This window comes from Bos grunniens, chromosome 11 (genome assembly GCF_055505025.1).
Source record: "Bos grunniens cultivar Pamir isolate PY7600 chromosome 11, Bosgru_T2T1.0, whole genome shotgun sequence".
Lineage (NCBI taxonomy): Eukaryota > Metazoa > Chordata > Mammalia > Artiodactyla > Bovidae > Bos > Bos grunniens.
The window spans coordinates 4,610,057-4,748,621 of record NC_141175.1 but is presented as its reverse complement, the minus strand read 5'-3'; the positions used below and the strand labels follow the sequence as shown (position 1 = coordinate 4,748,621).

Below are 138,565 nucleotides of genomic sequence, written 5' to 3'. Positions count from 1 at the left end.
AGGTGAAGGTCAGGCTCAGTTCACCTTAGGGACCACTCCCGTAAATGTCACTGTCTTGGGAGTCACCCTTCAGGGAGTCATCCCCACCTTACAAACGAGGAAACGGAGTCTCAGAGTGAGTGTCGACGAGGATTCAGAGGATGAGGACCCGGGAAGCAGAAGGAGAAGGGACGAGAGGCTGAGGCCGGACGCCCGCCCCTGCTCGCACTCCACAGGCCCAGCCGCTCCAGAGGCCGGGGTGCTGGTCCCAGGCTCAGAGCCACGCAGGGCAGGCCCCCGACCTTGGCCATGGTGGTCAGCGGGCGGGCAGACCCCAACATCTGCAGGGTTTTCCTGGGTGGGTGGGAGGGGGTGGCATCTTAGTGAGTTTTATAATTCCCTTTCTAGACGTTTCCTGCCTTTTCCACGACGTCTATCGCAACAATGTGGGGGTGTTGGGGCGCCTGGGGGGAGAAAGGTGATATGTTTGCTTTTAGAAGAAGAGAGTGCAAGGGCCCTAGGAGCCCCCAGCTGGGCCCTCGAGCCCAAGAGCACCGCGCCTCTGTCCAGCCCGGGGCGCAAACGGAGGCCAGGCCTGCCGCTATCTGCCACGTAGACAACCGGGTCCCCTAGAGCCCCGGAGGACCCCTGGGCCCAGGGCCTTCCCGAGGCCCCAAGGCCACCCAGTGGGGTGGAAAGCACTCATTCATCAACTCTTATTTACAGAGCAGCTTCCATGAGCCGGGCTTACTTCTGGGCAGTGAGGATGGGCAGCGGGAGCAGCCAGAGTGTCCATGCTTATGGCACCGAGGCGGGTGTCCCAAGAAGAGAAACAGAGAAAGCCCAAAGAAATACAGAAAGGGGGGCAGGATATCGGCATGGGGAACCTGCTGCGTGAGAGGTGGGAAGGAGACAGCCCAGACGGGGGGGTGGTGCAGGGTGGGGGTCAGAGGCTGGGATGTCACTCTGGCCCCTTCCTGGCAGGACGGATTTACAGACACTTCCCTCTGGACCTCAGTTTCTCTCATCCAGACCATGACCCCCATGGTCTTCAGAAATCTCCATTCAGCCTGCACCCTCCAGTCCCAAGACTTCCTTTCATCGACTGTTTTTTCGGCAGTGTTTTGCATTTTAACTAATTAATATTGAGATAGAGTTGACAGATCGCATTCCATCGGTTTTACGAGTAGTGCGTGATTATCTGATGTTTGTGTCGTGAAACCATCACCACGATAAGTGAATATCCACCAGCGCACAGTTCAAAACGTTTTTCTTCTGATGAGAACTGCTTTTTAAATAGTTTCATATTTTGCTGGGCTGGGTCTCCCTTGCTGGGCAGGTTTCCCTCTAGTTGTGGAGCTCGGGCTTCTCATTGCGGTGGCTTCTCTATCGCAGAGCACCGGCTCTAGGGCTTGAGGGCTTGAGGGCTTCCGTGGCTGCAGCTCCTGGACTCTAGAACACAGGCTCAGTAGCTGTGGTGCACGGGCTAAGTTGCCCCATGGCATGTGGGATCTTCCCTGACTGGCGATCTCACACGTGCCTCCTGCATTGAGCAGGTGGATTCTTTACCACTGAGCCACCAGCAGGGCCTGATGAGAACTTTAAAGATCTACCCTTCTCTCTCTTTTTTACTGAAGTATAGCTGATTTGACCATATTGTGTTTTCAGGTATACAGCAAAGTGATTCAATATATATATGTGTGTATATATATATATGTGTGCACATATATTTTTTCAGATTCTTTTCTATTATAGATTAGTACAAGATACTGAACATAGCTCCCTGTGCTACACAGTAGGTCCTTCTTGTCTATTTATTTTATGTAAGGAGTGTGTACCTCTTAATCCCACACTGCACTGTATCCTCCCCTGCCACCCCCTCGTGGACTCTTGAAGGGAGGGTTCAGGTGACAGCTGTTGGGGAGAGACCCCAGGGTTTGCACATTCACGGGCCTTCAGTGCATATGGAGCAGATATGGAGCAGGGTTTGAAAGCAGGGAAGACAGAAGGGGGTGCCCGACACATTTTTGCAGCTTGTCTGCTATACCTGGCAATACCCTGTCTCAGAACCTCTGCCCACTCCCCACGTTGAGTGTGGGAGTCACTCAGTCGTGTCCAACTCTTTGTGACCCCATGGACTGTAGTCCGCCAGGCTCCTCTGTCCATGGGATTCTCCAGGCAAGAATACTGGAGTGGATAGCCATTCCCTTCTCCAGGGGATCTTCCCGACCCGGGGTTTGAACCCAGGTCTCCTGCACTGCAGGCGATTTCTTGACCGACTGAGCCACCTTACGCAGAAGTACATGGAGGTGTGGTTATTACCTTTGCCAATGGCTCTGAGCTTGGAGCACAGGCCCGGGGCTGGATCCCTGGGCCCCAGGCCCTCCGGGCCACCGTGGGCTGCACTGACCCAGGCCACACTCACGGGCAGTCCCCGCTGACAGCTGGAACCACAGACGCCAGGCTGAAGCTCAGAGCTATTTCTGCAAAGGGTGACTTGGGACTTCCTCCCGGATCTCTTAAAAATAAAGGGGTTATCGTGGTCTTCAGGTCCTTCCTCCATGCGAGGAACCCTGACATGATTTCTGGGGGAGGCCTGGTCCCCCCAAGCTCCCTCAGCCCAGCGAGGACTTATCTCTGGGCTCAGTTGGGCAGCAGGAAGGGAGAGAAGCGACCACCGCGGCCGCTCTTCCTGCCCCAGAAGCCCCTTTTGGGAGCAGCAGGGGATGTGGCCACTGACTCAGGGGCGTCAATCAGCCTTCTTCCCCGGGGCTGCGGTTGCTCACCGGCCTCTGGGGGGGGATCAGAAATCAGGGGGGCAGAGAGAGTTCCGGGGAAGCCTCTGGCATGTCCAGCCCAGCCTCTGCCCTGGGCCTCGGGCACGACCCAGTCTACGTGACCCACACCTAGTCCTGCAAAGCTGGTGGAATGTCAATCTTCACTATACCCCCAGCCCCTGCAGAGGCTGGGGGACCCGCTCCTGGAGGTCAGGCCACCCTGTAGGGAGAGTGAGAAGGCAGAGGCTCTGGGAAGGCAGGCACGGCTTAGGGCGGTCCTCCTCCCTCCGCCAGGGGTCCACTTTGCAGCAGAGAGGAGCCCAGGGCCCAGCCCAACCCCTGTGGGGACTCTTTCCTATTTTCAGTCCCCAGAGTTTTACTCCCAGTGGACGGCAACTCCTCTCAGAGTTTTCCAAGAAAGAACCCTAAGGCTCTGTTCAACAATCTGGGCCCTGATGGGGCAAGATCCAGAAGAGGGGGCACTTAGTGGACTCTGGGAGGCTGAGAGGCCACCAGACCCACGCTGGGGCAGAGAAGTCTTCCCACAGGAAATGGCCATCTGAGATGAATTTGATCTGTCCGAAGCAGAGAGGGTGGCTCCAAGCCTAGGAACAGTAGGTGCAAAGGCCCTGGGGAGACCTAAGGCTTCCACCTGTCCCAGCCCCATCCCCAGTCTGCTGGGGGCCAGCCAGCGCCCCGTTGGGGCCACAGTAGCCAAAGTGTAGGACAAGGATGAGCTTGAGGGCTCACAGAAGCCATCCTGAGTGCTGGGCACCCAGTCATGTTCACCCCGGCTTGCCATTGCCGGCCATCACGGGCCCAGCCGGCCAGTCCCGCCTGTGGCCGGCCCTCCTCTGGGAGGAAGGTTCAGGCCACCTAACCTGAACAAGCATCCCCAGGGCAGCTCTGCAGAAGCCAACAATCTTAGCTGGAAACCGTCGCAGGTCGGGGTTTCCTCCCTGCCCAGCTCCCCAGCGCCCCTCAGCCCAGCCTCAGACTTATCACTGCCCTCCAGCTGCCTTGGCCCAGGCCCCCTCCAACCACCTCCCCCGGATGATTCAGCAAATCTTCCCTCCCTGGGGGGAAAAACAAGGGTGTAAAAAAAAAAAATCACAATGTCAGATTACAAAGCCCCAACTGTAGGGCAGGCCCCTGGCAGGGAGATAAGGGTCCCACTCCGCCCTCAAAGCCCCTCTGGCAGATAAACCTTCGAAAGCAGTGGAGGAGGCTGCCTGCTGCAGGTGTGGGGGGCCGAGGCCTGGCCCGGGGGAAGTCACCGGGCGGTGCATGCCCTCGGGTGGTGAGCTGGGCAAAGAGGAAGCACCCGGCCACAGTAGCAGAGGAGCTGGTGTTGCCAGCCCTGCCCCCCGCCCCTGCCAGACAGAAAGAGAGGGCGGAGGCCAGTGCAGAAAGTGCACCGGGGGCGTGCCCACAGATGCCCTCCGCTGCGAGCACCCCTCTGCAGCTCGGCCTGCAACCCTCTCAGTGCAGGGCCGGCTGAGTGGGGAAGTGAGGATGCCCGTCCTCTGGAGGCGCCCAGCTGCAGGGAGCAGCGGGGGCCACTGGAGGGCTGGGCACCTCCTCTGGGCAGGGCTAGGGCAGCCTGGGAGACCTCGCCAGGGGGTGTCCAGGCTTCCAGGTCAGAGTTGGGCCAAACTGGAGCCCCCCCACCACTGACTCCCCGGGTACCCGACTCCATCTCTGGAATGTGGGAGAAGGCAGGGGCTGCTAAGACCACAGGCTTCCTGCTCTGGCGGGGGGTTGGCCAACTGATGATGGGTTTAGGTTAGGGCTGGGGCGGGGCTCTGCCATCCTAGACAAGTCATTTCTCCACTCTGGGCCCATCGATAAAATGAGAGCAGTCCCAAAACCCATGGCAGGGCATGAAGGTGCACCCGCCAGGCATGAGCCACTCCAGTCTCCGAGGCTGGGGGAGTCAGCGTCTGGTTAGAAAAGGGGTGGTTTGGGGACAAACACCCACCAGGTCCTTGGCACACAAAGTCAGGGGTCCGACTATCTGGCTGCCTCTCCTTCTCCACCTGGGGCAGCTTTCTGAGCTCATTTCTCTGAAAGAGAGAGGCTGGCCAGACAGAAATAGGTACAAGAGGAGGCTCCAGGTACAAGTTTGGGTGCAAAGGCCTTCCGCCTATTTTAATCCTCCGAGCCGACCTGGAGCTCGTCAAGCCTCTGCCGTGACTTCAAGGAAGTCCTTGCCTTCCTCCGGGGCCTCCGTTTCCCAGGCTGCGAAAGTGAGAGAGCTGGTCAAGATGGGGTCGACCACCCCACGCGCTGCACGTTGCAAAATACCAACAGCTCACGGGGGTGTGTTTGGACCAAGGTGACGAACCAGACGCAAGAAGTGGCAGCAGGGCCACAGCAGCCCAAAGGGGAAGCGATCCGAGTGTCCTCCGAGAGATGGGGGAGAAACAGAACATGGTCCGTCCACACCGTGGAGTACTTGGCAGCCTGAAAACGGAAGGAGAGTCCGACTCCCGAGGCAGCAGAGATGAGGACCCTGTGAAATGAGCCAGACACAAAAGGACAAGCGCCGTGCGCTCTCACTTCTAGAGAGGCCTGGCCTGGTCACAGAGAGACCGGCGAGCAGTGGGGGCCAGGGGCCGGCGGGGAGGGAAGGGGAGGCCGGGTTTGATGGAGACGGAGGTGCCATATTACAGAATGAGAAGAACTCTAGGAGCGGATGGTGGCACAATAATGTGAACGGAATTAACACCCCTGAACCGTACACACAAATGTGATGAACGTGGCCAATGTGCTGTATAGTTTTAAAAATATTTCTCAAAAAAAAATAAATAAATAAAAATAAAAATATTTCTCGATTGATTTGCTGTGTCGGGTCTCAGTCGCTACACGCGGGACCTCCGTTGGGGCACACGGCTTCTTGAGTTGTGGTGGGCTGGCTTAGCTGTGGGGTGCGGATTTAGTTGCTCCGTGGCAAGTGGGATCTTAGGTCCCCAACCAGGGATCAAACACTGTGTCCCTTGCATTACAAGGGCTATTCCTAACCACTGCACCACCAGGGAAGTGCCTGGGTCATGTATATTTTAGCACCGTTAAAAAAAGAGAAGATGAGGAGAGAAGAAAGCCAGTGGGTACAGTGTGGCCTTGGTGTTTGCTGAACAAAGCAAACAGAAGCAAACAGCTCATGGTCTGGGTGGAGAGACAGGCTGGCAGTGTCCACCACTGAGGCCAAGCAGGTCGGGCCCATGCTGGAGCGGGCAGGAAGGGACCCAGGGCTGCGGGGAGAGGCCACTTCCCTCCAGGACCAAGCAGCTGAGCACCCCCCAGGTAGCCACACCAGAATCCCAGTGTCTTCTCCTCTTCCTCCCAGAGTGGCTCTGCTGGCCTCGGGGCCTCCCGCAAAGCTCTTCCCTCTGCCTGGAAGGCGGGCCCTCAATTCCTCTCCCTCAATTCTCTTTCTCTAGTCTAGTTTCAACCCACAGGCACCCTCCGAGGAGACCTGGCCCCAAGAGATGCCCTCCTCTGACACAGATCATAACTGTCATCAAATAGCCGTTTGTCCCACTGTCTGAATGCCTGGTGAAGGTCTCCATGCCTCCCCTGCACCCAGCAAAGAAATACGATGGCTGGGTGGGTGGGTGGGCAGACCAGCTCATGGGGCTGGCCCTCCCCATCCCAAGGGGCTGGTGCTTGGTGAGGGCCCAGGGCGGAGTTGGCAGGGGGGAGGGGGGGGTGGTGGACGGCCGTGACTTGGAGTTCGGAACCCCTGGTCAGTCCTGCCTGAGCTGCGAGATTGTGCAGTCGTATGAGATCTGCAAGACCCCAGCCCAGAGCTGCAACAGGAAGACAGCACCACTGCCCACCGGGAGGACCAGCCCTCAGCCTGAGACCTGCCCCCACAAGGACCACTTCCCCAGTAAATAGTAGCTGTTAGGCATCCCTGTTTAACAACCTCAGAAGCCAACACATGTGCTGTTTGCTGCTCAGTCTCAGTCATGTCTGACTCTCTGTGACCGCATGGACTGTAGCCCACCAGGCTCCTCTGTCCACGGGATTCTTCAGGCAAGGATATTGGAGTGGGTTGCCACTTCCTTCTCCTGGGGAATCTTCCCGACCCAGGGCCTGAATCTGTGTCTCCTGCATTGGCAGGTGGAGTCTACTACTGAGCCACCTGGGAAGCCCTAAACTGAGGCATCCACTTGTCCGAAGCTTGGCTGAATTTTAAGTATGCCTGCCTGGAGAATCCCACCGACAGAGGAGCCTGGCAGGCTATACAGGCCATGGGGTCACAGAGAGTCAGACAGGACTCAGAGACTTTCACATCACAGCCCAAAGGCTTTTTAATGGGCAGGTCAGCCCTGCCCTCAAGGCCTTGGATTCAGTCCCGGTTCCAAGGCCCGCTCTCCTGCGCAGAACCCCTCAGACCCCGAGCCCTGGGCACGGAGGAGGCGTCCCTGTGCTGGAAGGCGGAGCCCCTGCATCCAGAGCCTCAGCCCCCTTCCTTCCCCGGTCCCCTCCCCCTCCCCACTTCTCCCTCCTTCCTCTCCATCCTCCATCTCCCTCTCCGGCTCCTAGCGCCAGGTCGGGTCGGGGGCCCTGACAAGGGCTGAGGCCAAAACCGCTGAATTATGCAGCGGTTCGGGTCGTTCATCCTCTGGCCGTGGGCTCCTTCATCCTCTGGCCGCGGGTTCCTGGGCAGGTTCCCTGCCGAGTCGGGAGGGGACGGCGCCCCCTGGTGACCGCGCCCGCGGAGGGTTGGGGGCGTGCAAGGACGGGGCGAGGTCGCAAGGACTGAAGCCCCTTGCGGGTCTGCATTAGCTCCCTGACCGTTTCATCGCCGCGTCGGTTAGGAGTCGGTCTGTCTGTCTGCGAGAGGCGCTGGAAAACGATCCAGAGACCCCCGCCACCAACTAGCAGTCAATGGGGTTGGGGGTGAGGGGGTGAGGGATCGACAGGTGTGCCACGCGCGGAGGCCTCTCCAAAGTGGCGAGCGGACCCCTGAGAACCGGGGTCACCCTGAGAAGACGGGAGGGCGGGGGCAAAGGCACAGAGGCCCTGGGGTAGGGGTCTGGAGCCTCAGGGTTAAGAATTGGCGGGGGGGAGTGGTGGGGAGCAAGATGGGTGTGATTGGGAGAGTCTGGGAAGCAGGACCCCCAGAATCTCTGTTAAAGGGTTTGGGGTCCCCGCCTCCCGTAACCCCAGCAATGAGCAGCCAAGGCACCTTGATGGAGAAGTGCCCCCTGGCTTCTGTGGGGAGGATGGCAGGCACCAAGCCCTGTGAAGCTGTTGAAACCCGGGATACCCAGAGGTGGGGGTGCCCACCGGGATCCAGCCGGAGGATGGACTGAGGGCCCCAGCCCCCCACCCCGAGGCCCCTGAGACCCCAACACAGTCACAGGGGCAGAGGTCATACAGGGTTTTGGCCCGAGTAGGGGAACCTTTAGTGACGTCTAAGGAAATCACAGAGTTCCATGCCCTTTGACCCAACAGTATCTTACAGACATCTGCCCATGTGTTATTGACACACGACAGTGATTCATTGCGACCTTGTATTTGCAAAAAGTTGGAAACAACCTAAGTATCCTTCAAAGAGGGCTGGTTAAATGAATCACGGTCCCACCATATGGTGGAGCACTGGGCGTCTGTTTAAAGAATGCGGAAGTGCCATGTGAATTGATAGAGACAATTTCCCAAGATATACTGTCCCATGAAAAAGGCGGATATGGGAGGGAGTGTGTAGTAAACCCATGTGTCATCAATTCATTTAGAGTTGACTACGTTTTGCCCCTGCCACAGGCGGGATCTTACTTCCCTGACCAGTGGTCGAAACTGTGCCCCCTGTAGAGGAAGTAAGGAGTCCTAACCACCCGATTGCCAGGGAAGTCCGAAGAGTTCACTTTAAAAGATCGAGAATTCATATTACAGCCTCTAGGGAGCCAGCAGAAGCATGTTCAGCTGTCTATTAGAGGGAGAAAGGAGGAACAAAACCCCTTTGTGGGTTAGTGGTTCGCTTTTTAAGGGGGGGTGAAGGATATACAATTTTACTTTTAACTATGTAGGTTAACTCTAGAGAGATAAATAAAATACTGATAATATTGGTCACCTCCAGAGAAAAGATGAGTCCCGTATCTGGGGAAAGGAGTGGGAAGGAGGTCTTTTTTACCAAAAGGTTTTGGGGTCATTGAGATTTTGAACCACCTGTATTTAGCTACGCATCCTCCTGGGAGAAAAATGTAAGTGGACGTGGGACACTTGTTAGGAGGCTGTCGTGGCGATCAAGTTGAGAGGTGAAGTGAGCTGGGCTGACGGATGGACTGCATTTGCTTATCCATTCGTCTGGCCCAGGACACTTGGGTTGCTTCTGCCATTCGGCTATTGCAAGTAACGCTGCTATGAACCGGGGTCTACAGATAGGTCTTTGAGGCTCTGTTTTTGATTATGTTGGATGAAGACCCAGGAGTGGAACTGCTGGACCATGTGGTCATTCTGTTTTTAATTTGGAGGAACTGCCATACTGTTTTCCACAGGGTACATCATTTATTTTATTTATTTATGTTTGGCTGCGCTGGGACTTCCCTGCCGCACACGGGCTTTTCTCTAGTTGCGGTGCCTGGCTTCTCATTGTGGGCCTTCCCCTGTTGCAGGGCAGGGGCTCTAGGCACACAGCCTTCGGTAGTCGTGGCTCCTGGTTTCTGGAGCACAGGCTTGGTAGCTGTGGCTCAGGGGTTTAGCGGCTCTGCGGTATGGGGGATCTTCCCGGCCAAGGGGTGCAATCCGTGTCCCCTGCAGTGGCAGGCGGATTCTTCACCACTGAGCCACCAGGCAAGCCACTCAGGGCTGCTCCACTTTACCTTCCTCTACTGGGTGGAGGAGTTTTCCGTAGACCGGCTTCCGGTTCTGACCGTTGTTCCGTTGTTCCGGTTCTGACCTCTGGCCCTGGCCCTTCATATCCCACCACCAGCAAATTGTCACAGAAGGTGGCAAGAGTGCATCTCTGGGGACCGTTCCTACCTAGGGTGGCCATCAATAACTCAGCCATCACAGAAGGGACTGCATCCTCAAAAACCTAAAAACAGGAATACCACACGACCCGGCAATTCCACTCCTGGATATATATCCGGACAAATCAAAAACACTAATCGAAAAGATATATATGTCCCAATGTTCGCAGAATCATTATAATGGCCAAGATAACGGAAGCAACCTAAGTGTCCATCAACAGATGCATCGACAAAGAAAATGTGATATATATATTTACACACACACACACATATACACATACATACAATGGGACACTGCTGCTGCTGCTAAGTCGCTCAGTCGTGTCCAACTCTGCTCGACCCCATAGACAGCAGCCCACCAGGCTCCCCGTCCCTGGGACTCTCCAGGCAAGAACACTGGAGCGGGTTGCCATTTCCTTCTCCAGTGCGTGAAAGTGAAAAGTGAAAGTGAAGTTGCTCAGTCGTGTCCGACTCTTAGCGACCCCGTGGACTGCAGCCCACCAGGCTCCCCGGTCCATGGGATTTCCCAGGCAGGAGTACTGGGGTGGGTGCTGTTCAGTCATAAAAAGAATGAAATTTTGCCATTTGCACCAACATGGATGGACTTGGAGGGCATTATACTAAGCGAAATAAATCAGAAAAAGATAAATACTGTATGATATCACATGTGGGATCAAAAGAATACAATAAACTAGTGACTATAACAAAGAAGCAGACTCACAGATTGAGAGCGAATGAGTGGCCGCCGGTGGGGAGAGGGAGGTGGAGGGGTGCTCTTGGGGGAGCGGATTAAGGGTACAAACCACTATGAACCAAATAAACCACAAGGATATACTGTGCAACACAAGGAATATAGCCGGTATTATACAAGAGCCATAACTGAAGGATGACCTTTAAAAGCTGTGAAGCACTATCGTACACTTAAAACTTACATATTTTGTACCTGCTATGCTTCAATAGGAGAAGGCAATGGCACCCCCCTCCAGTACTCTTGCCTGGAAAATCCCATGGATGGAGGAGCCTGGTGGGCTGCAGTCCACAGGGTCGCTAAGAGTCGGACACGACTGAGCGACTTCACTTTCACTTTTCACTTGCATGCATTGGAGAAGGAAATGGCAACCCACTCCAGTGTTCTTGCCTGGAGAATCCCAGGGATGGGGGAGCCTGGTGGGCTGCTGTCTGTGGGGTCGAGCAGAGTCGGACACGACTAAAGTGACTTAGCAGCAGCAGCAGCATGCTTCAATAACCCTAGAGGAGGAAATGGCAACCCACTCCAGTATTCTTGCCTGGAGAATCCCATGGACAAAAGAGCCTGGCAGACTACAGTCCATGGGGTCGCAAAGAGTCAGACACGACTGAGCACACACACAAATTCAATAAAATAAAATATATAGATAGGTCATTAAAAAAAAACAGAAGTGAGAGAGAGTCAGACACACAGAGAGGAGAATTCTTTGAAGACACAGACACAGAGGGAAGATGGCCCGATGACCTTGGAGGCAGAGACTGGAGTGATGGATCTACAGACAACCAAGGAGTGCCAAAGACGGCTGGCCACACCGGAGGCCGAGGAAAAGGAATGCAACGGGTTACTCCACCTCCGGAGCCTTCAGAGAGAGCGCAGCCCTACCAATACCTTGATCTTGGACTTTTAGCCCCAGATCCATAGGAGAACAATTTTCTAGTATTTTAAGCCAAAACAAAATAAAATAAAAGTGACTGCAGACCAAGTACATATATTCCACTCAGTCCACATGGAATATACTCCCAATGTGACTTCTCCTTAATCAAGCTTCTCCTAATACCAGTGACCACTTCAGTGCCTTGCAACACAAAGCAAATTGTGACCCGGGGGCAGGTTAGATGGAGCAAGACAGCAGCCTTAACCAACTGCAGTTAAAATACCTTACCTTTTCCATTCTTATAAAGACACCTGCCCATGTGAATACAGCGACAAAGCACCTCCCAAGAGCCTGGAAGAAAAGTACGTGCAATGAAGGGGGCCTGACGCTTAAATTCTGTTAGCTTCATTGAAATTTGCCTCCGCCTGTCATATTTTTGAAAATGTTTAACTTGGCCATATAAACTCTATTTGTGATCAGTATTTGATGTTCAGCCCTGGAGGTGGATGCTTTTGAATTGTGGTGTTGGAGAAGACTCTTGGGAGTCCCTGGGACTGCAAGGAGATCCAACCAGTCCATCCTAAAGGCAATCAGTCCTGAATATTCATTGGAAGGACTGATGTTGAAGATGAAGCTCCAATACTTTGGCCACCTGATGCAAAGTGTTGACTCATAGGAAAAGACCCCGATGCAGGGAAAGATTGAAGGTGGGAGTAGAAGGGGATGCAACAGAGGATAAGATGGTTGGATGGCATCACTGACTCGATGGACATGAGTTTGAGTAAGCTCCAGGAGATGGTGATGGACAGGGAGCCCTGGCAGTGCTGCAGTCCATGGGGTCGCAAAGAGTCGGACACGACTGAGGGACTGAACAACAATCTGTAGGTGCTTAGTTTAATTTTGCTTTGGAATCAGTTGACTAGGCAGACAAACGTCCTCTGGAACAGGGTGTCCTAGTTGGAAGTAAAAAGAAAACCTCTCCCCACGTCTCCATCATTGACCCCGCATGAATGGCACCGTGTGGGAGGATTCCGGGACCTGTGGCCACGCCTCCCAGGGGGTCAGACCTGATGGGGAGGCTCTGACATCGCCCCCGCCCCTCTTCCCGCCCAGAGCAGGCCTCGTATTAGGCTCTGCCCCCGGTTCCCCGGATAAGGCAGTGGCACCCCACTCCAGTACTCTTGCCCGGAAAATCCCATGGATGGAGAAGTCTGGTGGGCTGCAGTCCATGGGGTTGCTAAGAGTCGGACACGACTGAGCGACTTCCCTTTCACTTTTCACTTTCATGCGTTGGAGAAGGAAATGGCAACCCACTCCAGTGTTCTTGCCTGGAGAATCCCAGGGACGGCGGAGCCTGGTGGGCTGCCGTCTGTGGGGTCACACAGAGTCGGACACGACTGAGCGACTTAGCAGCAGCCCGGTTCCCCCAATCAGGTGGCCTTCCTTTGCGGCGACTTCTCCCTTTCTTCTAGGGTGTCATGGACGTTGAGGACCACCAGGTGGCGGTGTCTGCTCACGGGGCGCTCTGTCGTCACCTCGTGGCCGAAAGTGAGCATTACGCCTTCTCCCCTGTCCTGAGGGTGCAGTGAGAATCCAGTTCCAGTTGGCAAGGGTTAACCCCTCCCTCTGGGCTCTGTGGGCTGACCCAGCGGCCCAGGAAGGAATGTTCAGATTCTGGGGCCTAAAGAAAACATTTTTCAAAGCCCTCCTTGCTCTCGGTTGATTGCGTTCTTCTTGTTGTTGAGTCGCTAATTTGTATCCGACTCTTTGGGACCCCATGGACTGCAACCCTCCAGGCCTCCCTGTCCATCACCGTCTCCCGGAGCCTGCTCAAACTCATGTCCATCGAGTCGGTAATGCCATCCAACCATCTCATCTTCTGTCCCCACGACGTTCTCCCCTTGCCCTCAATCTTTGCCAGCATCAGGGTCTTTTTCCAAAGTGTCATCATTGTTCAGTTCAGTTCAGTCCCTCGATTGTGTGCGACTCTTTGCCACTCCATGGACTGCAGCACAGCAGGCTTCTCTGTCCATCACCAACTCCCGGAGTTTACTCAAACTCATGTCCACTGAGTCGGTGATGCTATCCAACCATCTTGTTCTCTTCTCCTCCCGCCTTCAATCTTTCCCAGCATCAGGGTCTTTTCCAATGAGTCAGCTCTTCACATTAGGTGGCCGAAGTATTGGAGTTTCAGCTTCAACATCAGTCCTTCCAGTGAACACCCAGGACTGATTTCCTTTAGGATGGACTGGTTTGATCTCCTTGCAGTCCAAGGGACTCTCAAGAGTCTTCTCCAACACCACAGTTTAAAAGCATCAATTCTTCAGTGCTCAGCTTTCTTTATAGTCCAACTCTCACATCCATACACGACTATTGGAAGTGTCACTGTTACCTGCTCCCAATGCTATGAGGCTTCACGGAAAGCCCCAGCTGTTTCTTTAACAGGGTTCCCGAACCTTGCTGGCCTCTCTCTCGTCTCCCAGCCCTGCCTCCCTACCCCTCCTCTGCCTCTGACCTCTCCACCTTGGATCCCAGGTAGGACCACGGCCTTGCCCTTAGGAAGCTGCTGCTTTGGGGGAGGAGCAATAAAAAAGAGAGCTGCCTTGGTGACTCAGTGGTAAAGACTCCACTTGCCAATTCAAGAGACGTGAGGTTGATCCTTGGTCTGGGAAGATCCCACAAGCCCATGCGCCATACTGAGCCTGCGTTCTAGAGCCCTGCGAGCCCGGCAGCTGCAACAGAAGAAGCTGCCGCAGTGAGAAGCCCACATGCCGAAACTAGGGAGCAGCCTCCGCTGACCGCATTTGGAGAAAAGCCCGCTCTGCAAGGAAGATGCAGTACAGCCAAAAGTAAATAAATAAAATTACATTAAAAAAGAAAAGGAATGAAACCACCGCAGGCTCTGTGACAGGATGAGTGTGTGTGGAACAGGCTCAGAGCATGACCCCAAACTCTCCAGGCAAGGTGAACTCTGAGCTGAGCCCTAAGGATGCTGAGAAGTCAGCCAGGCGGCAGACGGAGAACCCGTAGGGTAGTCACTGGAGGCAGGGTGAGGTTTCATTCTAGAGCAATCACCTTCGCTTCCGTGAAAGAGCAGGTGAGCAGAGACAAAGCCAGGGGGTCACTGGATGGGGACTAGGGGGTGGTCAGGGCCTCAGGAGACTCCCTAAGGTGGTGGGTAGTTTATTTTTTTATGTTTTACTTATTTTTGGCTGTGCTGGGGCCTTCGTCACTGCAAGGGCTTTTCTCTAGTTGCCGTGTGTGGGCTTCTCTTGTTGTGGTCATGGGTTCTAGGGCGCACAGTCTTCAGTAGTCACGGCACACGGGCTCAGTAGTTGCAGCTCGAAGGCTCTGGAATGAGGGCTCAGGAGTTGTGGCCCATGGGCTTCGCTGCTCAGCGGCCTGTGGGATCTTCTCGGATGAGGGATCAAACCCCTGTCCCCTGCGTTGGCAGGCGGATCCTTCACCACTGAGGCTCCAGGGAAGCCCTGGCTATGGATAGTTTAGAATCAGCTTTGCAGGTTCAGAAACTCAATCCCTTCAATATCCCAAGATAAGTGTGCCATATTTAGCAAATAAAAATATACCTACCTAACTGAAATTTCCGATAAATTATGAAAAAATGGTTATGTAAGTATATATAACGATAAGTATGTATAAGTATACTTATAACCATAAGTATGTCCTCAATATTATGTGAAATTCTAATTTAACTGTGTATCCAATATTTTATCTGTCAACTCCACTGTCAATGACAGACTTCAGGACTGATTCATATGTATCAAACTCACAGGGGACTGATAGAAACACACCTGTTTGTTGATTTACAATGGTGGAAAGGGCTAAAAAGATACATCTCTTATTCAGACTCTTCTTTCTGGCAAATTAAACTAACCAATGCTCGCTGCTTGGTGAGCATGGAATGAAGACAAAGGCCATGAGAAGTCTGAAAGGACATTTCATCTCAAGGTGAAACCACTGGGTGTCGTTTCCAGGGTTCCCAAGAGCTGTGGCACCACAGGCCTTTATGTTTCAGCCCAGAAAGGAATTCAGCGAGAGGCCGAGAGCTAGATAAGAAGCGATTTATTAGGACACTTGTAAGATTCACAAGTGGCAGGCAAGTACTGCACTGTCTCTGATACTCAGTGGGTTACACTTTTATAATCAGAGGAAGAGAGGGGAGGAGGAGAAGACCTTTTTTGTCTTTCTTGAGTACACGTCGTGTCTCTGCCATCAGTTCCTCCCCTAGGTAGGGCAGGGATGTTTACTCGTCCCTCCCAATACGGTCAGGCCAGGACTGTCATCAGTTCACTTCAGTTCAGTTCAGTCGCGTCCAGCTTTTTGCAACCTCACGGACTGCAGCACGCCAGGCCTCCCTGTCCATCACCAACTCCCGGAGTTTACTCAAACTCATGTCCACTGAGTCGGTGATGCCATCCAACTATCTCATCTTCTGTCGCCTGCTTCTGCTCCTGCCTTCAATCTTTCCCAGCATCAGGGTCTTTTCAAACAAGTCAGCACTTCACATCAGGTGGCCAAAGTATTGGAGTTTCAGCTTCAACATCAGTCCTTCCAATGAATATTCAGGACTGATCTCCTTTAGGATGGACTGGTTGGACCTCCTTGCAGTCCAAGGGACTCTCAAGAGTCTTCTCCAACACCACAGTTCAAAAGCATCAATTGTTTGGTGCTCAGCTTTCTTTATAGTCCAACTCTCACATCCATCCATGACTACTGGAAAAACCACAGTCTTGACTAGACGGATTTTTGTTGGCAAAGTAATGTCTCTGCTTTTTAATACGCTATCTAGGTTGGTCATAACTTTTCTTCCAAGGAGCAAGGGTTTTTTAATTTCATGGCTGCAGTCACCATCTGCAGTGATTTTGGAGCCCCCAAAATAGTCTGTCACTGTTTCCACTGTTCCCCCATCTATTGGCCATTAAGTGATGGGACCAGATGCCATGATCTTAGTTTCCTGAATGTTGAGCTTTAAGCCAACTTTTTCACTTTCCTCTTTCACTTTCATCAAGAGGCTCTTTAGTTCTTCCTCCCTTTCTGCCATAAGGGTGGTGTCATCTGCATATCTGAGGTGATTGATATTTCTCCCGGCAATCTTGATTCCAGCTTGTGCTTCTTCCAGCCCAGCGTTTCTCATGATGTACTCTGCATATAAGTTAAGTAAGCAGGGTGACAACATACAGCCTTGACATACTCCTTTTCCTATTTGGAACCAGTCTGTTGTTCCATGTCCAGTTCTGTTGCTTCCTGACCTGCATACTGGTTTCTCAAGAGGCAGATCAGGTGGTTCAGTATTCCCATCTCTTTCAGAATTTTCCACAGTTTGTGGTGATCCACACCAAGGCTTTGGCACAGTCTGTCTGGCATAGGACTATTTGGCATTGGACTGTCATAGCACCTTGGGAAAATAGTTTCAGGTCTCAGCACAATGAGGGTCTTTCATTTTGAAGAGTCACCTTCCCATAAATGATTGTTTTTTGTGTGCACAGAGCCTGATTTGGGGTCATTAACTTGATGACCCCCCTGGGCATGTTGTAGGCCTTATTTTCAACATTTTTTATTGTCTTGGGGGCATGGTGCAAAGAACATGTCTTATGGGTCAAAGAACATGTTTTGGGGGGCTACTGACTCACTGAGCTCACCGGGGAGGATGCAGGTCTCACGCCACCGTTGTTTTGTTTGTTTGGGGCATGTCTTCTGCTTCTGTTGCATGGTTCTGTTGCTAAGCAAGTTAGCTTGATTTTGTCGTTAAGCAGGCCAATCTGACTTTGAGGCTAAGTGACTCGTTTTGCTTCACGAGTGAAGCAAGCCCACACTGCTTCAGAATTTTCCCATTACTTCCTTGAGTGATCATTAGTCTTACTGTGGTCTCCCAAATCCTCCCGAAGTTCCCTCTCTATCTACAGTTCCCTAATGGGGAATTCTGTCCCTATCAAAGGCATGGGTAAGTCTGGAGTATTATCCTGGCCTCACAGCATCGAACCTTCTCTGGTGACAGAATATGCAAGTTCCCAAGGAACAAGGTAGGTCAGGGCCTGCAAGTCCTCATGTCCGCCCTCCTCTGGCTCATCTGCCACGTTCTTTTGGTTGATTCCTGTGCTCTCAGAGGGGCCTTCCTTTCAAAGTCTCGGAGCTCCCAGCCAATGACATATATCTCACTCTTGGATTACACATTTTTCTTTTAAAAACATATTTCCGTGGTATTTATTTGGCCTTCTTAAATCCATCTAGAGTAAAAAGGTAGTCTTTTGACTGAGAAGTCACTTCAGAAACTTGGGGTATACATATCTCCCTTAACATCCTCAAATCCAGTCCCTTCTTTCCATCCTCACTGCCACTTTCTTGGTCCCAAGAAGCATCCCTTGCCTGGGTTATACAGCCTCTCTGTTAGTTTGGTTTCCCTGATAGCTCAGTTGGTAAAGAATCCACTTGCAATGCAGGAGACCCCTGTTCCATTCCTGGGTTGAGAAAATCCACTGGAGAAGGGATAGGCTACCCACTTCAGTATTCTTGGGTTTCCCTGGCAGCTCTGCTGGTAATGAATTTGCCTGCAATGCAGGAGACCTGAGTTTGATCCCTGGGTCAGGAAGATCCTCTGGAGAAGGGAAAGGCTACCCACGCCAGTATTCTGGCCTGGAGAACTCCATGGACTGATCACAAAGAGTCGGACACGACTGAGCGAGTTTCACTTGGTTAGTTTATCTGAATCCACTTTTGCCTTTTCTGGTCTATTCTCTACACAACAGCCATGGTCTTTTATACGCATAAGTCAGGTTCTGGTACTTCCTGCATAAAACCCCTCAAGGGGTCTCCATCGCACTCAGAAAAAGCCAATCTGTTACGCACATCCTTTACAGGATCTGTCTGGCCTATGTCTACCTCTGACCCTTCATCTCCCCACCACACACACTTTTCTCCCTATAGTTTTTGTCCTCGTAATTCTCTAGAATGGCCCCTGGCCCCTTGGTTCCGCTTCTTCCACACAGCTGCTCACTTAACGCTTCACAACAGGCGCTAAATAACTCTTAGGAAACAAAGGACAGAGGCCTGCATTCTGCCCCAGCTGAGGGGTGAGTTGGGGGCACTTCCAGGTTTTCCCTGTGTGGAGGTGGACGAGCACTCAAGGCGCAATTCCCGGGAGTTTCCTGGCGACCTAGTGGCGATCTTAGGCTTCTTCTGGGCTTTCAGCTGAACACTGAGATCCTGAAAGGCGTGCAGAATGGCAAAAACAAAAAACAAAAAAAAACAACCCTCAAAGCACAATTCTCTCGCTCTCGCTATTTCCAGACTGAACTCCTCGTGGCCTCTGTCTTCGGAGGGCCAGCAGGAGTGGGGTCGGGTTGGGCGGGGGTGGCGGGGGGGGGGGGGGGTCCCAGCCCCTCAAGAAACCTCTCGAGGTGAGCGTCCGGAAACCAATTCATTACTGGGACCTGCCCGCCTAAGAAGACACACCGGAAGCCCGCTTCGAACCCGCCCTCGAGCTGTCAGTGGGAGGAATTGGAGGAAGGGGCGGGGACCCGCCTATGACTGGTTTATTATTGGCAGAAAGGAAACCGGAAGGAGGGGGCCGGAACCCGGCTTCCTCTCGGCTCCTCATTGGCTAAAAGACTGGGCGTGGCCCTCTGGTTCTCATTGGTTAAAGTCTCACTGGGCGTATCTTACACGTCCTCCGGGTCCCTCGCGGGTTGGTTGATGAGATTGGCCTCTACCCCGCCCCTCGGGCGCCTCAGCTTATTATTTTACACAGAGGTTGGGCGTCCGCGCGGTCGTTTGCCGCCCAGCCTCCGGTATTCTTAGCGCCGTCCTACTCGAAGGCTTCGAGCCTCACGGAATTCAGGGATATAGACTACAGGCGAGCGGGGAGGGGTCCCCGGAACGATTCCTTCGCGGAACCATTGAGACGAGGCTTCCAGGAGCGTGTGGAGGGGACGTTCTTCCCCCACCCCAGCGGTGGGCCTGACTGGACTGGCAGGGATGGCGGCGGCGGCGGCAGACGCTCGGCCGGGCGCCGCCATCCCGGTGGAGCTGCGGCGCGAGAGGCGCATGGTGTGTGTGGAGTACCCGGGCGTGGTGCGCGACGTGTCCAAGATGCTGCGGACCTTGGGCGGCGAGGAAGGCGTCTCCCGGGTGAGGAGTCCCCAGGGGAGCACTGAGTCGCGGGACTGCGGCTGAGGGGAGAGACCACCCCGGGAGGGATCTGAGGTTGCCTTGGCAACGGAGCTCCAGGAGGTTCTGGAGCGGCCAGGGGGCGGGGGTCTGATATGGGGGCTGCCGGGCGTAGACTGATTTCCCCTAGGATCTGAGGGAAGAGGGACTTCCTTGGTGGCCCAGTGGCAAAGAATCCGCCTGCAGAGCAGGAGACGCGCCTTTCGAAGATCTCTGGAGAAGGAAGTGGCAACCCACTCCAGTGTTCTTGCCTGAAAAGTCCCATGGACAGAGGAGGCCAGCGGGCTGCAGTCCATGGGGGTCGCAAAGAGTCAGACCGACCGAGCGACACAACAACAGACCTACATGAGAAGGGGAGGAGGGATTATGTTATTAGAGTTGAAGTGTAGTAATGTATGTGTGTTAGGCACACCGACTCTTTGCGACCCCACGGACTGTAGCCCGCCTGGCTTCTCTTCTGTCCATGGAATTCTCCAGGCAAGAATACTGGAGTGGATTGCCATTCTCTTCTCCGGAGAACTTCCCAACCCAGGGATCGGACTCTGGTCTCCTGCAGATTTGTTCTGCACCAGCTATATTTCTAGGTTCTTTACCTACATTCGCATCGCATTAGAACCCTGCCAGGTAGGGACTGTGGTTGTCCAGATTTTACAGGAAAACTGAAAAACTGCTTGTTCAAGTTCACCCAGCAAACAGTGGAGCTGGGATGAATTCTTTACCTGGTGCAAAGCTGTATGTCAGTGACTTAAATGCACCAGGTCTTGAAGTGTCTCTGTTTTAGAGAGTCCTTCCCTGACTGCCCTTACTAAAGTGGCTGCTAGCAGTTCACCTGCTAATTCCAGTCTCAAGTTGTGTGTTAGAGTCTTTATTGTCTGTCTCGGAGAAGGCGATGGCACCCCACTCCAGTACTCTCGCCTGGAAAATCCCATGGATGGAGGAGCCTGGTGGGCTGCAGTCCATGGGGTCGCTGGGAGTTGGACATGACTGAGCGACTTCACTTTCACTTTTCACTTGCATGCATTGGAGAAGGAAAGGGCAACCCACTCCAGTGTTCTTGCCTGGAGAATCCCAGGGACGGGGAGCCTGGTGGGCTGCCGTCTATGGGGTCGCTGGGAGTCGGACACGACTGAGCGACTTAGCATCAGCAGCAGCATTGTCTGTCTTGGACCCTTGGTTCTGAGATGATCAGCTCTGGTGGGTTCTGGTCTCTCTTGATCACTCTTGTCATCCGAACGTCCCTAATTGTGCCTGCTTCCAAAATATTGTTTGAATGCATGATTGAATCTTCACAACCATCTAGTGAGTTCAGTTCAGTCACTCAGTCATGTCCGACTCTTTGTGAACCACATAGTCAAAGGCTTTTGCATAGTCAATAAAGCAGAAATAGATGTTTTTGTGGAACTCTCTTGCTTTTTTGATGATCCACCGAATGGTGGCAATTTGATCTCTGGTTCCTCTGCTTTTCTAAATCCAGCTTGAACATCTGGAAGTTCACTGTTCATGTACTGTTGAAGCCTTGCTTGGAGAATTTTGAGCATTACTTTACTAGCGTGTGAGATGAGTGCAATTGTGCGGTAGTTTGAGCATTCTTTGGCATTGCCTTTCTTAGAGATTGGAATGAAAACTGACCTTTTCCAGTCCTGTAGCCACTGCTCAGTTTTCCAAATTAGCTGGCATATTGAGTGCAGCACTTTCACAGCATCATTTTTAGGATTTGAAATAGCTCAACTGGAATTCCATCACCTCTAGCTTTGTTCATAGTGATGCTTCCTAAGGCCCACTTGACTTTACATTCCAGGATGTCTGGCTCTAGGTGAGTGATCATACCATTGTGATTATCTGGGTTGTGAAGATCTTTTTTTGTATAGTTCTTCTGTGTATCCTTGCTGCTGCTACCGCTGCTAAGTTGCTTCAGTCGTGTCTGACTCTGTGTGATCCCATAGACGGCAGCCCACCAGGCTCCCTCGTCCCTGGGATTCTCCAGGCAAGAACACTGGAGTGGGTTGCCATTTCCTTCTCCAGAGCATGAAAGTGAAAAGTGAAAGTGAAGTCGATTAGTCATGTCCAACTCTTAGCGACCCCATGGACTGCAGCCTACCAGGCTCCTCCGTCCATGGGATTTTCCAGGCGAGAGTACTGGAGTGGGGTGCCATCGCCTTCCTCTTCTTAATATCTTCTGCTTCTGTTAGGTCCATACCATTTCTGTCCTTTATTGTGCCCGTCTTTGCATGAAATGTTCCCTTGGTATCTTTAATTTTCTTGAAGAGATCTCTAGTCTTTCTCGTTCTATTGTTTTCCTCCATTTCTTTGCATTGATCGCTGAGGAAGGCTTTCTTATCTCTCCTTTGGAACTCTGCATTCAAATGGGTATATCTTTCCTTTTCTCCTCTGCTTTTCGCTTCTCTCCTTTTCACAACTATTTGAAGGCCTTCTCAGACAGCCACTTTGCTTTTTTGCATTTCTTTTTCTTGGGGATGGTCTTGATCCCTGTCTCCTGTACAGTGTCATGAACATCTGTCCATAATTCTTCAGGCACTCTGTCAGATCTAATCCTTTGAATCTATTTCTCACTTCCACTGTATAATTGTAAGGGATTTGATTTAGGTCATACCTGAATGGTCTAGTGGTTTTCCCTACTTTCTTCAATTTAAGTCTGAATTTGGCAATAAGGAGTTCATGATCTGAGCCACAGTCAGCTCCCAGTCTTGTTTTTGCTGACTGTACAGAGCTTCTCCATCTTTGGCTGCAAAGAATATAATCAGTCGATTTTGGTATTGACCATCTGGTGATGTACATGTGTAGAATCTTCTCTTGTGTTGTTGGAAGAGGGTGTTTGCTATGACCAGTGCATTCTCTTGGTAAAACTCTATTAGCCTTTGCCCTGCTTCATTCTGTACTCCAAGGCCAAATTTGCCTGTTACTCCAGGTATCTCTTGACTTCCTACTTTTGCATTCCAGTCCCCTATCATGAAAAGGACATCTTTTTGGGGTGTTAGTTCTAGAAGGTCTTGTAGGTCTTCATAGAACCGTTCAACTTCAGCTTCTTCAGCATTACTGGTTGGGGCATAGACTTGGATTACTGTGATATTGAATGGTTTGCCTTGGAAACAAACAGAGATCATTCTGTCGTTTTTGAGATTGCATCCAAATACTGCATTTTGGACTCTTTTGTTGACCATGATGGCTACTCCATTTCTTCTGAGGGATTCCTGCCCACAGTAGTAGATATAATGGTCATCTGAGTTAAATTCACGCATTCCAGTCCATTTTAGTTCGCTAATTCCTAAAATGTCGATGTTCACTCTTGCCCTCTCCTGTTTGAGCACTTCCAATTTGCCTTGATTCATGGACCTGACATTCCAGGTTCCTATGCAATATTACTCTTTACAGCTTCTGACCTTGCTTCTATCACCAGTCACATCCACAATTGGGTGCTGTTTTTGCTTTGGCTCCATCCCTTCATTCTTTCTGGAGTTATTTCTCCACTCATCTCCAGTAGCATATTGGGCACCTACTGACCTGTGGAATTTATCTTTCAGTGTCCTATTTTTTTGCCTTTTCATACTGCTCATACTGTGGTGCTGGAGAAGACTCTTGAGAGTCCCTTGGACTGCGAGGAGGTCAAACCAATCCATCCTAAAGGAGATCAGTCCTGAGCGTTCATTGAAAGGACTGATGTTGAAGCTGAAACTCCAATATTTTGGCCACCTGATACGAAGAAGTCTTTTCATTTGAAAAGACCCTGATGCTGGGAAGGATTGAAGGCGGGAGGAAAAGGAAGCAACAGAGGATAAGATGGTTGGATGGCATCACCGACTCAATGGACATGAGTTTGGGTAAACTCTGGGAATTGGTGTTGGACAGGGAGGCCTGGCGTGCTGTGGTCCATGGGGTCACAGAGAGTCAGACACGACTGAGCGACTGAACTGAACTGAACTGTTCATGGGGTTCTCAAGGTTTGCCATTCCGTTCTGCAGTGGACCACATTTTGTCAGAACTCTCCACCATGATCCGTCCGTCTTGGGTGGCCTACACAGCATGGGTCATAGTTTTATTGAGTTAGACAAGGCTGTGGTCCATGTGATCAGATTGGTTAGTTTTCTGTGATTGTGGTTTTCATTCTGTCTGCCCTCTGTTGGAGAAGGATAAGAGGTTTACGGAAGCTTCCTGATGGGAGAGACTCACTGTGGGGGAGACTGGGTCTTGTCCTGATGGGCAGGGCCATGCTCAGTAAATCTTTAGTCCAATTTTCTGTTGATGGGCAGGGCTGTGTTCCCTCCCTGTTGTTTGACCTGAGGCCAAACTATGGTGGAGGTGATGAAGATAATGGCACCTCCTTCAGAAGGTCCCGTGCATGCACTGCTGCACTCAGTGCCCCCGACCCTGCAGCAGGCCACTGCCGACCACGCCTCCCCCGGACACTCCCGGGCAAGTCTGGGGCACTCTCTTTTGGGGTCACGGCTCCTTTCTCCTGGGTACTGGTGCACAAGGTTCTGTTTGTGCCCTCCCAGAGTGTTTCCCAGTGCTGGGTAAGTTATGGCAGCTCTATGTTGGGGTTAATGACAACCTCATCCAAGAGGGCTTATGCCATACCCAGGTCTGCTGCACCCAGAGCCCCTGCCCCTGTGGCAGGCCACTGCTGACCCGGATCTCCTCAGGAGACACTGAAACACAGTTTTGTGAGTTAGGTACCATTATTATGCCCATTTTTTAGGTAAAGACACAGGAAGAAAAGTTGGGTCAAACAAGCCCCTACATAGTACAGTAGGAATTTAAACACATACATGCCTCCCTCTGAAGTCTGAACTCTTAATTCTGCTTCCTCATCCTTTATGAATATTGAAAAGCCTTGAACCTGTCATTGAGCACAGGAGGCTCGTAGCAGCCCAGTCATTCACGTCTTGCTCTCTCACCCTGACTTACTGACTTCCTGTGGCCTTGACAGGGCCTGTACTGCTGCTAACCCCAGGGATGTTTGTACCCAGGTACAGGGTGAGCCCTTTGGGGAAAAGACAGGTCATTCATTCATTACCTTCCTGTTTCTTGTGCACCTGCTCTGTGCCAGGCCCGCATCTAGGGTCATTCCCGGCACAGCAGTCTAATAGACCTGTTCCCTGATGATAGGGGCTCTTTTTAACCTTCTTTCCCTAGACGCTTCCTGAACGCCTGCTAAGGGCCAGGCTGTGTCCTGGGTGTTGGGGCGCCAGCAGGTAGATGACCTTGGCCTAGGGGACCTTGTTGGTGCTTTCACATGCACACAGCAGACACTGACTGGTCCCTCTTAGCCCGTGTGGGACAGGCATTCCTGTATGGATGACACAGGTAGCGTGTTTGCCATGACTTAGGTGCCAGGCTAAGCGCCTTATATATATGTTCTCTTAGTCATCGTAAGAATCTGATCAATGGGTCCTCCTATTACCATTTTAAGGAGAAGGAGTCAAGCCTGGAAAGGAGGAGTCACACAAGTCAGGGCCAAGTGTTTGGTACTGATTTCACCTCCTTCGGACCTTGGAACATTTGTAAATGAGGCTGAATACTAGGACCTTTTTGGGTGGGTAGTTCCTGACCCTAGACAAGTCATGAGGCTCCCACCCAGACTCTCCATGGTAGACGCGGGGCTGACACCGCCACGAAGTGCTCCCGGAAGAATGGCGGTTCCCTGCACTGACCAGGCTTTGCTTAACTGGCAGTTATTGTCTCTAACTTTGCTGCTTTACAACCTTTTAGAAGAAAGAAAGAGTTAGTCGCACAGTCGTGTCCAAATCTTTGCAACCCCATGGACAGTAGCCCACCACACTTCTCAGTCCATGAGATGTTCCAGGCAAGAATACTGGAGTGGGTAACCATTCCCTTCTCTAGGGGATCTTCCTGAGTCAGGAATGAATCCTGGTCTCCCACATTGCAGGCAGACTCTTTACCATCTGAGCCACCAGGGAGGCTTTAGAAAGGAAGAGGCTGTCCTATGTTCTCTACCAGATAAAAGCTGAGATCCTTGGGTTTGGAAAATGAGTCTTTTGGGAATTAAAAGCCTAAAACACAAAACAGAAAAAGCCTCCTGGGTCCCCATCGGGCCTTCACTGAGGGAGGAGCTGCCCGCTCCTCAGCCGGCCTCCGCGTCACTGTCTCCTTTGGCCTCACCGCAGATCTACGCAGATGCCACCAAGAGGCTGGAGCTTTACTTCCGGCCCAAGGACCCCTACTGCCACCCCGTGTGTGCCAACCGCTTCAGTACCAACAGCTTGCTGCTCCGGATCAAGCGGAAGACCAGGCGACAGAGTGGGGTGCTGGGGCCTGAGGCTCGCCCCCAGGTCACGTACGACATAGAGAGCCTTGGAGTCATCTCCACCGTCTTCAAATTTCAAGGTAACTGCGAAATGCTTTCTTCCTGTGCTGGGTTATTTCCGGACCTGTGTCCCTCGTGCCTGTGGGGGCTGTGTGGATCATCTGCCCGTGAAGGGGGCCGGGCTGTGCCCAGGCGTGAGGGGAGGGCAGAGCGTGGGCCCCGTCCAGGAGGCAAGGTGCCCTCACTCCAGCCAGAAGCTCCCTGTGGACCCTGGGCTCTTGGCCGCTGGAGTTCTCTGAGACATCTCATGTTTAAAGCCATTTTGTGGGGCCAAAGGAAAAGGTCCACAGGCCTCCAATTTTCAACCCCACCCCCTCCCTCGTATTTGGGGACCTGTGAGTCTTGACCGGTGCTGGTCTTGTCTCCCTTCTGAATCCTTCCCAGATAACTTCAACCCCTTGGGACCTCATGTCCTTTGACCTCTCAGCCAACTAGATGTGTCCTGCAGGGTCTTCACAGGGGTGAGGCGTGGTGTGGGGAGGGGAGTCATGCCTGCCTGAGCCTCCCTGGGTGTGCTTGTCTGACAGTGGGGGCCCTGAGCCCTATAGCCGCCCATGGGGATTCGGGAGATGGTGCTCTCAGAGAGCCAATCCAGGCGCACGGGAAGCACTTGGCGAATAACTAAGTCTGGAGCGTATCTGTGGTGGCTGTTGCAAGTCTAAGGCAGAAACTGAAAAAATTCTGGAAATGAATAATAGAAAGTGTGTGAAAACTAAAACAGGCCTTGGGACCCCCACACGGCGGGTGTTTTGAACATCCATCGCTGGTGGGTGTGTCTTCACCAGAGAGGGCTGTCTTTCCCGGAACGGGGCTCTCCCTGTCATGTGCTTTCCTCTCTCTAACCGAGCCGGCAGTTCCCTGCTCAGTGTGTGTCCTAGACCGGCAGCATCAGCCTCACCTGGAGCATGTCTCAGGTCATGCACGGTGCAGCTCGCACATTCCTGACCTGGACTCCGTCCTCAGTGTCATGTAACCCGCCCCTCTCCCCCATAATGTCTCTCCAGGTGACTTGGAGCACCCGGGGCCGAGCTCCCAGAAGCGACTCAAGGGGGGTGGTTTCAGCTCCTGCCACTCTTGCCCAGCAGCCTCTGCTGCAAGACCCCGTCAGCGCCCCCAAGCAGATGTGGGCCTTGCGTGGCAGCTGCCAGCGCCTGGGTGGTGTTAAAGGGCGTCCGCCGCCTGTCCACCTCTCTCCCCAGGGATGTCTGACTTCCAGTACCTGGCGGTGCACACAGAGGCGGACGGCAGGCAGGTGTCCATGTACGACAAGGTGCTCATGCTCAAGCCCCAGAAGGAGAGCTTCTTCCACCAGGACCTGCCGCTCTACATCCCCCCGCCCATCTTCTCCAGGCTGGACACGCCGGTGGACTACTACTACCGCCCAGAGACACAGCACCGGTGAGCGCCCCCTCGGCTGCCGCCCGCAGCTCGGGATCGGGGCAGGGCCCTGTGCTCAGAGGGCTGGACTCTGCCACCCACGGTCAGGGGGCCAGGGCAGCCGGCTCTGCTCAGGCCCATGGCCCCAGTGCCTCCAAAAGCAGAGCAGCTGGTGACCAGGGGAGTCAGGAGCCTGCCCTGGTCCCTGCATCCCACCCAGAGGCCTTGCTTAGGGCTGTCCCCACACCATGGAATGTCGATCAAGATGTCGCCTCAGGACTTGAGGGCCGATCGCCAAAAGTGTGTTCCTGAAAGTGTGGAGAGACAGACCCCTCGTACCCGGGGGCAGAGAACGAGGATGGTTGACTTTTTTAGAAAGCGATCTGGCAGAGTTTATTACAGGTTTATGTTTGGCCATACCACGCGGCTTAGGGGATCTCAGTTCCCTGACCAGGGATCGAACCCATGTTCCCTGTAGTGGAAGTATGGAGTCCTAACCACTGGACCACCAGGGAATTCCCCTACTATGGTGTTAAATGTTCATTCCAGTCGACCAAGTGGTTCTTGTAGGAATTTGTCCCATAGTGATTCCCACCTCGGTGCTCAAAGATACACTGACGAGAGCGTTTCCTGGCTGGTTGTGGGCAGGAAGCTGGGAGGACCTGGTGTAGTGGGAGAGCCCAGGCTGGCAGGGGCCTGTGTTCGGGTTCTGGGCCTGTGATCCCACAAGAGCCCCGACCTCCTGCTCCAGCCTCTCCACCTGATAGCAATAGTAACAGTCCCCGTGTCTCTGCATCGTTAGAGAGCTGCATGATGAAGCCCCTGGGAATACTCAGCACAGTGAGTGCCGGTAGAGTGTGATACAGTGGATAAGCGGGTGGTGACCAGTCCGTGAATAGGCACCATGCAGTTACTTAAATGATGGCCTGTCTGTGCCAGGGAGGACCACACGGCCTGTACCAGACCGGCTCCATGGGCCGACGTGGCTCATGTCCAGAGAACCTCACTAGAGCAGACTGCATGCTATAAAAATAAACTGAGTGATAACAGGAGCCTGGGAAAACCGGGAAGATTGGGCCTAGACAGTCATCTCTGGAGGGGCGGAAGGACGAGAACCTTCTTTTCCCTCATCAAATATTTCCATCAATGAGCACTGCCTGCCTGGCAGGGCCCAGGCCTCCCCTTGGAGCCGGGGTTGGAGGGAGCATGACAGGTGGCTCTGTATGGGCCCAGCTCGGGAGCCGGTGGAGACGTGGGGTGACTAAGTGGGCGGCAGGGGCCAGTGGGCAGGTGTGTGTCTTGGAGGAGAGAAGTGGGGAATGGGCTGTTGTGGACCATGAGTGGGGCATAGCAAGGACTCTTGGGCGGTGTGACCTTTGAAACAGAGCCAGGCAGGTGAAGGTCCGGGGAGGGACGGTGTAGCAGACCCGGGGGCTGCTGCCGGCCCGTGCAGAGGGCTCATCTAGGGGCGTTGTCCCTGAAGCCGAGAGACTGGTGGGTGAGGCTCCTGCAGACCCCGCGGAGGAGCTTAGGTTCTGCCCTGAAGAGAAAGGGGAATTGTTCTCTTCCTTCAAAAAATGCATTCTGAGGTGTTCCAGAAGGAGAGGGGGCTGTCTGGACCCCCCACCCACGTCACCAGCTTCAGCCATTCACAGCCTTCCGCTGCTGGCTTCCTCTCCCCCTCTGCCACCCCGGCGTCACAGCATGTCCTCCAGAAACAAGTCAGCATGCACCTCTGCCGGGAAGGACTAAGGCAGCCACAGCCCTGGCCACAGAGCGAGCGAATGCAGCAGTGTCCATAACGTCATCCTGGCCCCGGATGTCTGCCCCGTTGTCTCCAAGGCAACTTGAGAGCCAGGCGAGCGTCGCCGTCTCTCAGGCCTGTTGAGCCCGTCATCCCACCCCGTCACCCTTTTTTCTGATCGCAGGAGTAAACTGTGCTTGTTAGAAAAGACCATGTTTATAGACATGTTTAACTAAAAAGAATCAAGTCCATCCCCTCCCGCTGAAAACTCTAGCCTGTGCAGTGACAGAGTTTTCTGTGTGTATGTTATACTCGGTATAAGAGTTTTAATTTTTAAAATTTGCATATTTCTAAAATGTTTTAATTATTTTCCTCCCACAAACATTTTACTCCTAAGTCAGAAACAAACACAAATATGTCCAAGAAGAAACTAGAGCACGCCCTCCCCCCACACTGCTGGCCCTGGCGCTGGCTGGCGGCATTGGAGCCACTCCTCTGTCCCCCCGCCTCTGGCAGGGGGACTGGGGGAGAAAGCCAGCTGCCCTGGGACCCACGGGCCCTGTTTTTCTCCTATGTGGTTTATTGATTTTCCGGCACATTGAAAGAACCTGCCTTTTCTCCCAGGGCCGCTATCGATTTTTCTGCTCTGCTGACCTTCCTGGGTACCGAGGACTGGCCGAGGAGGCCTGGCATCCGCCTCACTGGCCTGCCCTGGTCCGGGGAGGTTCACCTTCCTAGATGACCCGTGGACCCCTAACGGGGTCCCTCCTCCTTGAGGCAGTTGAGATGGGGGGAGCCAGCAGAGACAGCCAGGCAGGGCCCTCTCCCTGCAACTGCCGTCGGGCCTGGAGGGGCCGCCAGGGGCTTTCCTGCTCGGGTGTCTGGGGCTTCAGGGAGCTGTCTTTGAAAACTGGACAAATTCAGGGGGTTTCAGATGGAGTCATGCTTTTGAAAAAAGGCACAGGTTCGATTCCGTCTTTATAATTCTGTTTCCCAAAGTGAAAAATCACTTTGTTGTTCTTTGTAAATATGCAGATGGTGTGTACTCATGGAAAACGAAAGTGAAATGGAAACAGATTTAAAAGGGAATAATCCCCTGTGTGACATCCAGGATGTACTTTGAAAAGTACTTCAAAATAATGGAGTGGGTGGGGTGGGGCCCGGATGGTGTGGAAGTGGCCATGTGATGGCAGTGGTGGGAGCTGATGGGGGGCGTCTGGGGGTCCCTGGGGCTGCTCCCCTGCTTCAGCGAGGCCGGACGCTCCGACTCCCGCCACAGAGGGAGGCACTCGGAGCCTCCCGGGCAGTGTTGGCCGCTGGGTTCCGTGCTCATAAAGGCAGGCCCAGCACGGCTGCTGGCAGCAGAGCGCTTTTTCTTTTTTAACTTGTTTCTAGTTGAAGGATAATTGCTTTACAATATTGTATTGGTTTCTGCTATAAAAACAGAGCCCTTTTTTAAAAACCTATTTTTATTCTTGCCCGCGCCACGTGGTTTGTGGGATCTTAGTTCCCCAACCAGAGATGGAACCTGTGTCCCCTGCAGTGGAAGCAGAGTCCTGTTAGCCTCTTGCTCTGTGATGAGACCATTTGGTAGTATCCGTCCTCCCTTCACTGCGGTATCGTTGAGATGCTTCCAAGTCAGGGACTCAGGCTCCATCGCAGGCGGCCAGACAGTGGTCGGTGCCACCACCACCCGCCCAGCCTCCCTGGGCTGGCATCCCAGCTCTGTCGCCTCGAGCTCTGGCTCAAGCAGGTCTCCAACCCCCGTGGCTGCAGGGACTTGTGGAAGTTGGGTCCTTCGTTATGGGAAGATGGAAGGACCGTTTCAAGGGTTAGATGAGTGAGCTGTGACATCAGTAGGCACAGCCGGCAGAGGATCCATGGTTCCTGTGTGGCCGCACCTCCACTGATCCCCACCCCCGCCTGACAGACACTGGACTGTTCCCAGCTTCTCACTGGCTGGATGGTGCCGTGACAACTGGACACGGCTGTGAGGTCACCAGCCTCTGGGACGTTGGGCCCAGCTTCAGAGCCTCCCTGAGCTCTCCGACTTGCTGCCCCTTCGCCCCCGGCCAGCACCAAGGCCCTCCCCTCGCCCAGCTTCCAGGGGAAGCACCCAGACATGGGCTGCCAGTGTCCAGCCAGGCCCACGCCCGGTGCCCTGCCTTCAGCTCTCTCTCTGCCCTTAGGGAAGGCTACAACAATCCTGCCCTCTCGGGCGAGAACCTGATCGGCCTGAGCAGGGCCCGGCGCCCCCACAACGCCATCTTTGTCAACTTTGAGGGAGATGAGGTGCCTGAGCGGCCGATGGAGGCCGCGGTCCAGACGTGGAAGAAGGTCTGCACCAACCCCGTGGACCACAAAGTGGAGGAGGAGCTGAGGAAGGTGCGCCCCGCCCCTCGGCCGCCCGCTGTTCACCCGCTGGGCCCCGTGCTCGTCTCAGACTCGTTTATTAACTCGCGGGAACCGTTCACCTCCAGATGCCATGTCTAAGGCTCTGCCAGTGCACGCCCTGCCTTCCCAAGGCTGAAAGTGTTCTTCAGCCTCCTCCAAGGTCCCCTGGGGGTCAGCGCAGTCCAGGCATGACTGCAGCCTGGAGCTCCGGGGTCCCAGAAACTTCCTTCCTCCAGTTTTTGGCCAGGACACACATCAGCCGGGGCACCTGCTACGTGCCAGGCCCAGCCCTTCCTCCCCGTTAGAGTCAGCTGGCCACGTGGCCCTGGGAGGAAGAAGCCTTCCGCCTGGCCCGAGTCACTGGGTCAGGGGACGTGGGGCCACTCTTCTGCGCGCAGCCCAGCCTCCTCGTGGCTTGGGGCCACTCCTGCCCTGACCCTCCTCCACCCGCCAGCCTTCCACAGCCCTCCCCTGGGCTGGGCCATCCCCAGGGCCTCCTCACACCCCAGCTCAGGCCTCTGCCTCTGGGGCTGCTCAGGGTCCTGGAGCTCTGGCCAGGCCCGCTCTGGCCTTTGGTCCTCTGCCTCCCCCGTTACCCTTTGACGGTGCCCCTCGTGGTCCTCCCAGGACACTCGGGCCCAGCTGCACTGGACACGTGCTGGGTGCACAGGCCACTTCCGAGGGGGGGACGAGCAAGCGCGCGGTGGCTCTTGCAGGCGGGTCCCCACCGGCTGCCCCTCCTCTGGGGCCGGACCCTGCAGGGGGCCCTGGGGCTGGCGGGCAAGCTGCCTGCCCTCCTCTCAGCCTCTGCTTTGCCCCTCCAGCTGTTTGACATCCGACCCATCTGGTCACGCAACGCCCTCAAGGCCAACATCAGCGTCCACCCCGACAAGCTCAAGATCTTGCTGCCCTTTGTGGCCTATTACATGGTAAGGGTCTGCCTACCACCCTGGGTTCCTGCCAGGATCATCCTGATCCCAGCACCCGCTGGACGGCTTGTTACCGCCCCTGCAGAGGCCCTCCCCAGCCTCCACGGTCACATGTCAGCCACACTGGGGTAACTGTGGGATTCAAGACTGATTACGTAACTTGGAAATAAAGTTTTTAATGGCCTTGAGCTGAGAGCTTTCCAGGACCAGGGGCTGTGGTAAGTGCTGTGTGCACAGCCTCTTTCTTCTCTGCTGGCGCGGCAGCAGGGGCATTGTTCTGGTGAGGATGCTAGGCTTGGCCTGGGAGCTCGACATGCCAGCGTCCTGCAGCCAGCATGTGGCAGAGCTCCTGGGGGCCTGCCCACAGTGCCGCCTGCGTTCACTCATTCTCCCGGGTCGAGTGGGCTTCAGTGTGCAGCAGATGTACCTCGGACTGAGTCCAAGAGGGCACGGAGATGGGGGTGTCATTGTCAAGATTCCCCAAGGGCCCACCAGGAGGCACTCCTGCCGGCCAGGGGTTGAACGTGGGGCCCTGCGAGGGCAGGCAGACGATGTGACTGATGGCAGGGAGGGTGGGGGTGTGGGGGCGGGCAGCACAGATGGCTCGTCCCTCCTGGGCCTAGACCCATCCTCACGGAGCTGCCTTTCAGCCTGGGCTCTCTGGACACGGGGCCTCAGAGCCTCCTGTCCATCAGGATAGTTGTGACGGTTCGCAGGCTCTTCCTCTGTGCCAGGCGCTGTGCCAAGGGTGCCAGGGTCACCGTCTCCTTTTGTCGTTGCTGTTCAGTCACTCATTCGCGTCCAACTGTTTGCAGCCCCATGGACTGCAGCACGCCAGGCTTCCCTGTACTTTACCATCTCTCAGAATTTGCTCAAACTCATGTCCATTGAGTCAGTGATGCCATCCAACCATCTCATCCTGTCTTCCCCTTCTCCTGCCTTCAGTCTTTCCCAGCATCAGGGTCTTTTCCAATGAGTTGGCTTTTCGCATCAGGTGGACAAAGTGTTGGAGCTTCAGCTTTAATACTCCTTTAATCCTCCCCAAAATGCCCTCTGACAGGAAGACCAAGGTTTGGAAGGGTCAGGTGACACATCCCAGGAGACAGAGCCACATGTGCAAGTTTGCGGGGTGGGGCCTGCCTCTTAGGGGAGCCGAGGATCAGCCTGAACCTCACTTTGCACCTCCACCCTGTCTGTCTCCAGATAACAGGCCCCTGGAGAAGCCTGTGGATTCGATTTGGATATGACCCCCGAAAACGCCCAGAGGCCAAGATTTATCAAGTGCTTGACTTCCGAATCCGATGTGGAATGAAATACGGTAAACAATTACTGAAGCCTTTGCTTTCCTTTCCCTTCCTAGCGTTGCATTTGCAGCATTCTCTCGGGTAATGAGAATAGATCCGCACGGAGAGGATAAACGCCTCCCGCCCTCGGCGGGCTTGTCGGAGGCGGGCTGGCGCAGACCCGAGGACCGAGCCCGTCCTGGCCCCGTGGTGCCGCTCTAGCGGTCCTTCTGTTCTTCCGCAGTTACTTGTGGCTCCTGCCGCGCAGGCCAGGCATCCGGTCAGTGTCCGTCCCCCGCCTGCGGTGAGTCCCCCGCACACCAAGCAGCGCGACACGGCGGCTCCTGTCTCTCCAGCTCGGGGCCTGTGCCCCTCTCTCAGGAGCCACCCCTGGGAGCCCTGGTGCACCTGTGGTGCAGGCCGCGCTGTCAGGGGCTCTGCACCCCCTAGCCTGACGCGCCCGCCCTCTCCGGCAGGTTACGCCCCCAGCGACATGCCCGTCAAGGCCAAGCGCAGCACCTACAACTACAGCCTCCCCATCACCGTCAAAAAGACCAGTAAGGGCCTCGGGCTCCCTTGCAGAGCAGGCACCGGGAAAGAGGGGCATCCAGACTGCGGGAGGGCAGGGGCCTCCCGAAGGGTCACTCCAGGGCCCTGCTGGCCAGCGCGCCCCAGGGTGGGAGGGGGAGGTTGGGGGGCGGGAGAAATACCCCCCTGTATTCCAGACCCCTGCCGTGGTCCCCTCGCAGCCAGCCAGCTCGTCACCATGCGTGACCTGAAGCAAGGCCTGGGCCCCTCGGGGTCGGCCTCCGCACAGAAGTCGAGTCCCAACAAGTACAAGCTCAAGGTGGGCGTCCGCGGGCTGCCTGCCCAGGCGAGAGGGAGGGGTGGGTGGAGCGGCAGGCCCTGCCCTGAAGGCTGGGCCCCACTGCCCACGCTGGGCCTCGCCTGTGACATGGGGAGGCTCTGACGGAGGCGGCCCTGCCCTTCCAGTCCCTTCACCTGACTCCCCTCTCCCAGCACTGCCTCCAAACACAACTCAGGATGCGAGCACCCGGGGCGGAGGTATTGACCACCAGGGCACATCCGTCTCAGGGAGGGTCTTAGACACCAGCAGCCACATGTACTGCCCTCTGAGTCGGGCCCTGAGGCCCCTCGGGCAGGGTGAGACTGAGGGCTGTGAGCCCAGAGCCACAGCAGACCACCTGCACCCAGCCGTGGGCTGGATGGGGGCTGCCCTCCCAGGCCCGGGCCTCCTTAGCACAGCCACCCAGCAGAGGCAGCGACGTCCCAAGGCCTGACGTGAGCTGCTCCAGGCCTGGGGGGGTGTCCCGGGCCACAGAGGGCTGGGGCCAGCTATATGCCCGCAGGGTCCGTCTCCTCTCTCCTCAGGGTGGGAGCCTGCATCCTCACCTGAGTGGCCATCCGCCTTCGGGAACCTCATTTTAGGCCGTAGTCCCCACCTCTGGAACTGGTCTGCAGCTCTCCCTAAGATGACCAATTAGGAGAAGTGAGGAGGCAAGGAGGCACTGAGGCAGAGCCCGACCCCAGTGGGGCCTCCCCACTAGACGCTCCTGGCTGGTCTTGTGGGCGGCTCTAGGGTCCCGAGAGGCCTGGCTGCTTCCACCCCCATCAGCACCGGGGGAATCACAGCTTGTGTCCTACTGACCTGCCCCGGCCTCTGACCCGTCCACCCACCTGAATCCAGAGAGGAGAGCCAAGCCTGCCAGGTCTCAGGGCTGGCACAGGCCGCTGCCCTGGAAGAGGCCCCGGGGAGCTGCCCCCTGCAGGGTCTCCAGCGCCGTCCACCTCTGGGATGCTCCCCTGACCTTCCCGGCTCGTCTCGGCCCTCATTTCCAGGACTCGGTGTACATCTTCCAGGAGGGGGCCCTGCCGCCATACCGACAGATGTTCTACCAGTTCTGTGACCTGAACGTGGAGGAGTACGTACCTGAGGGGTACCGAGGCGGGGACAGGGGCACTCGGGTGCAGAGCAGAGAAACTGCCAGGAACTGTCCTGCCTCTCTTCCCTTTCACGTCCCCCTCAGGGGACGGCTGGCCCCTAGGAGCGAGTGCTGCCGGCCCTCCTCTCCTGGGTGCCGCGCGGCACCCAGCAGCGGCTTCCTGGGTCCCCCGTGGGCCACCCTGCCCCCAAGCAGCCAGCCGTGCTGGGTGCAGAGCATGGCGCTGGGCTGGGGTCTTTGTCTTCCTCCGCCGTGGCCCGCACGAGGTTTCCTGACATGTTCCCAGTCCCAGAGCTGACAGAATCCCAGACATTTTTAACCCAGCTGTTCCCAGTGATGTTTAGAAAGCTGGGGGAGGGATGCTGGGCTGGAGGGGCAGCTTACTCCAGGTTGGAGTCCAGCGAGCGGCTTTCGAGGAGGCCCTTTGCGACTGCGCTCATCCACAGGACAGCGCTCTGAGTGCTGTTTTTCTGAGCACACCAGCTCTGCCGAAACTGCTTACTGGCACCTGTGAGCAGAGATCCGCCCCCCGCCCACCCCAGACCTTTGAGCAGAGACGCCCCCACCTCAGAACTTTGAGCAAAACTCCACCTCAGATCTTTGAGCAGAGACCCCCCAAACCCCAGAACTTTGAGCGGACCCCCACCTTGGATGTTTGAGTAGACCCCCACCCCAGAACTTTGAGCAGAGACCCACAGCCTGGACCTTTGAGCAGAGACTTCCCCACCACCTTTGAGCTGAGACCCACCCCCAACCTTTGTCTCCGACACCCAGGCTGCAGAGAGTCATTCACCGCAACGACGGGGCGGAGAGCTCCTGCACCGAGCGCGACGGCTGGTGCCTCCCCAAGACCACGGACGAGCTGAGGGACACCATGTCCCTCATGATCCGGCAGACCATCCGCTCCAAGAGGCCTGGTGAGAGCGGCTCACCCCGTGTGCTGTGGGCCCCCCCAGGGCCAGAGCAGGCATCCCTCAAGGACCTGCTCTGCAGGAAACCTCACCCAGTGGGAGCCAGGAGCCAGCATCCCCCCCAATCCCCGCCCCCGGCGGTCCCAAGGCGCTCAGCCCTGGGGGTCCAGGCAGGAGCCAGGCCCAGAAGAGTGGGGCTGGGGCTGCCCTCGGGGCTGCCACTTCACGCCCCGACCTCACCCTGCATCCTGCGACCACTGTGGGCAGGTTGCTCCTGTCGCTCCTGAGGGCGGGGGCCCTGTTGCCATGCCCTGCCTGCCCCTCCCCCGGGCGTGGGGCGGGGAGTGACCCCTGTGCTGCCGTGCAGCTCTGATGGAGCTGGGGGAGAGTAAGGGAAAGGACCCCTCTCTGGGGTTCCTTCCAGGCTTGGGGTGGGGGCGTCCCAGATCACCGACCCCCACAGAGCTGCCGAGAGCCGGGGCTCTCAGCCTCCCCCAGGACGCGGGCCCCTCTGAGCGCCCAGTCTGGGAAAGGCAGCATAGGCCCACTCCTGCGGGGTCCCCTGGACTCAGGAGCTGCCTGGGGCTGCTCTGGGGAGGTTCCCAAGGCCCTGGGCATCAGTGTTGCTCTGAGGTGCTGGTTAAATGAGTCCGGGTCCACCAGCCATCGTACTTCCTGGAGCAGCTTCAGACTGGAGCCCCAGCCCCTGAATTTGTAGACAAGCCCCCTGGGGCTGAGCCCAGGGACGGCTGGTGCAGGGGCTGCCCAGGCCAGCATCAGGACACACCTGGCCTGGTCTCTGGGCCCAGCTCTCTTCTCCAGCCCGACCAAAGCGGACAGTGGGAAAGAGCAGCTGACCGGCGAGTCCGGGGAAGATGAGGAGGAGGAAGACGACGAGGAGGAGGAGGAGTTCAAGCCGTCCGATGGGAGCGAGAACGAGATGGAGACGGAGATCCTGGACTACGTGTAATGCAGCCCTGGGCCCTCAGCCAGGCCCCCAGCCCAGGCCCCTGCCCAGGCCCGATGAGGGGTCCAGGACACGCCAGGGACCCCAGCGCCATCTGCAGCAGCCAGCACAGCCCTAGGCGGCCTGTCTGAGGAGAGCAGCTGGGTGCACTGCCCCTGGTCCCGCCCAGGCTGCCCCCTGGCTCCGGGTGCCTGTGCCCGGCCTCGCCAGCCCAGCGCCCTGCCCCGCCCCTGGCTGAGACCAGCGTGAGCTGGCGGTGGGGATGGTGCGGCCCGGGAGGGGCCGGCCTGGCTGGGGTCAGACTGGAGGTGAGGGCGGCGCGGGGACCTTGGTCCAGGTCACGGTGGCGAAGACTGTCCTTAGTGTTAGACCCCATCCGTTGGGGTGACCTGGCAAAGGGCAGGCCCAGCTGGAACTGTCCTCATTAAAGACGTTTCCCCAAGGAGTCTCGGTGTCTTCGTGTGGGTGTCAGAACCCGAGAGGGGTTTTCTCTGGCCTCGGGGCTTGGGCTCCAGCTGGACGTCATTTGTCCCTTCAGTTGCTCGTTGGTGCCCTGATGTTGGCGGTGCTGGGATGGCTGAGAACAGGCTGGGTGCCCCTCGGCAGGTGGGCCAGGCAAGAGCAGCCTCAGAGGGCGCTCCAGCCGCACGCTCACCCCTTCCTGTTCCACAAGGACGTGTTACGGAGGGGTTCCCGGGGATGATGCTGTTGTCTCAGTACTGCCTGGTGGGAAACCAGAGGGCAAGCAGGTCCCTGGGTGGGGCCGAACCTTGAGGGGCACACCCCGCACGCTGCCCCAGCCAGAGGGGAGCCCGTAGCCCCGCCTCAACCAGAAGCAGCTGTTCCCAAGGGCAGGCCGGGCTGCCCCCCGCCCCTCATGTCTGCAAGATTTTCCCGCAGGCCCCAGTCCTGGCCGGTGGATCTCAGCTGGGACTTGTCCCACCTCTCCTGAGCCATGCTGCCAAGCTCAGACCTCAGGGGAGTGGGTCTGGGTTCTGGCCCCCCGCCAGGAAGCCACCTCAGTTCCTGTGCAGAGCTGAGAAAGGCACGCTTGGGGCAGGCAAGCACCCTGCCTCTGCAGCTCAGCCACATGGTTCCCAGAGCCCGCCTGCCGTGTGCCGGACTGCATGGCCTTGCCAGGTTCTCGACAACTGCTCAGTCATTCTCAGCTTAGAAACCTGCATGCCTACACCACCACCCCCTTTAAATAGCGTTTTATCTATGGAAAAGAGCAAATGTACATGAAAATACTGCATATTGTATAAAAAGCCCCAGTTGCCCTCTACCAGATCTGTTGCATCTACTCCTGGCTTCAGAAACCACACTTGCCAGTTTAGCTGCTTCGTGTCCTTGTGGTGGCACGTGGCTGCTTTCATGCAGCATGCAGGATCTTTAGTGGTGGCGTGCGGGGTCTGGTATCCTGACCCTGGGCCCCCTGCATCGGGAGCATGGAATCAGCCACTGGACCCCCAGGGCAATCCCGCTCCGTGTTTCTGTTCTATTTAGTATTTGTGCTTTGCTGGAACTGTTTTAAGGAAATTGGTACTTCAGTGTATGTTTCTAGGCTTTTGTTTTAAAAACACAGTGATGGTGTCATCACACCTAACAAATTAACAGCAATTCTCCTTCAGATGTGCCCCTGCAGTTGGGAGGCCCCAGTGTCTGCTGGGCCCCTTTAGAGACACGAGCACTGATTGACCGGCAGGTTGGAGTGTGGTCAGCCTTGTCCCCTGACCTCATTTCTGGACGTAGTGATGACCAGGGGGACCTGTTTCACTTTGCGATGATTTGTTTCCATCAATTGCAGTCTTGCTTTTTGCTGCCCAGCTCGTCTCATCTCTGGCCTGAGAACAGTCCCAGGCTGGCTGCTGTGTCCTTTGACATACCATCTGGTCTTCCCAGCCTTCTTGCTTCTGGGCACTGCGATGGCCCAGGCTCCTCCACCTCACTTCCGGTCTTAGACCCAGCCCACCGTTTGCTCTGGGGTGCCCCCCTTGGTTTTTACTGCCACTGAACTTCCTCGAGCACAGGAGGCTAACTGGAGGGGCTAGGCAAAGGTGTGAGCCAACATGCGCATCTTCCTGTCACTGCCGGCATCCCTCAAACGGCACCAGTCCTTCTTCCCAGCATCCTAACTCCTGGCTCCCACCTGCTGCCACCCACCCCCCACATTTCTCCAGCTTCTCTCCACTCACTCGGCATCACAAAAGATCTGGGCGCTGGAAATGATAGGCGGACAGGCAGATGGACCAACTGTGTTTCTGCAGGTCTCTGTGGGTCTTGGCCACAGGCTGGTGGCCCCGGGGTCTTTGCTTGGGCCGTCTGTGTGGCTGAAAAGCCTGGCCCTTCCTTCTCCTTGGGGAAAGCCTCCAGGCAGGACCAGAGTCTCGTCCCCGCCTCCGAGCATTGTGCTGCCTGGTGACGACCTGGCGCTGCTTCAGCCCTCACCCCATCTCACACTGTACAGACACCCAGCGCACCCTGGGTACCAGCGGGGGGCCATACCAGCCGCCCGGTAGCCCATGGCCAGCTCTGTCCCAGAAGTCACAGGCCCAGACCATGTAAACGGCCTCTGCTGAACTGCAGTCAGGGCACAGGGACACAGCGAGCCCATTTCCCTGAGGGCAAAAGCAAGTCCTTTGTCGGCACTGTGCACCCAGCCAAGCTCCAGTCCTTGAGCCCCTGCCCTCCCCACCGCCCTGCCATCTGCCTGGGCTCCCAGTAGGCAGTCACCTGCACAGGTGCCCTGTGGGGACCAGGTCACGTGGGCGCAGAGGACCCTGGGAAAGACAGACCATCCCCGCACGTGTGTGCATGTGACGTGTGTGTCTGCGTGTGACCTTGGCCCAGCCCAAGCCCCGCTGGAAACAGCAGCTGTCCCCTGGCCCCAGGTACACCACCTGGAGTGTGGCCAGCCTGGAGGAAGGGCCAGTGACAGGAGGAGGGGAAGCTCTGGGCTGCCTCCAGCCCCATAAATACCCACAGGCCCCTAGGGCAGGTGTCGCAGAGGCAGCCGCACACCATGGGGCGCTGGGAGCTAGCCGTCTTGGGCCTCGCCTGCTGCTTGGCAGTAGCGAGTGCAGCGAAGGTAAGCAAGAGCCCAGCTGAGAGGTCGGCCAGGGGAGGGAGCCCCCTCTCACCTCCACTAAGCCAGACCTGGAACCTGGGGACAGGGCCCAGCAGGGGGAAGACAGAGAGTCATTGGCAGAACCCGACCACCATTGTTAACAGCATCTCCCGGGCACTTACTCTGCATTTCTAGCAGGATGACTCAGGCTGCTAAATACAGAATATCCAATTCAACTGGAATTTCACATAAACCATGAGTCAATTTTGGTGTATGTTTCACCCAATGATTAAGACATACACTTAAAAATATATATATTGTTGTTTATTTGAAATTCAAGTGTAACTGGTCAAACTTGCTGAGTCAGCCACCTGACCCACAACCCCCCTCTGGCTCCGTCGTCTGTCTAGAGACGTCAGTGTGGTCCCCCTTTCCCAGAAGGGGTGACGAGGGCCCAGAGCAGACAGGCTATTTGCCCAATATCACACAGCCACTGTAGCCAAGCAGGAATCTGGAACCCACGTTAGTCCAAACCTGGAGTCTGGCTCCTGGTGTAACCTCCATCTCCTGCTCCTCCAGCACCTGCTTGCTACAGCGTCTCTGCCCAGACACAAGTCAGGAGGCCCAGCCAACCCTCCTGGGGCAGCCAACCCTGCCCACCCTCACTGACCTCCTGCGGGTGTGAGCACCCGGGCAGGGAGACATTTCCAGGACGGAGCCAACAGCCACACGCAGATGGTGTGGGTGCTCTGGCAGGGCTCCGGTTAGGGGCCCATGAACCCCGCAGGCTGGTCCCTCCACCCCTCAGCCTGCTCTTCAGACCCCTGCTGCCTAGAGCTTCAGGCCCTGGTCCTGGGTTCCTTTTGCCGCTCTCCTTCTGGGGGGTTCTTTCCTGGGGGCTGAGGAGGCCCTGGTTTCCTCTGTGCTGTTCCAGCAGCCAGCGACACCCTGCCCACGCTGCCGACATGGCCAGGGTCCCCACGCCCTGTCCACCATGGGGGGCCTTCAGGCCGGTCTCAGTCACACAGAGTTGTCAATCCCTAGCCCCCCAGTGCCCTCTCCCAACAGCCGGGAGGCTGTTCAGGAAAAAACGCCTGGAGCATGGAGGGATGGGAGAGACAGGGGCCCAACTCCCAGGGCATCTGGCAGGGATTTCTTCCGGCTTCTTTCTCTGTAGTTCCAGCCCGGCCTGGAACTTTGTTCCCCCTGCCCCAGCGAGGCAGGGGGCCCCTCCCAGCCCAGACTTAGATCAGAGGGCGGCTGGGATCTGGTCAGGCCTGGGATGTGGGGCTGGCCCACTCTCGCCCCGCTGGAACCTAGCTCAGGAGAGATCCAGAAAGCCCGGACCTGCTTTCCCCCCAGATCAGGCGGCGAAGCTCTGGGAGAGAAGGGCCCAGCTCTGAGGCCAGACAGGAGCTGCTCAGCAGCAACTCCAAACGGGAAAGCCTCAGCTCCCTTCAGGAAAAGTGGGTTGATGGATGCCAGCCCCCAGGCCGCCGGTGAGGGCTGGACACTTGACCCATCTGGCGCCAGCTCAATGGGAGTTCTGGCGACCTTGGGTGGGCAGGGGTCTGTCCCAGCCTGAAGCACAGGGGTTGTGAGGATTTGAGGGGACTCAGTCGAGGGGGAGATGAGGGGCAGAGGAAGACGGGCCTGCTGATCAGGGAGCTTACTGCTGGGCGTGAACCATTTGGCGTCCCTAGGCGGCCAACCACTGCCGGCAGCTGGACAAGCCGACAGGCCACGAGGCGGGTAGTGTTGTCACCCATCTTACAGGCAGGTAAACTGAGGCTCAAGGTCACGGGCAGCCATGGTGAGAATCCAAACCTCCACCCCACCTGTCCCAGCCTCCTTGGAATGCTTCCCTGAGTGCGGACTCATGGCTTGAACCAGCCTCCTCTGAGATTCAGGGAGCGGGACACCCCAGGGGTAGGAGTGGGGTGGGGTGGGATGGGGAGTGAACCAGCTCCTCCAGCGATGTGAGCAGGTGGCAGGGGTCTCGGTCCCAGATGCAGGTGGGCCCTTCCCTGAAGCTGTCTCGGGGGAACTTCTGGGAACCCGGAGCCTGCAGGGGGGCTATCCTCCTCCGGGGGCCCACCAGCCAAAGCCCCCCTGAACTCTCCCCTCCCTGGCCAGTTGGGCTCCGTATACACCGAAGGCGGCTTCGTGGAGGGCGTCAACAAGAAGCTGAGCCTCTTTGGCGACTCTGTTGACATCTTCAAGGGCATCCCCTTCGCTGCCGCCCCCAAGGCCCTGGAGAAGCCCGAGCGACACCCCGGCTGGCAAGGTGGGAGCAGGTGAGGGCGGGCCGGGTCCCGAGGCTGGGGGGCCGACCCTCACGCCAGCCCCTCCGGCTGCCTGCAGGGACCCTGAAGGCCAAGAGCTTCAAGAAACGGTGCCTGCAGGCCACGCTCACGCAGGACAGCACCTACGGAAATGAAGACTGCCTCTACCTCAACATCTGGGTCCCCCAGGGCAGGAAGGAAGGTCCGTCCCCCCCCACCACGCCCTCCAGCTCCCCAAGCAGCCAGAGGCCTGGCTCCGGCCCCTGGGTTGTGTCTCGGGGCTCCAGAGCTGAACTTCAGCACAGATCGGATGGGGTGGGGGGATGGGCAGGACGTGGGCGGGGTGTGGGGGTGTCGGAGGGGTGTATCTGGCATCACGCAGCCTGCTCCCCTCCCCCTCAGTCTCCCACGACCTGCCCGTCATGATCTGGATCTATGGAGGCGCCTTCCTCATGGGGGCCAGCCAAGGGGCCAACTTTCTCAGCAACTACCTCTACGACGGGGAGGAGATTGCCACACGGGGCAACGTCATCGTGGTCACGTTCAACTACCGCGTTGGGCCCCTGGGCTTTCTCAGCACCGGGGACTCCAACCTGCCAGGTCTGCCGGGGGCACCAGGCGGGGGGAGCCAGTGTGCCCGGCCTCTGAGCTCTGAGCCCAGAGGCCACGCCCCTCAGCATCCCTCATCCCCAGATAGCTCCCCACAGTCCCCCAGAAAGGGCCCAGCCTCCCATCTGCTAAATGAGGGGGGCTGGAGCTGGACCGTGAGACACAGGAGCTGCTTGGCAGCTGAAACAAAAGAGAAGAGGCTGCCGGCCAGCTGGCCAGACCCCAAGAGACGTGGGGGTGGGAGCCACTGAGAGACACAGGAGGTGGCACACCCAGGGGGCACCTCGGGGCGGGGCGGGGAACAACACAGAATTCCCCGGACAGACTGGAGGGACTCTGGCCGGACCGAGAGAGCTGAGCCCCCGGCCTCCAGCTCCCCTTCCCCCGGCCTGAGACTCCCCTCCCCCAGCACCCACCCATCCAGCCTCCTGGGGACACAGCACGCACCGCCCTGGGGCTGGACAGGGTCTCCACGCCATCAGGGATGATGTCATCCCACCCACATGGACTGTGCGCCTAATGTGGGCCAAGCCCCCTGAGGAAGCCCTCCTGCCCCACCCACAGGTAACTATGGCCTTTGGGATCAGCACATGGCCATTGCTTGGGTGAAGAGGAACATTGAGGCCTTCGGAGGAGACCCCGACAACATCACCCTCTTTGGGGAGTCGGCCGGAGGCGCCAGCGTCTCTCTGCAGGTCTGGAGGCCCCTAAAGGGGTCACTCAAAGGAGTGGGAGGCAGTCGACGGTGATGGGGAGAAGTAAGGCTGACGGGCGCCTCCGTCGGGGTGTCCCTGGCCGAGCCCTGCAGACAGGCGGGCACAGGGGGTGACTGGACCTCTCTGTATTGCAGACCCTCTCTCCCTACAACAAGGGCCTCATCAAGCGAGCCATCAGCCAGAGTGGAGTGGGTTTGTGTCCTTGGGCCATCCAGCAGGACCCCCTCTTCTGGGCTAAAAGGGTAAGGGGGCACTCTGGGGGCGGGGCCTCCCTCCTTTTCACTCTCTTCTGGACCGTGTGTCCAGCAACCTGAGCACTGCCTCTCTGTCCCCAACCCCCAGATTGCAGAGAAGGTGGGCTGCCCCGTGGACGACACCAGCAAGATGGCTGGGTGTCTGAAGATCACTGACCCCCGTGCCCTGACGCTGGCCTATAAGCTGCCCCTGGGAAGCACGGAATGTGAGTAGGGGCTGCTGGGGGCTGGGGACCCGGGGGCTTCCCACTGGATGCCGGATCTCATCCTGGCTCTGTTACCAGCTCACTGGCATCCCCAGGCAGCTCGTTGCCACCCCTGCCCCGGCAGGCCTCTGTGGCCATGGCTGGAAGTGGGGGAGGTGTCTTTCCTCTTGTCTTCGGTGGGTCATGACCCCTTGGAGAACAGTTTGGCCCCATCCCCAACCATGCACACATAGGCGGTCATTCGTGCATGATTTTCAGCAGATTTATGGACCCCAGATCAAGACAGCCTCTGCACATAGATAAGCATTCATTCTTTCCTCCACTCATGAATTCAGCAAACATCTCCTGAACACCTGCTGCAGCATTCCCCTTCCAGCTCTGCTACTCTGTACCCCAGGAAGGCCAGGGGCCCAGCGGCAAAATCCTGCAAGTGTCAGTCTCATCAACCCAGGAAGCGATCTTTCTCTCTCACCCCTTCCAAGGCCAAGTGCAATGCAGACGCCATCGTTTGCGTCTGGACCTAATGTGAAGTGAACCACAAGTGTTACGTGAACATCTCGGCCCAAGATGCAGACCAACTGCATATCTGAGGGGTCCGCGTCCGGGGAGTCGAGCAACTGCAGACTGAAAACATTAAAAAAATTCCAGGAAGTTCCAAAAAGCAAAACTTGAATTGGCTTCCCGCCCTCCCCACGGTCCCCCCTGCCCCCCATCGCAGGGCTTCCCTGATAGCTCAGTAAGGAATCTGCCTGCAATGCAGGAGACCCTGGTTCGATTCCTGAGTTGGAAAGATCTGACGGAGAAGGGATAGACTACCCACTCCAGTATTCTTGGGCTTCCCTGGTGGCTCAGCTGGTAAAGAATCTGCCCGCGATGCGGGAGACCTGGGTTCGATCCCTGGGTTCGGAAGATCCCCTGGAGAAGGGAACGGCTACCCACTCCAGTATTCTGGCCTGGAGAATCCCATGGACAGAGGAGCCACACACACATATGTATATGGGGAGATGTTGGTAGGTTGTATGCAAATAGTGCACCATTTTATATAAGAGACTTGAGCACTTGGATGTTGGTGTCCTGGTAGCAGTAGTCATGGATTTGCAGAAATGTGACTGTATTTTCTTTTGAGCTGAATTGGAGGGGAAACGGGACAGGCCTAATGGGGACAGGGCATACGGTCCTTTGGGGCCAGTTCAGGGGTCTCACACCATTTCTGGCTGACACGCTGGAACCTGCCACAGAGAGGGGGCACCTCTTTCTCCAACGGTCCCCTCCAAGATTTCTAGACTTTCCTCCTTCTTGATTCAAGAGAGCAAGAGAACAGGGACCAAAAAAAAAAAAAAAGAGAGAGAGAGAGAGAACAGGGAGAGGAGAAGGGCATCAGGTTGCAGTGAGAGAGCAGGCCCGGCGCCTGGACCAGCGCTCCTCGTCCTGGGGGATTTTGCGCCCAGGGAACGCATGGCAGAGCCTGCAGGCGGTTCTGGTGGTCGCAGCCGGGGAGGGAGCACCACTGGCGTCTAGTGGGTCGAGGTCAGGGAGGCTGCTAACACTCTACACTGCGCAGGATGGCGCCCCCATGACATAGAATGAAGAGGTCGGAAGGTCAATAATGCTGAAGCCGAGGAGCCCCTGTCTCCATCAAAGGAGGTGCAGCTCCTTGGTGGCCTCAGGATGGAGTCAGTTCCTGCCCTGGAGGTCTGGGGCAGGCGCAGGTGGGTAGCAGAAGGTTTGGAACCTGCTGCTGTTCGCCCCCAGACCCCAAGCTGCACTATCTGTCCTTCGTCCCCGTCATCGATGGAGACTTCATCCCTGATGACCCCGTCAACCTGTACGCCAACGCCGCGGACGTCGACTACATAGCGGGCACCAATGACATGGACGGCCACCTCTTTGTCGGGATGGACGTGCCAGCCATCAACAGCAACAAACAGGACGTCACGGAGTAAGCCGGGGAAGTGGAGGGGGTGCGGCGGGGGTGGCATCAGCCGAATGAGGAAGTCGGCACCGTGAGGGTGGGGAGGGGCCGTCTGTGGCCCTCTGCTGCCTTGGTGTTACTGGTGCTCAGTTGCTCGGTCGTGTCTGACTCTTTGCAACCCCATGGACTGCTGCACGCTAGGCTTCCCTGTCCATTCACCATCTCCCAGAGCTTGCTCAAACTCATGTCCATCGAGTTGGTGATGCCATCCAACCATCTCATCCTCTGTCACCGCCTTCTCCTCCCGCCCTCGATCTTTCCCAGCATCAGGGTCTTTTCCAATGAGTCGGCTCTTCACTTCAGGTGGCCAAAGTACAGGAGCTTCAGCTTCAGCATCCGTCCTTCCAGTGAATATTCAGGGTTGATTTCCTTGAGGACTGACTGGTTCAATCTTGCAATCTCAGGGCGTCAGATGCCCTCCTGTGGGCAGGGGGTGGAGGGTCCAGTGCTCGTTTGCTGTCTGCAGGGAGGACTTCTATAAGCTGGTCAGCGGGCTCACCGTCACCAAGGGGCTCAGAGGTGCCAATGCCACGTACGAGGTGTACACCGAGCCCTGGGCCCAGGACTCATCCCAGGAGACCAGGAAGAAGACCATGGTGGACCTGGAGACTGACATCCTCTTCCTGATCCCCACAAAGATTGCCGTGGCCCAGCACAAGAGCCACGCCAAGTGAGGAGGGCGGGCGCGGGTGGCCCACCGGGGATCCCAAACACCTTCCCAGCGAGGCCTCGAGGCGGGCAGCTCCCAGGAGTCCAGGAGGCCTGGCAAAGCCAGGGTCGGTCCCCACCTGTGCCTGCGCTGTCTGCCAGGCCTGACGGGCCTTGAGAGGGCCCATCCTCCCAGCCTCAGCTCGGGGGCTTTACCGAACCCTCCTGTGACTCCCGGCCCAGGCCAGGCCTGTACGCTCTCCCACACCCCTCGGCCCTCCCCGTCAGAAAGTCCTTGAGTCGGCCTTCCATCCACAAGCTGTCTGGAGGGCAGTGCCGCTGGGTGATATTCTCTGCGATGGGTTTCAAATTTGACAACTTTCAGAACAAGCCTGTGGCCACTTTTAAACCCTCCATGTGATAATAGCCAACGAAAATGAAAAATAAGCTAGGGATGCTTAAAAAGTAGGAAGATAAAATTTCACCTAGAACCCAGGTGGCACAGTGGTAAAGAATCTACCTGCCAACACAGGAGACACAGGTTCGATCCCTGGGTCGGGAAGATCCCCAGGAGGAGAGAATGGCAACCCTCTCCAGCATGCTTGCCTGGAGATTCCCCATGGACAGAGGAGTCCATGGGGTCGCAGAATCAGACATGGCTGAGCACACACACACACAGAAATCTAGCATGAAAACTCAGCAATAAATTTGGTTGGAGCTTCCTGTCAGTCAAGGCCAAAAGGAAATAACCGAGGACGCAACCTACCTTGTCCCATCAAATCAAGACTATAGATTCATGTGCAGAGAAAAACAACCTTTCTCAATACCGAATTATGAAGGAAGATGTCTCTATACTGTTGGTGGAGGCCAAGTGTAAACGCACTTGAAATTGTAGAATCCATGAAGTCAAAAATTGGGCCACGGTTTTCCTTCTCCTGGGTGAAAAGATCCAGATCCTTCCTGAGTCTTTTTTTTATGTATTTATTTTGAACTTGCTGCATAGTCTGTGGGATTCAGTTCCCCAGCCAGGCATTGAACCTGTGCCCTTGGTACTGAAAGCACTGATTCTTAACCACGGGGCTGCCAGGGAATTCCCCTTCCTGAGTCTTATGGGAATTGCCCAGACCCTTCCCTACACCCCCACGGCCTTCCCCTGGGGCCCATCTCTGGGGTGGGCGGCCCCAGGTGGGCACCCTGCCAACCTGGGTGATCTCCCCTCCCTCCTCAGGAGCGCCAACACCTATACCTACCTGTTCTCCCAACCGTCTCGGATGCCCATCTACCCCAAGTGGATGGGGGCTGACCACGCCGATGACCTCCAGTATGTCTTCGGGAAGCCCTTCGCCACCCCCCTGGGCTACCGGGCCCAAGACAGGACTGTCTCCAAGGCCATGATTGCCTACTGGACCAACTTTGCCAGAACTGGGTAAGGCAGGGGTGGGGACGGCCTCTGTCCACATCACTCTGCAGGCTGGGGGTTCAGTCCCTGTTCCCTTAAACACTTACCCTCCCTGAGCCCGGGCACCCCGTCCATGTGAGGCCAAGGGCTCCCGACTGGGCCCCAGGATGTTCACGTGCCCAACCAGTGCCTGGGAGACATGGAAGTGCCCATGGGGCAGAGGGTGGAAGACTGCCCAGGTGAGCAGGGGATGGGGGTCTCCAGCTTCCTGTGAGCCCCCTGGCCCCACCCAGCCACCCAGCCTTTTTTCTCGCTCTGCAGGGACCCTAACACGGGCCACTCGACAGTGCCCGCAAACTGGGATCCCTACACCCTGGAAGATGACAACTACCTGGAAATCAACAAGCAGATGGACAGCAACTCTATGAAGCTGCATCTGAGGACCAACTACCTGCAGTTCTGGACCCAGACCTACCAGGCCCTGCCCACGGTGACCAGCGCGGGGGCCAGCCTGCTGCCCCCCGAGGACAACTCTGAGGCCAGCCCCGTGCCCCCAGCGGACAACTCCGGGGCTCCCACCGAACCCTCTGCGGGTGACTCTGAGGTGGCTCAGATGCCTGTCGTCATTGGCTTCTAATGTCCTTGGCCTCCAGGGGCCACAGGAGACCCCAGGGCCCACCTTCCCTCCCAAGTGCCTCCTGAATAAAGCCTCAACCATCTCTCTCTGGCGTCTCTTTTTGCTCCCAAGACCCAGCTGGAGGAAAACGGGGTCTTTAGTTATCACGAGACCCAGGCACCTGGTCCAAGGTGTTTCCCCCCATCCGTCAGCCCTCAAGCCCAGGAAGCCAGCAGGACCATCCTCTTTAAAGAGGAGGAAACAGGTCCATAGAAGTGAAGCATCAGGCTAGGACTGGGACTAATGTGTGGACCCCCCATGAAAGGCCGTCGGCTCCCAGGCGCTGGGCTCTGCTCCCGAGGGTGGGCGGGGCCACAGCCAAGAGAAAAACTGGGTTCTGCAGGGGGGGCTGCCTCTGGACCCCCGAAGCCCAGCCACGCCCAGGTCCTCTGGGGCGTGGGGAAAGACCACTGTTCTAACTCGAGTCTGGAGGAGAGAATTGGATTCTGCCTCCAGGTGGCTCCACGTCCTGGAGGACAGAGCATCGCATTGGAAGGACAGGAGCAAAGGTCGCAAGAGGAACGCACGTGGGGCTGTGCCCCGTGAGGGGGTGAGGGGCAGAGGGCAGAGTCAGGGTCATCTCCGCCGCTGGGAATCCGGCCTGGGTATGTGCCCGAGGACAGCAGAGCAAGAGTCAAACCCAGAGACTCCAAAGCCAGTGCTCGCAACAAGGCCAGGGGGCTGCCTCTCTCCCCTCCTCTCGACTGTTCTGTGGTCACTGTGGTGTGGGGGTGAGGGACCAGCAGGTCCAGGGTACTGGGTGGGTGCGTGGGGCAGCAGAGCCAGCTGCCAGCCCCAGGCTCCCTCCCTGGTGAGTTCTGCCCCCGAGGCCGCAGGTGCGGAGCCCAGGACCAAGATCACCTCTGAAGCCGACTGAGCCCCTGTGTAACTGTTGCCAAAGGCCCTGATGATCACTAACAAGCTTCTTCCTGGATCCCACTTAGGCAAAGATGCCCACTCCACTGAGCACCCTTTAGCGCCCTAACCAATAACCTAATGCCAACCTTCCGGCAGGAATTTTGTCTCGAGGCTCTAAGAATTGCTATTAACTCAGGAAAACTGTCGACTCTTCCCTGATATGTCAGGAGGTCACTGCGCTCACTGTGCCCACTTGATCTCTACTCCTCGTTCTTAATAAATCCACTCCCTTCTGAAATGCTCCTTGTTTGGAAAATTTTCAACCCATGCTCAGCCAGCCTCAACACTCACCAGCCACAGACGACGGGCTGAGCCTGGGCTGTGAGTCCTGTGGCCCCAGGCAGCAGAGCTGAACAAGGGGCAAACGCAGCCCCCCGGGGAGCAGGAGGCACACCAGCCTGGCCCGTGACCACCTTGTCTGCGCTGGGCTTCCTGGTCGGTCCAGGGCTCTCCAGTATGAAAGACTGAGATGTCCCCAGCGCGGGCTCTCCTGGGGCCCGTCCCTGCTCTCGGCCAATGGAGCCAAGGATGCCATCTACCTGCCCTCTGCCACAAACGAAGTGTTTGTACCTGCGGGGTCTGTTCTCAGGAGCCTCCTCGGGGCCTGGACTATCCTGCGACATGGCACTTCCCTCCCGCGCTGGGGGACAGCTCAGCTGTGCCTGTCATGCAGGAAATCACGTCCCGGGAGGGCTGGGCTGCATCAGGATGTGTGCCCAGTCCCCACGCTGCACAGACACAGCGAGGCAGAAGCGAGCCTGGCCGTGTGTCTGGGTGACACCCCTGCGGCCGTGGGGACGCCTTGTGATTCGTCCGGCTCTTGCCTTTCCAGGCTTTCTCCAGGCCATGAAGCAGAAAATACCTACCGAGGTGCAGGCTAGAGGCCAGTCCAGGGTCCTGAAGTCTCCCTGCTGGGCCAAGAGATGACCCTTTAGCTCCTATTAGGGTGAAGCCTGGAGGGGACATGCGGGGGAGCTCTGGCCAGAGTCTGTTCACCACCCTGATGAGACGTGGTGTTTCGATATTCATGGGCAAGGCTATTCCCGAGCGTGCCTGTGGGTTGGCAGTCTTGGGAGCATCCCTTGCCCCCTACACATCTTTCAGCCTTTCCCACAGAAAAGGGTCAAGCCTCCCATCTCCCCATGACATACCCACAACATAGACCTGGACAAAGAATGCAGCCATCCGAGGGGTGCAGCTCGAAGGGCTCCAGTCCAGCTGCCCTTCAGGATAAAGTTGGTACCAACACGACTGCATTTGTAAACTGGTGACTGTGCGAGACGGTGGACCTCTGAACTACACGATCTCTGACTCTGTCTCAGCCAGAGAAGGGCAGCGTAGGGGTCCTTCACTGGCAGGAATGAGCCCCCTTATCCTGGAGAACCAGCGCTCACCCGGGATTTGTCAGATGACAGCCTGGATGAGTGGCCCCAAGTGCCTGACATAGAGAGGCACGTGACCTCCTAGCGAGATCCTAGGTGAAAACAATCGTGTAAAGAGTTGCAGAGGACATACGCACACCTACGGCTACTTCATGGTGATGCATGGCAGAAATCAAAGCAATATTGTAAAGCAACTGTCCTTCAATTAAAAATAAAATTTTTTTAAAAGTTGCAGAAACCCTAGAGTTGCTGGAAATCCCAGCTCACAAGGAGCCGAAACGCTTAAGGAATGAGGCCCAGCTGTGGCTTTAACAGCTGCGTCACAAATACTTGCCACAGATATGAAATGAGCAGGAAAAGGAATTCTGAGGTGAGAGACAGGGATTCCAGGAGGTCAAGGGTCAATCATGGGGCCCCAGAGTTGGGTGAATGCAGATCTCCCCCTGTCCATAGTCCCTGGCTGATAATCGCCCCCCTGGCCTGCTTCCTCTCACTTTTTAATCTGTTTACAATTTCTCCCCATTAGTGCTGATGGAATTCCAGACTTTGACCTTGAAACCTACAAGTGGTTTCCCTTGTGGTGGTTCCGTCACTAAGTCTCGTCCGACTCTTTGCAGCCCATGGACTGCAGCATGCCAAGCTCCCCTGTCCTTCACCATCTCCCAGAGCTTGCCCAAACTCATGTCCAGTCCGTGATGCCATCCAACCATCTATAACCATCTACAAGTGGTAGACTGGTGGTCAAAAGAAACTCCAATGAGATAAGCAGAAAATGTTCCGTCTTCCTCAAAAGCTGTAGAAAAGCAGCTTTCAAGGAAGTTTTCTAAATTTTTAATTGGGATATATATAACATAAAATGTTACTTTTATAAACATGTATTGAAATATTAATTAGATATTAAATCAATATTTTATTTTTTAAAGGATGATTCAGTGCCATTAATTCCACTCACACTGTTGAGCAACCATCACCCCAAACAGAAACTTTATACTCATTAAGCATTAACTCCCCATCTTCCCTCCGCCCCCACCCTTGGTAATCTGTCCTCGTTTCTGTTCCAATCAATTTGCTTATTCCAGATGTTTCTTACAAGTGGAACCTGTGTTTTCAAGGCCCATCCGTGTTGTAGCATGAATCAGAACTCCACTCCTTTTTACGCTGAATACTATTACCATGCATATTGTTGGCATACAATTGTGCGTGGTATTCTTTTTTCAAGTCTTTCTTCTTTGAAAATTTGTTTATTATTTTTGGCTGGGCTGGGTCTTCTGTTGCTGCACATGGGCTCTCTCTAGTTGCAGACGGCAGGGGCTACTCTCCAGCTGTGGTGCGTGGGTTCACTGTGGTGTCCTCTCGTTGCAGAACACAGGCTCTAGGCACACCTGGCTTCAGCAGTCACAGCACGTGGGCTCTGGAGCGCAGGCTCAGCAGTTGTGGAGCACAAAAACTTAAGGTGCCCCGCGGCATGTGGGATCTTCCTGGACCGAGGATCAAACCTATGTCCCCTGCATGGGCAGGCAGATTCTTAACCAGTGGACTGCCGGGCAAGCCCCAGTGTTCTCTTATAATCCTTATTTCTGTAAGGTCAGTGACGATGTTCCCACTTCCATTTCAGATTTTAGTAATTTGAATGCCGATGTTGTCAATTTTTTCCCCAAAGAATCAAGGTTTGGTTTTGTTGACTTTTCTCTATTTTCCTAAGCTCTGCTTTGTTTCTCTCCACTGTCATTTCATCGTTTTCTTCCTTCAGTTGGCTTGGAGTTTAGTTTGCTCTTTTTCTAATTCTTTACATGTATAGTCAGGTTACTGATTTGAAGACTTATTTTTTAATGTAGGTGTGGAAAGCTGTAAAATTCCCTCTTTGCACTACTTTTTCTGTATCCTGTAAGTTTTGTGATGCTTTGCTCTTGTTTTCATTTGTCTCAAGGCATTTTCTTTCTTTTTTTAAAAAATATTTGTTTCTTTGGCTGTGCCAGGTCTTGGCTGCAGCCCTCAGAATCTTTGATCTTCCCTTGAGACGTGTGGGAGCTAATTCCCTGACCAGGGATTGAACCTGGACCCCCTACACTGGGAACGTGGAGTCTTAACCACTGGACCGCCAGGAAAGTCCCTGAATTTGCATTTTAAGTCACACAGGGAAAAAAGGTACAAACAAAACTGCAACAATAAAGGCCTTTGGAATTACCAATTCGTTACTTCTCCTAGCGTTCTTTACTTTTTCACATGGCTTTGAGTTACCGTCTAGGGCTTTTTCATTTGGCCTAAAGGGCTCCCTTCAGAATTTCTTGTAGGCACGACTATTCATAACAGACTCCCTTAACTTTATCTGGCAACATTTTTATTTCCTTTCATCCTTAAAGAATAGTTTACTGGATATAGAATTCTTTTTCTTTCAGCATTTGAAATATGTTATGTCAGGGAATGTTTAACAGGAGGATTCCTATGTGCTGTTTCTCACAAATTCTCTGTTCCTTATCAGTTCCTATTCCAAGAATGAGTAGAGCTGCACGCAGCTCCCAGGACTGAGATCATGAGAAACGGTATCTACTTGGATTCCTTTCAGTAACCCCCTTCAATGACTCTTTTCAGCATGTATTAGACTATCCATATTGTGGCTATTGATAAAATTTCATCCTGTGTAATAGCTGAGTAATCATCCTACTAAAGATATATAAGCCTGCATTTCTGCTAATAAAATACCTTTGCTCCATCAGAGCTTGGGTCCCCGTGTCTTTCTTTCTCTCTCTCTCTCTTTCACGTTCTTATTGTCAACTCCGGATCGCCAGGTTCCGGTCCATTAAAGGACCCCAACAAGTGGCACCCAGAAACAGGGACTCTGGCATACGTGGCATTTCGGACGGAGTGACTCAGGGACCTACTGAGGTCGGTAAGTACTAAGACACGGGTCAAACAGCTGCAAAGCCCCGTCATTTCTCTACTTCACCTCACCATTTGTTTAAAGCTCAGGGACTTCTGGTTTCGTGCCAATGAATAGAGGCTTGTTTTCAAACAGTGGTCAGTTTTGATTTAGAAATTTGGCACCAGGTCAAAGAAAATGTTGAACGAGCCACCAAACAGGGAAAAAATATTCCATTTGATTTCTGGCACCTATGGGCTCTCATTAAAGCTGTAATTCTGCCATTTCAAGGTAAATTCTAACCCTCCCAATATTCAACAACAGATAGAACACATTTTACATGAACATAATTTAAATGATAAAACTTTACAAAAGGCCCAATTAAAACAACATAAAATATTTCGAAATTTTCTCACTAATCCTACCCCGGCTACTCCAAATGCTCCTCCTCTGCCAACAGGCGCAACTCCAAAGAGCTCTCCTTTGCTAGAACCTAACAGTTCTGATAACGACTCTCCTGAGACACCTTTTGACACCAAAACCGGCAATACTTTTTTAGATAATAATAAGTCCTTAACACAGACTCACATTTGCAAAAAAATCAGCACTTACTCACTCTCCTCCATGACAGAGGCTCTCTGAATCACTGGCTTTGCAATCACAAATCTCTGAAGCCGATGGTTTCTCTGCCTTTCCAGTTTTAAGAAATCCTGATGCTCAAGGACCCATAATACCTCAATATGATGGTATTAATCTTTTTTACATGCAACAAATGAAAAGGGCTATAATTATGTATAGCCCACATCCGCCTTTTACTAAAGAGCTTCTAAATGTTGTGGCATCTTCTATCGGAAACTTTATTCCCAATGATTGGCGAACTTTAATAAAAGCTGTCCTTAAACCAGGAGAGTATCTTCAATGAATAATGTGGTTTCATGATATAGCCAGGGATCATGCTAATAGGAATGCTCGAGCTGGCACTCCCCAAACCAAATTACTTTTGAAATGTTAACTGGCTCCAGACAATTCGATACCATAGAAGCTCAAATACAGTGCCCTCCCTTATTATACCAACAATTAAAACGGTGGCCCTTGAAGCTTGGGATCGAATGACTCCTCAAGGAGAGCCCACAGGTAGCTACACTGAAATATTACAAGGACCTAATGAAAGTTATGCTGATTTTTTAGCTAGATTGGAAACTGCTATTTCCCGTATTGTAGTCGGAGAAGAAGCCAAAAAACAGCTAGAGAAATTACTTGCTTATGAGAATGCAAATCAGGAATGTCAAAGAGCTCCAATTCATGAGACTGGGACTATTATTGATTATTTGAAGGCTTGTCGCAATCTAGGGTCAGAAACTCAAAAGATGCAACTGCTAGCTGAGACGATGGCTACTGCCTTTAGAAAGGGAAAAATGAAGGATGCTTTACATGTGCAGATAAAAACCATTTAAGAAGGCTAATAAAAAACCTCCAAGAATCTGCCCTCGCTGCCGTAGAGGAATGCATTGGGCCAAAGATTGTAAACCTAAATTTGATATTGAAGGAAAACCTATTCCAGAAAACTCCAAGCAGGGGAGCCCCCAGGTCCCCTTCAACAAAAACCAGGGGCAAATTCTCTCTCTTCCCTCAAACCCTCAGCATCCGGCAGTGGCAGTGCCGCTAGTATATACCAGCCCTAAATGATCTTTCCCTTTACCTTCAAGCAGTCCCTTCTAGAATACCTACCAGACTTTTGGGGCCCTGCCCCCACAAACCATTGGTCTTTTACTCATGCAATCTAATTTGACTTCTAAAGAAACTGCTGTTTACCCTGAAGTAATTAATTCAGATTATAAAGGAAAAATTCAAATCATGATGTCATCTCAGATTCTATGGCAATTCAGAAAGGGGGACAGAATCGCTCAATTACTTCTTTTGCCTTACATTTCTATTAACTCCTCTAATGATGTACGGACAGGCAGATTCAGCAGTACAGATCAAAAACAATCCTTATGGACATCATTGGTATCTGAATATGCCTGACCAAATATAAATATCAAAATTAATGGTAAAAGATTTTCTGGTTTCCTCGACACTGGATCTAATATTACTATTATTTCCAAACACTTATGGCCCCAATCCTGGCCTATACAAAAAATCTCTTGCCAAATTGCAGAAATTTCTCAAACCAAAGTACAAGAAATTTATCCAAATGTTCAAATCTACCCATATGAAGGACCACAAGGGCAGCCTGCAACATTATAAGTGACAGATGCACCCGTAATTTAATAGGAAAGGACTTACTTACGCAATGGCAAACTCAGATATACATTCCACATTCTTCCTAGGGGCCACTGCTCACCACAAAGCAATTATTAAAATAACTTGAAAGAATGACCAGCCTATTTAGACAGAGCAATGGCCCCTTATGAAAGAAAAATAACAGGCTACTAAAGAACTTACAGACACACAATTAGAATTAAAACATATTGAGGAATCTTTCTCTCCTTGGAACTCTCCTATTTTTGTTATAAAAAAGAAATCTAACAAATGGCATCTCTTAACAGACCTTAGAAAAGTTAATGCATCTATGAAACCTATGGGTGATTACAACCAGGGATCCCATCGCCTACTGCTGTTCCTCAAAATCGGCGCATTATTATTACTGATTTACAACGTGGCTTTTTAAATATACCTTTACACCCTTTAGCTGTGAAATTAAAAGACGCTTACTCCTTGGAAGGAAAGTTATGACCAACCTAGATAGCATATTCAAAAGCAGAGACATTACTTTGCCAACAAAGGTCTGTCTAGCCAAGGCTATGGTTTTTCCAGTGGTCATGTATGGATGTGAGAGTTGGACTGTGAAGAAAGCTGAATGCCGAAGAATTGATGCTTTTGAACTGTGGTGTTGGAGAAGACTCTTGAGAGTCCCTTGGACTGCAAGGAGATCCAACCAGTCCATTCTAAAGATCAGTCCTGCGTGTTCATTGGAAGGACTGATGCTAAAGCTGAAACTCCAATACTTTGGCCACCTCATGCGATGAGTTGACTCATTGGAAAAGACCCTGATGCTGGGAGGGATTGGGGGCAGGAGGAGAAGGGGACGACAGAGGATGAGATGGCTGGATGGCATCACAGACTCGATGGACGTGAGTCTGAGTAAACTCCAGGAGTTGGTGATGGACAGGGAGGCCTGGCGTGCTGCGATTCATGGGGTCGCAAAGAGTCAGACATGACTGAGCGACTGAACTGAACTGAACACCCTTTAGACCGGGAGAGATTCACTCTCTCTCTTCCTTTTCCTAATCATATCAGGCCTTATAAAAGATTTCAATAGACTATATTACCTCAAGGTATGCTTAACAGTCCTACTATTTGTCAAAATTTTGTAGCCAAGGCTTTACATCCAATGTGATAGCAATTTCCTCATGCATATATCATTAATAATATACTGTAACTACAAATAGGAGAAATGATATTTTTGACACTGAATGGCCATGATATTCTTTATTATTTTTTTTTTATTAGTGAAGTCGCTCAGTAAGTGTCCGACTCTTTGTGACCCCTTGGACTGCAGCCTACCAGGCTCCTCCATCCATGGGATTTTCCAGGCAAGAGTACTGGAGTGGGTTGCCATTGCCTTCTCCACATGATATTCTTTAGACTCCAGAGAAAACTGATTAAAATAAAATCTTTTTTGAAATTGAAAAATGATTCTTCTTACACATGCAGTTAGGAAAAGGTTAACTTGTTAAAATACTTTTTTGGAGTGCCAATTCTGCCTGGGAAACAAAAACAGGTCTAAGAAAAAAACCTAAAGTTAACTCTTATCATGTCCTTGGGGTACACAGCCCACTCTGTCTGGGACTTCAGCCATAAACAAATTGGTGGAACTCAAAAAAAAAAAAAAAAGGCAAAAAGATATTTTAAATTTCAAACGGAAAATGATGCCTGTCTATCTAGATTTATCTATGTCTAAATGTCTGTCTTTGTTTTTGAATAATATGAAATTAATGAGCTCTATTTAAATTCAGGTTCACATGAACTGAAAAAAATTCAATATTAAATGTTTATTTAAATATAATTTAAATGTAATTGTTTACTAATCTAATTAAGACATGTCTTAAGTCAACAACATTATGTAATACTTTTATTATGCCTAGGTTTAAGGTAAACTAAATTTGTCAACAAAAGGGTAAATTTTTATATATATATATAAATATATAAATGATATGAAAACTTTTAGATAAACTCTATTAAAAATAATTACATTTTAAATAAAATAATCTATTATTATAATCTAAAATAATCTCTTAGGATTGGGGTAACTTAAATCTCTAGAATTGTACTAAACTAAATAATAAAAGTTTATTAAATAGCTAGGTCATTTCCAAATAAAATAAGATTTTAAAACATTAATTACTGAACATTAACTTCCTTTTATAGAAAGTTTTTCTTACAGAGATTTTAGACTATTAATAAATATATAATATATACTTATATATAAATATGTATTTATTAAAATAAATATATATAATAAATATATTCACCAATCTATAAAATGCTAATATACAAGACACTTCATGGTTGCTAAAGAAAAATAAGATGTATATTTTTAATAAAAAGGTATAAAGTATAACAAATTAAATGATAAATACAAAAATATAAGAAAGGTTTATAACAAATGAAAGAGAATTTTATGGCAAGTGGATATAACTCATTGTCCTGAACTTCCTTCCTCTTCCTTCTTACATGTCTCAATCGATACAAATTCTTCTTTTATAGGGGCCACACCTCTCCGAGGTGAAACTACACGACATGTTATAACCCACCTGTTAGCTTACTTTGCCATAATGAGAACACCTAATTCTATAAAAACAGACAATGGCCCTGCCTATATTTCTGAGCAGTTCAAACAATTTTTACATTCATTCTCTATTAAACAGATTACAGACATTCCTTATAATCCACAAACACAAGACATAATTAAACAAACACATTACACATTGAAACTACAAATAAAAAATTAAATAAGGGGGAATACACAGAAACACATTTACCTTCCTTATCCAGAGCAGACGTTACTAGATTCCAACGCAATATATTTTTTAAGCCTATAACTATTGTTCACATAGCTTTATTTGTTTTAAAATTTTTTAAACTTACTGCAAGGAGATATTTTGACAAAAGCAGAAAAACATTTCAAGACACTGAAGGACACCTCCCTTCCTCTGCCCATTTGGTATCAAGGCGGGTTAACTGATCAATGGAAATCTAGGAGACTATTCTTACAGGGAAAGGGGTATGCTTGCATTTCTCCAGATGGATCCAACGAACTCACGTGGCTTCCTCTTCCGAAGATTCGACCTAAGGGAGCCCCCAGCATTCAAACTAGAGACGAAACAACAAAAACCCCAAGAGGAAGAAATTCCAGTACAAGCCATGGCAGCTTTAAAAATTTCCAAAAAAACGCCGCACTCGACATCATCGACCTCATGATCTCCCTACTTGGGGACAGATAAAAACCCTTACTAATCGAGCTGAAAATCTGATTTCTCGACAGGCAATGCCTCGGAATCCTGGAAATATTTTTGTCGCTATGCTTGCTTTGCTTGCTTTTGCTTCCCCCGCGCAGGCTGACTTGATTGATCACACTTACTGGGCTTACATACCTACCCCACCCTTTTATTGTAGGTTATAGAATGGACAGATATAGGCCCAATCGTATCCACTAATGACTCAACACGTATGCCCCCTCCTTGGAGCTTGGAGGGGCCCTCTCATCCTGAGGAAGAAGGCAGGCTCATTAACATTTCTCTAGGCTATGAAATCCTTCCTTTACACATGGGCCCAACAAAATTATGTATTAATGTTAGTCGACAAACATGGGCTTTTGTCCTGCCTCTAAGAAGGAACTTCCACACATTGCTTGGATTATTTACTGCCCTTTCTTTGTCTGTGAACTGTGTTTATACTACTGAAACTTTAGGGAAAGAATTAGGGAAAGAACAAAGAACACTATGCAAAGGGTTTACTAATGAGAACTTTAAATATACTCCTGTTTGTTGGGACAAATGTCAGGCCAAATCAGGAAAATTAATGTTTGTGGCTAATCATACAATTGTCTACTGGGGACCCCATGGTATGTGGTTATCTAACTGCTCAGATGATATTAACAGCACTGTGTATGATTATGCTCCTCAGATAGCATAGAGGGTTACTACCACTACAGTGGAGCATTACCATGACAGAGGACTTCTTGGGTGGCTTGACGGTGCAATGGCCCCCTGTCATCTTCCAATTGTCCTCGATAAACAGATTGGGCCTGAACAATGGGACATCTAGAAACTTGCTGCAAGCACCGAAGAACTTGGGACTTGGACTGGACATTTCACAGGGACCAATCGTAGTCATAGTAATTATTTCTTTCGCTATAATCTATCATATTTTATACAAGCCTATGTTCCACTTCCTTTTGTTCTAGCTATAGGAAGTTAACAATTCAATAAGACTTTACGTTCTGTAACTTGTATAAATTGCAAATTATATACTTAACTCTTCTGTTTCCTTAAGAAATGAATCCCTTTTGATTCTTTGATCTCGACGTAGTCTTTGGTTACCAATAAATCTCCAGCAGCCCTGGGAAGAAGGCCCCATGGCTGGACTTGCTTGCCGGTTACTTACTAAACTGCTCCAGCGATCTAAACGATTCATCGGATGGCTGATTCTTGGCATTTGGGGATTAATAGCTATTTGCCCCACTGCTGCCGTCACTGGCGTTGCTTTACAAACCTCAATTCAGACACAAAATTTGATCCAAAATTCGACTCAAGATGCTCATACTATGTGGGCCACTCAGGCTCAGATAGAGGAGGACATTCAAGATGAAATACAGGGACTAAAAACAGCCATCAGATGGGTTGGAGATCAATTAATAGATGTACAAAAACAGGTGATGCTAAAATGGGACTGGAATTCTACTCAATTTTGTGTTACTCCTGTTCAATAATAGTGCCTACAACTGGGAACAAATCAAATTTCATTTACAAAACATACATGATAATGCCTCTCTGAATGTACAATTATTACAAAAGGAAACCTTTGAAACCTTTTCTAAACATCTGCCCTCTTCCACTAATTTGGAAACTTTAGCTGAACAACTAGCTGATCAATTATCTGGGCTAGACCCACACGGATGGTTTCAAAACATTACTCACCAGCATCAGGTCTGGAACTGTAATTTTGGTGATTGTCTTGACAATTATATTTGTCGTTTACCGTTGCCTTCATGCAAAAATTGTTAAAACAAAACAAACTCAAATGGTCAGAACCCTTTTTACAAATATTATACATAAATAAGGGGGAATTGTCAGGGAATGTTTAACAGGAGGATTCCTATGTGCTGTTTCTCATAAATTCTCTGTTCCTTATCAGTTCCTATTCCAAGAATGAGTAGAGCTGCACGCAGCTCCCAGGACTGAGATCATGAGAAACAGTATCTACTTGGATTCCTTTCAGTAACTCCCTTCAATGACTCTTTTCAGCGTCAGTGACCTTGTATGTATTAGACTATCCATATTGTGGCTATTGATAAAATTTCATCCTGTGTAATAGCTGAGTAATCATCTTACTGAAGATATATAAGCCTGCATTTCTGCTAATAAAATACCTTTGCTCCATCAGAGCTTGGGTCCCTGTGTCTTTCTCTCTCTCTTCCACTTTCTTATTGTTGACTCCAGACAGCCAGGTTCATTAAAGGACCCCAACAATTTCACTGCCACCTGGTTGCCACTGTTTCTGATGAAAAAAAAATCAGCTGTTAATCTTACTGGGGACAGCCCTTCCACAGGACTGTTTTCTTTCTCGCTGCTTTCAAGATCTCCTCTTTGTCTTTCAACAACTGTTGTGACATGTTTTGTGTGGCTGAGTTTATCTTGCTTGGAGTTCACTGAGCTTCTTAATACGTAGATTTACATCTTTCATTAAATCTGAGATGTTTTCAGCCATTATTTCTTCAAATAATCTTTTATTCTGGGACTCTCATATGCATATGTTGTTACAATCGATGGTGGTTCAATTTTCTTCCTTCTTTCTCCTTTCTGCTCCTCAGACAGAATAACTTCAATTGCTGTAACACTTTACTGACCAGGGGATTTTTGCTGAAATGAACACCTGTGGCCAGCGATTTGTCATATAAGTGCATACTGAAATGTCTCCGGTCAATAATGTTCAGGTAACAAAAAATAATTTAGTACTTCTCTGGTCAACGAGTTGTTAACTTCAAGTTCATGGATTCTTTCTTCTGCGGGCTCAAATCTGCCAGTGAACCCCTCCAGTGAGCTTTTCACTTCAGTTAGTGTACTTTTAAGCTCCAGAATCTCCATCTGATTTCTTTTTGGAATTTCTACCTTTTCTTAAAATTTTATGTATTTAATTTTTGGCTGGGCTGGGCCTTCATCGCTTGCTTGGGCTTTTCTCTAGTTGTGGCGAGCTGGGGCTCCTGTCCGCTGCGGGGCTCGGGCTACCCACGGCGAGCGGGGGCTCCTGTCCGCTGCGGGGCTCTTTGGCTGCGCCCGTCGCTGAGCACAGACTCTAGGCGCGTGGGTGGCAGCGGCTGCAGCACAGGGGCGCGGTGGTTTCGGCACACAGGCCCTGTGGTTGCGACCCGTGGGCTCCAGAGCGTGGCCTCAGTAGTTGCGGCACATGAACCAGGTTGCTCCCAGCACGTGGGATCTCCCCGGGTCAGGGACCAAACCCGTGTCCCCTGCACTGGCAGGTGGACTCTGATCCACAGGACCACCAGGGACGTCCCTGTCATTTCTACCTTTTCACTAAATCCCTACATGTTCTTACATTGTCCTCCTGATTTCCTTCAGTTTCCTGTCACGGTTTCTTTCAGCTGAGCGTATTTAACACAGTTCACTTAATGTCTGTGATTATTTTCATATCTGAGCCTCCTCAGGTATAGTTTCTGTCAAATGCCGTTTTTCCTGTGAACAAGCCCTATTTTCAGTTTCTTGATATGGTCTGTGATCTGTTGAGAACCGGAGGTTGAGCATTGTAACACGGCAGCTCTGGAAATCAGACCCTCCCCCTCCTCAGGATCTACATGTGTTGCCTGAGGGCTGCTGTTTTCCATTTCTGCGGTCACTTTCCCCAACTGGTTTTGCGAGACCTGTGTTCCTTGTGTGCAGCCACTGCATCTTCTGCCCCCCGTCTCAGGGGGTCAGTGTGTGACCCGGCGCAGAGTTCCGTAACAGCTGAGGTTCAGCAGCATCACCTTCCTTCAAGCACTCTCCTAGGTGTGGTGTCTGATAACATTCCTGAGCCGCAAAACAATTGATTCTGATAGCTTTTCCCCCAGCTTAATCGTTGTTTCCGTGGAGAGACTGCCCCTCACTCCATCACTTTCTGTCGTGCTCAGCTGCGTCTGACTCTTTGCAACCCTGTGGACTGCGGCCCTCCGGGTTCCTCTGTCCATAGGATTTTTTCAGGGAAGAATACTGGAGTGGGTTGTCATTTCCTACGCCCGGGGATCTTCCCAACCCAGGGATCGAACCTGCATCTCCTGTGGTTCCTGCACGGCAGGCAGATTCTTCACCTTCCGAGCCGTCAAAGTATTATTTTTGAAAACACTGGAAGTTCATAGGTTGTCACTATGCCATGTGAAAGCCCTTCCAAAGTCAAATACCAGGGGTTCTGAGGAGCTGTCTCAGCGTGTGGCCCAGTTTAATGATATTGAAGTGACTATACGGTCTGTGAAAGGTTGTCACTATGCCATGTGAAAGCCCTTCCAAAGTCAAATACCAGGGGTTCTGAGGAGCTGTCTCAGCGTGTGGCCCAGTTTAATGATATTGAAGTGACTATACGGTCTGTGAAAGGTGAATGTCTCCATTTCCTAAAGAGAGCCTGAGAAGGCTGGCCGGCCCTTCTTGCTTTTCCTGCCCAAAATAAACCAATAACCCTGGCAGATTTTCTACCTGAACACAGAACGTGAGAGTCTGTGTCTTGTTTAAATGAGCACGGGCCCTGAAAAGAACAAATTTACCACAACTCTCAGGCTATAGTAGAAACAGGATTTTAATATAAGATTCAAGTCTAGCATCTGCTATTTACAACAAATAAATATTGCCCCTCCCCAACTGGTAAACATTTTTTTTTCACTGTTTATACAAATATTCAGTCCCCCTCCCCTCCCCCCCAACCCCTCCTTTTCCCACTAACCCCCGTCTCGCGTGGTCTCGCTAAGCCCAGGATGCGGCAGTGAACAGCGCTTGCAGGGTCAGGAGATCCGACATCGGTGGGACTCAGCCGAGACCATCCTCACCCACCAGTTAGAGTCTGGGCCGTGAAGGCGGTCTCTCTCTCTTTCTCCTCTCTCCCGGCGGAGGGCTGGAGTGGGCAGTGGGTGAGACTCCCCTCGCCTTTGGTTGCCCTGATGATGGAATCTTTGGTGCAGCCTGAGACAAGGCCAGAGTGGTGGGAGGAGAGAACTGCAGTGGTGAGACCCGGTGGAGCAGTGGGTGCCCTGGGGGTGCCCACGGGCACGGGTGGCAGTGGTCCACACCTGGGAGGGTGTGCGGGCGGTGTGTGGGGGGGCCGGGCCCGGCGGCAGGCAGGGCTCTGTGCCCACTGGCCGCGCTCCTTGGCAAAGGTTCAGCTAGTCTTCCGGTTCCAGACAGCAGAAGGCACCTAAGGCAGCAGGTGGTCCACGGGAGGCCAGGTCAGCCTGTCGGCAGAGGCGTCAATCCCGGCCGCGGGGGAGGTCTGCAGTGAGACTGGAGTCTGGGGGTGGCCTGGGCTGGGCGGGTCGGGCAGAGGTGTCCGCCTGGCCTGGCTCACCAAAGTCTGTAAGTGCTGAGTCGCCTGGCTAGACAGACCCTGGAAAGGGCGGCTCTGTGGCTGGCAGCTAAGGACCGGTTAGAAGATGCCCTTGGCAATCTTGAGTCCCTTCTGCTTCATGCGGGGGAGGGTCGAGCTGGCTCCATGTCTGACCTTTGTCCCCTTGGTGAAGGTCCGTTTCTTTAGGACAAAGTCATAGTTGGCGGTAGAGTTCATGGCGTAGAACACGTTGGCGTTGTCAGGGATCTTCAGCTCTGGTCAGGAAGGGGCAGAGGGTCAGCTGGGCTTACGGGAACCCCACAGCACACCGCACCACTTGAGAGCCCCAGTCAGGGGCTCTGATTACCCCTGCCCGAGGGCAGGCCTGATCCAAGACACGAGGCGCCCAGTACAACTCCAGGGCCACCCAGGACCCCTCGTAGTGACACCTGCCTGGGACGCTTTACTGAGGCACCAATGGAAACCAACGACTCTTGTTTAAAAACAGGCTCTGACTCTAGAAAGCCCCACCTCGGCCTGCAGTTGGCAAAGGGTTGCCCTGTCCTGTCCCCTGCTGCCTCCAATGAACAGGATTCTCCAGGTGGAGTAAGTTTTCCAGAACCCAGACCACCTCCCCTGAAACCCACCCAACTTAGGACAAGGGCTCTGGGTTTCTGTGAAGGGCAGGGTTTGCCTCTGGCCCAGCGCAGCGTTTCAGGGAGGCCTCCACGCCCCCTGGGTGCCAGGATCTCAGCAGGCAGCTGCTCTTGGCTCTGCTTCCCACCCTCTCCTCTGCCTTAAGCCGGCTATTCCCCACAGCTGGGCTGGAATGTGTGTTCCGGGCTCCATGGTGTGGCTCTTACTCTGGTCCTTAACCTGGCTAGGCCTCAGTCTTCCTTTTCTGTAAGATGGGCGAGTCCCACCCACCCTGTTCACCTCACCTAAAATGGTGCAAGAAGGTGAGAGAGGATTTAGAAAATAACTTCCAGGGACTGTGGCTGAGATGGTAAAGAATCCACCTGCAACGCAGGAGACCCAGATCCCTCGGTCAGGAAGATCCCCTGGAGAAGGGAAAGGCTACCCACTCCAGCATTCTTGCCTGGAGAATTCCACGGACAGAGGAGCCTGGCGGGCTACGGTCCACAGGGTCGCAAAGGGTCAGACACGACTGAACGACTACTAATGCTTTCTAGGGACTGTAGGGGTCACTGCTAACTGGGTAATGGCTGTGCGTGGGCGATCAGCTCATGGGAAAGATGGGAAGAGTGACGGCATTTGCAGCTCTGGTGTGTTGATTGTACACGTGCATGTGTGAGCATACAATCCACATACACGTGGATTAGCTCACCACCTATCATATCTCCTATCTTATCTCGGGATGGGAAAACAGCCACAAAGGACTCTAGTCAGTTGCCTGAGGTCTCCAAGCCGACGCTGCCTGGCTCCAAGTCTGTGCTTGTTCCCGATCTTTCCCCGTTTCCCCTTTCTAGAATACCAAGCTGTTTCCCTGTAGTCTCTGTGTTCAGTATCTGCTACGAATTCTAACTTGTGTTCTCTCTAAATTCCCCAAAATTCCAACTTCCAAGGTGATGGGATTGGAAGGTGGGGCCTTTGGGAGGCCATGAGGTCATGAGGGTGGAGCCCCATGAAGGGGATGTTTGCTCTTATAAAAGGGATCCCAGAGAGCTCCCTACCCCCTTCCACTGTGTGGGGACACCAGGAACCCAGAAGAGGGCCTTCACCAGAACCTGACCACGCTGGCACCCTGACCCGGGCCTCAGAAGCCACCACGGTGGTATAGTTACAGTGGCCAGGACAGGCTCACACAAGGTCACGTGTGCATGGACTTTCAGAGTCGAGGCTCTGGTCCTGGCCAGCACGGTTCTCTCTGAAGGACACACTTTCCATCTCAGCCAGAAAGTGCCTCTTCGGACAGCCTGTGGGCTCAGCCATGTGGCTGCCTGCCCCAGGAGAAAAGCCTTTTCTCTCCCTTCCTCAACAATGCCAGTGCTGATCGGGGTCTCCCACTGACTGTACATGACCAGGGAAGGGCATGAGACAGGGCTCAGTGGCCAGCAGGGGCCATAGGGAGACGCTGGGCAGGTCAGTGTCTGGACAAAACCCACTTTGACTCCGGTGGGACCTTCTGGGGTGGCAGGCCTGGGGCATGGTGACCCCCCTACTTCCCCCCCGCTCCAACGCCCGCCCAGCCAGCCCTGACTTACTTCGATCATCCGAAATAACCTGCACCAGCTCGTAGTCTTCGGGCTCGTCCTCATCCAGGTTGTGTTTGTCCATGGCCTTGCGGATTACAGCCGGAGCCTTGTCTTGGCTGGTCACCTGGACAGAGCAGGGGCCGGGCCGTCAGGGCAGGGGTCTGGGCTGGGCCCTCAGAGCTGTCGCAGCGCAGTGGGCACGGCTCACAGCCTCTGGCCGGGTGCTGGGTCCGTGAGGGTCACACCAGCCTCTCCTGCTCCCCTGGGAAAGCTTCCGTGCAATGACGAGGGGTCTTTCCCAATCGCTCTTGCCCCCCATTTCCTGCAAGCCTGCCCCCTCCTGCCACACCACCTAGAAACTGCCTGCCCCTGGGGGGCTGCTCCCCTCAACCCCACCCACCCAGGTCAATGGATCCATGTGGTCTGGGTACAGACAGCATCTGGTCCCGCCCTGGAGGGGAGAGGAGGAGCTGGCTGGATGCCCGGTGGCCGCCTCCATGCCAGGCCTGCGTGGCCTACAGGCTGTAATGGAGCACAGCGTGGACCCCTGCTGCTTTGATCCCGAGGGCCAGATCATAGGCAGGCCTTGGACACAGGTCACAGGTGACGGTGTTATAAAGGGGCACCTGACCCGGTGGGGATGGGTAGGAGGGTTGTGGTGGGGGGGGGGGGTGTGCAAATGGCTCATCAGCAGCCTGAGTTCTGGAGAATGAGAAGAGTCCCCCCAGTGATTGCCCCCCAGCACACACAGAGTTTGTGGGCGACTCCCGCTGGCTAGATGTCAGAACTTCAAATTATATCCGGTGTCTGAGACCGCCAGCCACCAGCCTGGTGCAGCCCCAGCAGCCTCCTAACCGGCCTCCCTGCCCATCCCCCAGGGAGATGGGGGGGTCCCTGGTGGTCCTCCTCTGCTCCAGCTTACAGGGGCTCCCACCTCCCTCCCCCCAGGTCCAGGCCCCTGACACTCCCCTGACCCCCGGACTTGTCCCCCACCAGTTCCTTCACCCAGGGCCTCCTGCTGGTTCCCCCAAGCCCCAGGCACAAGCGCCTCCCCAACTCAGACCCTTTATCAGGGAGGCCCTGCCCCGCGGCTGCTGAAACCCCTGGTCCACCGCCCCCAGCACCACTCAGCATCGGTCATCAGCACTGGCCTCTTCAGTCCTGCATCTGGTTGGCCCTCCGTCCTCCCCACGCTACTGGGAGGTCAGCTCCAGAAGGGGGCAGGGATGACCACTGGGGTCAGTACGGGTGTGCGCGCCCGGGGCGGCCCCCGGCTCACCAGCCCACTGGGAGGCCAGCTCCAGGAGGGGGCAGGGATGACCACGGCGGTCAGTACGGGTCTGCGCGCCTGGGGCGGCCCCTGGCTCACCAGCCCACTGGGAGGCCGGCTCCAGGAGGGGGCAGGGATGGCCACGGCGGTCAGTACGGGTGTGCGCGCCCGGGGCGGCCCCCGGCTCACCAGCCCACTGGGAGGCCAGCTCCAGGAGGGGGCAGGGATGGCCACGGCGGTCAGTACGGGTCTGTGCGCCCGGGGCGGCCCCCTGGCTTACCAGGATGCTCTTGTACATATTGCCGTTGTCCACGTCCAGGCTCACCCGGATGATGCAGGAGTCGCCGACCTGCTGGTTGTAGAGGGGCAGCGAGGAGCCATAGCTGCAGACCCCGGACACGGAGCGCTTGTGGGTGCGCGTGCTGGCCACGGGCGTGGTGGAGGCCGAGGAGGAGGACGTGCTGCTGGAGGCCGAGCTGATGCCGGAGGTCTCCGGGGACGACTGGGAGGCTGACTCCCAGAACTGTGGGCAACGGCACGGTCAGCAGGTGCCCCGGGCCAGCGTCCAGCACGGGAGGGGCTTCTAGCATGGAGCGGGGGACCTTGGCCCAGGGAACCAAGGGCTGGGAAGGGCTGTTGGGGAAGTGGAGGGGGCGGTGGTCACCTTCTTCTCCTGGCCGTCGGGGGACTCTGGGACGAAGCTCATGTTGATCTCCTCCACGTCGGAGCTAGAGGAGCCGGCCGAGTGGACGCTGAGTGCGTCAGCAATGTCTCCGCTGCTGAGGTAGGGGCCGTACCTGAGTTGGTCACAGGACTTGGAGTGGCAGCTGCCGCTGGTACTGAGCTCTGCGCTGGGGGCCTGGCGGCTGCACAGAACGGCTAGCTTACTGTCCTGTCCCCTAGCCTCTGTGCCGGGTGCTCAGGCAATTACCCCATGGGCTCCAGCCTCCAACAGATCATTTAGCATCAACCCACTTCACAGACGCAAAAACTGAGGCTGAGAGAAGTGAGGCAGATGGCCCATCCCAGGGCTGTAAGTGGAGAAGCTGCGATCCCAGTGTCTGGATCTCCCCTTGAAGCTTCCCTCACCCCGAGGGAGCCTTCCCCCACCACCTGGGCACTCACTCGCTCCAGCGCTTGACGATGGCCGTGTTCTTCTTGACCTTGAGGGTGTTGCTGGCCGACTCGGAGGGGGGCTCCAGCTCGCACGACAATGTGTAGCTTCAGGACAGAGCAGGGCCATGAGCCTACCAGAAGCCACACTCGGGGCTCTGACCCTGAGCCTGTCCACCAGACGGAGTCCAGCGCCCCAGCCGTCACCAGTGGCAGAGCCCGAGGCTGACCAGGACCCCAGCCCACTGCCTCTCAGGGGTGCCTCCACACCCTGCGAGCCCCTGCCCGCACTCACCTCTCAGCCTCGCTGAGCCTCTCCATGGCCCGGAACCAGGCCCCGAAGTGCTCTTCGGGCGTGATGCTGTAATTGTTGCAGGCTGACTGGAGCAGCTTGATCTGGGCGATCACTTCGAATTCCTGAGGGCCAGAGGGGAGGATGGGATGCTGACGGCTGGGGCGGGGTGGGGTGGGGTGGGGTGGGGGGCCGGGCCTGGGACAGCCTCTGGGTCCCCTCTTCCCACCTTGTCCTCAGAGCCGGGGTTAAACAGCAACCTCCCTCCCCGAAGCTGTTCTTGACTCGACTTCCTGTCCCACCCTCCGGTGGGAGAAGCTCCCCCACCGTTTCTGTATCCAACTCTCCTCCCAAATGTAACAGGAAGGCAGACAGTGGAGCCAGGTTTCTAATCAGGTGGCACTCTGACCTCCCTTCCCCCGCAACACCTGCCCCTTTCCCGTGATGTTGCGGCCGCTCACCTTCCTCCTCTTCTCGAAGTTGATCAGTCTCCCCTGCAAAGCAGACAGCCAGCTTCCATCAGAAAGGGTCTCCTTGCCCAGATCACCCCCTCGCTCCCGCTCAGGCTGCGCTACCCAGAACAAACACTAGGGGGCAGCGTAGCACACAGCTGGACCTGGGTGGGATCAGGGCGGTGGCCCGAGGCTCTGGGTCTGGGGACAGCTGGAGAGAATGAGGCCCTGGGCAGGAGGGCTCGGCTACCCTGTGCCCCACTTGAGGGCCCAGCCTCTCTCCACCCACAGCCACTGCCTGAGGGAGGGGCTGTAGCCTGCTCCCCTTGCAGCCCTGAGCCCCACCCACTGGCACCAAGCTCTGGTCACCCGTTGCTAATACAGGCAGGTGTCTCCTAGACACAGGGGCGGCGGCTCTCGTGAGACGAGGCACGCCCTCTGCTGAGAGTGCAGGGCCAGGGACCCCCAGCCAGCCCAGCCCAGCCCCTGGGCACACTCACATACAGATAGTCCTTCATGGCAGTGTCCAGCATCACCAGGTCCGTGAGGAATGTGCCCAGGTAGGGAACGGTGCCCTGGATGACACCCTGTGACACGGGGGCGGGGGGCCTGATGAGTGAGGCCCAAGGCCCCGCTCCCCCAGCCCCACCCAGGCCCCCGCCTGGGGCACCCTAGGCGCCATTAGCCATCTTCCCCCAGCCCCACCAGGGTCCACAGACCCCAAAGTGCCTCTAGTCGCCCTCAAGGCTGGTATTTGGCAAATCCCCTGGATCACACGGTCCCTGGCCCCTGACCCCCAACCCCACCACCAAACCCCACCGAGCCCAGCTCTTCCAGGTCCCTGTTCTGGCGGCCACAGTCCCTGGGACACCAGCTGGTCAGGACACCACCAGGGCCCGGAGCGGGTCTAGCTAACGGGCATGTCCAGCAACGCAGTCCCAGGAGCGGGGCTCAAGGGGCTTCCCCCGCCGCTCCCAGCCTCAAGCAAACTCACCGCCTCTTTCGGGCGCCTCTGGGCTCGCTTGGGGTTCATCTCCAGGGTGGCAAACTTGGAGGTCCCCTCCTGCAGGGCCAAGGACAGCGTCGGTGAGGCCTCCTGCCCCATTCCCCCTTCTCACGTCACCAGCAGACCGACCTCGGCCTTGGCCACTGGTGCAAATGCTCCAGCCACCCCAGCACACCCGACTTCTAGAACTGCACCCTGACCCAGCCCTCATGGGGGTGGGAACCTCCCTGAGCCTGTCTCCTCACCTGGAAAGAGGACTACAGCCCCCTGCGGGGTCTCCCAGGACTTGGGTCACACCTCCATCACCTGTGCTGCCCACCCCCATCTCCCTCATCTCGGAAGGACTCAAAGAGGAGAGCAGGAATTCTGCCACACACCCACCCCCCGCTGCCGCCCTCCAGGGACCAGGTCCTGGCTCAGAGCTCAGGCAGGCCTTGGCGAGAGGGACAGGGACTCGGGGCACCTGGCTCAGGCGGGGTGTCCACCGTGCCAAAGGCTCCACAGCCGCCTGGAGCCCCTCTGGACATCTGCTGCACAGAACTCTGCCCTCGCCCGCTCCAGAGGGGTCTCCTGGGTGCCACCTCTGACAGGGGGAGCTGGGGCTGCCGCTCTGCTTCCCCTTTGCTGTGGAAGCTTCTGTGGAGGGGCCCTGGTGAATGCGGAGACCCCCTGCACTTGTCCCCAGCCATCTGGAGTATTTGTCATGGCCGAGAGAGGCCCCATGATGAGAATCCAAAAAGTGTCCCCGGGATGCACTGGCAGGGTCTGCCCTGGGCAGCGTGAGGCCCCAGGCAGCTGCACGCTCCCAGCCCCTAGGCCCACCTCCCGGGCCAGCTCACTGGGACCCTGGGCTGGGAGCCCCTGCAGTAGGGTCCCTGGGTGGGCAGAGGGCTCGGCCCTCCAGGGACAGGGTAGACAGAGGAGCGGCAGAGCCTGGCTTCCTGGGGACAGGCTGGGCTGGGTAGGGAAGAAACCCGCAGCCTGGATCCCAACTACCCCTGGAGGGGGCAGCTGAGTGCCTGGGGGTGGGGGGAACCAGCACGGACCCAGGGGACTCTGATCTCGCCCCTCACCCCCCAGAGCTCTGCAGCAGCCCTGCCCCACCCCCTCCCTGTACCAGGGCCTCCTGTCCCCAAAGTGCCCCCGTCCCGCCACCGGCCCGTGGACCAAACAGATCCCAGGAGGAGTTTTCCCAGAAATTTCCAATGGGAATGTCAGCCCCCCCACCCCAGCCCATGCCCCCTCCTCTACCTTGATGAGCAGCTCTCTGCTTAGGGAGTAGTTGTTCTCGTCCGAGAAAATCTCCGACAGCTTCTGAAAGACGCGGAGGCTGTCCCTGGAGGAGAGAAAGTGGGGAATGGTGTGTGTGTTGGGGGTGGCGCGGGGGCAAAATATTTAAGGACCCAGAGATTCCCTGTGCCTGCAATGGTTTTCAAACAGGGTTCCACTGGGCGCTAAGGGCTCCTTGGCCTGGGGAGGGGCTCTTGTGGCTCACCCGGGCCCCCCATGGCCGTTAGACCATGGGGTGCTATGTTGATATTAAGTGGACAGAATTGTGTGGCTGTGAGGTAAACACAGAGAAACCTCCAGTGAGGCTCAATCCAGTACCCGGCAGAGAAGGAAACCGAGTCCAGAGGCAGAACCGCAGGCCTAAGGCCAGTGGGCCCTGGGGGACCCCGCCCACAGAGGCCGCACGTTCTGGCAAGTCCCAGGCTCACTGGGGGCCAGCCCCCAAACCCGCCGGAGGGCCCTCGGAGCCCCTGTGGGGAGAGGGCTGCCCACCTGGAGACCTCTTCCCACGTCTTCTTCAGCCGGTGGATGGAGTTGCTCTGCAGGGCAGAGAGGATGGCGTAGAGGGAGGAGAAGTTCTTGAGGACCCGGCACTCCTGGAGGGCAAGGGGACAGGCCATGAGGGGGACCCAGCTTGCCTGCTCCAACTTTGGTCTCTCTCGGTGGGGAGCTCCCTCCCGGAAGAGACTGACGCCCTGGGAGGCGCTCCTGGGGCCCCGTGAGTAACGCACCCCCTCCAGGGGGAAGGTCTGAACTCAATCCTGGGCTGAAAAGGGGTGGGTCCCCGGGCCCTGGAGGGTGTACATACCCTGGCCACCTCGATCCAGTGCTCCACCACCCTGGCCCTGTGGCGGGCTGACACGCTCCGGTCCCCGAGGCAGGTGGTGATGACGCAGTTGGCCACGCTGTTGAACTGGGCGACGGTGGCACGCACGGTGGGGGCCAGGTGCTCCTTGCCCTTCTTGTCCCGCTGGGACCAGATGGAGCCCAGGCAGTGGTAGGGGACCACTTTCTTGAACAGCTCCTGGAGGCGGCAGGGGGAGGGTCACCCGGCTCTGCCGCACCCCAGGTACCCCCCCGCCCCAACCTCCCCAAGGTCCCTGGTCAGAGCTGGAGCTCAGGAAGCTGGGGAAGTGGTGCAGGGGGTGGGGGGAGCTGGCTTGCGGGGTGAAGTCTCAGGCTTTTGTTCCTTGCTCACTGTGGGCGCCCAGCACGTCAACGACCCAGGATGAAACTGGCAGGAGAGAACTAGCTGGGCCTTGCCACCAGCCCATCCTGACTTGCGGCACCAGAAGAGGCTCATGCCTGCCCAGACCAGCGGCATCTTAGCCCCAGGCCACGGTTCAGGCCTGTCCGTGTGCAGACGCACCTTCACCTGGGCGCTGCAACCACAGCCTTTGTCTGCTGCCTGTCCTGGTGTCTAACACACATCAGGTGCCTAATAAATGCAGAAGCTCCTGAGGCCTGCTCAGCAGACCCGGGGCGGGGGGTGGTCCGTGGAGTTGGCGGCACCTCAGCGAGCCCTTCTCTCCCCTCCCAAGGGGGCCAGACCCCACCCAACTTCCGACTGTTCCACCCGATGTCATCCACAGTCAATGCATGCGGAGGGCAGGATCCCAGGTCCACAGCCTGGAGGGCCACCAAGGCCTTGGGGCGAGGAACCTGGCCCAGGTGACACTTATAACAGTGGCACTGGAACTTGGGGCTGGACACCTGCTCTGGGCTTCTCTCATGGCTCAGTCGGTAAAGAATCTGCCTGTAATGCAGGAGACCCGGGTTCAATTCCTGGGTGGGGAAGATCCCGTGGAGGAGAAAATGGCAACCCACTCTAGTATTCTTGCCTGGAAAAATCCCATGGACAGAGGAGCCTGGTGGGCTACAGTCCATGGGGTCACAAGAGTCGGGCACGAGTTAGCGACTAAACCACTACCAGCTGCTCTGGACAGGGCCCAGAGGGTCTGGGTGGCAGAGGCCAGAGGGAAAGGGTGCCCATGCCCACCCTTGCTGAGACGGGTTGCCTACCGCATCCATGAGCGTGAACTGCTCTGCCACAAGGTCAGGAGGGAATGCCAGGAGGTGGGGCTTCTCCTCCCCCAGCCCATTCTCTGTAGCCACGGGCAAAGGCCAGGGGGGGTCTGGGGCTGCAGGCGGCTCGAGCTCTAGGGTTTGCGAGAGAGCCGGCTCGAGCTCTGGAGGCAGCGTCGGAGCTGGCATCAGGGCTGGCTCTGGGGCCAGTGCCGGAGCGGGCTCGAGGTCTGGGCCTAGTGTGGGCTCTGGCTCGGCAGCTGGTTTCAGAGCTGGAACTGGAGCTGGGGACAGAGCTGCGAGAGGAGAAAAGGTCAGTGACACGCCTGCCCTTCCAAGACAGAAAGCATGCCTCTGCCTTCCAGAGAAGCCTTGGCCCCAAACCCCACAATAGAACATCATCCCTGATGGAGGTGCCCACGCAGGCACTCCGAGGCCAGTCTCTGCTCCCACCCCAGCAGCTGCCATGGGGGCTCCCCCGAGTCCAGCGCCTACCCCACTCTCCTCACCCTCTGGCTCTGCCATGGGGGCGCCCCCTCTGAGTCCAGCGCCCACCCCGCCCTCCTCACCCTCCGGCTCTGCCTCGCTGAGGTCCGCGTGCTCCAGCTGGGCCAGGAGGAGGTGGGCCCGGCGCTCCAGGTCGGAGCCGGGCATGTTGAGCTGCACGTAGGCCACCAGCTGCCTGAGGCAGGGGAAGTCGGGGGGCTGACAGAAGTCCTCCGAGTACTGGTCCAGCCAGGTGCCCAGGATGGAGGAGATGGCACTGGGGGTGGGCGGGCGGGCAGCAGAGTCAGGGCCTGGCCTTTCCTTCCTCTCGACCCTCCCCTGGCACCCCCTGGGGGCCGGGCTTCTGGGCTCGCCCCGCCCATCTGGATGCCAAGGCCTGGTCAGCAGGGGGGGCGGGCAGTCTCAGCTGGAGGGAGCCCTCGGTCCACAGTGACCACCTCTCCCTTCCTGGGGAGCCTGACTCACTCTTGTCCACCCCCCAGCCCACTCTGGGCCCCCCACCCCACTCTTGGCCCCCCCACCCCCACTCTGACCTCCCCCCCAACCAAAGGGAATGCAGGAGGGCAGGCAGGGCCGCGCCTCCTCTGTTCATTGGTTTGCTCTGGCTGCGCTGCACACAGTAGGCGCTGCATAAACATGGGAGGGAGGAGGGGACAAGCAGAGCCCCCTGCCCGGCCATCATGAGCCTCCTACACCTGAACTTGGTCTCAGGACCCAGCTCTGAGCCCCCTGCCTCCCCCCTGCTCCCTGGACCTGGGACCCCAGCCACTGCCCTCTGATCCCTTTCGTCCTGCAGAAGCGCCCAGACCTCGGCCCTCCAGCAGGAATCACAAGATGTAGAGGAGCCAGGGTTCTGCCCAGGCCTCCCCAGCCTCAGCCCCCGCCGGACCCCACCCTGTAGACGGGAGACCCTCCCACCAGACCCGAGGTACACTCACTTTTTGAGTTGGTCCTGGGGTCCGCCGTCCTCGCTGGAGTAGGGAAGGATGCACCCATATCTAGAGGAGGCCGTGAGGACGTCACATCTACCGTACCTGCTATGATGTCCAGCGTTACCGGCTGACCCCCCGACTCGCACGGAAGCCCGGGAGGGCAGGATTCCTATCTGCTCCCTTCCCTGAATTAAGCCAAAAGCCCAGAAAAGTGCCTGCACACAGTAGGTGCTGGATACAGATTTGCTGAATGAATGAACCCCAAGCAGCACCTTACAGACACCTGAGTGGCCTGGGGCCTTCTGCCAGCCCCCAGTGATCCCTGCTCTGGCTAATCCCAGGAGGGGACCCCAAAATAGGCTCCTGAACTTCCTTTACAGATGGGAAGATGACTCTGCCCAAAGGCTGGAGGCAGAGAGCTTCTTCATGGGGGGAAAGAGTGAAAGCGTTAGTCACTCAGTCGTGTCTGACTCTCTGAAACCCCATGGACTATAGCTCGCCAGGCTCCTCTGTCCACGGGGTTCTCCAGGCAAGAATACTGGAGTAGGTAGCCACTGCCTTTTCCAGGGGATCTTCCTGACCCAGGGATTGAACTGGATCTCCCACATTGCAGGCAGATTCTCTACTGTCTGAGCCACCAGGGAAGCCCCTTCACGGTGGAGGAACACCTTAATTAAAACCACGCCAACCCTCGGCAGCCCTTTCCACGGGACCGGGTGTGAGGCTGCTGTCCTGCCAACGCTGTGAGGTCCGGCCTCCTGCAGCCTGTTTTCACAGGAGCAGACTGAGGCTCAGAGAGGCAAAGCGACATTCCCAAGACACACAGCCAGCGGGTGGGCAGGGAGGGGCGGGGCGCTCACCTCTTGAACAGCAGGTCCAGGACCTGCTGGGTGGTGGTGAAGGCTCGGTAGGTGCACAGGAAGATGGTGACGTAGGAGAGGTCGCTGCCCTGGAAGGCGGGCACCAGGTGCTCCACCAGCTTCTCCAGCGTGCCCGCCTTCACAGTCCGCACCTTGCAGGTCTCGTACAGGTTCAGGGCCGACTCGTTTTCATACTGCGGAGAGACAAAGGAGAATGGATGGTCAGCTGCAGCACTGTGGCCCGAGGGGTGGGCGGTGGATGGGGTGCTGGAGCTCAGAGGAAGTCCCAAGTGCTCGGTGACCTCTGGCTGGAGACGGGAACGTGAGTGCCCTGAATGGAATGAGGGTCTCAGCTCGGACTGGAGGTGGGGATGATGAAAAACAACTCTTTGAGGTCATTTTATTAGCTGAGTAGTGGTCGTAGCTCGTCAACATGAGGAGTATCATCCCCATGAGCTCTGGCAAAACAGACCCATTCTAGAGGTGAGAAAACAGAGGCTCATGCCCCGGGTACCGGGAACAGTATGTGTGGACACAGAGGCTGTCGGGGCAGCACTGGGGAAACGGCCGCAGAAAGGAATTCGGCCCAGGTCCCGGGCAGTGAAAGCCTGAGTCACGGTGGCAATCGGCCTCCTTTCTGAAAGGTTGTGCATCCGTCAGGCCCCTGCTCCGACCTGGAGGGGTTGTGGGGCTGGGCTCCATCACAGTGACTGTAGAGAACCATATATAGTAGCCTGAGCCCTTCGGGTTTTTTTTTTTTTAAAGTCCTAGTAAGTCAAATGATGTAAGGTTGGAGACGTGTGGAAGGGCAGTCAGGCTGATGGCCACCCGTGACAGTGAGAGGCAGGGCCTTCCCCAGCGGTCCAGTGGTTAAGACTCCACGCTTCCAACGCAGGGGGCGCAGAACCAACCCACGCGACTGGGGACCTAAGATTCCGCATGCCTGCCGCGTAGTGTGGCCAAACAATAAAACAGATAAAGGAGGACACCTACCGATTATCCACAATGGACAAAGAGAAAAAGAAAAAAAAAAAAAAAACTGGGGAAAAATGCATAAATAAGCCCTGCAGGGTAACAACCTTGGAGAACAGGCCCCCTTAACACAGTAGATGTCCACATATATGCCTATATTTACTTACTCTTTTCTTGGGTTAGTGCAGCAGCTCACTAATCTGACTGCTGCCCCTTCTCGCCTCATTAAAGGCGATCCGTTCCTATAAATTGCCGGTCTTGTTCTTTTTCCGAACCTTGCCTTCTCTAACTTCCTTACCTTACAATCCCAGCCTAACGTGAAGGGAAAGAGCATGAAAGTGTCTTTTTGATGTTTCACACAAATAAGAGAGCAGTGAACTGTGGACTGGGCTGTGGGGGGCAGGGTTGGCGCCCAGATCCCTGTGGGAGGCCCCTGGACCCCGGGCCCTCCCGCACTCACCCCGAGCCAGCGCTGGCCCTTGCTGGCGCCGTGGTGCACCTGGATCTTGCGCAGGGAAATGGAGTAGATGACCCCGTTGACCAGCTCCTCGCCGATCTCCTGCGTGGAGCTCTGCAAAGACAGTGCCCAGCCGCCGGGCGGGGGTGTCAGGGCCTGCCCGGCTGTGCGGCGATGGTGGGGGTAGGGGGGACACCCCCATGCCACCTTCTGTCCCTGGATGAGGCAAAGGGGGGTGGCCACAGGGACCTCCAGTCCAGAATGGAACGGGCTCACAGAGGGAGGGCTGGGGACTGTCCTCGGGGCTGCTGGCACTGCCCCCAGTCCCTGCGTCCTCACTCCACCAGCCACAGCAACTGGACAAGATACACCCACCAAAGTTTCAACCACAGCCTGCTCTGGTCCTGAGCGCCGCGCCCCCCGCCCCCACCCACCCCGACTCCCCTGTGCCAAGACGAGAATGGTTCCTGGTCATTTCACAGGTGAGTACACCACAGCGGAGGGAGCTGGGAGGGACCACCTGTCCATGGGCACACCACCGTGGTCAACTGAACGGCAGACCCGGGAACCAAGGCCCTGACTTGGCCAACTGCCCCTGGGGGCCCTGGTCCCTCCCCGGGGGCCCCCCTCCACAGCTGACCCCCGCCCTGGAGTCAGCACCCTGGCTCTGCGGCAGGTATGGGCGTCTTCAACGGCCACAAGCCGAGGCGCCTCCTTCCCCTTCTGCTCGTTCATGGCCTCGCGCCTCTTGGGCAACCACGGAGTTCCCAGTTCCCTGCCTGTCATCATGTGCACGGGCACAGCATGAGAAGGCTGGCGCCCGGACTTCCACAGAACCACAAACCACAGGACTTGCCCTGGGCCAGGAGTGGGGGGTGGGGTCATCTGGCAGCTCCTGGACCCCGGGCAGAGAGGCCCCTGTTTTAAAAGGTAGCTACCCCTCCCGCGGGGCAGACAGGCTTTGTTGGGGGGGGCTTCACCAAGGCCTGATCAAGGCCTTGGTCATTGCTGCCCTGGGGTCCACACGGTCTCCTCTCCCACTGCTCCTGACCAGGGATGAGGTGAGCTGGAAGTTGGGGAGGGTGGAGAGGGGGGTGGGGGCTAGGAGTAAAGAGACAGAACTCTGCAAGTTTAGGGAGGAGCAGGGAGGTGCTTGCCATCAGTCACAAGGTCAGTGCCGGTAGCTGGGATCACGGGTCACTGCCCCCTCCCAGAGAAAGCCCAGTGAAAGCGCTGACTCAGCCTGGGCCCTGCCAACAGCCCTTCCCTAAAGCCCGCTGCCTCAGCTGGGGCCCTGGGTAGGAACCAGGTGCCCAGGGTCCTGTACCCCCGGACATCAGTGCCCCCTGGGCTCAGGGCTGAGGTGGGCGGGTGGCTGGGCCTCTCACCTCCTACCTCCAGGGCTCTGGGAGGGTTCCGGGAGGCCTGGAAAGCCATCCTCCGGAAATCCACTTCCTCTGACCTGAGGCCGCCCTCCCACTCCGGGCATCGCACCAACGGGAAAGCCAGGGCAACATGCCGGGGCTCCTGGCCCTTCGCCTCCTCCGGAGAGAGAGCCAGGCGTTTCTGGGAAGTCAGCAGGGAACCCACAGGCGGAGGTTCCCCCAGCCCGAGCACACCCTCCCACTCCACACACCCCTACAGCCCACACTCAGGCAGGTCAAGCCCTGCCATCCGGAGGAGAAATCCCCCGTCCTGAAGCAGAAAACCCCAGACGCTTAGCGTCCTCCCCGCCTCACACATCCCTCCCCCACCTAGAGGAGGCCACGGTGCTGGGTGACGTCAGGGGCCTGCCATCCACCTGCCAGGCCAGGGCCCTGTCCACCCACCTCTGCGTCTCCTCTGGGGCTCTCGGGGGGCGGGGAGGGGGGGTGTCCGAGACTGCCTCCTACAAAGGCGGCCACCCACCCTGGAAAGGCCTGTCCCTCCCCTGGGGATTCCAACCACTTCTGGTCCAGCCGGGAGCCAGACAATGTCCTAAGCACACAGATCACTGGCAGCCACCAGACGCGCCTGCCAGAGGGCACTGGACTTGAACCCTGAGGGTGCCCACCTGGTTCCCAGGGAGCTCCAACAGACCCTGCTGGACGGAAGCACCCCCAGCCAGGCCGTTCCCCAGGCGGGTCTAAATAGCGGCTCCGCAGTGAGTGAGCCGGTCTTCGCGGGCAGCGGAGCAGCTGGCCAGCCCTGCCCGGGATTCATGTAATCCTCCAGCCCTGCCCCCACCCGAGGGGCCCCTCCCGCCAGCCGGGTGGGGGGCGGGGCAGGACGCTGAGAGCCGCACAGGCTACGCCAGGAAGGGGGGGCGGGCTCACCGCCCCATCACACAGATGGGGAGCTGCACCAGCCCCGCGGAGCCCACCCACCCTGTCCCCCCACCCCGGGTCCCTTCACAGCAGCAGCAACAGGAAAAAAAAAACAAAACACCAGATCGTCCAAGCAGCGCAGAAAGCAGGCGCCATTTAAACCAACTACGGAGAGACAACAGCGGGGAGGGCTCCCAAGCGAGCTGCGGGGCGGGGGGGCGGCCTGGGCACAAAGCGGTCGAGCGGGGCATCAGCTGCCCGCTCCCACTGCTCTTCCAGGGCCAGAGAAGGAGAGTGGCCAATAGCATTTGCCCCCGGGACCCTCTGGGGCAGGAAGGGCAGGGCCCTGGCCCCAGCAGGTGACCCATCCTGTTAGCAGAGCAGACAGCGCACAGGCCTGGGGACTGGGAGCCCACGTGGGCGGTACCAAGCCCCCGTCATGCTCTGGCTGCGGCTGGGGGCCACAGGGGGAGGGAGTGGGCAAGCAAACAGCAGATGCCCCGAGGGGAGGTGTCCATAGAGTCGCCCCGAGCTCTTGAAAAAAATTGAAAGTGTTTGTGGCTCAGTTGTGTCTAACCCTTTGTGACCCTGTAGACTGTAGCCCACCAGGTTCCTCTGTCCGTGGACTTTCCCAGGCAAGAATACTGGAGTGGGTTGCCACTTCCCTTTCCAGGGGATTTTCCCAACCCAGGGATTGAACCTGCCTCTCCTGCACTGCAGGCAGATTCTTTACCGCTGAGCCACCTGGGAAGCAGCGGAAAACAACTCTATGAGGGCGGCCGTGTCCTCAGAGGATAGCGCCTCCCATCCCGCCCCAAGCAGACACCCATAGATGTGTCCCCGGGGCCCCGCGGGACCCAGCTGGCAGCTGCCCAGGCTTCTACCACCTGGGTCTGGAGGGAAGGTGGTGAGATACTGCCGGGCCCTGGTGAGCAGAGGCCAGCAGGATGGGCACCAGGGCGCCCCACAGCACCCCCACCACCCCGTCCCTCAGAGCACAGCCCAGAGGCTCAGGGACAAGGAAAGGGCTGGGGTGGTGGCGTATGTTAGGGCACCACCTGATCAGCCTTCTCAGGGTGATGGGCAGCAAGGTGCTGCGTCCCCAGCTGACTGCAGGCCAAGCCCCAAGCCCCGTAAGGCAGAAAAAAACGGATCAGCCAGGAGCTGATTCCACCCGTATTTCAGGCTAGACCCGCTGGGACCCACTGGACCTTTCCCAGCCCCGCCGTCTCCTGCAGGAAGGTGCTCGTGCCTGCACACGTGGAGGTGGCCCTTCTCCCACCCTGGGGACCCCTGCACTCCCGTTCGCCTGTTCGTTTCTGGTGGAAACTATACCAGAGCCACGCAGGGCCTCCAGATCCATGGATGCCTCCGGCTGCAGGATGCTCCCTGCCCCAGGGGACCTGGCTGAGGGGGGAGGCAGGTGGAGAAGGAAGGCTTGAACCCACACCACGGTCTCCCTGTCCCCCTGACCCCCGGGGGGCAGGGGCTGCACATGGAGAAACCTGGTCTCGCTCAGGTCCGGCTGGGTGAGGCGGGTGGTGGTGGGCCCCACATGCACAAGCTCACTGCTCAGGGACCTCATGGCACCCTGCTGAGCTGCTGCTGAGGGCCACTGAGTCACAGAGGTCCCCCGAGGCCTCAGCCGGCCGCTCACCAGCACCTGCAGCCCTGGGCACACGAGGCCCCTCTCCAGTGCCCACCGGGCCCCAGGGTGCTGTTTCTCCTGCAGGGCTCTGCTCCCAGCTTGGCTGAGTCCCGCAGCCCCCGGCCTCAGTGAGCCTGTCTGAGAGAAGGGGCCAAGGGCAGCAGCATTCAACAGGATGAGGCGGGGGGTCACGAGAAGGGACAAGTGTGGGGAAGGACCAGCCCCAGGAACGCGGCGTGAGGACACTGTCACTGGCGAGGTGACATGGGACACGGGGCGGGGAAAACCTCTTGGGAGACCTGCCAGACGCCCTGGGAACCTGGGGGAGGGCCAGGTGAAAGGGACGGCGGGTCATTCTAAAAGTGCCAGGAGGAGGGAACCAGGCCTACGGCTTTCTGACCTCTCAGCCTTTTGCTGGAATGCCTTTTGTTGAAAAACACGAGCGCGATCAGCATCAGAGGCAGCTGCTCTGCCTTCCGGAACACAGGCTCCTGGATTTGAAGACCAAGTCGCACGCCCATTTTACACAGGTGGAGACTGAGGCCCAGGGGAGACGGTCAAGGGACCTGGTTCATCTCTCAGAATGTGTGCCCAACAAGGCAGGGAGAGTGAAAATGCCAAGTGTGCGTGACCCTCCTGGTGTGCAACAGGGCCTCGCCCTCCAGCCTGCCCCACCTCAGGTGGGTGGCCTGGGCCCTGGGCCGGAATAGAGCCCAGCTGAGGGCGGACAGTCAGTGCTGGATAGAGGTGAGCCACACTCCTGGATCCCAGGTACCGCAGCCCAGAGGCGGCCTTGATAGGGGGAACCACACGAGGTGCCTGGGTGGCAGGACAACCAGAGAGCTTAGTGACCCCAGAAACTGGCATTTGGGGACTGGCCTGGCCTGAGCCCCACAGAGGCTGACCCATCTTCCCAAGAACCTTCCCGGCCAGCTTGAGCTTCGCTGCTCATCAGCATTTAGAAGAGAAACGTGCTTCCGGGGGAGGAGGGACCAGACTCCAGGTTGGCCTTGCCCACTCAGGACTGGCTCCAGACTGTCAGGCCTCCAGGGACCAGGCCTGCAAGGGGGCCTGACTGGTGGCAGCGGAGGGGAGGGGCACCTGTCTCGGGCGGGGGGAGTGCCAGGCAGAGCTGGCTGACAACACCACCACGGGCCACAGCATCCAGCACGTGTGGGCATCTCCTGGATGCCACGCCCCTCGCACACCCGTCCCATGTAATCCTCCTGACACCTCACTTATGGGTGGGAGCTGATCTCCGTCAGGAGCCAGGAAGAGGCAGCCAGGGCAGGACTGAACCCCGGCCTGGGCCCCTGGTGTCCATGGAGACACACCCAGGCCTCTGTGCTCCACCTGAACCGTGGCTGCCACAGCCAGTCACAGCGTCCACGTGGAGTCCAGCCCTGCTCAGACAGATGCTGGAGGGAGACCAGAGACGGGCCAGGCCTCTTCAGATCACACAGCAGGTGGGGGGGAGGGGCGTGCACCAGGGCCCAGCACCCTCAGACCCCCACCTCTCCACTGAGACGGGTCTGGTGAGGGCTCCTGTCGCGGGGTGGCCAAGGCAGCCAAGGCCCAAGCTCAGCTGTAAGAACCTGGCCTGGGAGCACCGCGCTGACCAGGCTGGCCAGTGTCCTCTCGGAGCCCTGGGCACAGGCACTCCCCTGGCACCTTGTCAGACGACATAATGGTGGCCAGCATGCCTAGCCGGCCCTGACACGGTGCCAGGCACTGGTGGGGACCGCTTTGTCAGGCTGCCTGTCTTGTTCAGGCCTTGCCAGAACCCTAAGTGGAGAAAGTGGCATTAAGCCCATTTTACAGATGAGAAAACCAAGGTTCAGGGAACGAGAGCAGGTCGAGGGCTATGAGGGGCTGAGCCAGGCTTCCAGCCCAGCTCTCCTCCCTTCAGAGCCCAAGTCTGGACCAGCCTACGTGGAGCTGCCCCCCGGGGTCAAAAAGCCAACATGCCTCCAGGCGAGACCACAGAGCTGGCTATGCCAGCATCCGAGGCTTCCCAGGGGAGGGGGGGTGGCAGTCAAAGAAAATGTCGGGTCACACCTGCTCCCAAGAGCTCCTCAAACCCCGCCCCCCTGCTGGGCACCCCTGCCCAGCTCCCCAAGCACCATACCCCTCCCCCGCCACAGGCTGGCCAACAGATGGAGACTGCGGCCACTCAGAGACCCCCTCCTACACCAGGCTGCAGGTTTCAACTCCCACCTCCGCAGCACTGGGTTGAGGACAGTGACTTCGCTGGAGCCACAGGTCCAATAACGCAGCGCTTCTGGGTTTGGGAGGCTGGGCAGCACGGTGCCACGCATGGGGACCATCCAGGCAGCTGGTCCTCGACTGCCTGGGTGCAGCCTCCTGAAACCACCCCACTGGCCGCTCAAGGGCTGTGGGTGGCCGTGCTAAGTCCCCTTCCAAAAGCTCCTCACCAGCAGTGAAGACGGGGCCTGCAAACAGCTAACTGCTGCAAACGGCTAACTTCCAGGCTGACTCCTCCCAGTGCTGATCCCCACCACTCACTCCTGCTCCAGGGCCATCCTGGAGCCTCTGAGGAAAAGACCAGACCAGTGCTGGAGAAGTCCCTCCCCCAGATAAGGAACAAAGACAAAGACTCAGTACCAGCCAGACTGGCCCCCACCTGCCTCTTCTCCTAAGGAGGAAAGCAAGATGGGAAGTGGGGGGCCCAGCAGGTGGCAGCCGGTCAGTCCTCCTCTTGAACTTGACAGGCTCTGCAGCTATCCGAGGCTGTCCCCTTGGAGTCTGCCAGGAAGCCTGCTTGGAAGAGGATGGTACACAGGCTTTTGCACACACACACAAACATACACACACACACCCCTTTCAGATCATGCCTCTTGGCCTGAGGCTAATGAGTCCTGGGGGTTAGACTAGAACCCTGCACACCCTGAAATCCAGAGAACAGACAATGGGGAAGGAGGCAGGGAGGCTGGAGGGAGACAGGTTTCCCCCTCACATCTCTGAAGCCCTCCTCCTTTCATTCCACGCCCACGCTGAGCTCAGGGCTTCTAGGCTTACGGCCTGGGGTCAGAATCCCGCCCCTGCCACTTGGCAAGTTTGTGCAACTTAGTGCCTTGGTTGTTCCATCTGTTAAAAGGACGGCAGGCAATTGTGACCCCGAACAGACCCCATGCATGCACACTACTCAGCGCAGAGCCTCCCACCAAGCGCAGCCTCATACGAGATATTATTTAAACTCTCAGGGTCCAGCTGTGGGCTTATTTCTTCCCTGAAGCTCTTCCCCGTGTCTTTTGGCCCAAAGCACTTTCACCTACCTCTGGTCTCTAAGCACCCCTACCCTTCACTGACCATGGGGCTTCTGAGCTGCCTGGGCCTGGTTCTGGCCCCTCCACAGCTCCCCCGTCCTCCAGGGACACTTGTAATGATCTCACCGTGAACCCTGTCCTTCTCCCATCCCCGTGGGCTCTTGTACACAACAGGCGCCCAGCAGAGAACACAGCCCAGGTTCAAATCTGGGCTGCACTCTCGCTGGCTGCACGTATGGTCAAGGACTCTACTTCTCTGAGCTCCAGCGTTAATCACTCAGTACAACTCTTTCTGATCCCATGACTATAGCCCACCAGGCTCCTCTGTCCATGGGATTCTCCAGGCAAAAATACTGGAGTGTGTTGCCATTCCCTTCTCCAGGGGATCTATCCAACCTAAGGATCGAACCAGGTCTCCCGCACTGTGGGCAGATTCTTTACCACCTGAGCCACGAGGGAAGCCCTCTGAGCTTGGCACATAGTCAAGAGGGTTGGTCAAAGTGAGCTTGAACAAGGGAGTCATGGCTGCAGCCAGTATGTGCTCCAGACTCTGGGACCCATCCCCGCCTGGCTGAGTTGGTGGCCTGCGTGGAGACGGGGGCGCGAGCCCAGGGACTTCCACGAAGCACGGAACCGTGCCGGCCGAGCTGGGTCAGAAGTGGCTTGGCTCCGAATCATGAAGACGAGCAGATGCCCAGATGTGCGAGGACATCTGGCAGCCCCGAGAGGGAAGGATGGGGCAGAGGCTTGGTAGGAAAAGGGGGCCCGGGGAGGAAATAGAAACTGCCTCGTGGTTTCCAGACAGGACAGGGACCGCAGGCGGCCGCCTCAGCTCTGGCAGGCGACCGCAACCAGGAAATTGGCTGTGGGGGGTGGAGGGGGGCGGTGTTGGCAGGAGGGACAGGGACTCCCCACGCCCTCCCCCAGCTCACGGTAAATGGTCATTGTATTTGGTTTCCGGCAGTGGCCTTCTGTCCTGCCAGGACCCTGGCTTTCCTGCACTAGCCAGAAGCTTCCACTTTGATATCTAAACAGCGGCCGCGGCCTGGAGGCCAGTGCTGGGGCCAGAAGGCAGAGGCGAAAGGGGGCAAAGGCAGGCAGACCCCCGGGCAGGGGCAGGCCTCAGATCTGCACTCTCCCTCGGTTCCTTGGGGATACAGATGGATAGGGGGAGGGAAGGAGGGAGGAAAAGCAGCCTGGCGGCCTGCCCCTGTGAGTGCGCCGGCTGGACCCTCCAGCACACAAAGCCCGAGGAGCTGCCAGACATAATGAAAGTCAGATGAGCGCTGGGCTGGTGTCAGGCCTCCCGCCCCCACCCTCCCAGGGGTCTCGTTCCAGCCACCAATGAAGACCAGAGCTGTGGGTGGATGAGGGTCGGGGAAGAGGCCTGGCCCCGCCACCCGCCAAGCTCACCAATAAAGGGTCTCCCAGGCCTGCGTCCTCCCAAGAGTTCCCTCCCCCCTCTCCCCACTCCCACACTGGACAAGATGTGCTTTATCCTCCCGTAACTACGCACCCAGACCCTGTCTAGGCACTGGGGTCACACAGAGAGAGGCCCAAGACCCAGGCTGGCAATCACAGCTCACCGGGGCCTAAAGTAACAACGTGGGGGATACCAGCATGGGGGATCAGGACCTCCACTGAGCCCTCTGACCCAGGAACGGCCTCCCTCCGTTCAGGCCCCAGCCCCTGGATTCTGCTACCTTAGTCCCAGGTAGGGGGATAAGAGTCACGGTCAGGCGGGAGGAGGGAGAGGGCACTGCTCCCCATGACCCACTGGCCCCCTCCTCCCAACAGCGCACTAGAAACAGGAGTCCAGCCCTCATCGAGTTCATGAGAGGCACACCCCTCTGCTGAATCCTACCCGACCTTCACAAATTCAGGGTGGAAGCGCATTTTCTAATCAAGTAGAAGGGAGTCACCCCTCCATCTGAGAGGCCCTTGCCCCAACCTCCCGGCCTGGACACCTGGCCCACAGGTTGGGGGCCTGTCTCCCTCCTCCCGCCCACCCTTTTGATCAGCCCTGAACATCAGAATCCACTTCTGCCTTCCAAAGGGGCTGCCTGGAAGGCCACTGTGGTCCTAGCCACCCCTGAGGATTCCCGGAGGCCACCGCCCTAATCACTAGTGCACCACCTGCGTTTCCAAGCCAAACCGCCTAAGCAGGCCCCCTGGCTGGCCACGGGGATGAAGTACGGCCCAGCCCTGCGGCCGGGAAAGGCAGACTCCGAGCAGACGGAGACCGCCCGCGGGAACACGTCTGCCCGGGTTGCAGGGGCAGCGGGGCGGGCAGGCACTGGGACGGAGAAGGGTCCCAGAGCCGGATCTGGTCCCGAAACTGTTTTGCCCGCCGGGCGGCCGTCCCTACGTCCACCTGGCTGCCCAGGGGGTGGGCGCAAGGAGGGCGTTTCTTCGGAAGGACTCTCCCGCCGCGCAACTCCTGGGCTGGGGGGTGGTAACCACCACCACCGCCGCCACCACCACTCGCGGAGGGCGATCCGCTAAGCGCGCTGCGTCCCCACCCACACCTCGCTCGGCCGAGCGCCGGGCCGGCGAGGCTCACCCACCTCCAGGCGCGGCAGGTCAGGGTCGAGCTGCGTGAAGCTGTTCAGCACCACCGGGCAGCTGTCGGGGCCGCCCACCTCCAGGCGCACGGCGTCCCACACGCTGCGGCTCCGCCTGGAGCCCGGAAACAGCGACTCGGCGCCGCCCGCAGGCCCGGCCGCCTCGGCCCACATGCGCTGCACCATGGGCGGCTCGAAGCGGCGCGGGCGGCCGGCCGGGCCGAGGGACCCGGGGCGGCGCGGGCGCGGGGCCGGCCCGGCGCGCAGCGGGGGCGGCGGCAGCGGGCCGCGCGGCTCGGCGCTGCCAGCGCTCTGCGCGCGCCAGCCGGCCCCGCGGAGGTCAGGCCGGGGGAGGGGCTGGCCTCCGGGGGCGGGGCCTGCTGCTTCGAGGGTAGGGGCTGGAGTCGCCGGAGGGGCGGGGCTGGAGACGCTGGAGGGGCGTGTGCACGCGCGCGCGCGAGCGTCCCCGCGCGTGTTGCTGGCTGTTTGCGTCTTAGGGAAGAGCACGTGTCTCGTGTGTGTGTGTGTGTGTGTGTGTGTGTGTGTGTGTGTGTGTGTTGCGGCTCCTGTTTGCGTCTTAGGGAAGAACATGTGTGTGCGTGTGTGAGTGTGTGTGTGTATGTGTGTGTGCGTGTGTGTGTGTTGCGGCTCCAGATACACACCACAGTTCGGCACGGGTTGCGTAGGTGTGTGGGGTACGCGTTGACATGTGGCCAAGCAGTGGGTGTCCATCTGCGACAGACTCCAGTTAAGCCCCTCACTAGCTCTGTGACCTAAGACAAATTGCTTAACTTCTCTGAGCTTCAGGTTCTTCATCCAGGAAAGTCACAGCTGGTAATCGCTGTATGGCACGCTCTCAGCCAGGTGCCTCTACCTGGCTATGTGCTCCTGAGTCCTGGAGTCAGGACCGGGTCCTCCCTGCACCCCTGTATTTGGCCGTCCTGAGAGTAAGGATTATGACCAACCTAGACAGCATGTTAAAAAGCAGAGACATTACTTTGCAAACAAAGGTCCGTCTAGTCAAAGTTATGGTTTTTCCAGTAGTCATGTATGGATGTGAGAGTTGGACTATAAAGAAAGCTGAGCACCAAAGAATTATTTTGAACTATGGTGTTGCAGAAGACTCTTGAGAGTCCCTTGGACAAGGAGATCAAACCAGTCCATCCTAAAGGAAATCAGTCCTGAATATTCATTGGAAGGACTGATGTTGAAGCTGAAACTGCAATACTTTGGCCACCTGAAAAGACCCTCATGCTGGGAAAAGTTGAAGGCAGAAGGAGAAGGGGACGACAGAGGATGAGATGGTTGGATGACATAACCGAGGCAATGGACATGAGTTTGAGTAAACTCCAGGAGTTGGTGATGGACAGGGAGGCCTGGCATGCAGCAGTCCATGGGGTCGCAAAGAGTCGGACACGACTGAGTGACTGAACTGAACTGAGGGTCAGGGTGTGGTGCTGGGGGAAGGGCCTCTGCCAGGGCTATGTCAGCCCTAAGGCTACCCGGAGGAGGTACCGGCAGAAAGGAGATGGAGGAGGGGCAGTCAGGGGAGTAAGGGGGAAGAGTCCACACTCAGCATGACCAGCTTGGGTGTCCACATTCAAGAGTAAGGGGTCACGAGGGACTCAGGCCAGCCACGCACCTGCCACTAGCCTGGCTGGCTAGGACCCCTGGAAGCTTGAGTACTCGGGGTGTCCAGGTAGCCTGCCCTTGAGGATGCTGAGGGCTGGCTGGGGAGCCTCAGCTGCTCTTTCTAGAAACCAGTGAGAACGTCCCTCTGTTAGGTAGGTGAAGACTTCAGGCAGAACAAACAGCACTCCTGGCTAAGCCCAATTTGCATAGGGCAGGCCCAGGTGGAGGAAAAAACATAAAAGGAGGAGCCAAAGCACTTTCTCTCGGACTCTCTCTCCCACGTGCGCGCGCTCTTTTCTTAGATGTCACGCGAGTGTATGTTCCTCGGTTCTTTGTCTCGTCACAACAAAGATTTGGAGCAACGGACATTAAAGCCCTTGGCGTGTCACAGCTCTCGGGTCTTGGACAAACCCTGCTACAGCTCTTAGGCAAATCAGTGTTACAGCTCCATTTTATTTAGAAGATAGCAGGAGAATCCAAGACTTGAAGAGAAGAGAATGGAGCAGTGCGTGGGGAGGGAGAGAGAGAGAGAGAAAGAGAGAGAGAGCGCGCACGCACGCAGGGAGGGGGGGGAGAGTCCTTGAGAAAGCGCTTTGGCTCCTCCTTTTACTTGTTTTTCCTCCACCTGGGCCTGCCCTATGCAAATTGGGCTTAGCCAGAAGTGCTGTTTGTTCTGCCTGAAGTCTTCACTCTGGTCCTCGGACCTTCCTTTGACCTTCCTTGTCTTTTAGCCACCGCCATTTTGGACTCCTTCTCCCTATTCTACCCACCTAACACCTTCCTCACACCAACACACTGCCCAGGCCCGCCCCGCCTGGCCTCAGTTCTCAGCCCTCTCAGGGGTTGGTGGTCGCTGTCAGCAGCCCTGGCAATGCCACCCACCTCTCCAGAACTGGTTCCGTACCGCTGGGCCTCAGTTTCCCATCTGCAAAACGAGGGGGTGGGTCTGGACTCCTCACTCCATAAGCATATCTGGCTCACCCACCCTGAGCCCCACCGCAGGTATCCATGGACAGTGGGGACCCAGCCGCTCCCTCTGACCTGTGTGCCCACCAGATGTGCAGCCCACATCTGCAGCAGGTGCATGGTCCTCCCTCAGGCACAAGGAAGGCTTTGACAAAGACCCACGGAAGACAGCTTGAGGACTTCTATTAAAAACCTTCATGCCATGAAAAAGCATGCATATATGCATGACCGAATCCCTTTGCTGTACACTTCAGAAGTTAAGATAACATTGTAAATCAACTCTGCTTCAATAAAATAAAATTTTAGAAAACACTCATGCCCTTAGATTTGACAACCTCACTCTTAGGAAGTAACCTTGAGAAAGCGTTCAGAGTGGGGACGTGGATTTCCACGTACTGCTCTGGATGTATACTACTCTGCCAAAGGAATTACAGGCTACAGGGCCTCAGACAGTAAAGAATCCTCCTGCAATGCAGGAGCCGTAGGAGACACGGGTTTGATCCCTGGGTCGGGAGGATCCCCTGGAGAAGGGAACAGCAACCCACTCCAGTATTCTTACCTGGAGAATTCCATGGACAGAGGAGCCCAGCGGGCTACAGTCCATGAGGTCACAAAGAGTCGGACATGACTGAGAAACTAACACTTTCACTTTCAAGGGAATTCACTCAAACACTCTGCACAGGCTCAGACCCCACATGCCGTGACCCACCACAGGAGGACCATCACACAGGGAGTTGTTGTCCAGTCGCTCAGCTGTGTCCAACTCTTTGCAACCTCATGGACTGCAGCACGCCAGGCTTCCATGTCCTTCACCATCTCCCAGAGGGAGATGCTCAGCTATGAAAGTGAAAGTGAAGTCGCTTAGTGGTGTCCAACACTTTGTGACCCCCTGCCAGGCTCCTCCGTCCATGGGATTTTCCAGGCAAGGATTACTGCAGTAGGTTTCCATTTCCTTCTCCAGGGGACCTTCCCGACCCAGGGATTGAACCGGGGTCTCCCACACTGCAGGCAGACTCTACCGTCTGAGCCACCAGGGAAGCCCACAAGTCAGAAACCCAGGATACAGCACATGCTTTCAGAAGCTGATGTTACACGTGTGCATATGACTACAGGGACCTACTTTGCCAAAGTAATGGTGGTTATCTCTGGGCAGTGCTACACATTTCTTAAGTCTCAGAATTTGCTAATTTTTCTAAAATATTTTAGTAATCACACATACATAATAATAAACACTGGGTTTTGTTTGTTTGCTGTTTTTGTTTTTAAAGCAAGATTTGGTTTGGGGCAGAGATCCCAAGAAGGCTGTATAGGAAGCCCCAGGGGAGGGTGAGATGGGTAGGGCATGTATGTTCAGAGAGGAATGAGGCTCTCCAAGAGAAGTGAGGGGTGACCTCCAGGCCGGACACTGCCTCAGGCTAGAAACTTCTCTCTGAGTCAGTCTCTCAGAGCCTGGGGAACTAAGCACCTGACTGCACTCACTTTCTCTCTTCTGGGTTCCTTTTATCTCTTTTCTCCCAGGGAGGGGCCTGGCAAGCAAGCTTCTGCCCACTTTCCAACTGGGGAAGAGGCCCACAGAGGCCAAGTGACTTCTGAGTGCACCAGGCTCACCACCTCTCTGACTCTGAAGGTCAAGGGGACTGGGGTGAGGGGGCCCAAGCCGAGTGGAGAGGTGAGAACAGGGCACTCCATCACCACACCACACAGCAACACAGCCGGCGGGGCTGCCTCCCATCCCGCTACCCAGACAGCATCTGCTTGGAGGAGGTTGGGGGGTTGGTTTCCTCTGGTTGGTGTCTGTCTGATTAGTGTCTGTCCCCCTCCCTGCTTTGGGGGTCTCCTCCTGGGTCCTGAGAAGCTTGCTCACTGCTCCAGCTGGCTACACACACACACACACACACACACACACACACACACGGTCCTAGTTCCCAGGGGTGCAGTGTAGTACAGAACCCAGCACCGAAACGCCTGGGTTTGAAGCCCAACTCCACTCCTTTCTTTGTGTGGCCCTCCCTTCTAGCCAATGCCCACCCCCACCCACCCTGCCCCCGCAAGTCATATGTGCCTGTATTTCCAAGGCACAGCTTTCTCCTGCTTAGCAAAGGGACAGCACAGGTAAAGCACCTCAACGGGGGCCGAGAAGGGACTCCCCTGGTGGTCCAGTGGCTGAAACTCTAAAACTCTGTGCTCCCGATGCAGGGGGCATGGGTTTGATCCCTGATCGCGGACCTGCCGCAACTAAGACCAATGTGGCCAAATAAATAAATATTAATAAAACCAAACCAGGGACTGAGAATCCCCGGGCACCGCGCACGTGCAAGGCCCTCTCCCCAGCCCCCAAGCACCTCGTCTCATGATGTTCCCTCAAAGCTGCCAGGGAGATGTCTTCCCAAGGGCAGAGCAGCCCTAAAGAGAGGGAACCAGCACTGCAGGGACCGCGTGGAAGAGCCGCCCAGGAAAGTGCTCTTGCTGAAAACCTAACCTGAATCCAGCCAGGCCTCTGCGCACGACCACTGGCGGAATGACAGGGCGCAGAGGAACACGTTAAACACACACAGGGACGCACCCCACAAACTCCAGACTCGGGGAATCTTCGCAGGACAGACCACCCAGTTCCTTCAACAAATACATTTCAGGGGAAAACGCAAGAGGGAAAACGTAGATTAAAATAAAGGTGGGACATGCAACCAAAGGCAACATGTGGATTCTGGACTGGGATTTGAACAGGGCAACTGTTTAAAAAAACAAACACACAACCACACACACAAGACAACCTAAGGAACAACTGGGATGATTTGAACACTACGGGGTATCTGTTTGAGCAAACTCTGGGAGACAGTGAAGGACAGGGAAGCCTGGCACGCTGCTGTCCACGGGGTCGCAAAGAATCGGACATGACTGAGTGACGGAACAACAGCTGGCTCTCTGATGATAGCTGACATCATTTTTTGGATGTGATCATGGGATTTCGGCTACTATTAGAGTAACCTATTGAAATACTGATGGACGGAGCTGTGTGTCTGAGGTCTGTGTCAACGTCGTCCGCGGTGAGGAAGGAGGGCCCATAGAGAAGCAGGAGAGCGGCCCCGCGGTGGGATGAGGAGAGCTGCGTGTCTTTATGCCATTTTCTCCACTTTTGTGTTCTGGGGAATTTTTCATAATAGACGTTAAGAAAGAAAAAGGACACAGTTTGTTTCGATTCATCCTCTAATGCTGCTGAGGCTCCATCAGCCCTGAAGGGAGGGCAGCAATCCCCAGACCTGGAGCCCTCCGCAGTGACCCCAACCCACTTCACCACTTCCCATGCTCCTGAGGCTCTCAGAGCGTCCAGACAACATGATGGCCCAAGGCAGTGGGCAGAATCGGAATCACGAGGCTCAGATGGGGCTCGTGACCTCGGGCTAGTCTGAAATCGAAGCTCTGTTGACCCAGGCCCTTGGAGGGTCTGCCGGGAGGGAGACACCAAGCTATGTACAAAGTGCAGGGTTTTATGAATGGGGGTTGCTCCCTGCTTTCCTGCTCTGGCTCACAGCGCACCCCATCCTAGCCATCCCAGGGTCCCAACCTTTCCCTGGGGAGCAGGGGGTGCACCCGTCCCTCCCTGGAGATCACAAGGAGCCCTGGATAACATCGCTGTACAGACCGCTTCTGTAATCAGGATGCTCCCCGCACAGGAAGCCTAAAAGACAGGTTTTGAGCTGACAGCCAGGAAGAGAACCGGGCCAAACCTAGCCCACATGTGTTTTGGTTGGCGTACAAAGTGTTTTTCAATTTTTGAGCCAACAGTAAAAGGTCAGGTGACTTCATATAAAAGTCCCCATTTCTGGCTGCTCCCGTAACTCGGGACAATCCAGACACACCGGGTCTGTGTCCCCACGTGACAGGAGGCTGGGTGGGAGCTGACGGGCACTTGTCCTTTGCAGCCAGGCCTGTGCTCATGGGTTTGCCCCAGACCCCACTGGGCCTCCCGTCACTCCCTGGTTCACAGGCCCCTCAGTAGCCGCCTTCGGTTTAAGAGAAAGGTGTGCTCAGGCCAAACCTCTGGGGCTCCTTTCCCTTCCCGCTATCATCCAATCACTGGAGCCCAGACATACAGCAGCCAGAGGGGTCTTGACCCTTCAAAGCTCGCCACCCCCAACCTCCGCCTTCAGACAAAAGACCAACTGCTCAGTGTGAGCTCAGCTGGTATCTCTGGGGTCCTCTCTCACGATGCCCAGGGAGGCTCACACAGAAAGGCTGCAGTCCCCAGAGCCTCAAGCCATCCTCTCTCTGCCTGGGCCATGCTTCCCACTTTTTATCCACCCCTTTGCTTGGCACAAGGTCCCAGGGAATGGGGTTTGGGCCCAGGGTGCCACTCCAGGTACCTTGATGGCTCAGAGCAAGAACTGGCTAAAGGCCACATCCAGGTGACAAGGTTCTTGGCCATCACCTCCTCCAACTTCGGTCAAGGTGCCGGAGGGAGCTGGTGACCCAGTGAGGAACAGCAGTCAGGTACCCAGACTCAGTTTGAGCAAGCTCCAGGAGTTGGTGATGGACAGGGAGGCTTGGCGTACAGCAGTCCATGGGGTCACAAAGAGTCAGACATGACTGACTGAACTGAACTGACCCAGACTCAGGTCAGGCTGTGGAAAACCTTTCATCTCTCACTGAGCGGGTGGAGGTCACCTGGTCTGTCTTTTCTGATCTATATTTAGAGTCTGGGGAGGTCATAGATGGGGTGTGGCCTGGCCAGGCTCCTCGATCGTTTCCCTGACCTGATGTCACCATTCCTGGCTGCATGGGTCCTGGGGTGGCCCTCTGTGGGCAGGAGGTGACGCACCTGGGCTGAGTGTGGGAGCTGTTGGCACAGCGGGCCACCTCCTCCGCCCCTGGTTCCTGGGAACTTCCAGGGACGGCCTCCTCCTCAGGGCAACGGGGAGTCCCCAGGGGCTAGAGGCCAAGCTCAGAGACGGTCAGGAGGCGGGACATGAAGCTTCCAAACAACCAGGAGACCATCCGGGGTGGAGGGGTTTGACATCATTACCCCAAATCTCTGACCTCACTGGGCGTTGCTGTCCCAGCGTGAGCAGGACAAGATGAATCAATGCCCAGATCTGTGGCAACAGGACTTGGATTCTGGCATTCTGGACCAGCCATGAGTTGGCTCCCCGTCCTCCCCTGGAGAGGGGTGGGCATGGCCCCCGACTCTGACTTTCAGGATGCTGGGGGTGGGGGGCACTCGAGACGAGCACACATGATGTCCAGGGTCTTACAGAGTGAGACCAAGCACCACTCTGATAACTGTCCTCCTCTCCCAGAGCGCTCAGGGCCCGACACCCCCAAAGGCCACCTGCCCAACAGGTGCCGGGCCCAAGGTGGGGGTGCAGGAGAGGAGAGAGGAAGAGAAACAGATGGGGGAGGGACTCCCCTGGGGCTCCATCGGTTAAGACTCCTTGATCCCAATGCAGGGGGCACGGGTTTGACCCCTGGTCGGCGAACTAAGATCCTGCATGCCGCATGGTGTGGCAAGGAAAAGGGGAGAGGACATAAACAGGAGGAAATGCGCGCTGAGACTTGCAACTGAGCCCAAAAAGTGAGAACAACAGAGAGCGATCGGAGAGGCAGGGTCTTGTCCCCTGAAAAGCCCATACTGACGCAGACTCCACACCCAGGGCGGAGGAGGGGGCCTGCAGGTTTGGGAAACTCTCTTAAAATGCAGAGCCCAGGTTTGTATTCGGGTCCCTGCTCTGCGCCTTCCTAGCTTCAGTTCCCTCTCCCGGAGCCTCAGTTTCTGCGTCAGGAGGATGGAGATAATAATAATAGTAAGAATAGTAATACCACCACCACTTGGCTCTCAGGGGAGCAGATGATAAAACAGTGCACAGAGGCTTTGTGATCGGAGAAGAATCACTCGAACAGGAGCCGCTAAGACAATCCCCAGCCACGCCACCCCGCCCAGGCGGGAGCAGGTAGACAGGCAGCCAGCCTGGTGGGTACACACGGGTACCAGTGGCGTCCAAGCCTCGCCCCCACCCCGCCCCCCACCCAGCCGCCTCGCTCACATCCACAATGGGAGATGGAGCCTCTCCAGGCAATTTCCAGCCAAACTCCTTCAACCAGTTCTGATGGGAGGGGAGGAAGTCGAGGGCCCGGCCATGGCCTAGAAGCACCTGTTGCCCTGGAAACTCACCTCAGTGGCGGGTGCCGGCAGAGGCGTCTTCGGCCAAGATGTGGGGCTCTGGAGGGCAGCATGGCGGGCGACGGCCCACCTCCTGGCAGTCACCACAGAGACACAGGCGAGGAACACCCAGCCCTTCCTGCCCCTGGGCTCGGCGGGCCTGGTTTGCCGGGCCATCACGGGGAGGCAGGTGGGCCTGGGATGGGCTCCCGGGGAGGCCCTCTGCCAGTCTGCCTGCCTGTCCGCTGGCCCCAGTGGAGTCAGGCTCCCGAGTGCCTAGGCCTGATGTCACCCGCGTGGCTGTCATACCTGCTCCTGTGACAAGCAGGGCCAGGAATTCCTGCTCCTACCAGGCTGAGGTCCAGCCAAGGGTGGGTGGACTGTCCCAAGCCCGGCCAGTAGTTCCAGCTCAGATCTGCTGTCTTGGGGGGAGGGCCCAGCTGTGTCCCCAACACCCTGAGGCCCTGTCCTCACTCCTCTGCCTGGGAGAAAAAATCACCACCCAGGGACAAGTCACAGAGATCAAAACAGCTCAGCCAGTGGAGCCACCAGCCAGGAGTGAGTCCAGCCAGGTGCTGTGGGGCACAGGAGACACGCCTGACCCCCTCCGTTTCCTCTTAAGCCACTGTCTCATTTTGGAAGCCTTCCCCATCACTCAGCCCTCAGAACTCCTCCACGTCTGCCACCTAGACATGGGATTTAATTTTAAACGGCCGGGACCAACCTAGGGTTAGCAACTGTTTATTTTGCCAAGTAGGGCAGTTTAAAAAAAAAAAAAACTGTCACCATCATCATTATCATCATTTCAGAAAAGATCCCCCAAAAGTAACTAAGAGGGCATACGATCAAAAAAAACTGATGGTCACTAAATGAATATATTTGACTTTAAGGCAAATGCATGACCTTGTCTCCATTTCTCTCATTTCACCGCAGACCAGACACTGAAACCCGAGTTGAGTCCAACATACCCATTTGACAAATGGAAAAACTGAGGCCGCAGGGAGCAGGGACTTGCCCAAGATGTCACAGGGAGAGTCCAGGTCCTGTGTCTGTGCGCACCTCTGCAGAGCCCACATACGTAGCCTCCCTGCCTCAGCGTTCAGAGCTCAGATCCCCACACCTAAAGATGCCAGGGTGACCCAAAGGCTGGGCTGCCTCCTTACCCTTCTTGGGCCCTGGCAGGCGGCCGGCTGGGCACACAGGATCGTGGGGACCGAGAGGAGAGGAGGGTGGACCGGGGCTCCGGAGCCAGCCCGCAGGCACATCAGGCCCCCGGTTCCTGGAGGAGAGGCAGGGGCCGAGCCTGACGGCCTGGCGCAAAGCCCTGCTTCTCCAAGCTAGCTAGCATTTCACATCCTCTTCCGGTGGCTTTGGGGGCGCAGGGGACCCAGCAGAGGAGGCCGCTCAGAGCCGGGGAACCGAGACCTAGTTCCTGCCCCCGCCTGACACTGCCTTCCTCTGGGACAGGCACGTTCCTCTTCTCTCTGAGCCTCACTGTTTCTGATCCGTTATGGGAGGGGGTGTGGTATACAGAGGTTTTCAAATTATAGTTTCACATAACCCAACCACTGCCCCCACACTGCTGGGGCAGGAGAATTTCTTTCATGGCAGGAAGGATGCCCTGGACGGGGCAGCCTCTGCAGCGGGGCTTCTCTAGGGCAGAGGCCCCCAACTTTTTGGTATGAGGGACTGATTTCGTGGAAGACAGTTTGTCCATGGACTGGGGGTGAGGGGGATGGTTTGGGGATGATTCAACGGTGGTACATTTACTGTGCACTTTATTTCTAACCCGAGGCCGCCGCTGATCTGATGGGAGGTACTGGTCCACAGCCCGGAGGCTGGGGACCTCTGCTCTAGGGAATGTGGGTGGGCATCTGGAGGTGGGTGGGCTGAGGGGCAGGGGGTTCCAGGTGGACCCTGAGGCAGCAGCCTTCCTGCCCCCCACACACCCTCCCTCATGCCTGCACCCAGTATGTGTCTCCCGCACTAAAACTCCTCCAAAGGCTTCTGTCCAACCCACAAAAGAATTCAGAGTCCTTGCTGTCCCCGCCTCCAGGCTCCTCTGAGTCAGCCCTGACCACCGCCCCAAGCTCACCTCCCCTCCGGCCCCTGCTCCTTCTCCCCAGCCGCCTTGGCCCTACTGCACACAGAGACACTTAATCTGGACCTTTGAGAAACAGCAGAGGTGACTGGGCTCTCTGTTAGCAGCTCTGGGACTCTGCGCCAGCGACTTAGTGGCCTTGGATTCCTCATCTGTCAAATGAGCACAAGGACACTGCCGGATTCGACAAGAACTCAGCACAGGCCTGGTTTCTGGGCGGCACTCTGATCGTCTCCCATGGTCATGTGCCTGCCCCAGGGCCTGGCACTTGACACACACTCAGTGGATGTTGGCGGAGATTAGCCCTGCACTGGGGATGGCGTGGCCTGGCTCTTCCTCCAAGAGCAAGCTCCAAAGGACACTCTGAGGCCTGTTGGGTGCTCGGCATGCAGCCCTACAACCGGGTCCCAGGGGATAACTTGGAAATGTTTGTCATCTAAAAGCAGCAAGCATGCACTGGCCACCGCAAGGCAGCCCTGGTCCTGCAAAGGTGAGGCCAAGAGGGCTGGCAAATATGGTCTGATCTACCTTCCTGAGGACAGGCTGGCATAGCAGGGCTCCCCTGAGTGCTCAATCTTGTTGGGGAGAAGCCCTGGGCAGGCCCTAGCAGGACCTGGGTGAGGTGGGGGACAGCCCTGGGCTTGGGGGGGGCCCCAGGAGGACCCCACCCTTGGCCTCTCTTTGCCATGTTGCCAGTTGACTGGTCGTATGACCTCGGGCATCCCTTGTGGTTGGACTGCCCTGGACGTGGACCAGTGAGCTCTCCCCAGCCTTTGGGACAGTGGGTGAAAAAGGAGACCCGGGCTCAGCGCCTGTGGCAGGGATCAGTGGGCAGTGTGGGGGCCAACAAGCCTTTCCAATTGTGTGGACACATTTGGGGGTGAGGGGGAGAGCTTCCAGAGGCCCTGGAGGAAGCGGGGGTGGGGTTACAGGAACCAACAGGGAACCAGGCTGCCCAGTGAGGTGTGCCTGTGTGTTCACGCCTTAGATTCGACAGGCATTTATTGAGCGTTTTCCCTGGTACCAAGCTCCGTGCAAACTGGCACGTCTACCACCCATGGCTCCTGAGCGCTCTTCTCCAACGACCCCAACCTTCTGCACAGGTCAACCTGGCTTCGGAGCCATTTAGGCCATTCCTCTGCGAGCTAGACCAGGCCCAGGCAGGGCTGCTGCAGAGCAGTGGGCCCCGAGCCGCTGGGAAGGCCGAGGGCCTGAGTCACAGGCTGGGGGGCAGGACAGGACCAGCTGCAGGCAAGAAAGGCCAGAGCCCCGAGGAGGCGGGGCCTGGGGCGGGGCGGGGCCTGGGGCGGACCCCGCCCACCCCACCTCCCAGACCCGCCCACCCCACCTCCCACCCGCGTCGGGGGACGGCAGAGGCGCCTTTGTTCCCTGCCGGCCTTGTGTCACCACATGGCCCACCCCATCACTGTCACGGCCTGGAACGGAGACGGGACATGGATGGCCAGGGCTCTGGGGCTGGGACGGTTAGGGACGCTCCACTTGCAACACCGGCGGCCCGCCCAACACTTTTCTCCACCTCCATCCCCGTGCTCCTACCGTGCATGGAGCTCCGGGTGGGTGCGGCTTCGGGGGGACATTTACAGCAGCCCTGAGATGCTAACCTGCCTCCCACACTTGTCCCAGGATACCGTGGGCACGTGACCTGCCGTTAGCGCTCTGCCCACGATGCAGGTGGCCCCAGGATAAGGCACCTGGCCAGCCACACACGGAGCTCAGACCCACAAAACCCCACTGGTGGACACACGTGTACGCACAGACATGCGCCCTGAATTCCGCTCTTGGCGGGGGCAGGGATTCCAGGGTTCTGGGGCGGGGGTCCTGCTGCCTCCAGCATCTGGGCATCCCCTCCAGGCTCAGGGCGGGGGTGGGGGCAGGGTGCAGGCCTCGGTGTGAAGCGCACTGTTTATAAACACTGCTGGGCTGTCGCTAGGCGCTGTGACTCAGAGCCAGAGTGGTGACTCCTCTTCAGGCTGTTTGCTCAGCACAACATCCTGTCCAGGAAGCAGACAGAAGAGGCCCGGGGCCAGGTTTTCACTCCTCTTTCCTGCAGGCTCCTGACCTGACTCAGGGTCCTGCTGGGGGTGGGAGACAGCCCCAGTTCTCCTCCCTCTCGTTTCAGGGAACCCGAGGCCAATCATCAAGTCACTCAACACACGGTCACCACCGGCCTGGCTCTGCAAGGTAGGGGTGACGCTGTGGCCATGCACGCCACTGACCCAGCCCCCCAAACCGGGAAAGGGGCTGTAGTCTGGGGCGGGGGTTCCCTCCAGGCAAACGCCCACATTGAGAAGCCTTGCAGGCAGAAGCAGCTACTGACGTCCCCCCAGTCCCAGCCCCAACCCCAGAACCCAGCTTTGCCCTGTCCCTGGTGCTCCTCGGTGGGACAAAGCACCTCTGCACTCAGCATTTGTGAAACAGATGAAGCCGCTGTAATTATACTCTGTTGTAAAACTGAGACAGTTGAGGCCCAGAGAGGGCAAACAAGTTGCCTGCGGCTACACAGCGGGCCAGTGCCATGCCCAGGGCTATGCCTGGGCCTGTCAGGTCCCAGGGCAGCCTGCTTTCCTCTGCTCAGTTCTGGGTTAAAGTGGATTTGTTCCTGGCAGCACAAGTCCAGCTTGGCGCTGCTGGGTCCCTGTCAGCAGGGACCTTGTATGATAGTCCTTGTATGATGTATGAAGGTGGTTGGTCCCTTGTATGATGTCCAGCTTCATGTCCCTGTCTGCCTCCCCAACACCCAACTCAGAGCCTAAGCCGGAGTCAGGGGTCCACCCCCCTCCCCCTTATCTCTGCTGTTCACTGATGTGCCAGTGTGGGCATCGTTTAACAGTAACAATGTATGAGGCAGGTTTGCAGGTGAGCAGCTTGGGGCCAGAAGCTCAGAGACAGCACCAGACTCACCCAAAGCCACACAGCAGGCTGGCTTTTGAGGCTGGTGTTCCCAAACTGCTCCCAGCTTCTTCTAAGAGCTGAGGACGATTCTGCTCTTATTTCCACCGGCAGGGGTTCCTCTTTAGAGGACGACCATCAGGGGCCAGAGCCTCAGAGTGACTTGTATGAAAGGTCACATGCCTTAATGGGGAAGCTCCGCCCCCTCTCCCAGGCTGGGGAGAAGTAGGGGCCGGTCAGAGCGGCAGAGCCCTAGCAAGAAAGGCAGGGGAAAGTGAAAGTCGTCCAGTCCGACCCTGGGACCCCGTGAGCTACACAGTCCATGGGATTCTCCAGGCCAGAAGACTGGTGTGAGAAGCCTATCCCTTCAGCGGACCTTCCTGACCCAGGAACTGAACCGGGGCCTCCCTTATTGCAGGCAAATTCTTTACAAGCTGAGCCACCAGGACCGCAGAGGGGGCGGTGCTTATTTTGGCAGCTGAGGCTTGGCCCCGCCCCAGGCAAGACAGTAACCCCGAGGTCAGCTACTCTGATTACTGATTCACCCACCGCAGGGCTCCCCTGCTCCGGCTGCCCGTCTGCTGGCTCCTTTAACTAGCCCACTGAGTCACACAAGTTGCCAAGAAGCCAAGAATCTGAGAATCCGGGCCTTGCCCCAGCCGCTCCCACTGGCTTTGTGCCCAGCAGGATCTAGCCGGGGCTCTTCCCTAGTGGCTCAGACAGTAAAGAACCCGCCTGACAATGCAGGAGACTGGGGTTTGATCCCGGGCTTGGGAAGATCCCCTGGAGATGGGAATGGCAATGCACTCCAGTATTTTTGCCCGGAGAATCCCATGGCAGAGGAGCCTGAAGGTTAACGTCCATGGGGTTGCAGAGTCGGACACGACCTAGTGACCGAACAACAATGGGACTGGAGAGCTGCAACTCTGAATAAGGATGAGCTAAGAAAGTAACATTAATAAAATGTCAACAAAAGAACCATCCACTGTGGGATTGGTTTTTGTCCCCCAACTCAGTGGGGCTCTAGCTCAATCTGCCCTGTTCACCCCTCATGCCCAAGTGGCTGGAATGATGCCCGCCCCAGTCGATCAGTAGATGGATGACTATGTCACTCACACACGCACGCACACACCATCACAGGAGCACAAAAGATACTGGTGTTATGAGCATTTTTTAGTTCTTTTCTTTTTAAAAAAATTGGAACAGGGGTGAGCTCCTTGAGAGCAGGGACTCTGATCCCCTGACGTATCGACGCCTAGAACGGTCCCCTGGCACACTGTGGGCTCTCAAGAAACACTCCCTGGTCCAGGTGGCTCCTCCTCCAGCTTCCAAGTTCCAGGACTTACAAATATTCAACAGCTCGGGGCCACCTACTTTGTTCTGGGAAGATGACCAGGAAAGCTTCCTGGAAGAGGCAGCAAGGCAGGAGAGGCACATGATGGACGGTAAAGCAGAAGGGCAAGTCCCTGTCTGCCAACCTATCACTAAAATGCTTTCCAGAGAACGCAGCTGGGAGCAGAGATGAGAGGCAGGGCCGGTCAGGGGAGTCAGAACAGCAGGTTAGCCAGGTTTTCCAGGAAACAGGGGCCTAGAGGTTCCCAGAAGCCCGCCTGCCTGGGGATGTCAGTCGGGGGAGGTGGGCAGTCAGTTCAGCTGTGGTTCAATCCGGGGATTTTTTCCTCCTTCCTGAGTTCCCTGCTCAGTAATGATTCTTGGGGAATGGAACTCTGCTCACCGGCTACACAGAGTTTGCTTTGCAGTGGTCTGACCACTAAGAAGCCCCTTCCCGAAGGGAAGCCAGGCCTGCGGGGCAGGGAGCTGAGCCCACAGTCAGGCCCCTGTGCCCAGCGCAGCCTGGTCACTTGGGAGCTTCAGGGCCAGGGGAGGCAGGACAAATGGGCTCTTGTGGTGAGAAGGCTGCCTGCCGTGCCAGGGACACTGCGTGCCCGGTGCCACCACCCACCCCGCCACCCGCCTGCGGGGGGCCGGGGCTGCCCTTTCAGAGGGGATCTCCTGAGCTGTCCTGGCCTCTGGAAAGGACCTGGAGCTCCAGATGGCTGCCAGGAGGTGGTGGGGGGTGCCTGCTGTCCTCCTTCCCACACTTCTTCTCCAGCAACGGAGTTCCTGCCGGCCGTGGGGGTGGCAGGGTGAAGATGCCTTGGGTTTCCAGGTTCTGGGGCTGAGCTACACATCCTCTGTCCCACCCTCCTGCCACCCACAGTCCCTCTGCCCAGCCCTGGACTTTGCTCCTTCCTTGGTGTCTCCCACAGAAGGCAAGACGCCAGGGCCTCCCCTCTCGGCCTCCGCCTGCTCATACCTGGGACTGGCGAGAGGGCGCCAAGGCACCAGGTAGCCTCCCCTGCCGGGGGACTCTCCACGAGCTGGACAGGTCTCCGTGCAACTGTCAGGCGAGAGCACACCAGTGTGAGCCGGGCGTGCGCCGAGCACCTTAGAGCCCCGTGAGCTGGTAAGCTCGCCTACCCGTTTAAAGATGAGAGGCTGGGGGTCCGGGCATGAACACTCAGGCCTCCTCACGGTCAAGGCTCGGGCCTGGAGCTTTGAACAAACAAGATGCCTGCACACATGTGCACGCGCTTTCACAATGCACGCTCTCCCTTCCCCAGGCACCTGTCGTGTGTCTGCACACGTCCTTTCACACACGTGCTCGCTCAGCCACCACCAGGTTGACACATGGTCACATATTCACTCAGAGGCTGGGGAGGCTCCCAAGATACACGTGTGCAGGACGGCACACCTAGGCCCAGGACCCTCGCCCTGCTGGGTGCCCTACTGGCAGACGCCACCACCCCGTGTCCCTAGGCTTGGAAAGCACACTTCCTCGGGGACGCTCCAAGCCCGCTCCTGGCAGGGTGAGTGAGAGGGGAAGGAGGCCTGACCCTGTGCAGGGATTTCCTGGACCCAAGGGGCTGTGGAGGAAACTGCTCTTGAAATCCTGGAGAACTGCCATCATCTGCTGCCAGTCCAGCCCTTCCACACCTGGCAGTGCCCACCTGCCAGATCCGGAGCCAGACAGGGCCTCAGGCCAGGTGGACTGCCTCGCCCTTGAACTTCAACTCCCAGTAACCAGAAGGTCAAAGGGCAACCTCCTGGTCAGCACACCTTGTGATAGGGTGGGATGGTGGAGTGCTGGAGGTCAGGGGCCTGGAGCACCAGCCTCAGGGAGGAAGGCCATCTCACCGTATGGTCTGGGCAACTGTCTCAACTTCTCGGGGCCCCTGTTTCCCCACCTGGAAATATGAGTGGATTCAAGTCGGGGGCCCTGCCTCTAGCTCCTCGGGGGCAGTCACGGCTTGTCCACACAGCCGATGGGCCACCTGGCCACCTGCCTTCCTGGAGGGGAAAAGACATCTCCTGCCACGGGCAGGCTTCCCAGGTGGCGCTAGTGGTAAAGAACCCACCTGCCAACGCAGGAGACATAAGAGATGCAGGTTCAATCCCTGGGTGGGGAAGATCTCCTGGACGAGGAAATGGCAACCCACTCCAGTATTCTTGCCTGGGGAATCCCATGGACAGAGGAGTTGGCGGGCTACAGTCCCCAAGTTCGCAAAGAGTCGAACACGACGGAAGCGACTGAACACGCGCATGCACGGCACCTGTAGAGGGCTTGCCTGTGCCCGGGCCAGGGGCTTCACACACCCTGACCTCCAGGAGTCCACAGGTGAGGCTGCCAAGACACCTAAGAGTGGAGGGACCCACCTGTCTGGATGCTGCAAACCCTAGCCAGGCTCCCTGGTTCTTGCCTCCTCCTGGAGGACGCAGCAAGGCAGGAGAGGCGCATGAGGGATGGTAAAAGCAGAAGGGCAAGGCCCCGTCTGCCAACCTGTCCCTAAAATGCTTTCCAGAGAACGCAGCTGGGAGCGGAGACGGGAGGCAGGGCCGGTCAGGGGAGTTGGAGCAGCGGGTCAGCCAGGTTTTCCGGGAAATAGGGGCCTGGAGGTTCCCAGAAGCCCGCCTACCTGGGGACGTCGCTCAGGAAAGGCAGCCTTCCAGGGCCTGAGTCTCCCCAACCCAGACTTCTCTCTCCCTTCTGACCTCTAGACAGCCTTACCTCCCAATGCCCGGGGGAGCCAGGGCCTCCCTGATAGATGGCGATGGGGACGGTTGGGGCTGGGCTCCCCCACCCTTTGCCACAGCCCAGACAGATGGGAGTGGACCCGGGCAAGAATCTCCCTGGAATGGAGTCAGGCGCTGGCAGCCCCGGGGCTTAAAGGGCGTCCTCTGCCCCTCCCCCCCCCCACCACATTCTCACTCTCCCAGTTCTGAGCTGGACAGGACTGGGAAATGGCCTTCTGGGACAAGACCGGTGATCAGGGGAGGCTCCCAAGAGGGGAGGAGGTGGGTGGTGGGGGTGGGGGGGGGAAGTTCTTGGGCTCAGGGCTACTCACTGGCCAGAGGACTTTGTCTCCACTGTCCAAGGTCAGCCCCTCCCCACCCCAGCTCCAAACAGTCAGGTGGGCACATCTGGACGGTCCGGTGGTACCAGAAGAGGCCCTGTGCCTTCCCCAAGCCAACCGGTTCTGGATCCCCAAGCCAGAAAGTGGGGGAGGATCTGGGGTGCCCCCAGGCCCCGGGGTGGGACCCTCCGCCTCTTACCCTGCGCGGGTAGTGAGGCGGGGTGAGAAGATCCCAGCGGCTTCAATTCGGTAAACTGCGCTCCCGCCCGGGGGCAAAACCCAGGAGGTGGGCAGCGCCCCCGCCCTGTGGTTCCCTCCTGCCCCTCCTCCCGGGCCGCCCGCTGGGCCGTGGCTCACCTCGTCCGCCCGCGCGCCCGGCGGCGGGACCACCAGCATGAACGCGGGCAGAGGCGCGCCGCCCGCTCTCGCCGCCAGGCCCGGCCGCGCCCCCGCGCCCGTTCCGGGCACAGCCGCCAGCGACCCGGACCCGGGCCATTGTCTGCGCCGCCCTCGCCCCGCCCCCTCCTCCCGCGGCGCTCCACGGGGGCCGGGGGTGGGGCTGGGCAGTCAAGGCCAGGATAGTCAGGACCCCCCACCCCGCGCACAGCCCGCAGGCCCAGCACATTACCGGGTACCACCGGAGCCTCCCCCAACTCCGGAGGTGGGCACACCCCCTCCGCCTTTGACGGATGCGGCCAGGGAGGCACAGAGGGTGATGGCTTGAGGTCACTTAGAGAGTGCATGGACCCGGTCAGACTAGGATGCTGGCTCCCTGAGGGCACCCAGAAACCCCTGTGTGTATGGGGGTGGGGGGGGGCGGTCACCAACAGTCCATCCCTCACTGCCCTCCCCAGAGAACGTCTGAGGGGCTCACACCCTGCCCAGCTCCCACATCCAACCCCTGGGTGGCCTGGCCCCAACCAGGCTCCCTCCATTCCAACACACCCTTCTGTCCTGGGGTCAGGGGCTCCATCCTGGCCAGACACGGCCCTCATCCATGGGCTTGGCTCTGCTGGACACAGGATCAGCTCCCTCAAAGTAAAAGTGTCCCATGAGAGGCCCACAGGGCCGGACTGTCTTCCCTCCCCACGGCAGCCCCATGTCCTCACACCAGGGAGCAGCGAGGCTCCCAGGGCTGGTGCCAGTTCCAGGACACTCGAGGCTAAGCCCTGAGCTGGGGTAGACACAGGTGCCCGTCTCCAAAGCCAGTGGCCTACCCCACGAGGCCGCCTGCCTCCCCTTGAGCATAGAGATGGATGCAGGTGGGCAGAGGAAGAAGAAACGGTGGCTGGCTTGGTCCTGGCCCCTCACCCTCCCACCCCAGGGCCCCATAAGTGGCATAATTGACGCACTGAATGGTTAACACAGAGATACAAGGGTAGATGGGGCTATAGATGGGGAAACTGAGGCTAGCAAGAAGGGGCATGCCAGGGTCACACAGCCAGTCTCAAAACTGGCCCAGAACCAAAATCCCCTATTTCAGGGGCTCCACCTACTGCCCCCCTCCATCCACACCCTGCCTGGCCATCCTGCTCCAGGCTAGGTTGCTCACGGCTTCAGGTTGTAGGGGGTACAAAGCACAAGGTGCTCTCCCCAACTCTGGCTGGTGCCTGGCTCTGCCCACTGTGCACTCTGACCCTGCATTTTATGACATTCTGCTACCGTCAGCTATCACTCAGGTCTCCAGGAAAGGGACGTTGCTAGGGGCCAGGCCTGATGCCAGGTGGCTGGCTGGCAGGCTGGGGTGATGGGGAGCGGGGGAGCAGGCTAGGGTTTCCCTCAGGAAGGCTCAGAGGGTGGAGCTGCTGGGTGGAAGTAGAGGGTGCTGTGGGTCAGCCACCAAGGGTAGTTAAGGCATACACACAGGCCATGGGAAAGCCCCGGCCCTGAGCCTTCCTGCAGGCAAGTATTTTGGGGACCTTCAGTTGCCAAGCGACTGCTCCAGGTTGCCATGGGAACTCTTTCTCCCAGGGCTTATCATTTTTAGGGGGAAGCCCTCTTATCTCCATCTCCCTCTCCCTGGCTTGGCTGCCCCGGGAGAATTCATCAAGGTCCCCAAACCTCATTCCCTCACCCCCCAGGGAGACCTCCTAGCCGTGACCCTAAGAGAAGACTCTTTGAGGTTCAAAAACCCAGAACCCTGAGAAAATGCAGAGAACAGAGTCCAAGGCCTTCATTATAGTGGGGAGAGGGTGAAAGGGGTTCATTAGCTCTGTTTACGTCTCTGCTCCGGCTGTTAACCACCACCTTGGGGCTGGCCCTGCCCTGACCGTTGGGAGCCCACTGTAATTGGAAGGAATTTGGCCCCAGCACCCACGCCCAGCCCCTCCCAGGCTTGTCTGCACACAGAGACGTGCCCCTACCAGCCCTGCCACCACCTGGCTGTGGGAGCCCCCTTGGACTTCCAGGGCCTCAGTTTCCCCAACCATCAGTGGCTATGGCAGAGGAGCCATCCTGCAGATAGAACGAGACACTGTGGCCAAAGCGTGGGCACAGGGAAAGTGCCACGGGCTGGCTGTCGTTAGCAGGCACCTGCCCTGCGATGGATGGAGGTGTGGGGTCACTCCACAGAGGGTGGCCCCATGGCTAGTGTGCCCCTGATGGCAGAGTGGCCAGCAGAGCCAGGTCCCCAGGCTCCCGGCCCAGCGCCTTCCCCATGGATTTATCACTTGCTCTGTACCCTGTCCCTGCATTCTTCCTCTACGGGGTCTTATCCCCTTGGATGGGAGCCAAGGTGCTCCATGCAGGCCAGGTGCTCAGCTCTGAGTCTCCGTGGATGAGCGTCTGCTGTGTGAACCCGTCAGTGACCCACCGCCAAGGGCTGTTGGCCCCGGCCTCGTGAGATTCAGAAGTGCCCCAGAGCCGCGGTAAGAGATGGCTTCCGTTTCCCAGGCCAGGGCCAGGCGGGGCACTTTGCTGCATCTCACTGATGCCTGGCGACTCCCACTGTCCCTCAGGGAGCCCAGGGCCCCTGCTTCTCAGCTCCAGAGGGCACGCCCAGCTTTGTACAACAGGGCAGAACCTCCCCCAGGTGAGCAGTGGGAAAATCAACACAGCATCGCCTCTTCTTTGGGCAGGACCTCTGGGGAAGGGGCTTCTCCAGCCACCACCTGCATGCCCATCCATCTCCGTGGCTGCCTTCAGGGTCCCTCTCCCCCCGACCCCCCACATCTGGGACACACGGTCCCCGGCCCTGCAGTAACGGGAGAACTGTCTGGAAACCGCCAGGGTAATCATAGCCGCAGGGGCCCCTGCAAGCAGCTGAGAACAGCCGGCTCGGCTTGCAGGTGAAGCAGGAAAAACGCAGAACTGACAGCCCACGTGGGTCTGACCCGGGCTGGGCTCACGGGCTGCCCATCCAGGTCGCCACCCAGTCTCTCCCCTGCGGCCCCGCCCTGTTTGGCTTCTCGACCGTGCGTCACCCCTGAAATGACTGTGGGCCTGGTCTGTTTACAATTTGGAGCGTGTGGTCTCCTCGCAACTGGAAGGTGAGACCTTTGTCTCTGTGGTGTGGCCGCTGAGGGTGGCCACAAGCAGGGCACAGCGCCACCTGCTGGTGCTGTGCCAGGACGCCCCTAAGCTGGGGGGCACCCCCAGGCTCCACTCACACCCCACAGCCCTGTGCCAGGGGCCACATCCTAGACACCTGATCAGACCCAAACACTCCCCCATCCCTGTGGACACGTGGGAACCTGGCCTTTGGGGGTAGGATCACTCCAGTGCCCTTGTCCTGGATTGAACTTTGTTCCCACAACATATAAGTTGGTGTCCTAACCTCATGCACCTGTGAATAAAACCTGATGTGGAAATAGGATTTTTTAGCAGCACTTAAAAAAAAAATTTGTTGGAGTATAGTTGATTTGGGAGGGATTGGGGGCAGGAGGAGAAGGGGACGACAGAGGATGATATGGCTGGATGGCATCACTGACCCGATGGACGTGAGTCTCAGTGAACTCCGAGAGATGGTGATGGACAGGGAGGCCTGGCGTGCTGCGATTCGTGGGGTCGCAAAGAGTCGGACACGACTGAGCGACTGAACTGAACTGAACTGATGGTTGATTTACAATGTTGTGTTAGTTTCTACTTACTGTACAGCAAAGTGACTGTTTATATTGATACATATACACATATTCAGGCTTCCCCAGTGGCTCAGTGGTAAAGAATCCACCTGCAATGCAGGAGACTGCGGTTTGGTCCCTGGGTCAGGAAGATGCCCTGGGGGAGGGCATGGCAACCCACTCCAGTTTTCTTGCCTGGAGAGCCCCATGGACAGAGGAGCCTGGCGGGCTATATAGTCCATGGGGTCACAAAGCATCAGACATGACTGAAGGGACTCAGCATACATATACATATATTCACTCTTTTTTAGATTCGTTTCCTGTGTAGGCCACTCCAGAGTACTGAGTAGAGGTCCCTGTGCTATGCAGTGGGTCCTTATTAATTACCTATCTTATATACAGTTGTGTGTATATGTCAGTCCTGGTCTCCCAATGTATCCCTCCCCCCGCCTCCACCCTCGGTAACCGTAAGTTTGTTTTCTACATCGGTGATTCTATTTCTGTTTTGTAAATAAGTTCATTTGTACCATTTTTTTAAGATTTCACATATAAGTGATATATGATATTTGTCTTTCTCTGGAAATAGGGCCTTTGCAGATGTGATCAAAATGAGGTCATTCAGGAGTAGGCTGCTGCTGCTACTGCTGCTAAGTCACGTCAGTCGTGTCCGACTCTGTGTGACCCCGTAGACAGCGGCCCGCCAGGCTCCCGTCCCTGGGATTCTCCAGGCAAGCATACTGGAGTGGGTTGCCATTTCCTTCTCCAGTGCAGGAAAGTGAAAAGTGAAAGTGAAGTCGCTCAGTCGTGTCCGACTCTTCACAGACCCCATGGACTGTAGCCTACCAGGCCCCTCCGTCCATGGGATTTCTCAGGCAAGAGTACTGGAGCAGGTTGCCATTGCCTAGTCCTAATCAAATGACCAGTGTCCTTATAAGAAGACAAGACGGAAGACTGGACACAGACACACCGAGGAGGCCAAGTGAGGACAGAAGCAGACTGTGGAGGGGCGTGCTTACAAGGTGAGGAACGCTAAGGATTGCCGACAACCACCAGAGGCTGGCAGAGGCGAGGCGGATCCCCCTTCTAGAGGCTTCAGAGGGCCTGGGGCTTCCGACACCTTGATTTTGGACTTCTGGCTTCCGGACCAAGAGACTGTAAATCTCTGTTGTTTTGAGCCCCACGGTTTATGGTACCGTTACCGCAGCCACAAGAAACTAACACACCGGGCTCCTGGGGCCAAGCCGTCTCTCCGCTACCCCGGCCAAGTGCAGCCAAGGGCACTCAACAGATGTCAGGCCCAGGCGCCACCCTCACATTCAGCATTACATTCCCCGCCTCAAATCATCCCCGAACACAGGGCATCTCCTTTCAGGATGAATACCTCTCTGCACATCCACTGCCTCGGTGAATCCCACCAATAACCCATGAATGGTTTCACAGACAGACCCACCCTGGCTGAGACCCCAGCCCAGCTTCTGGTCCCAGACACTGTGAGACGGTCGATGTGTGCCCTGTAAGCGCCCAGGGAGGGGGATTCTGTCACATGGCGCAGACCCCAGCACACACTTCCAAGTCTCGCCCTGCCCTCCTCTCTGCCCTCTGCCCACAGCTTTCACGGCCACCCTCGCTCCTGTCTCACTTCCTCTCCCGCCAGCATCTCTTCTGTCTCCAAGTCTCTGCATCTTTGACTTTCTTCCAGACTCCTCACAGCGTGCAAGGCTGGCGCCTCTTGTCCTTCTGGTCACAGCATCAGTGTCACCATGGAGGCCTTTTAGACACCCCATCCCAGGGGTTCTTGACCCTCCTTCTGGGACCCTGACTCATTTCCCAGGAGCACGTGCTATTCTCTCACTCATGGACTCACTTTCCTGCTTTCTGTCCATCTGCCCTCTGAGCCGTAAGCTCCTGGGTGAATGCCCGGGGCACAGTCGCTGAATCGACAGAGGATCTCAGAGCCCTCTCCTGCCTCTGGGCCGCTCATATTGCGGATGTGGAGGCTAGTAATAAAAGCTGCCTGTTGGGTGAGAGGCAGCCGGACTCCCTGGGGTCCCTTCCCTGCGCCAGTCGCCACCACTGAGCACTGTGGGCACAGCCCGCCCCCTCATGATCAGCCCGAGCACTGCAGCCCCAGACAGGGAAAAACCAGAAAACAAAACCCACACCTTTGTTTGGGTGTAGTCACGGCAGCGGCTCTCTCTCCCTCACAGGGGCAAAGGAGCCCGACTGGCTGGCTCCAGGGGCGTTGTGCAGGACCTCAGAAGCTGTCCTCGTCTCCCTGTTTCCCTCCACTGTCCCGGTCCCCAGGTCCCTCCGGAGGCCTCCTCATCCCAACCGGGGGGTAACTAACTCCACCCCCTTCCAAATGAGGAAACCCAGGTGCCAACAGAGATGGCACTTTGCCCCTGGACAAGTGGTCCAGGGCTTTGCCTCCTTCTGCACCACCCAGGTCCTCAGCCCTCCAGGCTGCCACATGTTCAGAAGGACCTGGAGGGAACAGATAGTATTTTCCAAGGACTCGGAGCACAGTGGGTCAGGGATGGAGAACCAAGGCCAACAGACTCTTCTACAAGCTGTAGAACCCTCGAGATCACCCCAGCCATGCACCCTATATTACAGCGGAGTAAACCGAGGACTTCTCTCCTGTAGCTCCCTCTCCACTAGGGGCAAGCCTCACTGTGGCTCCAGGTGCCCAGATGCAGGACCCCAGAAAGTGTCCTCTCCAGGCTGCTCTGGGGATGCTCCCTGCCCAGGTCGACTCCCGGGAACCTGCCCACCTGCCCCTGGCATCTCTGTCCCTCAGCCTAGGGCCCTGAGCCTGTTGCCAAGAGACCGGATGGTCCTGACCCATGGTGGAGCTGCTTCCTACAGCTTTCTTCTTTCCCCCTTGCCATCTCCGTGTCCACCGCTCCCCTGAATGTATGCCATGGTCTCCACCTGTGAGGTCACTGTGTGTGTCTGTGGGCACGTCGGGAGGCCGAGAGGACAGGGCCCCTCGTGGGAGGGGGAGGGGACGGACAAGGGTTCCCCCAGGACGTCAGGGGCTCTCCTTCCCCAAGGAAACTCCATGGGAGTGGCTGAGCCCTGAACTAGGAGGCTGGAACCTTTCCTTCTCTTCTGGAGTTTGCCCTCCTCCCCCCGGCCCCCCCGCCACGCCGTGGGCCCCGGGCCAGCCCCTGTACCTCTCCTGGCCTCAGTTTCCCAATCGTACCAGGAAGGGCTGGACACGGAACTGCGTAAGCGCGCGCTCTGCGTGGACTCTCCCTCCCGGCTGAGTCCGGTGTGGGCGGGGTAGTCGGGGTAGGGGGGCATTCGGTCCTCCCTCCACCCGCGACGACGGGGAGGGCGATCGCGGCCGGGCGGGGCACTCACCTGGCAATCTACCATCATTCTCAGCCCCGGCAGCACATCGCCGGCCCCAGGGCGGGGCTCCGGGCTAGCAGAGGCCGCTCGCCTCGGCCCGCGCGCGGCGCAGGGGGGCGCCCGGCTGCGGGGCTCATGGCGCGGCCTCCCGTCCCCGCCGGGCCCAGGGCTCCGCCGGCGCCCGCGCCGCTTCCATTGTCTGCGCCCGCGCCGCGCCACCGGCCGCTCGGGCCGCGCCGCTCGGTTGCGCCCGGGCTCCCGGGCTCCGGCCGGGTGGGCGGGCCCCGCCGCGGCCCCGCCTCCGCTCGTCCCGCCCCCTGCCCGCCGCAGGTGTGAGGGGCGGGCCCCGCCGCGCGCAGCGGCCTCCCGGGAGGACCGTGGGGGTGGACGCCGGCGGGGGCAGGCGGGTCGCGAGCCTGCGGCCGCGCGCGCGCGCGCGCACATCCAGGGCCTGCGCGGGCCCGCGGGCGGCGCGTGCACCGGAGCCCCGCCTTGCCGCGGGCTCGCGCGCCGCGCCCCGAGGGCTGACCGCGCGCTGTGGACCCAGCGCGTCCCCCACCCACCACCGCTTGCTGCATTCCTCCTGTGCCCCCTAGCGCCTCAGATCAGATCAGTTCAGTTCAGTCGCTCAGTCGTGTCCGACTCTTTGCGACCCCATGAATCGCAGCACGCCAGGCCTCCCTGTCCATCACCAACTCCCGGAGTTCACCCAGACTCAAGTCCATCGAGTCAGTGATGCCATCCAGCCATCTCATCCTGTGTCATCCCCTTCTCCTCCTGCCCCCAATCCCTCCCAGCATCAGAGTCTTTTCCAATGAGTCAACTCTTCGCATGAGGTGGCCAAAGTACTGGAGTTTCAGCTTTAGCATCATTCCTTCCAAAGAAATCCCAGGGCTGATCTCCTTCAGAATGGACTGGTTGGATCTCCTTGCAGTCCAAGGGACTCTCAAGAGTCTTCTCCAACACCGCAGTTCAAAGGCATCAATTCTTCGGCCCTCAGCCTTCTTCACAGTCCAACTCTCACATTCATACATGACCACAGGAAAAACCACAGCCTTGACTAGACAAACCTTTGTTGGCAAAGTAATGTCTCTGCTTTTGAATATGCTATCTAGGTTGGTCATAACTTTTCTTCCAAGGAGTAGGCGTCTTTTAATTTCATGGCTGCAGTCACCATCTGCAGTGATTTTGGAGCCCAGAAAAATAAAGTCTGACACTGTTTCCACTGTTTCCCCATCTATTTCCCATGACGTGATGGGACCAGATGCCATGATCTTCGTTTTCTGAATGTTGAGCTTTAAGCCAACTTTTTCACTCATCTTCTTCAAGGGGCTCTTTAATTCTTCTCCACTTTCTGCCATAAGGGTGGTGTCATCTGCATATCTGAGGTTATTGATATTTCTCCCAGCAATCTTGATTCCAGCTTGTGTTTCTTCCAGTCCAGCGTTTCTCATGATGTACTCTGCATATAAGTTAAATAAACAGGGTGACAATATACAGCTTTGATGAACTCCTTTTCCTATTTGGAACCAGTCTGTTGTTCCATGTCCAGTTCTAACTGTTGCTTCCTGACCTGCATACAAATTTCTCAAGAGGCAGGTCAGGTGGTCTGGTATTCCCATCTCTTTCAGAATTTTCCACAGTTTATTGTGATCCACACAGTCAAAGGCTTTGGCATAGTCAATAAAGCAGAAATAGATGTTTTTCTGGAACTCTCTTGCTTTTTCCATGATCCAGCAGATGTTGGCAATTTGATCTCTGGTTCCTCTGCCTTTTCTAAAACCAGCTTGAACATCAGGAAGTTCACGGTTCACATATTGCTGAGGCCTGGCTTGGAGAATTTTGAGCATTACTTTACTAGCATGTGAGATGAATGCAATTGTGCGGTAGTTTGAGCATTCTTTGGCATTCCCTAGCGCCTCGGGCCACCCCAAACCCCACCGGGCGGGGGTGCTGGGCCGCGTGGTCGTGTAGGCCTGGAGATGTGGGAGTCACGGATTGTGCACCCGCATCCTTCTGTCCTGCACCTCGTGTCCGGGCCAGCTCGATGCACGGCTGGGACAGCAGTCCTGGAGGCAGAGTAGGAAAAGGAGATCACGCCCTCCCCCACCCCCACTCCCTTGTCTTTCTTGACTTCCAGATACGAGGTCCAGCCTTTCCCCAGCTGTAGCCCTGGTTGGTGAATGGGGGGCTGGAGGAGCCCAGGGAGGAGGGGGTGGCCCACCTGGGCTGAATGCCTGTCAGGGGGCGTTAGTGTGACTAAGGATACCCCTGGGTGCTCAGGGATTTTGCCCCTTTTAATTTATGTACAGTGACCTCAGTTCTCAAGGTCGCTCAGATGTAAGTGAGCAAGGCCAGCTGTGAACAGAGGACTCAGAATCATTGCCGCTCACCTTTGCCCAGCCCACGGCGCTGACCATCAGAGGCCTTGTCCTGGGTTTGGCTCTCCCAGCCAGGCAGTGTCCTGGGCCCAAATCCTCTGGGTGTCTTCCTCTCCCTGCTTTAATCCCCAGCCCTCCCTCCCGAGGGCAGAGTTACTGAGCCCATTTTTAGTGGAGGAGACTGAGGCCTGAGAGTCACCTCTCGAGCTGGCCTGTCACAGGGCCGTGAGTGGCCCCACTGTGGGTTCGAGCCCAGGTCGTTCTGACCCAATGGCTGTGCTTTCACAGGAGCCTGCAGAGGTGGCCTCTCAGCCTGGCCTTGGAGGTGAGTCCATGCTGGATGTGGGGCTGTGGGGAGGGACGCTGCAGGCAGGGGGCTCTGAGGGGGAGAGCACGGGGTTGGTCCCTGAGGGAGCAAGGCTGTAGGGAGGCTGGGTGCGGGAGGTGAGGGGTGCTTCATGGACCAGCCCGCACAGGGCTCTGAGTGCAGGGTAAGAAGTCGGGGGTCAGTCACCGCAGGTTGGCGGGGGTCATCGCAGGCCGGGGCTGCAAGGCACGGTCTCCAGGTGATTTTGTCAGAGCTGCAGCACCTCAGCCGGGAGGAGCTTAGCGAGAGTGTTATTCACCCCACCACTCAAGCGTGCACCCCTGCGATGCCACCAGGGATGGGGCCTGCTCCTCCTGTGCACAGAGGGGACTGTGGTGGGTGTCTGCCTCTTCTCAGGGCTGGGCATATTGCCCAGCTTCTCCAAGTGCCTGCCCAGAAGGCAGTGCCCAGAGGGCTCCCAGCCATAGTCCCATTTGATCGTCACCCCAAGGCCTCAGGGTGGTGGAGTGGCCTGCCCAGCACCCCATGTGTGCTAGGACAGACTAAAACCCGTGTTCTCTCAGCTGCCTCACATTCATGAAGCCATTCAACATTCAAAGAATGCCTCCTGGGTTTCAGGTACCGGGGTAAACCTGGTTGACCAGCACCTGTATCCTCTTGGGGTTTATGAACTGGGAAAGGGGTGGAGATGGGCAGAACATTGTAACTGAAGACATAGGGATGAGTATTTATGGGAACACCAAAAGGCACCCACTCTGGAAGGAAGGGGGAACAAATCAAGGCAGGCTTCCTAGAGGAGGTGTCATGACTATGTTCCTGGAATTGGGCCAGGTGATTGGACAGGGAGGCCTGACCAGTAGGCAGCGTGAGCAAAGGTATGCTGGTGCTGGCCCTGTGGCAGAGCAGTGATGTTGGACTGTAAGGCGTGGGGAGGAGCTAGTTGGTCACGAGGGGACAGGAAGCTTACGTTTCAGGGGTCTCCATTGCAGGGGACACTGCAGACATTTTGCATTTGTGATTCTGTTGATTTCTATTTCTGGTACTCCCCCTCTCTCTGCTGGGTCAGGCCTGTCTCTTGCCACCCCTCCCACTCCTGCCAGGCCCCGTACTTCTTCCCACCCACAGAGCAGCTCTGGCCCCAAGCCCTCAGCTCTCTGGGAAAGTAGCCTGGACCCTGTTTTAGGTATAGGAGTTGGGTAGTCATTCACTCAACTGTGTCTGAGGGCCATGCCTGGGATGTTGTCTGGGATAGCCACAGTGCCTGGGGGCTTGAGCTGAGGCTGAGACAGGCCCATCAGCTGGACCCAGAGCTGGGCTGGAGTGAGCAAGGGTTCCTTTCTCTCCTATGACGCTGCCCAGGCGCAGGGCCACTCCTCCTCCTCTGGTCTCCACGTCAAGGGCCTTCTCCCTGCTCTAGCACGGAAGCTCGGTGAAGGCAGGGCCTGCCCCTTCAACACCGCCAGCTTCATACACTCCCCAGGGCAGGGCTGGGCACCCTGGGAAGGTGGGGACACATGGGCCATGGATCCACTCTTGTCCCTCTGCCTGGGGAGCACCCCAGGGCCTCTCTGACTCGTCCTCTCCGGCTCAGGCTATCTCCCCACGTGCTCTTGCAGACTGAGCTGGCTTGCCATCCAAGCACAGGCTGCAGGAAGAGTAGGCTTCGGGCTGGCCCCAGCTTTGCCCAAGGTGCCCAGGTGGGTAGGTTCCTGCTCCTCCTGACTTGGCCAAAGACCATACCCCCTGCCCTCTACCTTATGTGGCAAGGATGCTGCTGCCCCCAGGGGAGTGCATACTTGGCCCCCCACCCCCCGCCCACTGCTTCTGTCCCACCAGGCAGGTGCGACCGCTGCAGGGCTCTGAGCCCCTCTAATCCTAGGCCTGCCTTGGCCTTGGTGCCCCGCGCCCGCCAGGAGTCCCCCAGGCTGAGGTTGATAGCAGATGCATCAGACACACGTGCTCCGCACTTAGGGACCAAGAGCCCACAGGACGTCCAGCTGGGGGGCAGGGGCTCTGCTCCCCCTGACTCAGGAGGGCTGCATAGCCGGTGATGTTTTCACTTCACCCATCTCCCAGGAGAACTGCGATGAAATCCTGCCTGTTGCAGCGGCCAGCAGCAGCCCAGGCTTTCTAGAAAACTGTACCCCCGCCTCCCACCCAAGCTGACTGTACTTACAATCCAGGCTGCCTGTATCCCTAGGGGCCTGGCAGCCCGGATGCTCAGAAATGCAGGTGAAGAAAGCCTGGTTAGGGCCTAGCACACGCTACTTTTATTAAACGCTGCCCAAACCCTCTTACAGAAGAGGTGCTTGGTGCTGGGGACCATCCACCTCGAGTGAGGCAGGGACTTGAAACCAGAGGGCCTAGAAGGCTCCTCTGGGTCCTGAGTGAAAAACTGGCTCCGGAGGCTGACGGGGACACAGTGGGGACCCCTGCAGCCAGAGAAAAGGGGGGTGGGGATGCCTTTCCTACAAGTGTTAGAGAGTGCAACTTCAAGGGCAGCAGGCAACGAATGGGCGGGTGGCAGAAAGGGGATTTGGGGCGCTGGGTGGGGCTGCCCCGAAGGCTCGTGAGCTGGCGGAGGCCCCGTCTCCTTCCACCTCTGGCCTCCCCTCCTTGGGCCTCGGAGAGTGTGATCTTTGCGTTCTCCTCCACACGGACACTGCTCTTCACAGTGGACAGAGGCCTTTCCAGGCCCGTCTTCCCGCTGGATTCCACCAGCAGAGGCGGAGGTTAGATGGCACAGGGCTGGTCCCACCTAAGGCTTGAGGAGTGAGGCCCCAGAGCCCAGAGGCTCTGGTGAGCCGGGCGCTCGCTGGGGTTCCCCCGTCCACGGCGGCCCCACCTCTGCCGTCAGCTCCGCAGCCGGGCAGTGTCCTTGTTCAGGGTAGAGAAGCGGATCAGCTTCAGGCTGGGGGGCTGGGGCTTCCTGTCGTCCCAGAGGTACTCGGGGGACAGCACCTTGGAGGGCTTGTGCGAGAGGAAGCGGCGGTTCAGGTGGCTCTCCTCCTGGCAGGCTGCCATGATGCCGTTGGCCTTGTCTGCCAGGATGCCCATGTGGCAGCCCCTGGTGAACTCATACACCCTGGCCACCCGCCCCCCGAAGACCGCCCTGCCATAGTAGAAGTCCCCCTCGCCATCCGCCACGAAGGCGGTGGAGACAGGCCGGCGCTCATAGGGGAACTGGTGGCGGGGGACGGTGAAGTAGTCCGGGTGGATGGCAGCCACAAGGTCCCCCAAGGTCTCAGGGCCCCATGGGTTCCGGAATGCCATGTCCACGTCCAGGCAGAAGAGGTAGTCCACCTCCCGGTGCGCCCTCTTGGCGATGTGCACGCTGATGGCCTCCATCCGGCGCATGGAGGCCTCCTCCCACTGGGAGGGCCCAGGGACTGGGATGACACTGAGGCGGCGGCCAGGGCCCAGCGGGACCCGAGGAATGGCCTGGGGGTCGTGAGTGAAGATGTAGTAGTGCACGCGGTACCCCTGCATGAAGAACCGCTCGGCCGACTCCAGGAAGTGCTGGACGAACCGGGTATACCTGCTGGAGAGGACCCCGTCATGCACCACGGCCTCTGCAGGGCCACTGCCTGGTCCCCGCTCCGGGTGGGCACACCCCGCGGGGCCCAGGGCTAGGCTGGGGTCCCCCTCCCAGCTTCCTGTCTCAAGAAGTCACTCTGGTCTGCCCCTCGTCTGTCAAGTTCCCCTGATCACAGTACCAACCTCTAGGGACCGTCCTAAGAACGATATCTTGATGATATTCACAGGCTGCACGCCTTGACTTTTCCTGAGCACTTACAAGTGCCAGGCAATGTTCTAAGGGATTACCTCCTGGCCTCACAAACTCCCCGCTTTACAGACAAGGACACTGAGGCTCAGAGAGAAAAAAGGAGTTGAGAATCGGGTAAGTGGCTGCACATCAAGGGGAAGTGAGTGGTGCTGGGTGCTGACTGGGCTGGGGGAGAGGGAGCCCCCCGACTCCAGGTGGGCCATTCATTACCTTTAGTCATCGACCGCCCCCCCATTGGGGTCCCTCTCTCAGGAGTCCCAGAAAGGAAAGGCCAGGTGGGGTAAGGGAGGAGGAGGGAAAACAGGGGGCGTCCAGAGAGCAGGCAGGCCCGGGGGTGGAGGAGAGAGGATCCCCAGGGCAGGGCCAGCTCTCTCTTGACCTGCCTGTGGCCTGAGCATGGACCCTCCATTTCTCGGGGCTTGCCATTCCTTTACACCTGCCTGGATGGTTCAGGGGAAGCAGACGGGATGAGGCGGCAAGGTGTCTCCTGACAAAGGCTCCTGGTGCTCCCTCACTGGGCTGCCTCCCCTCCCCGCTTGCATGCCAGGCCCAGACCGCCTCTTTCCTCCAGGAAGCCCTCTCCCACCATCACACTCTGCTCTGTCGCTTCCCACCTGGCACAGCCTCCCTGGTGCCCGGGCAGGGTCCTGTCTCTCCCCAGACCCCACCCCCACCCCCAGCCGCCTACTCACTTTCCCACAGCAAACGCCGTTAGCCCGATGGTCAGGTTCAGTGGCTGGTAGATGTGATGCAGAAGCTCGGCATTAAAGGTTCCCTCGGAGACGATGGGCGCCAGCCAGGGTGTGAGTGTCAGTAGCTCTGTGGGCCTGGCAGCAGAGGAGGCCGAGGGGGCTGAGACCCTCCCCTGGGGAAAGCCTCCGTCTCATCTTGGTCCTGCCTCCCACGCTGTGTGACCCTGGGCAGCTTGATCCCTGTCTCTGGGCCACCGTATTCTCAAGTGGGGATGATAATAGCTCCTTCCCAGCGAGGGCAAGAGGGCCAGGAGTTACTGCATGTCCAGTGTCTAGAGGAGCCTGGCGTTTCTGGGGTCTGCTAAGGGCCTCGGAGAGGGGGGTTATCATTCTCATAATTAATCATGGATCGAGCACTGAAGGCACGGTGCTCTGCAGTTTTTTTGGTTTGTTTGTTTGTTTTTGGCTGCGTCGCCTGGCTTGCAGGATCTTAGTTCCCTGACCAGGGAGCGAGTCAGGGTCCTTGGCAGTGAAAGCACACAGTCCTAGCCACTGGGGCTCTCAGGAATCGCTGCTCTGCATTTTGCCAACCTCATTTCATCTGGTCCTCTGCCCTGTCGAGTGGGTATCACTAACCATCCACCTGTATAGAAGCAGCTCAGAGGAGTTGGGTCACCTACCCAAGATTACACAGCTGGTGACCAAGCTGGACTGGAGCCCAGGTCCCAGAGTGCCCGGACCCCAAGGTCAGCTGACCCCTGCAGCACCCCAGCTTCTAAATCAGAGCTTTGCCCCCGACCCCCACCCCCTCGAATCTCTCCATCCTGCACCCAGGCCCTAATCAACACCTACTTTTGCTCCAGCAGCTTGGGCTGAGGGTACTGTGACCTGCAACCAAGAAGGGCAAATGGTTAAAGGGATGGCAGCCCCCTGCCCTGGGGCCACAGAGGGCGAAAGGACAGGCTGCTTACTGTGCCACGGGCTGGGACGGCTCCTCCTCGTACTGAAGCTTCATGTTGCTGGTGGGAGAGGCGAGACAGGGCCATCAGTGTCGTTAGTAGAGATGCTCAGCAGGGATGGATGAAGCGGGGACAAAATACCCCCATGGGCCAGGCGCCCCCTCCCCCAGGCTCCCTGGCCCCTCCTCCATGGCTCTGCCCGCTCTCTGGGGGCTGGGCTCCTACAGAGGCCATCCATCCAGGGTCCCGTGTGGCAGGGCGGTGATTCAACATGGTGCCATTTGTCTCTACAGTCTTTTTCGGCTCTGGAAGAGCCTGGGCACCGTGGAGAAGCTTTGAGAAGCTGCAAAGTGAGCCCAGTTCTGCCTCTTTCTAGCCCAGGAGCTCAGACAGACGAGGCTGCAGGTGAGGCGCCTCCGGCTGGAGAGACCCAGGGCTGGACATCCCACTCTTTGGGGTTTTGTCCCCTCTCCCTTAAAGTGGGGACAATGACAGAGTCACTCCACAGGGTGGAAGTGAGGCCTGGAGACGGGAAAGGCCTGCTCCTCTGACCCAGGGAGCCGGTCAGAGCCACTTCCAGCAGACCTGAGGCTGCCTGTGAGGCTCGGACCACCCGAGGAGGGTGCCTGCCGCTCACCCGGTCTCTTCATCTATCACCACGGTGGGCTGGCTTCGGCTTCCCGGAGCTGTGCTGGTGCCTCCGGCTACGCTTTGTGTGTGTGGTAAGGTATACAAGACGAAGATTTACCACCTTAACCATTCGAAAGCATAGAGTTCCGGGGCATTAGGTACACTCACGGTGCTGTGCAAACATCACCTCCACCCATCTCTAGAACTTGTTCATCGTCCCCAAATTGAAACTCTCTCCCTGAGACACTGCCTCTCCATCCCTTCTCCCAACCCTTGGTAACTATTATGCTTACTTCCATCTCTGTAAAAAAAATCTTCTGTTTTTTTTTTTTTTTTTCAATAAGATCTCTATTCATTTTGGCCACGCCATGTGGCCCGACTTGGAATCGAACCTGTGCCCCCTGCATTGGGAGTATGAAGTCTCAACCACTGAACCACCAGGAAGTCCCATTTCTCTATACTAGAGATCTCTTACAAATGAAACCCTACAGTATTTGTCCTATAGTGATTAGCCTATACTCTGGAAGATATATTTTTTAAAGTTGATCCATCAACTTGGCCCTCTGCCTCAGTTCCATACAAACAAGCACATTTCAGGTCCTGCTCAGAAAGTGACGGGACTCTGAGAAGTTGGTCAGAAGTGAGAAGAGGAAAGGGGCCCTCGTCCCACACTCCCGGCCATCGGTGTCTCCCTTCGCCTCACCAGCCCCGACACGCTCTGCTCTGGCCACATTAAAGAGTCAGACATAAGAACACCAAAGCACAGATGAGCCAGAGCCAAAATAAAAACAGGAACTTCATGTTTCCAGACCTCGGAAGGTAATAACATTGAAAGAAGAAATCCAAATGAACAGAGAGGAAGGTGTGACCATTTAAAACTAACAAAAAACCTCCAACTGTAATCTGTTTAAAAAACTCAGACTGCAAATAATTTTTAAAAAACTGCAAATAATTAGAAAAACAAAAGCACCGAGTACTTTCAGCCAAAGGTGGTGATAGACGACCCACCAACAGGCCAAGCGGGGAGGTGGTGGAGCAGGCGGGCCACCAGAGAGGAAATTCAGTAAATGGGGAGGCGTGGGGCGATGAGGGCCGTGGTCCAAGGAGCGAAATTCAAACCACAGTGCATTTCCCGTCTCTCAAATCAGCAAGGTTTTAGTTTTTGTTTTTCATGACACCTAATACTTGCAGATACCAAAGCAACATTTCATGCAAAGATGGGCTCGATAAAGGACAGAAATGGTATGGACCTAACAGAAGCAGAAGATATTAAGAAGAGATGGCAAGAATACACAGAAGAAGTGTACAAAAAAGATCTTCAGGACCCAGATAATCACGATGGTGTGATCACTGACCTAGAGCCAGACATCCTGGAATGTGAAGTCAAGTGGGCCTTAGAAAGCATCACTACGAACAAAGCTAGTGGAGGTGATGGAATTCCAGTTGAGCTATTCCAAATCCTGAAAGATGATGCTGTGAAAGCGCTGCACTCAATATGCCAACAAATTTGGAAAACTCAGCAGTGGCCACAGGACTGGAAAAGGTCAGTTTTCATTCCAATCCCAAAGAAAGGCAATGCCAAAGAATGCTCAAAATACCGCACAATTGCACTCATCTCACACGCTAGTAAAGTAATGCTCAAAATTCTCCAAGCCAGGCTTCAGCAATATGTGATCCGTGAACTTCCTGATGTTCAAGCTGGTTTTAGAAAAGGCAGAGGAACCAGAGATCAAATTGCCAACATCCGCTGGATCATGGAAAAGGCAAGAGAGTTCCAGAAAAACATCTATTTCTGCTTTATTGACTATGCCAAAGCCTTTGACTGTGTGGATCACAATAAACTGTGGAAAATTCTGAAAGAGATGGGAATACCAGACCACCTGACCTGCCTCTTGAGAAATTTGTATGCAGGTCAGGAAGCAACAGTTAGAACTGGACATGGAACAACAGACTGGTTCCAAATAGGAAAAGGAGTTCGTCAAGGCTGTATACTGTCACCCTGTTTATTTAACTTATATGCAGAGTACGTCATGAGAAACGCTGGACTGGAAGAAACACAAGCTGGAATCAAGATTGCCGGGAGAAATATTGATAACCTCAGATATGCAGATGACACCACCCTTATGGCAGAAAGTGGAGAAGAATTAAAGAGCCCCTTGAAGGAGATGAGTGAAAAAGTTGGCTTAAAGCTCAACATTCAGAAAACGAAGATCATGGCATCTGGTCCCATCACGTCATGGGAAATAGATGGGGAAACAGTGGAAACAGTGTCAGACATTATTTTTCTGGGCTCCAAAATCACTGCAGATGGTGACTGCAGCCATGAAATTAAAAGACGCCTACTCTTTGGAAGAAAAGTTATGACCAACCTAGATAGCATATTCAAAAGCAGAGACATTACTTGGCCAACAAAGGTTTGTCTAGTCAAGGCTATGGTTTTCCCTGTGGTCATGTATGGATGTGAGAGTTGGACTGTGAAGAAGGCTGAGTGCCAAAGAATTGATGCTTTTGAACTGTGGTGTTGAAGACTCTTGAGAGTCCCTTGGACTGCAAGGAGATCCAACCAGTCCATTCTGAAGGAGATCAGCCCTGGGATTTCTTTGGAAGGAATGATGCTAAAGCTGAAACTCCAGTACTTTGGCCACCTCATGCAAAGAGTTGACCCATTGGAAAAGACTCTGATGCTGGGAGGGATTGGGGGCAGGAGGAGAAGGGGACGACAGAGGATGAGATGGCTGGATGGCATCACTGACTCGATGGACGTGAATCTGAGTGAACTCCGGGAGTTGGTGATGGACAGGGAGGCCTGGCGTGCTGGGATTCATGGGGTCGCAAAGAGTCGGACACGACTGAGCAACTGATCTGATCTGAATACCTGCAGCCCCAGCCCAGGCGCAGTGCAGCTGCTGGGGTGGGGGAGGGTGGGGAGGTGTATCTGTGTTTGCCGCGGTCCCCCGTGGGGCAGGGTGGGGAGGTGTATCTGTGTTTGCTGCGTCCCCCTGGAGAGCTTCCAGGGGCTTCAGGTCATGTTTTGGTAAAGAACCCGCCTGCCAATGCAGGAGACGCGAAAGATGCAGGTTGGATCCCTGGGTCCAAACAAAACCCCTCATGTCCTATTGGCCTGAATCACTCTGACTCAGGGTCAGGAAGATCCCCTGGAGGAGGAAATGGCAACCCACTCCAGTATTCTTGCCTGGGAAATCCCATGGGCAGAGGAGCCTGGCGGGCTGCAGTCCATGGGGTCATGAAGAGTTGGACACGGCTGAAGCGACTAAGCAGGCAGCCTGGAGAGCAGCCTGATGAGATGGATGAAGACCCTGGCCATATCCTTTGGCCCAGGAACATACCAAATAAAAGGATTTCTAAGATGGAAAAAGCTGGGACTTCCCAGGTGGCCCAGTGGCTTATACTCCATGCTCCCAAAGCAGAGACCTGGGATTCAATCTCTGGTCAGGGAACTAGATCCCACGTGCCACCCACAACTAAAGATCCTGCATGCTGAGAGGAAGATGGGAGGTCCTGCGTGCTGCAACTAAGACCCAGCATAGGCAAATAAATTAATTTTAAAAAAAAGATGAAGAACGCTTTATATCCAGAGTTGCTCATTACAAACTAACTTAGAAGCTGGTAAACCAGAAACAACCTAAATGCCCCACAGCTGTTGGTGGAAAAAGGAGATGGTTTAAGAATTAGGGCCCAGCCCCTGGGTGGAGTAAAATGACGGTGACCAGATGCCGAAAAATGAAGCCAATTCTGGGGAAATACGATAAGAACTGCAAAAACATTCTGGTCACAGCTATTTCCAACAGCAAGCGTACTTTCTGCTTTCAGAACAATCTGAATAGAAAGTGCAGCAATCAACAAGCTGACCATGGAATCAGAGTGCAATTCATGCCCCTGGACACAAGAGGGTTTTTGTTTTCTTTTGTCTTTTCTGTTGTCCTGCCTAATTTACTACATTCTGTTTATAATAGTGAAACACACCTTACTGTTAATTAGTCGTCTATGATCCAGATTTTAAACTTTCCTTTCGGTGTCATGAAAACCAGAAGACCACGGGGCCAAATGCCACATTGAGACTGTCCCAAATCATCTTTATCACTCTGAACTGTCCAAATGTCAGATCTGTTATCTGAGGGAGACTGGCCACGTGTGCATTTGTCCTTCGAATTCACAGAGAGCACAACATTGAGCAAAAAGGTCAAGTCCTGAAATCATTCTTTCCTGAGCACCTTCTATATACCAGGTGCAGCACCAGGATATTTACAGGCATCATCACACCCCAAACCCTATCCTCCCATTTTACAGATACGGCAAGTGAGGCTCTGAGCTATGCAACACGCTCAAAGTCACACCGTGGAGAGGGCACTGCAAGGATACCTGAAGATGGAAACAGGGAACTTCCACATTCATGGCTCAGAATCATGAGTTTAGGACCTAAGAACCTACAAAGTGACCTGAAAAGCCTTCCCATCTTCCCTATTCCGGGGGCCCCTAAGTCTGCCTGCCCCATACTTACAAGATCTCTGGGCAGGGGAGATAATAGGGGATGTAGGAGACCAGCAGCCAGTTCTCGACATACACCCTAGGAAGGAAATATATGTGTTGACTTGATTTTTAAGCTGAGGCTGAGAAGTCACGTTGGTGCATGTTAGTGGAAATGCAGGTCCCCAGTGGCGCACCTGGGGTCCCCCCCTCCCCCACCCTCCACCTATTAGTCCTTGGGTCTGGCTGACCTCAGAGGACAAAGCCTCCTGGCCTTCTGCAGTGAGTCATTATACAGCTATGCAGCCATTCATTCCTGGGGGAGGAATATTCTTGACACCAGTCCCACAAGGGACTGGTGGTGTGGGGGAACCCCCAGAGCTTTGCGGAAAGGACACACGGGGTAAATTCTGGAGCATAGACAGGAGTTCCTCATTAACACAGCTAGAAGAATAGTCCAGGCAGAGGCAAGAGTTAGGTGTAGAGGCCGGGAGGTCAGTGCAAAGGAAAACCCGTAAGCCAGGCTGGGTCAGTCGTACTGGGGCTGGTGGGGAGGGACAGGTGTGCCTAGAGAAGAGGGTGGGACCTGGAAATCCTGGGAAGGGGTCCAGGTTTGGGGGTTGAGATGCTGAGAGAGGGAGGAGTCTGGGGTGGGGACAGAGGGCTGCAAGGGGCATGCTCACCACAGAGAGCAGAGGGTGATGCCCAGCAGCAGGCAGAATCCCAGGCCCAGGGCCAGTCTCAGGCAGTGCATCGCTGGGGGCAGCCTCTGAGCCTGGGCACCTGCAGAGACCGAGTGGGTCTTGGTGAATCGGCCCACCTCTCTCAGGGGTGTCAGGCTCAGAGTCCAGGTCTCCGGGGTTGGGGAATACCTGCAAAGGGATGCTCCTTATCCACAGGACACTGACCGCTGCTCTGCCCTCCCCTGGGCACCACCATCAAGGGGAATGTGGAGTCCAGGCGTCGTCCTGTCCAGCTGGACCCCAGGCCCAGATTTGGCAGTTCCAGGGGACAGAGGCTCAGGATTCAGCCAAAGCCGGCTGCTGTGCCTTGGGAGAGGCACTGGGCCGGAAAGGCGACTGGCCGCCCCCACTGCCTTGGCTCGCATGTCTCCCTCCTGAAACCTTCCATGATGAGCCGGCCTTCCTAGCGACTAGGGCCAGAGGACATGGAGCCTTAAGGATTCTGGGGGAAACAGCCGGGTCGCTGGAAATCCAGCCCGGGGCCGGAGCCGGCACCGCGGGGGCACACGCGGCCTGGGGAAGGGGGTTGCTGGGCAGAGATGGGTGGCGGCGATCTCCCTGGCAGGGGGTGGGGGCCAGGGGTGGCAGCCGACTGTTCCTCCGTTCCTCCGGGAGGCAGAGCTCTCCCGGGAGCACGTTTCACCTCTCACCGGCTCGGCGCCAACCTTGAGCAAGGCACTCTCCTCCGCGGTCCATCACAGCCTGGTGGCGGGGGCGAGGGTGGGGTGGTCCTCCTCAGCTATAGTAGGGGTTGGTGCGGGGGACAAGACGCAGTACGCGCCGCTCCGGACACGAGGGGAGGGCTGTGAAAGCGCTAGGCCCAGTCCGGGCCACAGGGAGCGCGGGACACCCCTGCGTCCGCCCGAGGTCAGAGCGAGGTCCCCAGGCAGGAGCTTCGGGGCTTTGGTCCCGCTCACTCCGTGGCCTCTGGCAAGCCCGCTGGAGCTCTCGCTCCCTCTGCGGACCTCGGCTTCCCCACCCGGGCTTGGGGCGCCAGTTCCTCCAAAGGCTCCACCTGACGCGTCGGCTCCGCTAGATCGTGGGGCGCGCCGCCGACGCATAGCCCGGCCCGCACCCCGGCCGCCCCAGCCGGTGACCTGCACCCTGGAGCCCGGGGCCCGCACGCGAGCGCCTCCACTTCCGCCTGCCACTGCGGGCCGCAGCCAGATCCGTGGCGCGGCGGACGGAGCGCGACTGTCCCTGCCGCCTGCAGACTCACCTCTTGAGGCCGGACCGAGGTGGGGACGAACGGAGGGGCGCAGCTGGGCCCGGAAATCAGGGACGCGGCTGGCCCGGGCGCCTCAGGTAGCGCGGTGGGCGGGGCCGGACGCAGCCGGTGGGCGGGCCCGGGCGGGCTCGAGGGGGGCGGGGAAAGGAGCCTCTCGCCCCGCCCACCGGCTGATGCTCATCCCACCCGGCCTCGACCCGCCCACCAGCTGCAGCCCCGCCCCCTAGAGGTCCCCCTGGGGCTCTACACTCTGCGGGCCACGTGGGCCACGCGGGCCACGCCTCCAAGGCGGAAGACCCATCTTAGGTGAGAGGAGCGTGGGTCAGGGAACTCCGGGATGGGGGCGCGATGCGCGCTTGAGAAGTCAGGGATCCGATTTGGGGAGAAAACTTTATTGTTTTTAGGAGAGCGTTGAAACAATCACTGGAAGGGAAAACCAGAAGGACGTCGTCCTTACTTTCTGGCTTGGGATCATCACTCTTGCTTAGGAGCCCTGAGCCTGGCACGCCGGCCTGGAGACCGTGAGCAGCTCTTGGAATCTCTCGGAGCCTCTGCCTCCTCTCTGAACGGAATTAGCCGTACTTTCCTCCAGAGGTTGTACTGACCCTGGTTCATCCTAGGGAGTCCAGGAGCCCCAGGAGAACTGTCTTAGATATCTACAAGGGTAGGCCAAGGGAAGAGATAGTGGACCTCAAAGGCAGAGGGGTGGTCAGGGAGGGAGCATTCAGAGAGACAGAAAGGAAGGCACCCTGTTTGTAAAGAAGGGAGCCCTAACAAGGGCCAGTGACGAACAGATTCAAGGGATTAGATCTGGTAGACAGAGTGCCTGAACAACTGTGGACAGAGGTTTCTAACACTGTGCAGGAGGTGGTGACCAAAACCATCGCAAAGAAAAAGAAATGCAAGAAGACAAAGGGGTTTGTCTGAGGCGGCTTTACAAATAACTTAGAGAAGAAGAAAAGGAGGAAATGTACCCCTCTATATTCAGTTGGGTATGTCTTTTCTAGCGAAAGGCAAGGGAGAAACGGAGAGATACACCCAACTGAATGTAGAGTTCAAGAGAATAGCAAGGAGAGATACGAAAGCCTTCTTAAGAAACAGTGCAAAGAAATAGAGGAAAACAATAGAATGGGAAAGACTAGAGCTCTCTTCAAGAAAATTGGAGATACCAAAGGAACATTTCAGGCAAGGATGGGCATGGTGAATGACAGAAACTGTAGGGACCTACCAGAAGCAGAAGGGATTAAAAAGAGGTGGAAAGAATACACAGAAGAACTATACAAAAAAAGTTTTAATGACCTGGATAACCATGATGGTGGTCACTCACTTAGAGCCAGACATCCTGGAGTGTGAAGTCAAGTTTGCTTTTGGAAACATTATGACAGACAGAGCTAGCGGAGGTGATGTGGAATTCCAATTGAGCTAGTTCAGATCCTAAAAGATGCTGCTGTTAAACTGCTGCATTCAGTATGCCAGCAAATTTGGAAAACTCAGCAGTGGCCACAGGACTAGAAAAGGACAGTTTTCATTCCAATCCCCAAAAATGTTCAAACTACCATACAACTGCGCTCATTTCACAAGCTAACAAGGTAATGTTCAAAATCCTGCAAGGAAGGCTTTAGCAGTAAGTAAACTGAGAATTTCCAGATGTACAAGCTGGATTTAGAAAAGGCAGAGGAACCAGAGATCAAATTGCCAATATCCACTGGATCAGAGAGAAAGCAAGGGAATTCCAGAAAAACATCTACTTCTGCTTCATTGACTATGCTAAAGCCTTTGACTGTGTGGATCACAACAGACTGTGGAAAATTCTTGAAGAGATGGGAATACCAGACTACCTTACCTATCTCCTGAGAAACCTGTATGCAGGTCAAGAAGCAACAGTTAGAACATGGAACAACAGACTGGTTCAAAACTGAGAAAGGAGTACGTCTAGGCTGTGTATTCACCCTGCTTATTTAACTTATATGCAGAGTACATCATGAGAAATACTGGGCTGGATGAAGCATGAGCTGGAATCAAGATTTGGGGGGGAAATAACAGCCTCAAGATATGCAGATGATACTACTCTAATGGCAAACAGTGAAGAGGAACTAAAGAGCCTCTTGAGAAGGATGAAAGAGGAGAGTGAAAAAGCTGGCTTAAAATTCAATATTCAAAAAATGAAGATCATGGCATCCAGTGCTATCACTTCATGGCAAATAGATGGGAAAAAATTGAAACAGTGACAGACTTTATTTTCTTGGGCTCCAAAATGACTGCGGATGGTGACTGCAGCCATGAAATTAAAAGACGCTTGCTCCTTGGAAGAAAAGCTATGACAAATCTAGACAGTGTATTAAAAAGCAGAGACATCACTTTGCCAAAAAGGTCCATATAGTCAAAGCTATGGTTTTTCCAGTGGTCATGTATGGATGTCAGAGTTGGACCATAAAGAAGGCTGAGCGCTGAAGAATTGTTGCTTTTGAACTGGGTGCTGGAGAAGACTCTTGAGAGTCCCTTGGACAGCAAGGAGATCAAACCAGTCAATCGTAAAGGAAATCAGTCTTGAATATTCATTGGGAGGACTGATGCTGAAGCTGAAGCTCCAAAACTTTGGCTACCTGATTCTAGGAACTGACTCATTGGAAAAGACCCTGATGCTGGGAAAGATTGAAGGTGGAAGGAAAAGGGGACGACAGAGGATGAGATGGTTGGATGGCATCACCGACTCAGTGGAGATGAATTTGAACAAGCTTTGGGAGTTGGTGATGGACAGGGAAGCCTGGTGTGCTGCAGTCCATGGGGTTGCAAAGAGTCAGACACGACTGAGCAACTAACATAAGTTAAGGGATATCTATGCAGAGAAATAGCATCAGAGACAAATAACAACTGTGGCTCAGAGAGGTTATAGTGAGACAGGAAGGGAACAGGGCACAACCTTTAAAAGGATGACATAGTTTGAGGACATGACCTAAATTGGTTAGAATCAATTAGGTCCATGATGGCAGACTCAACTCGCACTTGATCTTGAGTCTCAGTATACAGCTCATTATAATATCCCAAGTGGCTTGAATATAACCCTGATCCTGGGAAAGATTGAAGGCGGGAGGAGAAGGGGATGACAGAGGATGAGATGGTTGGATGGCATCACCAACCCAGTGGACATGAGTTTGAGTAAGCTCTGGGAGTTGGTGATGGACAGGGAGGCCTGGCGTGCTGCAGTCCATGGGGTTGCAAAGAGTCAGACACAACAGAATGACTGGACTGAGCTGAACTGAGGAGGCGTGACCATAAATGTCAAAAAGTGGGTGGTGACCCAATTTCTGAAAATCTCCACCACTTCCCTAAAACAGCTATAATAGTTCTCCCACTCATTCAGTTCAGTTCAGTTCAGTCGCTCAGGAGTGTCAGACTGCTTCCCCATGGACTGCAGCATGCCATGTCTCCCTGTCCGCCACAAGCTCCCAGAGCTTGCTCAAACTCATGTCCCACTCATTAGCCTGTGTAATCATCCACCCCTATAAAAACTGATGACTCTGCATCCTGCTTCCTCTCGTGCCTCTCCAGATGATGCGCATTCGGTCTATGAAGTGTGTTTCTTCCTTGAATAAACCTTGTTTCACTTTACCATGGCTCGCTGTTGAATTCTTTCCTTCAAGAAGCCAAGAACTGCCACTTGGCTCTCCCAGGTACTGAGATGTGATCTGGTGTGTGACCATCCTCTCTCGCCCCCACTCTCTTCCCTGCAACTATAGGTTTGTCAGGGTCACGATGATGCAGTTTGAGGTTGCAAACGCAGATCCGTGTGGCACCGGGCACAACATCCTTTGTGGGTGCCTTTGCCTGGGTCCCTGGGCTTTCCCTTGAGGGTCACAGGTTCCTGTAGGGCAGGCTTGTTTCCCCAGAGTCTGCAGGGGCCTGGCACAGGCCGGGGAGCTGGTGACTACTGACTTAAAGATTGTGCTTCCGTTTTTAGCTGCAAACAACTGGTTCGCTGGGACCTGGTCTGGGCCCAGCCGACCGGGTTGTCTCACTCAGAGGTCTTCAAAGTTCTCCGGTGTGCCTTCCAGGCATTGGTCCCTGCCTGGTCATTGAGGTGAGCCAGATGCGCAGATGCAGCCCTGGGGCCCTGGCACGCAGGCCAGCATTCCATCAACAGCCAAACCAGCATTCTCTGTTTTCCCTGTTCCCCCTTCCCCCTGCTGCTATAAATCCAGCCCAAAGACAGCCTCAGGGCTGGCCTGGAAGAAGCTGGGTGAAAGGGTGAGGGAAGATAAAAGGTCCTGGACTCTCCTTCTGGTGGGTGACTCTGCAATAGGCCTCCGACACCTCTCCCCACTTCCAATGTTCATATGCACCCTTCCAGTGAGTGAATGAATATTCATGGGAAGGACTGATGCTGAAGCTGAAACTCCAATGCTTTGGCCACCTGATGCGAAGAACTGACTCACTGGAAAAGACACTGATGCTGGGAAAGATTGAAGGCAGGAGGAGAAGGGGGCAACAGAGGATGAGAAGGTTGGATGATATCACTGACTCGACAGACATGAGTTTGAGCAAGCTCCGGGAGTTGGTGATGGACAGGAAAGCTTGGCATACTGCAGTTCATGGTGTCACAAAGAGTCGGACACGACTGAGCGACTAAACTGAACTGACCCATCCCCACTTCAACTGGGTTTATCTACTTCTAGAAACCAGAGAAAATGGCTCGAGACATATAAATTGCTCATATACATCACTGTTCATCTCTGTAGGGGAACTGCAGGGGTGGGCAGGATGGTCTGGTATCATGGCAGTGGGAACATTCAGAGGCACCCACAATCCTCACCGCTGCTCCGGGGGCTATGGCCGAATTGGAAGAGCTGGGACTTTGATGTAAAATAGAAACCGTTAGAGGGACTTCCTTGGTGGTCCAGTGGTTAAGACTTTGCCACTCAGTGCAGACACATGGCTTTGACCCTTGGTCAAGGGGCTGAGATCCCACATGCTGGAACTGAGACCCCGTGCAGCCAAATAAATAAAATATTTAAAAAAAGATTCCTTGTGCTTTGTGGCCAAAAAGTCAAAACATAAAACAAAAGCAATATTGTAAAAAATTCAATAAAGACTTTAAAAACGGTCCATATTAAAAAAAAATCTTAAGAAAGCATCAGAGGGCAGCTCTTCGAGGAAGAGCCAGTGTTTCGTGGACCGTGTGTGTGCATGCACACACGTGTGTGTGTGTGTGTGTGTACTGTTTCAGATGTGAAGTGTGCCCCAGGTGGGGCTGGGCTAGGGAGCAGGCCACTGAGGTATTCCAGGTCCTGGGGTTCTGACAGCCCTGCTCGGGTGTCCCCAGGTGGAGGCCAAGCCGGCCAGGGGGAAGGAGATGCAAGCTTGTGTCTTTGGAGCAGAGGATGCACGCCTGCTCTGCATGCCAAGTCACCTCGTTTGTGGGTGACTCTGGGTGACTCCATGGACTGTAGCCCGCCAGGCAGGCAGTCCCTGGGATTCTCCAGGCAGGAATACTGGAGCGGGTTGCCATGCTCTTCTCCGGGGGATCGTCCCGAACCACACTGAACCTGCGTCTCTTCTGTCTCTTGCGTTGACAGGTAAGTTCTTTACCACTAGTGCCCCCTGGAAGCCCCAAGGGCTGCTTTAACCCCAGGGCTCCTACTCACAGGCCAGGGAGGGATTTAGTGTCTCATTGTCCACTTAGAACAAGGGGGCACCGTGGTGCCCAGCTCAGAGGCTCTTGTACAGATGATGGAGGTCTGCCCTCAAGCTCCGGGCCCACGTGAATGCAGCTAGAGGATCAATGAACCTTTGTCCCGGGGCCTCGTCAGGCAGTGATCTCACCCAGCCAGCTTCTCGGAGCCAGGCAGGCTCTAGGATCACTTCACAGCCTGGCCCCAGCAGCTCTTGGGCAAGCCCTCTTCCCCTGTGGAGGCTGGGGTCCTACTAGGCTGATCAGATCTTCAGCCCTGGCCTCCTGTATGTGATCTTCAGGGCCTGGCAGGAGCGGGGAGGTGTCTGGAGGACCCCGTGTGACAGAGGGGAGGCAGACACTGTGCTGGGGTTTCCAGCTGTCAAAGTGCCCAGTGTGTCTGCATGGCAGGGGCGGCGGGAGTGGGGCTGGACCAGGGCGGCGTCCATCCTCACGCTCCCAGAGTGACTTTGGAGCTGTCCCTTGCCTCCCTGAGCTTTGGTCTCCTTGCAGCCTTGTTTACACACGGGGGTGGTGCCCGCTCCCAGGCTGGACAGAATGAGATCAGCAAGCCGAGCAGGCGGCAGGCCGCAGCAGGCCCAACAACGGGACTTAACAGGTTGAGAACAGAGGAGGGTGCGGCGACCTGCTGCACAGGCTCGAGGGCTTGGATTTGGGAAACCTGGAGTGGAGATGCTGCTGTTGTGCTCACGTAGTCCACCTGAACGCACCTGTAGCTGGGGAACCGGTCCCCGAGAGGCCGACAGCGTCTGCCTGGAACACCTGTGTCCCTCCTCTCAGCCTCGGGGAGCGTCCTGCAAATCAGTGCCAGCCTGCAGTGAGGAGTGTTAATATCCTGGGGATAACCCTCCACCTGTGGGGGACAGAGCCAGTCCCTTTGGGACCTGATTGCTCAACTAGACTGAACTGATGCCCACCACAGGGCTCCCTCCTCCAAACCCCCTACCCCAGTCCTCCCCCAGGCTTCCTGGGTTCACTTGCAAGCAAACAACTTGCCCCCAAGTCCCAGTTGCTCTGCCGCAGCTCCACACTTGCCTTTGAGCAGTGGACAGGTGGGCTTCCTCACCTATAAGAAAGGGACAAAAGGCCCGCATCACCGAGGCCCCCGAGGGGACGCAGGCCGTGAAAATGCAAACCGAGGCAGAGAACCGTGCCAGGTGGCCACAGAGTGGAAACCAAACCCGGCCAAAGAAACACAAGGCCAAGGAAGGAATTTGGGTGATGGGTAGGCCCTGAGAAGTGGAAGAGACAGGGACAAAGATGGAATGGAGATTCCCAAACAGAAAGATTTCAGAATCAGAGGATCAAAGGGCCCTTTGGAAAATTAGGGGGACCTGAAAGATGTTTGTTGAAATGCTCTTATTGGTTAGAAAAAATGTGTCACAAATATGCAGTTAATTCTAGATTTATTCTTTGCTGGTTCTGGGAGTCAGGAGAACGGAGACTTTCCAGCTGTCCTTCCAGCACTGAAACTCCTTCACCTGTGCTGTGCTGACCTCCTGGACCTTCTTCACATAATGCTGCCTATTCCTGGGGGCAGGACTGCAGGAGGTGCCCCTGAGGAGGGACATCATGGACCCTGGGCCCTGCAGGACCACTGTGAGCCTGGCAGGGTCTCTGAACACATTCTAGGCTTTGGGCAAGAGATCCACATGTCATTTTTTGAGTAATTCTCCCAATAACCCATCAGGCAGGCCATTTCACAGATGGGAAAACTGAGTCTCAGAGTTTTGCCTGAGGTCACCAGCTAGAACGAGGCTGAGCTGGATCTAGGATCCCTGCCTCCCTGGCTTTGGACCCTGTGCTCTTCACTAGCCACTGTCCCAGGCTGTGGCCTCTTGGAGCTCCAGAGTCCTGGCTTCCCTGGGGGCTGCACCCTCCCAGCCTCAGCCCTTTCTGAACTAGAGGGGTGTGAGGCAAAGCTAATCTCTTTGTCTGGGGCTGGGAATGACGGCTGGGGAATGGCCACCAGCCCTGGGCACTGTGGGCTCTCCCAGTACCTGGACCAGCCTATCCCCACCAGAGGACGAGGTTCCTCTCTTGGCACCGGGACCAATGGCTCAGGGAATGTCAGAGCCCAGGGGTCCCTCCTGTAGCATCTGGATGCAGCTTTAATGTCAGGTGGGCCCTGCGGGGTCTGACAGGGGGGGTTCAAATCCTGGCTCTGCCACTCCGTAGGGCACAGAGGGGGCGAGTCTCTTTCAACTTCAGTTTCTCCATCAGCTTATGGCACAATTCTACCCTACCTGTGTTGGGGGCCAGAGGTGGGAGGCAGGGAGGGATGGTGAGCCTCCCTTCCTCCTTTCCTTTCCAAACCACCAAACCTGCTGCCCCAAGCTCCCTGGAGTGTGCCCCACCCACCCGTCTCTCTGTGCACTTGGTAGGCAGCATTTCCCTTTCCAAGGGCACTGGGTGGTCAGAATCTTTCTGGCGGTGTAGATCCAAGGAGTTCACAGACGGATGGGGGCAGAGCCTGGGGGTGGGGCAGGGGTGTGTTGGGGGCGAGGCTTGCTTGGGGGCCTGGGGAGGTGCTGGGACTGGAAGGGGGTCAGGGCAGGGAGCAGAGAATGAGAGAAGGGCAGGGTGGAGCCTAGAACAGGCTGGGGCAGGTGTGGTTGGTGCCCTCCTCCATCTCCATTCCTAGCTCCTCCCCCTCCTGCCTCCCTAAGGTCTCAGCCCCGAGAGTCTGCACCCCTGAGAGTCTGTACCCCCGGTTTCCTAGACAGGGATCAAAGTTGACACCGCCGACATGGAAAACTGCAGCCGACACCTGAAATCCCTTTACATTAGGAAAAAGAGACTCCACTTCTGCAGATCCGGGGTAAATAAAAATTTATGGGCGAGGATGTTCCTTTCCACAGGACAATGGAAGTGAAAAATCGGAATGGCGTCAGGTCCCAAAGCAGGGGGCTCCCCAGAAATTCTGATCTGGGCCACGGGGGACAGAAAGGCGAGAGGATTGATGGACCAGTGTCCAGCCCTGGGGGAGTCAGATTCTGGAAGAGCACACGCCCCAGAATTCCTGCTATGGGTGACACTCTCAGGGGACCCCCACCACCCACACAAACAGAAAGGGCTGGAACCAGATACCCAAGGCAGAAGGACTTGGTTTCCTTGATTCTTAATCTCTTTATAATTCTCTATTTCACTGTAATAAACATTTATTGTATTCTTAATAAAACAGCTTTAGAAATAAAAAGTAGGGCTGCAGCAAAAGCAGTTCCTAAGAGGGAAGCTCCTGTGATAAAGGCCCGCATCAGGAGCCAGGAGAAGCCTCAAATAAACACTGCATGTCAAGGAATGAGAAAGGGAAGAACGAACGAAGCCCGAAGTCTGCAGAAGGAAGAAAACAAAGACCAGAGTGAAAAATAAACGAAACGAAAATAAAAACCCAACAGAAAAGATCAGCGAAACGAAGACCTGGTTCTTTAAATTCGTTTAACAAAAGTTAAACAAAATGAACATTAGCTACACCCAGAAAAAGAGAGGGGGCTCGAATCAATAAAATCAGAAATGACAGAGAATTGGCAACCAACACCACAGAAGACCACGACACTAGAATTCCTTAGTCGTGAATCTCAGTCCCACTGTGATCCCAACT

At 56.1% G+C, this 138,565-nt stretch overlaps 4 protein-coding genes across 31 annotated transcripts; 2 read left to right on the top strand and 2 right to left on the bottom strand.

The window, feature by feature from the left end:
* The first annotated feature begins 19,117 nt into the window (after window positions 1–19,117).
* On the top strand, window positions 19,118–37,899 carry GTF3C5 (general transcription factor IIIC subunit 5). 7 transcript variants are annotated; one of them, XM_086324368.1, is made up of 12 exons: window positions 19,118–19,503; window positions 25,686–25,905; window positions 27,085–27,283; window positions 31,196–31,391; window positions 32,225–32,329; window positions 33,533–33,647; window positions 33,857–33,916; window positions 34,089–34,169; window positions 34,362–34,459; window positions 35,473–35,555; window positions 36,351–36,493; window positions 37,297–37,899. In XM_086324368.1, the coding sequence occupies exons 1-12, from the start codon at window positions 19,351–19,353 to the stop codon at window positions 37,455–37,457; spliced, it is 1,614 nt and encodes a 537-aa protein (XP_086180494.1). In that variant the 5' UTR covers window positions 19,118–19,350; the 3' UTR covers window positions 37,458–37,899. The 7 variants fall into 7 exon arrangements, with proteins under 7 accessions (XP_086180494.1, XP_086180493.1, XP_086180496.1 ...); XM_086324367.1 differs by having other exon boundaries at window positions 34,338–34,459; XM_086324372.1 differs by lacking the exon at window positions 19,118–19,503 and adding an exon at window positions 22,973–23,378.
* A 2,472-nt stretch (window positions 37,900–40,371) lies between these two features.
* CEL (carboxyl ester lipase) lies at window positions 40,372–49,323 on the top strand. Its single transcript, XM_086323355.1, has 11 exons — window positions 40,372–40,542; window positions 42,658–42,808; window positions 42,886–43,008; window positions 43,209–43,406; window positions 43,980–44,110; window positions 44,266–44,373; window positions 44,474–44,591; window positions 46,344–46,530; window positions 47,030–47,233; window positions 48,440–48,637; window positions 48,932–49,323. The coding sequence occupies exons 1-11, from the start codon at window positions 40,477–40,479 to the stop codon at window positions 49,245–49,247; spliced, it is 1,800 nt and encodes a 599-aa protein (XP_086179481.1). The 5' UTR covers window positions 40,372–40,476; the 3' UTR covers window positions 49,248–49,323.
* A 15,167-nt stretch (window positions 49,324–64,490) lies between these two features.
* Window positions 64,491–114,486, bottom strand: LOC147362360 (ral guanine nucleotide dissociation stimulator). Of its 14 annotated transcripts, none has more exons than XM_086324357.1 (18): window positions 114,052–114,486; window positions 78,645–78,755; window positions 77,213–77,406; window positions 76,359–76,454; window positions 75,483–75,676; window positions 74,911–75,209; window positions 73,697–73,912; window positions 73,381–73,484; window positions 72,850–72,934; window positions 71,587–71,655; window positions 71,093–71,179; window positions 70,602–70,634; window positions 70,144–70,265; window positions 69,861–69,956; window positions 69,400–69,601; window positions 69,016–69,258; window positions 67,475–67,589; window positions 64,491–65,524 (listed from the first exon to the last, which is right to left on the bottom strand). In XM_086324357.1, exons 1-18 carry the CDS (start codon window positions 114,484–114,486, stop codon window positions 65,349–65,351), a joined length of 2,877 nt encoding a protein of 958 aa, XP_086180483.1. In that variant the 3' UTR covers window positions 64,491–65,348. The 14 variants fall into 14 exon arrangements, with proteins under 14 accessions (XP_086180483.1, XP_086180490.1, XP_086180488.1 ...); XM_086324364.1 differs by having other exon boundaries at window positions 76,359–76,418; window positions 114,052–114,303; XM_086324362.1 differs by having other exon boundaries at window positions 76,359–76,457; window positions 114,052–114,271.
* Window positions 114,487–118,998: 4,512 nt separating this feature from the next.
* GBGT1 (globoside alpha-1,3-N-acetylgalactosaminyltransferase 1 (FORS blood group)) lies at window positions 118,999–129,372 on the bottom strand. Of its 9 annotated transcripts, none has more exons than XM_086324344.1 (8): window positions 129,267–129,372; window positions 128,177–128,749; window positions 127,988–128,087; window positions 127,339–127,404; window positions 122,202–122,249; window positions 122,083–122,118; window positions 121,231–121,365; window positions 118,999–120,292 (listed from the first exon to the last, which is right to left on the bottom strand). In XM_086324344.1, exons 2-8 carry the CDS (start codon window positions 128,241–128,243, stop codon window positions 119,605–119,607), a joined length of 1,140 nt encoding a protein of 379 aa, XP_086180470.1. In that variant the 5' UTR covers window positions 128,244–128,749; window positions 129,267–129,372; the 3' UTR covers window positions 118,999–119,604. The 9 variants fall into 9 exon arrangements, with proteins under 9 accessions (XP_086180470.1, XP_086180471.1, XP_086180476.1 ...); XM_086324345.1 differs by having other exon boundaries at window positions 118,999–120,289; XM_086324350.1 differs by lacking the exon at window positions 128,177–128,749 and having other exon boundaries at window positions 121,231–121,403; window positions 127,988–128,176.
* Window positions 129,373–138,565: the final 9,193 nt, after the last annotated feature.

Excerpts from the sequence above, each read along its gene's own strand:
- CEL (XM_086323355.1), top strand. The coding sequence starts at position 40,477 with ATGGGGCGCTGGGAGCTAGCCGTCTTGGGCCTCGCCTGCTGCTTGGCA. Across the intron at positions 44,111-44,265 it reads GCGCCAGCGTCTCTCTGCAG|ACCCTCTCTCCCTACAACAA; the intron begins GTCTGGAGGCCC and ends TCTGTATTGCAG. Across the intron at positions 48,638-48,931 it reads ACCAACTTTGCCAGAACTGG|GGACCCTAACACGGGCCACT; the intron begins GTAAGGCAGGGG and ends CTCGCTCTGCAG.
- GBGT1 (XM_086324344.1), bottom strand. The coding sequence starts at position 128,243 with ATGGTGGTGCCCAGGGGAGGGCAGAGCAGCGGTCAGTGTCCTGTGGAT. Across the intron at positions 122,250-127,338 it reads CTCCCCTGCCCAGAGATCTT|CAACATGAAGCTTCAGTACG; the intron begins GTAAGTATGGGG and ends CTCTCCCACCAG. Across the intron at positions 121,366-122,082 it reads CCCAAGCTGCTGGAGCAAAA|GCCCACAGAGCTACTGACAC; the intron begins GTAGGTGTTGAT and ends CTCTGCTGCCAG.
- LOC147362360 (XM_086324357.1), bottom strand. The coding sequence starts at position 114,486 with ATGTGCGCGCGCGCGCGCGCGGCCGCAGGCTCGCGACCCGCCTGCCCC. Across the intron at positions 77,407-78,644 it reads AGGGCCAGCGCTGGCTCGGG|TATGAAAACGAGTCGGCCCT; the intron begins GTGAGTGCGGGA and ends GTCTCTCCGCAG. Across the intron at positions 69,602-69,860 it reads ATCGTCAAGCGCTGGAGCGA|CCGCCAGGCCCCCAGCGCAG; the intron begins GTGAGTGCCCAG and ends CGTTCTGTGCAG.
- GTF3C5 (XM_086324367.1), top strand. The coding sequence starts at position 19,351 with ATGGCGGCGGCGGCGGCAGACGCTCGGCCGGGCGCCGCCATCCCGGTG. Across the intron at positions 27,284-31,195 it reads CGCCCAGAGACACAGCACCG|GGAAGGCTACAACAATCCTG; the intron begins GTGAGCGCCCCC and ends CTCTGCCCTTAG. Across the intron at positions 34,460-35,472 it reads CCAACAAGTACAAGCTCAAG|GACTCGGTGTACATCTTCCA; the intron begins GTGGGCGTCCGC and ends CCTCATTTCCAG.